The sequence below is a fragment of the Mobula hypostoma genome, chromosome 6, assembly GCF_963921235.1.
Source record: "Mobula hypostoma chromosome 6, sMobHyp1.1, whole genome shotgun sequence".
Taxonomy (NCBI): domain Eukaryota; kingdom Metazoa; phylum Chordata; class Chondrichthyes; order Myliobatiformes; family Myliobatidae; genus Mobula; species Mobula hypostoma.
The window spans coordinates 31,725,545-31,869,723 of record NC_086102.1 but is presented as its reverse complement, the minus strand read 5'-3'; the positions used below and the strand labels follow the sequence as shown (position 1 = coordinate 31,869,723).

Genomic DNA, 144,179 nt, shown 5'->3' with positions numbered 1-144,179 from the left:
AAAGTCATTCAAAGACTTTTCTTTATTAGTCAAGGCATGAGCATGTAAGAACTAAATACAATGACCCTAGTTTGAATACAGTGTAGTTCTGGTCACTACATTACTTGGTGATCATTAGCTCTAGAGGGGACAGAGGAAATTTACGAGGCATGTTTCCTGGCATGAAAAGTTTCAGCCATGAGGGAAGATTAGAAGGCTGTTTTATTTGGTGAGTGAGTAAGGAAAGACAATTGAGGTATATAATATTATAAGGCATATTGATAGAATAAAGACCTACTTTCCTTAGCAGAGATTTATTTACCAGGGGATAAAGATTAACAGTAATTGGTATAAGATTTAGTAGGGAGATGAGGAAACAATTTTTATTCAAAGGGGTTGGAACTTGTTTCCTAAGAGGCAGAACTCTTCATCACTTTTAAAAAGTAATAGTATTTTCAATTGAAGAATCATAACCTGGTGGGCGTTGTAAGTAACCTAGTGCTGAAGAGTGGGGTTAGGCTGATGGATCTTTCTCACCTGGCACAGAGGGAATGGGCCAAGAGCACTTCTTCTATGTCATAAATTTTCTGTTTTCTATGACATATCTGGCAACGTATTCCACAATTTCCATTAGCTGTACTTCATAACACAAAACTTTTTAGTGAAGATCATCATCAGTAAATGAAAACTTTGAAAACATCTCACTAAGCACATGAGTAGCATCCTCCTCCTTCAATCTGGCAACTATACCCTCTCTTTTATTTGACATAATAAATATTCAATTAAATAACTTTGAACTGAACAGTGCATTACTCTGGTCTAATTTTACACAAATATTCATTATAACTTTCTTTATGCTGCACAACTTAATTTCTATCAAGCTAGATATATGACATGTAGTTAATAACAACATAAATTTAAACTGATAACAAGCATGTTGGATCTGTAAATGTCACAGCATTGCACCATAGGTTTTAGCCTCGAGACTACAACATGCAGTGTTGTTTTTGTTGCCGTTTCATGGCACTTAATAGAGACCCTATGGGGAATTCGAGAAAAATCAATGTTGCCATCAATCTGATACGTTGTTTAGAGAAATACAGTGATTTTGGCTTGGTGAAGAATGGAGGAAATAACAGAACTTATCTCATTTTTCATCTAAGATATCATTGTTAAATTGCAACTATTACACTTCAAGATACCAAAAGACATCAAAAGTAAAACTAGACAACATCAATGCTTTTTTAATTTCCTGAACTTGATAACCCAGTCTCTCTCTTTGGGTTTAGGAACCATGGAATTTCAATGCAGATGTCAAACTTATTAAACTGCTCTCAATAAATCCATCTTCCATGACCTCAGGATATGTCTGGTTAGATCATTTCCCAAAGGGAGCACCTAAACAGTTGCATTAAAGAAACAGAATAAGATGCACAACATTCCAAATCGGCTGTTGCACAAAATAACACTGTTCCAAACCCAAACTATATGTATGTTTTGTGATCACAAATCAGTTATATAAATGAAAAATGCTGCAGATGATTTTTATAACATTATCCCGGACACAGAGGCACAAAAATGTATAAACACGAGAATGTCTGCAGATGCCGGAGATCAAAAGCAACACACACAAAATGCTGGAGAAACTCAGCAGGTCTGGCGGCAACTATGGAAATGAATAAGCAGTCGACATTTCAGGCCGAAACCCTTCTTCAGGACAGAGAAGGAAGGGGGAAGATACCAGAATAAAAAGGTGTGGAGAGAAGAAGGAAGCTAGCTTTGAAGTGATAGGTGAAGCCAGGTGGATGGGAAAGGTCCCGTTGGGTCCCGTTGATTGGGACTCCCATACTGTTAGGGGTCTAGATGGTTTAGAGTTTGTAAAATGTGTTCAGGAAAGTTTTCTAAATCAATATATAGAGGGACCAACTAGAGGGGATGCAATATTGGATCTCCTGTTGGGTAACGAATTAGGGCAAGTGACAGAAGTCTGTGTAGGGGAGCACTTTGGTTCCAGTGATCATAACACCATTAGTTTCAATTTGATCATGGACAAGGATAGATCTGGTCCTAGGGTTGAGGTTCTGAACTGGAAGAAGGCCAAATTTGAAGAAATGAGAAAGGATCTAAAAAGCGTGGATTGGGACAGGCTGTTCTCTGGCAAAGATGTGATTGGTAGGTGGGAAGCCTTCAAAGGGGAAATTTTGAGAGTGCAGAGTTTGTATGTTCCTGTCAGGATTAAAGGCAAATTGAATAGGAATAAGGAACCTTGGTTCTCAAGGGATATTGCAACTCTGATAAAGAACAAGAGGGAGTTGTATGAAATGTATAGGAAACAGGGGGTAAATCAGGTGCTTGAGGAGTATAAGAAGTGCAAGAAAATACTTAAGAAAGAAATCAGGAGGGCTAAAAGAAGACATGAGGTTGCCTTGGCAGTCAAAGTGAAGGATAATCCAAAGAGCTTTTACAAGTATATTAAGAGCAAAAGGATTGTAAGGGATAAATTTGGTCCTCTTGAAGATCAGAGTGGTCGGCTTTGTGCGGAACCAAAGGAAATGGGGGAGATCTTAAATAGGTTTTTTGTGTCTGTATTTACTAAGGAAGCTGGCATGAAATCTATGGAATTGAGGGAATCAAGTAGTGAGACCATGGAAACTGTACAGATTGAAAAGGAGGAGGTGCTTGCTGTCTTGAGGAAAATTAAAGTGGATAAATCCCCGGGACCTGACAGAGTGTTCCCTCGGACCTTGAAGGAGACTAGTGTTGAAATTGCGGGGGCCCTGGCAGAAATATTTAAAATGTCGCTGTCTACGGGTGAAGTGCCGGAGGATTGGAGAGTGGCTCATGTTGTTCCGTTGTTTAGAAAAGGATCGAAAAGTAATCCGGGAAATTATAGGCCGGTGAGTTTAACACCAGTAGTAGGTAAGTTATTGGAGGGAGTACTAAGAGACAGAATCTACAAGCATTTGGATAGACAGGGGCTTATTAAGGAGAGTCAACATGGCTTTGTGCGTGGTAGGTCATGTTTGACCAATCTGTTGAAGTTTTTCAAGGAGGTTACCAGGAAAGTGGATGAAGGGAAGGCAGTGGATATTGTCTACATGGACTTCAGTAAGGCCTTTGACAAGGTCCCGCATGCAAGGTTAGTCAGGAAAATTCAGTCGCTAGGTATACATGGAGAGGTGGTAAATTGGATTAGACATTGGCTCGATGGAAGAAGCCAGAGAATGGTGGTGGAGAATTGCTTCTCTGAGTGAAGGCCTGTGATTAGTGGTGTGCCACAGGGATCAGTGCTGGGTCCATTGTTATTTGTCATCTATATCAATGATCTGGATGATAATGTGGTAAATTGGATCAGCATCTTTGCTGATGATACAAAGATTGGAGGTGTAGTAGACAGTGAGGAAGGTTTTCAGAGCCTGCAGAGGGACTTGGACCAGCTGGAAAAATGGGCTGAAAAATGGCAGATGGAGTTTAATACTGACAAGTGTGAGGTATTGCATGTTGGAAGGACAAATCAACGTAGAACATACAGGGTTGATGGTAAGGCACTGAGGAGTGCAGTGGAACAGAGGGATCTGGGAATACAGATACAAAATTCCCTGAAAGTGTCGTCACAGGTAGATAGGGTCGTAAAGAGAGCTTTTGGTACATTGGCCTTTATTAATCAAAGTATTGAGTATAAGAGCTGGAATGTTATGATGAGGTTGTATAAGGCATTGGTGAGGCCGAATCTGGAGTATTGTGTTCAGTTTTGATCACCAAATTACAGGAAGGATATAAATAAGGTTGAAAGAGTGCAGAGAAGGTTTACAAGGATGTTGCCGGGACTTGAGAAACTCAGTTACAGAGAAAGGTTGAATAGGTTAGGACTTTATTCCCTGGAGCGTAGAAGAATGAGGGGAGATTTGATAGAGGTATATAAAATTATGATGGGTATAGATAGAGTGAATGCAAGCAGGCTTTTTCCACTGAGGCAAGGGGAGAAAAAAACCAGAGGACATGGGTTAAGGGTGAGGGGGGAAAAGTTTAAAGGGAACATTGGGGGGGCCTCTTCACACAGAGAGTGGTGGGAGTATGGAATGAGCTGCCAGACGAGGTGGTAAATGCGGGTTCTTTTTTAACATTTAAGAATAAATTGGACAGATACATGGATGGGAGGTGTATGGAGGGATATGGTCCGTGTGCAGGTCAGTGGGACTAGGCAGAAAATGGTTCGGCACAGCCAAGAAGGGCCAAAGGGCCTGTTTCTGTGCTGTAGTTTCTATGGTTCTATGGTTCCATGGCTGGAGAAGATGGAATCTGATAAGAGAGCAGAGTGGATCATAGGAGAAAGGGAACGATTAGGGGACCGAGGGGAAAGTGTTAGGCTGATGAGGAGAGGTGAAAGGGCAGTGTGGGGAATAGAGGAAAAGGGAATGGGGAAGGGGAAAGATTTTTTTACCAGAAGAAAATCGATACTCATGCCATCAGGTTGAAGGCTACCCATAAGGTGTGCTCTTCCACCCTGAGGGTGGTGTCATCTTGGCACATGGACCGACAAGTTGGAATGGAAATAACAAGCAGGGTGGACAAAGGAGGGGCAGTGGATGTCACTTACTTAGATTTTCAGAAGGTATTTCATAAGGTGCCTCACATGAGGCTGTTTAACAAGATAAAATCCTATGGCGTTACAGGAAAGTTACTGGCATGGATAGAGGAATGGCTGATAGGCTGGAGTCAACGAGTTGGAATAAAGGGGGCCTTTTCTGGTTGGCTACCAATTTCTAGTCATGTTCGTCAATGGTCAGTATTACAACCGCTACTTTTCACATTGTTTGTCAATAAATTAGATAGTGGAATTGATGGCTTTGTGGCAAAGTTTGCGGATGATATGAAGATAGGTGGAGGGGTAGGTAGTGCTGAGGAAGCAATGTGATTGCAGCAGGACTTAGACAAATTGGAAGAATGGGCAAAAAAGTGGCAGATGGAATACAGTGTCGGGAAATATATGATAATGTAATTTGGTAAAAGGAACAATAGTGCAGATTATCATCTAAATGGGGAGAAAGTTCAAATATCAGAGGTGCAAAGGGGCTTAGGAGTTCTCATGCAAGACTCCCAGAAGGTTAGTTCACAGGTTGAGTCTGTGGTAAAGAAGGCAAATTCAATGTTGGCATTTATTTCAAGGGGAATAGAATATAAAAACAAAGGGATAATGCTGCAACTTTATCAGACACTAGTCAGGCTGCACTTAGAGTATTGTCAACAGTTTTGGGGCCCATATCTCAGAAGGGATGTGTTGTTATTGGTGAGAGTCTAGAGGAGATTCACGAGGATGATTCTGGAAATGAAGGCGTTAACATATGAGGATTGTTAGGCAGCTTTGTACTCACTGGAATTCAGAAGAATGTGTGGGGATCTCATTGAGACCTACTAAATGTTGAAAAGAATAAATAAAGTGGATGTGCAGAGGATGTTTCCTCTCGTGGGGCTACTGAGAACTAGAGGGTCAGCCTCAAAATTGCGGGGTGACCTTCTAGAACGGAAGTAAGGAGGATTTTTTTCAGCTAATGAGTGGTGAATCTGTGGAATGCTCTACCACAGACTGCAATGGCGGCCAAATCTATTTAAAGCAGAAGTTGATAGATTCCTGCTTGGTTGGGGCATCAAGGGATATGGTGAGAGGGCAGGTGTATAGGGTTGAATGGGATCCTGGATCAGCCATGATGAAATGGCGACATGGACTCGATGGGCTGAATGGCCTAATTCTGCTCCTATGACTTATGGTGTAATGGGAATGGGAATGGGAATTAAAATCTTTAGCCACCTGGAAGTTCTGCTTGTGGCAGATGCAGCAGAGATGCCCGACGAAACACCTCTTTGCGTTTTGCATCACATGGGCTTGCAATGCAATTGTATGAATGTTGTTGATCTGAGCAGGTAATGAACGTACAGATACCTGGCATCACCCTCAGGATCACTGCTGGCATAAGAAAAGTCAAAAATGCTACTATTACTGGCTAGTATGAGCAAAATTGCCATTACTTTGGTGCCTACTGTCAGACATTAATAATTTAAATTTAACATATAATCTTGCCAAATCTTAAATATTACCAAATGTCCTCAAATGCTCAGTTGAACTTCATCAAACTTATGTAACATTAAGCCACATAATGAATAGGTGCAGCTTTCAAGCTGTGTAAAAAATTCCAGCTTGAAGCAATGGTTGATCTGTGCAGCTGTAAATAGAATGGGAATGGTAGAGATACATGTTTAGGGAGGGAACGCAGCATTATCAACAATATTAACGAAAGTAGAGTCTGGGAAAGGAAGTCCGGTCATCAGCAGTTGGTGGGAATATAGTTGAATAAGCTGGGGATGAGGTTTCACCAATGAGGGAAATAGGAGAGGAACTAGAGATAGAGGCAATCAATGGACAAATATTTATGAGAAGGTTTGGCTTTGTGGTTCAATGGAAGGAGGAAAAAGACTCATGAACAAATACTATTGGAGAGGAAGCCAATGAACTCACATTTGTTACTGGAGGTTAGAGTAGGGAAGTTTAAAAAGGTGGTCTGTAGTGGAGAAGATGACCTTTGAATAGTATTTGTTTTGGTAGATAAGAGCTGGGATCGCATAATCAAGGTATGCATGAAGTTAAACAGCGAAAGCACTTATCTGACATGTACAGTATTGGAAAAGGTCTTAGACACATTTGTATAGTTAGGGAGTCTAATACTTTTGCATAGTAGTGTAACAGTTTTATGTATTGCACTGTACTGCTGCAAAAAAAAATCATGACATATGTGAGTGAGAAAAACCTGACTCTGATATGGGTCTCTGTTGTGAATGAGAGTGAGAAGGGGGCAGGGAGAGGGGAATCATAGTTTGGAAAAGGGGAAGGGAGCAGGAAGCACCAGAGAGACATTCTGTAATGATCAGTGAACCAATTGTTTGGAATCAAGTGACACTGCCTGGCATCTCAGGGCTGGGCGTGTCTGCACCTGTGCCACCCTCGCTTCTGGCACTCCTCCTCTGCCACCTGTCCCACACCCCACCCGCGGTGCTCCATCCTCACCATTCCCAACATCCTTTGCTCCCGCTAGATTTCCAGACTCTCCTTCCACTCCATATTGACAAATACAGTACTGTGCAAAAGTCTTAGGCACCCTAGCTAATATATACCGTATGTGTTCCTAAGACCTTTGCACAATACTGTAGTATGTACGGGGGATGTGACTGGGATAAGAAAGTGTAATGTCTTAAAAAGGACAAAGGCAAAGGGAAAGCAAGGATGTGATTCAGAAGATTGGTAGCTGCAGAAACGCTGTAAACAAAGTGCCAAAAATTAGACCACTGGGAATTTCAGAAGGATCTGATGCCTGGGCAGCCAACTGTAGTTAAAATATTTACTGAATGTTTCATCACATTCTCTAGTCAACTGTCCTATCCAATCCTGTCATTTTTTCCAATTTGTAGTGTTTTTAAAACTTACAGAAAAGATCAGAGAAAACATTTTAAAAGTATGACCTTATTTTTCCTCTCTATTCGTTCGTCTTATTATTCAAGAGATTCCAGAATAATCCTTGTGACCTTACATTAAATCTCATCTCACCCCTCTTTCAGCCTCAGTCATTACTGTCAAAGAACAGTTTTGAATGATCACCTGAGCGAGTAAATTCATTCGTTATGTGCCATATCATACGACATGGGCGATCATAGTCTTTCTATGACCATGATTGTTCTTGGCAAATTTTCCTACAGAAGTGGTTTACCATTGTCTTCTTTTGGGCTGTGTTTTTACATTCGGGTAACCCCAGCCATTATCAATACTCTTCAGAGATTGTCTGCCTGGCATCAGTGGTCATATAACCAGGACTTGTGCTCATATGACCATCCATCACCTGCTCCCATGGCTTCACCTGACCCTGATCAGGTGGGGGGGGGGGAACTAACCAGATACTACACCTTGCCAAAGGGTTACATGCCGGACAGTGGATGGGAAGAGCACCTTACACCTCCTTTGGTAAAGACATATCTCCAACCCACCACTCCTGAGCAAATAAATTAGTGGTTTCAAAGTGAAGGGAAAACTACGTTATAAAGATGAGATAATGTGGTTCATGTTTTGTCTTTAGGATTAACATTCAGTTATTCCTTAAGAATATTACCAAACAAAATTTGATACCCAACCACTTATTGAATGTGCATGTAGGAAGGTTTAAGTGAAAGCTTTCCTGCTTGCAATGGCCTGTATTTCATTCAACATTACTAGAAACATCAGTAACAACACAGAAAGTTCCACCGAAAGTAACACTCTTAAAAGCCTGAAATTGATTCTAGCAACTACCATTTTAGGTTTATTTACCTAATTTAGCGATCAAGCATACGGAATAAGAGATAAAAATGAACCATTGGTATTTTGTTGTTTTTTTCATAAAATATTCAAGGTAAACATTGCGCAATAACCAAAGCTGCATTTGATTTGGGTGCAACCTACTCTGGTCCACCCTGACCTCACATCGCCCAGGGAAGCAGTTACGCGACTCGCTAACATCGGTCATGGGATTCGCTGGTGTCTTCCCAACCGCCAGGGGGCGGGGTAATGCGGCTCCCGGAGAGTGAGCGTACAAGAGGGGGCTGACTGTATTAGCGTCCTCCCAGGCCCAGGGGGCGTGGCTGTAGGCGGTGACCAAACTGGTTATGGGGAAACTGGGAATTCAGGAAGGAGAAAAAGAAATAAAGGAGCGGAAACAGGAAGGAGAGAAGCGTTAAAAAACAAACAAACGAGCATAAACCTTGCTAGGCCGGCTAGCTAGCCGCTGCTGAGACTGCAGCAACACTGCTAAGGCCACGGGTGAGGCCTGAAGTGGAAGAGGGGCCGGCTGCTGGGTCCAAGCTCGTCGTTTCCACGGTGACGGAGGCCTGAGCGGAGAGGGAACATGTCGCTGTTTGCGAAGAGGAAGACGGTGGAAGGTGAGCAGCGGTGACGTCCTTTTAAGCGGTGTAACATATTGCCCCACCGGCCTGGCCCGAGCCACATACAGCCCGATATTCAGGATGGATCTGATCATAGGCCCGGCTGGGATGTGGTTAAACGAAGTGGTGAGGTGGTAATTTTAAGAAGGTACTTCATTATCTAACAAACAATCTTTTGAATGGGTCAAGAGTAGCTCTATAGAACTGCGCGTCTTTCTACGCCTTAAACAAAAGATTGTTAACATATTCTCAGTAATTGAAACACTGGAGTTGTGGTAGTGAATTTCATTGATGTCCATCGGAAAGCTAAAAGTGAAGAAACTTTTATTAAAAGCTCTGGGACATATGCCTCCTCCTGCTGGGAGTAAGGTATTAATGACAGGACAGTTTCGTAAGATTGAATCACTGAAGATTCGAGAATGAATTATATATGCAGGTCATTTAGTTTGCTGTAAAAGTTCCCGTGTTATTCTCCTTTTAGTCAGTCTTTACAGTTTTACAATGTTCTACTTGTTTCACCTCCCTTGATTTTATAATTCCCAATTCACACCTTTTCTAATCGTTTAGCTCCCATTGACTCGCCCTAGGCCAAAAACTTTTTGTATCTTGTATTAAAAGCTGAAAACACCGGGGGGGGGGGGGGGGGGACTTGGATCAAGCAGTATATGTGGAAAGAGAAACTGTTACGTTTTAGGTCAAAGACCCTTCATTAGCTGAAGTTCGTTGCTCTTCCATTTAAATATCAACTGTTTCTCTACCAACAGATGCTGCCTACCAGCCAAATGCATCTTGTTTTTATTTTGCATTTACAGCAGTCTATTTTTCTTTTTCTTTTTACTGCTCTTGATTGTACCTAAGGGTTTGCTCATTCATTACTTTGTTCCCAGTTGTCTTATTTATAACATGAGATGAATCCTTTTGGCTTCCTAGATATACAGAGCTGTTCCATGATATCATGGATGATCTTCTTCCTCAACACTACAGTTCCAGTTTGGCACCATGTTCCTTAATTCCATTTAGATCTAAAGGTCCACTAATCTTGATTTTGAATATGCTCAGCCTCCACAGCCCTGTGGGGTAGCTGGTTCCAAAGATGCACCACCCTCTGGTGATAAAATGACTTCTGTCCTGAATGGCCAGCCTCTTTTTTGAGATCTTGACCACTAGCTCTGGAACCAACCAGTGAAACAGCAACTCCATACCAACACTGTCAAGCTCCACTTGCATTTTGTATGTTTTAATAAAATCTTATTCTTCTAAACTCAAGAGAGTTTTAGGTCTGTGACCATTCATCTCTCTAGCAATCAGCTCGATGATTCATAGCTATATGCACTCAACGCCTGGATAAAGTGTTGAGACCTGTACAGAATGTGGAAATGCTCTTTATTACCACCTCCTTCTGTTAGCTGTTTAACTACCCACCATTATTTGCAATAAGATTTTGGTAGGACTGCGGAGTGTGATCTATTGACTGAAGATTGCTCGGGGTCTTTTGTATCAGAACCAAATGTATTTCCTGATACGATCTCCTTCAGGACCCTATAGAATTGGAGCAAGATTTCTCCCCTTTGGTACTTCAATTATTTATGGTCAGGATGAGCAGGTACTTGTTTAAATTGATGTTAATCGCTTTAAGAGTAGAGCTCATGAATAAAGGGGAATCATCAGAAAATTACTTGGAAGTGCACTTATTCTGAGGTGTGTTTTTTTTTAAAAATTTGAACCTTCAAAATGAAGTATGTCCAGTCCAGGTGTAGCAGAGTTAAGTGATGTTCAGTCAACCAATTGCACTAAAGCCCTGCAGGCCTACCAAAATCTAGTTGTGAATGACAATGGGTATTTGAACAGCTAACAGAAGAAGGAGGTGCTAAGGACATTCCCATCCTTAACGATCATGTGATTCAACAAAAAAGTGCTAAAGAAAAGGCTGATACTTTGGTTCAGCTGAAATGTTGAATGATTTAAATTGACTTCCTTTGGGCAACTTCCATACCCTTCCACAAGAAGACTGAGATTGGAGAACATCCCAGCTGTGGTACAGTTATGCCTTTAGCTAAGCGCTTCCAGTACAGCTGCAATACAGAAGTGTGGAAGGTTGCCAGGTTATGAGCTATTTACAAAAGTCAGGACAAATCCAATCTGGCTAATTATTGACCCTTCATCAACAAAATGATGGAGGCTTTCATCAACAGAATTATCATTGCACTTAATTCACCAATAACCTTCTCAGCAAGTTTGGGTTTCACTTGCATTGTTTTACTCCAGACCTCCTAACTGCCTTAGTCCAAATATGGGCTGAAGTGCAGAATTTCAGAAATGAGGTGAATGTGATTACCGTTGATATCGTGACTGGGTTTGACATTTTGACACCCTGGTAAAACTGAAATTGAGGAGCATTAAAGGGATCTCAGTGGATAGTGTCAAGGTTGAGACAGCAATAGAAATGGATTGATAAATATAAATGTAGCAGTTACTTGAAATCAAATTAAAACTGCTCAGAGACTAAGCATGCGGATTGACACTGTATGACCTGCTCCAAATAATGAATTTCCAGAGTTCGAAAGAGTACGATTGAACCTTTGTTCATCTTTGCTGTTTTCTTAATAATCTTGTAACAATAGAAAACTAAAACTAATGATATAACAAAATAAGCTGTAGCGATCTTAAGCTGTAGCAAAGTAAGTGATCGTATGTGTATTTTAACAGTTCTTAAGCAGTCAACAAAAGATATCCCTACCCCCCTTCCCGGTCTACTCCCTAGCTCTAACTAGATTAAAGTTAAGACAAAACATGAATATTCTACACTTATTCACCTCTACCATGCCCCAACCCATGTGATAGATTACCCATAATAAAACGTGCAACACAAAATACAGTACAGACTGGCAGAAAGTAGATGGCTCCTACAGTGAATAACATTTGCAGTTAACAAGTACCAGGTAATGATCAGCTCAAACAAGAGAGTCCAACACTCTATAAAATGGCAATACCATTGCCAAATCCTCCTCCATCAATACCTTGAAGATTCTCATTAACTCAACTGCATCAGCCATATCAGTAATGAGTACAAGAGCAGATAAGAGGCTGTGTATCCTGCAGTGTCTTACACTTAACAGCCCAAGGCCTATCCACCATCCACAAAATGCATCAGGAGCATGAAACGCTCTCCACCTCCTTAGATGAGTTAGTTCAGTATCATCCAGGACAAGGCACCCCACTTGATTGGGAACCTATTAACAGCCTGCACGTTTATGAGTCCCATCACTGGTGCTCAGTTGGCAATAGATTTGCACCATTTACAAAATACACTGATTGTTTGCACAGACTTCTCTGACAGCATCTCCTCAGAACTGAGGGGCTTCAGGGTCCCTATGCCCACCATCCTACAAGCTAATGTGCAAGCCATAGAGAACAAGGTGGATGATCTCAAAGGGAGACTCACTTACTTCAGGGAGATGCAGAACTGCTGTGTATTCTGTTTCACTGAGACCTGGCTCTCCCCTGCCACCCCCGACTGTACCATCGGACCAGAGGGTTTTTCGATCCATCGGATGGACCGTACGGTGTCTTCGGGCAAGACGAGCGGAGGTGATGGCTGCCTACTGATCAACACTGCATGGTGCTCGGACACAGTGGCACTGACAAGCTCCTGCAGCCCGGACCTGGAACACCTGTCGGTGAAGTGTTGTCCCTACTATCTGCCACGGGAATTCACCTCAGTCATACTGACAGTGGTCTACATCCCGCCCCCCCCCCCCCCAAGGCGGATGTGGAGTGTGCTCTGAACATACTGTATGCCAACATCAGTGAACTTGAGACCAGGTATCCGGAGGCTTTGCTCATTACAGCTGGGGACTTTAACCAGGTCAACCTCAGAAAGGTGCTGCCAAAGTTATACCAACATGTCTCCTGCCCCACTAGAGGCCCGAGTATACTTGACCACTGCTACACAGCAGTCAAGAATGCCTACCGTTCTGTCCCACGACCTCACTTCGGAAAATCGGACCTTCAGGCCGTACTCCTCCTTCCGGCTTACAAACAGAAACTGAAGTGGGAGGTCACGGTGTCAAAAGTAGTGTTGCGTTGGACGGAGGAAACGGATGAGGTCCTGCGTCACTACTTTGAATCAGTGGACTGGTTAGTATTCAAGGACTGGGCAGCTAACCTCGATGAGTATGCCTCAGCTGTCACGGACTTTATTTGGAAATGCATGGAGGACTGTGTGTCTCTCAAGACGATCTGGGTATTCCCTAACCGGAAACCTTGGATGAATTATGAGGTCAAGTCCCTTTTAAAGGCTAGAGCTGCGGCTTTTAGGTCCGGGGTTACCAGTCGCTACACGGAATCCAGGCGTGAACTCCGGAAAGCCATTCAGGGCGCCAAGGGGCAATATCGAGCCAAGTTGGAAGCCCAGGCTAAGCAAAGGGATGCCAGTAGACTATGGCAGGGTCTAAATGAGATCACTGGACGCAAAGAAAAGGCTGGGAATATCAATAACTGTGGCGCTTCTCTTCCTGACGAACTTAATGTATTCTACCCAAGATTCGAACAGAAGAGAGTCCTGCTCCCTCTGGATGAAACGGACCTGGTGGCATCGAGATTCATCGTCACCGAGGAGGACGTTAGAAGGGCCTTCCTAAAGATAAATCCAAGGAAGGCGACGGGCCCAGATGGCGTCCCAGGACGGGTTCTCCGGGTCTGTCTAAGCGAGTTAGCTGGAGTGTTTGCTGACAACTTCAGCTGCTCCTTGCTTCAGTCTAAGATCCCCTTGTGTTTTAAGAAGGCAACGATAATCCCAGTGCTGAAGAAGAGCAAGGTGGCATGCCTGAATGACTATCGACCTGTGGCTCTGACATCAATTGCTATGAAGTGCTTGGAGAGATTGGTTATGGCACACATCAACCACAACCTACTGGTCAACCTCGATGCTTTGCAATTCACCTACCGGAGCAACAGGTCAACGGCAGATGCCATCTCTCTGGCCCTACATTCCTCAGAACACCTGGAGAATAAAGACGCATACGTAAGGCTCCTTTAATACAATCATTCCAAATAAACTGATTCCTAAGCTCTGGAACCTGGGCCTTAGCACTCAGATCTGCAGCTGGATCTTCAACTTCCTCACAGACAGGACCCAGGCTGTAAAAATAGGGGACAAGCTCTCCTCTATAATCACTCTGAGCACTGGTGCCCCACAAGGCTGTGTACTCAGCCCCCTGCTGTACTCACTGTACACCCATGATTGTGTATCCAAGTTTCCATCAAACCCAATACACAAGTTTGCTGATGACACAACAATTGTAGGTCGTATCTTGGGTAATGATGAGTTTGAGTACAGAGAGGAAATTAAGAACTTGGTGGCATGTTGCGAAGACAATAACCTTTAATACAATACTCACTTTACACCGCACGCTGTCGGAGCAGTGCTGCCAGGATAATCAAGGACACGACCCACCCAGCCAACACACTTTTCGTCCCTCTTCCCTCTGGGAGAAGGCTCAGGAGCTTGAAGACTCGTACGGCCAGATTTGGGAACAGCTTCTTTCCAACTTCTTTCTCAACGTCAGCAAGACGAAGGAATTGCTTGTTGACTTCAGAAGGTGTTGCGGATCGCACGACCCAATTTACATTGGTGGTGCGCAAGTGGAACAGGTCAAAAGCTTTAAGTTCCTTGGGGTCAATATCACAAATGACCTGACTTGGTCCAACCAAGCAGAGTTCACTGCCAAGAAGGCCCAACAGTGCCTTTACTTTCTGAGAAAACTAAAGAAATTTGGCCTGTCCCCTAAAACCCTAACTAATTTTTATAGATGCACCGTAGAAAGTATTCTTCTGGAGTGCATCACAACCTGGTATGGAAGCTGTCCTGTCCAAGACCGAAAGAAGTTGCAGGAGATTGTGAACATGGTGCAGCACATCACACAAACCAAACTTCCGTCCGTGGACTCACTTTACACCGCATGCTGTCGGAGCAGTGCTGCCAGGATAATCAAGGACACGACCCACCCAGCCCTCTTCCCTCTGGGAGAAGGCTCAGGAGCTTGAAGACTCGTACGGCCAGATTTGGGAACAGCTTCTTTCCAACTGTGATAAGACTGCTGAACGGATCCTGACCCAGATCTGAGCCATACCCTCCAATATCCGGACCTGCCTCTCGGTTTTTTTGCACTACCTTACTTTCCATTTTTCTATTTTCTATTTATGATTTATAATTTAAATTTTTAATACTTACTAATTTTTACTATTTTTAGTATTTAATATTTGTAATCCAGGGAGTGTGAAGCGCAGAATCAAATCGCTGTCATGATTGTACGTTCTAGTACCAATTGTTTGGCGACAATAAAGTATGAAGTATAAAATATAAAGAACTACAGATCCTACCACCAAGAATGACAAGGGCAGTGTGTGCTTGGGCACATCACCACCTGCAAGTTCTCCTCCTAGTTTCATACCGTCTTGACTGAGAAATATCTACTGGTTCTTCATTGCTTTTGTGCTGAAACTCCATTCCCAAAGGGACTGTGGAGGTACCTTCGTGAGAAGAACTGCAGCAGCTCAAGAAGCAGCTTGCAGCCACCAAATTCAGAGGACCAGGGATGGGCAATTTAATGCCTGCTTTGCCAGATCCTGAAAATCAATTGTTAAAACAATGTTAATAAATCCTATCATAGAAGTCGTGCTCTTCATTGGAATAATGAGTTTAGATCTTTGTTTTAAAGAAGAATTTCATGAATCATTCATGATGACATTTAGTGTGTTGTTGAGAGGTGACTCATTCTGGGTTTAGTCACTTGCACATGACTTAATTATTTTATATGTAGTAATTGAGAATATCAGGAGATTGGACCACTGATTACAGCACTCCAGCATGAGGTATATCAAATTAATTACTGACTTTTTTTGCTCGAGTATGATTTGTGGTTAAGAGTCCCAACAACACTATTGGAAAATAGCTAAATCGTCGAACTTGAACCTAAAATTTTCAGACTAAATATGCATTCAATTTAACAAGGATGTGCACAGATTGAATATTGGTTGTGACCTTTCAGAGTTGTGAACTGTAAAGAAATGTACAGAAGTACTGCTGAAATTCAGCCAGTTAGAAATGTTGTAGCTGTGGCAGCTATCAATTTGGCTTCTTAACCTCAGTCCATCTCTTAGGGTATTGGGTCATTAGAACTGTAACTTTCTTAATGAGTCAAAGTGGATGGATGATTGTTTATAGTAATCTAGAGTATTGGCTACCTGACTGGCTTTAGAATTTAATTTTATCACCATGTGGAGTCGTGGGATCATACAGCACCAACATTGGGCCTTTTTAGGTCTGCATCTACACTAGTACTATTTGCCTACATTAGGCCTGTGTACATCTATTCCTTTTCTCTTTAAGTACCCATCCAAGTGCTTTTTTACACTTTGTATCTGCCTCTCTTACCCCTCTGGTATATTGTTCTATTAAGCCACCACTTTTTTTGCGGGGAAAAAAACTTAATCCCTTAGATTTCCTTTAAATTTCTCCTTCCTTGCCTTAAACCTGTGTCCTCTAACGTGAGGCTTCCTGTCCTGGAAAATTGACACTGGTAGTCTATGCCCCTCATCATTTTTAAACCTCTATCCCTTAACAACCTGCATTCCAATGAGAATAAATATAGCCCATCATTCCAGACATCTTGCTGAATCCATTCTGTACTCCCTCTGTTGCTACCTCATCTTTCTTGTAGTATAGTGACAGAGTTGTACACAGTGCTCCCAAGTGTTTTCTTCTTTAAGGATCAGCGATCTCATCTTTCTTCGAGAGAGAGAGAGAGAGAGAGAATGAAAATGAATGAATTTCAAGTGCTGATTTCTTTCCTTTTCAAAAATGGTGAAGCAATTTACAGGGATGAGTTGCACTATCTAATCATAATAGATGTTAGCAAATGACTAATTGTTGATTTTATCTGAGATGAAACAACATTGATAACTGTGCTATTTTTAAAAATTCTCAATTTCCTTACAGATGTAATAAAGGAACAGAATCGAGAGCTGAGGGGTACTCAAAGATCTATAGCCAGAGATAGAGCAGGTTTGGAGAAACAAGAAAAACAGCTGGTAAGTAGATTGGAATCACCTTGATAAAAATTCAAGGTCAAATGTGACAGTAGACATCTAGCATTCCTCTACATCAGTATAAATATTGGTGTGGCTAAGCCTGAAATTTTTGACGCTTTCTCAGAGATTGAATCTTGAGAGAAGTAGCCAGATTTAACCATTTGGTAAATGCTTGATGTTTCTAGACTGTGACCTGTTAAGGTATTTGTATATAATGGATAGTCCAATTCTTAATTTACAGTTGCTAATAAAGCAATTGTATATTTGCAACATGTTTTAGTTTTAGATTTCTTTTTTTATGTCAGTTTATTAATATTTATTTGAATTTATTTAGGAAATGGAGATTAAGAAAATGGCCAAGGCTGGCAATAAAGATGCCTGTAAGATTCTTGCAAAGCAACTTGTGCAACTGCGGAAGCAGAAGACCCGTACGTATGCTGTGAGTTCGAAGGTCACTTCTATGTCCACTCAGACAAAACTAATGAACTCACAGATGAAGATGGCTGGTGCCATGGCTACTACAACAAAGGTATATTTAAAAGTATATACAAGTAACATCTTCAACAGTGATAAAAGTATAATTAATTTGCTTATTGATATTCCTGGGAAGACTGTGATTTAACTAAATGTAATATATTGCCCATTGTTGGATTTTAATGAGTACAGTAGTTGCAAGTTTGCTGATTTTTATCGGTTGAGGTTAACATTTATCAGAATTGAGTAATGCACCCTTGTCCTATTAGAATGGATATTGATATTTGCCATTGTCCACTTGCAATGGGGTTCATTTTTTTTGCCTTGCAATCTTTGGTGCTAATAGTGGAACAAGAGCAGTTGCTGCTTTAACTGTTCTGGTGATCTGTGACAGATGCTGATCTCTGATACTGTGTGAGTTTGCATATTGTCTTTGTGAACACGAGTTTTCTTTGGGTGCTTGAAAGTCTGCTGTGTTGTATCTCCCTGTGGCTGGAATGCTTTTTAAGTCGTCCTGAATTCAGTCGGAAACAGGTTGATGTGAAGATGTTATTTTTCTGGAATTGAGAGAATTGGTATGTTTTTAGCTGAGGCTGTAGCCAGTGACCCGGATGAAACCATTAATGCTGTCAATATCCTTGTATTTAGTTCTCTTGCTGGGTTATTAACCTGCAGGTAGAATAAGCAATTAGAAAGGTTAATGGAGTGTTGGCCTTTATTGCAGAAGAATTTGAATACACAGGTTGTGTTTTATTCTCTAATTATATAGAGCCCTGGTGAAACTGTGTATAGGCCTGTTCTCTCTACCTAGGGAAAAATAGAGTGCTTTGAATGTTTACCAAATTGATACCTGGGTTGATGGGTTTGTTGTTTGAGGAAAGATTAAACAGACTGGATCTATAAACTCTTGAGTTTACAAGAATGTGAGGGAGTTCCATTGAAACATACAAAGTTACTAACGGCCTTAACATCAGATAATATTCCTTGCAGGTGTGTCTAGAACCAGAGATCGCAATCTCAAAAAAAGGTATTGCTGTTTTAGGACAGAGATGAGAAACAATTTCCTTCCCCAGAGGAAAGCAAATCTTTGGAAATCTGTATCCTAGAAGGCTGTGGAGGTGTAGTAGCTGAATATATTCAAATCAGAGACTTGTAGTTCTTTATTAATAGAATCAAGGGACATAGTCATGGTACGGGAAAGTGACGCAGAGCTTGATGTTGTTGAACGGAGGAGCAGGCTCGAGGTACTGGATGATCTAATCTTGCATTTCTTTTATGTCCTTGTGCTCAAGAAGATGGAGATGCTTGCAGCCACCAGCTCAGATGGCATCATTGTGTGTAATTTAGAGGATAACATAAAGCAAGATAGACAGTCTGATGAGAAATGAATTGGCTTGCAACTAGGTTAGGGGGTCAAGGAAAGGAGCAGCTCTCATGAGCAAGAAGTCATGCACTAGTTCTGCTGTAGCTGACTCCGATAAGGGCTTTGAGATGTTAACGTAACAGTCAATAGACTGAGTAAGGTTGATGAGTATGCACAGTGAAATTTATGGTGCTTTGATTGGTCTGTCAAAAAAATTGTGTTGAATGTCATGGTGGATTTCAGCATCAGTTTGCACAAGGCTTTGCACAATCACTTGGGTTCCATCTTTCCCATGTTGGAATCGTTGGTTAAATTAATTCAAACTTTCATGAACCCAACCATATTCAGTGTCTGACATTTCTTGTAGTATTCTCCACTGGAAGTCAGTAGCTTTTAACAACCTTTGCTGCAGTTAATTGGGGTGACACTGGACTTGGGCAAACATTAGGAGAATGTTTAAGAATAATTAATTTGTTTATATGATTATTTTGTTTAGCTTCTATTTGTGTGTTGTGCAGTGACTGAAAAAATTAGGTGGTGGAGTGATTGGTTAGTGATATTCATTTGAATTAGTTTTTTTAAAATAGATGCTTGAATGGTACGAGGTTATTGAGACTGATTTCTTTTCCTGCTGAAGTTCCTGGTGATCGCTTTGTAAGTTGACAAATACTGAACCATTGTGAATTTTGACACACACGGTGGTGTTATGAATCCAACAGAAACATCTTCTCAGCAGTTTTTGTGCCATGTCAGACACACTTCATGTGGCAGCTAAGCTTTGCTGTGTGAATGAGATCAGGATTACATGCTTGAATCATGGTAGCCCTTGCTGCCTAGCATCCACCCTCTTGTTTTACATGGCAACCAGGGTTGTGGAGAACATATCAGAAGATGGTCTTATGTGTATAGGAACCACTGAATTGACTAGAGGTAATAAAGTCAGGAAAATGTTTTTAAGTAACACTCACAGCATAAAAAAAATAACATTTTTATTAACAGTCAGAAATGCTGGCTTTTGGAAATTTAAGCTTTGCTGTGCACCTTCTTCACTGAAAATATAGATACTGTGGTGACCTACTTTCTACACAAGCAAACTGGCTCACAAAATAGCCTGCGCGTGGGGAGAGACTTTTGTAATGTACTTCTGACGTCATTTCTGCCCGGAGAGGGCTGGAAGGGAACTGCTTAAAAGCCAGTGCCACGAAGTTTGAATAAACGAGTCTCGAGTGTGACTTACAGACTGCGTGTCATTATTTCTAGCTCTGTGTGTAGCACATCGCTACATTGGTGACCCCGACGGTCCAAACGGGATTTGGACCAAAGATGATCGACTCTTCTTCATCTGTTCACGTAGTTTCGCTAAAACTGCCAACTTTCTGGACGCTGCAACCACGCGTGTGGTTTGACCAAGCAGAAGCCCAGTTCCAGATTCGGCAGATATCTTCGGATTCCACACTTTACTATTACGTGGTGAGCTCCCTTGACCAGGAGAGAGCCGCACGGGTTGGGGATTTCATACAGTCACCTCCTGAAGAAGGCAAATATGCAGCATTCAAAGTGCTGCTCTTAGAGACCTTTGGCCTCTCAGCGCGAGCGAGGTGCCCGCTTGCTGCACCTAGACGGTTTGGGAGACAGGCCGTCGTCAGCATTAATGAACGAGATGCTGGCCCTGGCTGAAGGACACAAGCCCTGCCTCATGTTTGAGCAGGCGTTCCTAGAACAACTGCCCAAGGACATACATCTGCTGCTGGCTGACGCAGATTTCAGTGACCCCCGGAAGGTGGCGGCCTGGGCAGACTTGCTGTGGAAAGCCAAGAGGGAGAGCGGGGCGTCCGTCGGACAGATTACCAAGCCACGCGCACAACAGCAGGCCAGACCGGGCCCGGCAACCCAGAGGAAGGAGTGAGGAGGCCAATGAACAGTGGTGTTTCTACCACCAGCGGTGGGGCACAGAAGCCCGCCATTGTCGCCCACCCTGCAAGTTCCCGGGAAACGCCAGGGCCAGCCACTGCTAATGGCTACGGCGGTGGCCACCAGGACAGCCTCCTGTACATCTGGGACAAGCAGTCGGGACGCCGCTTCTTGGTCGACACCGGAGCGGAGATCAGGTATGACACCCGTAACGGCGACGGGACCCACCCTGAGGGCCGCAAACGGCAGCACGATTCGGACTTACGGCACCCGCACACTGCAGCTACAGTTCGGCGCCAGCTGGTTCACCTGGGACTTCACACTGGCCGCCGTGGCCCAACTCCTCCTGGGGGCGGACTTCTTGCGAGCCCACAACCTGCTGGTCAACTTGCAAGGGAAAAGACTGGTCCATGCCAAGACTTTCCAGACATTCTCCCTGGGTGAAGCCAAGTTGCCGGCCCCACACCTGGACTCCATCACACGGTCTGACAACGAATTCACCAGAACCCTGGCGGACTTTCCATCGGTTCTGGCACCGCAGTTCACGGCAGCCATGCCCAGACATGGAGTACAGCACCACATTCCGACCCAGGGACCACCCCTCCATGCCCGCGCACAAAGGCTCCCCCCGGACAAGCTCCGCCTGGCGAACGAGGAGTTCAAGAGGATGGAGGAATTGGGGATCATACGGGGGTCCGACAGCCCATGGGCCTCCCCCTTACACATGGTGCCCAAAGCAGCCGGGAGCTGGAGGCCATGAGGCGACAACTGCAGACTGAATGAGGCTACAACTCCAGACTGCTACCCGTGCCGCACGTACAGGACTTTGCAGCAAACCTGCATGGGGCAAGCATCTTTTCCAAAGTAGACCTCGTCCGGGGATACCATCAAATTCTGGTGCATCCTGAAGACATCCCCAAAACAGCACTCATCACCCCGTTCGGCCTGTTTGAATTCCTCCAAATACCGTTTGGCCTGAAGAATGCCGCACAGACATTCCAGCGACTAAAGGATGCGGTGGGACGCGACCTGGACTTTGCGTTCATCTATTTGGACGACATCCTCATAGCCAGCAGTAGTCGTCAGGAGCATCTGTCCCACCTCCGCCAGCTCTACTCCCGCCTGAGTGATTTTGGCCTCACAATCAACCAGGCCAAATGTCAGTTCAGACTCGACACCATCGACTTCCTGGGCCACAGGATTACCAAAGACGGGGCAACACCTCTGCCCGCCAAGGTAGACGCGATCTGCCACTTTGCCAGGCCCAACACAGTCAAAGGCTTGCAGGAGTTCGTTGGTATGGTGAACTGCTACCACTGCTTCCTCCCCTCAGCAGCCGGTATCATGCGCCCTTTGTTCACCCTGATGTCGGGTAAAGGCAAGGACATTACTTGGGACGAAGAGGCCGCGGCCGCTTTCGTTAAAGCCAAGGAAGCCTTGGCAGACGCCGCGATGCTGATGCACCCCAGAACGGACGTTCCAACCACCCTCACAGTGGATGCATCCAACACAGCAATTGGTGAGGTGCTGGAGCAACTCATCGAGGGGCGCTGGCAACCCCTGGCGTTCTTCAGCAGGCACCTACGGCCACCCAAACTCAAGTACAGTGCCATTGACCGGGAGCTGTTGGCACTATATCTTGCAATTCGGTATTTCAGGTACTTCTTAGAAGGCAGGCCATTCACCACGTTCACGGACCACAAACCATTGACCTTCGCATTCACGAAGGTGTCCAATCCCTGGTTGGCCCGCCAGTAGCGATATCTGTCCTACATCTCCGAGTACATAACGGACATCCAGCATGTCTCGGGAAAGGACAACGTCATGGTGGACACACTCTCCAGACCAGCTATCCAGGCCCTGTCCCAGGGGGTGGACTATGCAGCACTGGCGGAGGCGCAGCAGACAGACGATGAGATGCCCAGCTACAGGACCGCAGTCTCGGGTTTTCAGCTGCAAGACTTCCTCGTAGGCCCAGGTGAGAGAACCCTCCTTGGTGACGTGGCTACCGGCCAACCTCGCCCCATCGTCCCGGCAGCCTTGCGGCGGCGAGTTTTCGACTCCATACACGGCTTGGCACACCCATCTATCAGGACAACCGTCCGGATGGTCTCCAGCAACTTCGCAAACAGGTCAGCGAATGTGCCAAAACGTGCACTCAGTGCCAAACAGCCAACGTGCACTGGCACACCAAGGCTCCGCCGCAGCAGTTCGAACCCACCCGCCGGAGGTTCAACCACATTCATGTGTTTATTGTGGAGCCCCTGCCAGTGTCGTGAGGAGCGCAGAACCTCCTAACTATGATAGACCGGTTCACGAGATGGCCAGAGGCAGTCCCGCTCAACGACACCACCTTCGATTCCTGCGCCCGAGCGCTGATTGCAAACTGCGATTGCGAGCGCTTCGGGATACCGACCCACATTACCTACGACAGAGGCGCCCGGTTCACCTCCAGCCTGCGGTCAGCTGTGGCCAGCCTGTTGGGAACACAATCACACCACACAACTGCTTACCACCCACAGTCGAATGGACTAGTGGAACGCTTCCACCGTCACTTAAAGTCGGCTCTCATGGCCCGCCTGAAAGGGCCTAACTGGGTGGACGAGCTTCCCTGGATCCTGCTTGGAATCTGCACAGCACCCAAAGAGGATTTGCACACCTCATCGGCCGAGCTGGTGTACGGCGCACCCCCGGTAGTCCCAGGAGAGTTCATACCAGCCTCAAGGGGGCAAGAGGAAGAACCCGCAGCAGTCCTGGACAGACTACGCGAAAGGCTTGGCAACCTGGCCCCTGTACCGACTTCACAGCACGGACAGATTCCGACCTGCGTACCCAAAGACCTGCAGAACTGTAAGTTTGTATTCATATGAAGGGGCGCACACCGTGCACCGCTACAGTGGCCGTACGAGGGGCTGTTCAAGGTGATCAGTAACAACAAGTCCACGTATGTTCTGGACATTGGGGGGGAAAGAGGAGGTTTTCACGGTGGACCAACTCAAACTGGCCCATGTGGGCTTGGCGTAGCTGGTCGTGGTTCAGGCACCGCGGCGCAGAGGCAGACTGCTCAAACAGAGACTGATCCAGACTGTGGACATTGGGGGTGTATCGCCGGTTCTGGGGGGGGGGGAGGGGTTATGTGGCGACCCACTTTCTACACAAGCGAACCAGCTCACAAAATAGCCCGCGCACGGGCAGAGACTTTTGTAATGCACCTCTGACGTCATTTCTGCCCGGAGAGGGCTGGAGGGGAACTGCTTAAAAGCCAGTGCCGCAAAGTTTGAATAAACGAGTCTCGAGTGCGACCTACAGACTGCGTGTCGTTGTTTCTAGCTCTGTGTGTAGCACATCGCTACAATACATTTCCACTTTATCAATTATGTAAGACCCATAATACTGCGCATCCTCTGCATCTACTTTGATTTCTATTCACTATAAAATGATAATGCTTTCAGGTCCACTTGGAAAAAAAGATACTATGTTTCATACTAATCATTTAATGTCTTATCTATGTAATTTTGAAAAATTAGTTTGCTAATAGAAAAATGTGTTCAAGCCAACTTCAATATCGTAAAGGAAAGGTGGGCACCTGTTTATGGTTTTTTCATGTCTGGGGTTTTTCATCGCCACCTTCTGCTGGTGGATATCTTTGCCCAAAATTATACTACTTTCATTTTATATGGAGACTATTATATGAGTAATGGTGCTTTAGAAACCAATTGTAAACTTTGTTTGAATCAGACCCAGTGTAAACTATGTAATTTAAGTGAATACAGAAGGATTGTTTTTTTTTCAATTTAGAAATGCTTACTCTTCAATAACTTTTATTCTAACATGTACTGAAGTAAATGTTTACTCTTTTAAGGAAAAAATCTTTTGTATTTCAGACAATGCAAGCTGTGAACAAGAAAATGGATCCACAGAAAACCTTACAATCTATGCAAAATTTCCAGAAGGAAAACATGAAAATGGAAATGACAGAAGAAATGAGTAAGTACTAACGTGTGTTGGGCTGTATTTACAAAAAAATGATATGACGATATTTGTCTGCTATTTGGGCTTTGTGATTTTCTGTACCAAGCAATGCAACTTGGTGAAAATAAAAAATAAACAGACTAAGTAGAAACATTGCAGGTCATTTGAAATGTGAATACTTCCTGAGGTCTTTCCTTTCCAAGCAATAAAAATTACAGGTGGAGAACTTCTCGTGAAATTTATTTTATACTCTTTATCTTTTTTATATATTGCTCTCAAAATGTGGGGTGGGGGAGGGGAGGGTGCAATTTCACAGAGAACAACTTTTTTTAAAAGCATTGATTATTGAATTATTCCCTCCTTTAATATGGTACCATCTGAAATGCATGTTGCAATTTCATAAGTGGGCTTATTTTAAAATCTTGATGTTTCTGTATTAGTAAGGAGTGGGTAAGATGGTCTTGTCCAAATGAGTAATATTTAAAATTCAGTAAGAATTTGCTATTATAATTGGTAGTAATGAACTTTCAGTGCACAATATTGAATGATCCTCTATATCACTGCTATTGACCACAAAGTTTTTGACTTCAACTTCTCTTCATTTGCTTGTCTGCAAAATAAAGTTGAAGATTAAAATTTCCAGTTTTTATAGAAAACATCATATTGGTCTTCAGAACTGAAAAGAGGTGTCTGTGTTCCGTTTTTACGGTGGTGCAGAGGTGAAAGGGGTAGGTCGGGCAAGATATGAGAACTGGAAGACAGGAGCGGTAGAATTATGGATGGCAGTAGAATCACGGATAAGCTAGAAATGGAGATTAGTCCTTTGTATGAACAAGATTAATAACAAACATAAGCTGAAAGTGATCTGTGAGATGTGTTGGATAATTATGTGTTATAAATATAGATGAATCAGTTATGTTTATGAATTGCATAATTGTATACGGTATGTCTTTAAAGGAAATGCCATGAGTGCATTGAGTAATATGATGCAACAGTTTCCTAAATATAATTGCAACAATGGGGAGAAAAAGTTAATGCCTTAAATATTAACAGAATTACGATTATTATCACTGACATATGTAAATTTGTGCAATTCATGAAATGTGTTGTTTTGTGGCAGCAGTACTGTTAAAAATAACTAAGTTGCAATGAATTTTGTTTTAAAAGTAGTGCAAAAAGACAGCAAAATAGAGAGGAGGTGTTCATGGATTTTTGGACTGTTCAGAAATCTAATGGAGGGGAAAAAGCTGTTCCTAAAACATTGTGTGTGTCTCTCCTCCCTGATGGTAGTAATGAGAAGAGGAATGTCCTCAATGGTGAGAGTCCTTAATGATGGATGCTACCTTCTTGACGGTACCCACTTTTGAAGAAGTTCTCAATGATGGGGAGGCTAATGCCTATGATGGAGTTTGCTGAGTCAACAATCTTCTGCAGCTTGTATCGATGCTATGATTGGAGCTTCCAAACTAAGTGATAATGCAACCAGTTAGAATACTCTCCACAGGACACTCAAAGCTGCTGCGCAGGTTGACAGTGTTGTTAAGAAGGCGTATGGTGTGTTGGCATTCATCAGCTGTAGGAAGTATTGTGTTCAGTTCTGGTCAGCTCACTACAGGAAGGATGTGGATACTGTAAGTGTGCAGAGGAGATTTACAAGGATGTTGCCTGGATTAGAGGACGTACCTTATAAGAACAGGTTGAGTGTACTTGGCCTTTTCTCCTTGAGTGACAGAGGATGAGAGATGACCTGATAGAGGTGTATAAGATGAGGAGAATTCATCATCTGGATAGCCGGAAGCTTTTTCCCAGGGCTGAAGTGGGTATCACAACGGAACATAGTTTTAAGGTGCTTGGAAATAGGTACCCGACGGGATGTCAGGTGTAGGTTTTCCACACAGTAGTGGGTGCGTGGAATGTATTGCCAGCAGCGGTGGTGGAAGCGGATACAATAGTCTCTTAGGTACACAGAACTTAGAAATATCGAGGGCTATGTGCTTGGGAAATTCTGGGCAGCTTCTAGAGTAGGTTACATGGTCAGCACAACATTGTGGGCCGAAGGGCATGTAATATGCTTTAAATTTCTGTCCTATAAACCTGAAACAAATGATATTATTTTGTGTATACACAGTAATTCGTGGTAACAAACACGCAAATAAGCCTCACCTGTACATCAGTGGAGCAGCGACACATTGCAGCAGCAGTGGAGGGAAGCAGGTGCTGGTTGCCTCTTAGAGGAGGGACCAGGCTGTGGGTCCACCTCTAACTTTGGCTTCTTCAAGTAGGCGTTGAGATTTGACTGCCTTTTCTTACGTTTCCTTTCACGAAACTGTTCTCTGTAGCAGGAAATCATATTGAAAACACCTCTTGCTTTTTTTTTTGTATTATTGCTTTGTTCCCAGTCAGGGTCATTATCAATAAACTGGCCCATGATTTATGTGATCATGGTGACCACTAGTGCTGAGGAATTTTTTTTTTGGTGAGGTTTCTTGCTGGTATTTCCACTTCACCAGCGATGCATATACTATGGAGGTTACTACACTCTTTAAATCTATCAAACCAACCTCTGCTGGCTGTGAATGTTACTGACGTATCTTCTTTATCTTGAATATGTTTAAAGATGCTTCTGGCCTTTTCCATTATTATCAGCAGGCTTAGAGGCATGTTTTGTTGTGTTTGGTTATCCACCAATATATTTAGTCTATTTTCCATTTTTATTTCAAAGAAATGGGTCCTTGAATAAGCCGCCTTCATTGATGATAACTTTGAATTGTTGTGGCAGCAGTTTTATCTTATATGCATTATTTTAGTAATTGGTCTGATCGTCAGTGTATCCAATTTTAGAGGCACCAACATCAGCCTGACGCGCAACAGCTTCCAAACGCCATATTGCTTGCAATTTCACATCCATGCTAGTGCTTTTTCTAGACATCTTGGATGTTCTACCCTCACTAGAAGTTGCAGGCTTTTTTCCAGCCATTATGGATGGGGGGGGGGGAGTAAAAGGGAATAAATTGGTGAGGGACAAGATTGTTTACACACGCAGGAGGGACAGCATGAACTAATACGTGGTTGGCTGTGAGTGGTTCTTGTTGGCTAATTGAATGTTTATTGTAATGGCTGCTGTTGAGAAGTTTGAAGTGTTTAGAATGTTTGTCATTTAAAAAGTTTTTAATTGAGAATTGATTAACTGCATTGTAACAAAACAGCACTATGTGGGTTCTGTGTGAACTAGGATAAGTGAGGAAGCTGAAGTCGATACAGCATATCAGCCATGATATTGTGAATGTCAGTGCAGATTACTAATCTGTTACTAGTCATATTCTTATTCTTTTAGTTAGTCTCAATTGTAATGTTCCTGTATATAATCAAGAGAATTTTAATAGAATTGAACATGTGATTTCTTGCAGTGAATGATACGTTAGATGACATTTTTAATGAGTCAGGAGATGAAGAAGAAAGCCAAGACATTGTGAACCAGGTGTTGGATGAAATAGGAATTGAGATTTCTGGAAAGGTATTTACCTGTTTCATTTTCACTAGTATCTTTTTTCATTTACTTATTCATTATTCAGCTTTTAATTTTTTTAAATCTAGTACACTGCATGTAAGTGAAATCTGGATTTATTTTTCCTAACAGATGGCGAATGCTCCATCAGCAGCCAAAGGTCTACCTACAGCTTCAACATCTAAATCTACTATTTCAGATGAAGAAATTGAACGGCAGCTGAAGGCTTTAGGAGTGGACTAATTGATCTACTTTTTAAGAGGAGCAGAGGATTTTTTTTTCTGTTCCTTGGGGATTGCCTTTTATTTTAATTAATTTGGATTTACTTTAAAGTGGACATTGGATAGTTGCAGGGAACAATGTGGATATCCTTGTATAACTTTAACAATATGCTAATTTCTAAGTCTATAATCTAAAAACACACCCTGCCTACCTTAATAACACATTGCTGCTTTTTTTTAAAAAAAACATCTCGAGGATTTCTGGAGTGGAAATAATGTATGTGTGATTACGAGTGATTTATACAGTATGACTGAAATGTACATCAGAACACTGTACTTAAATTGTGTGGCTTCATTTCACATAACAAGCCATTAGTTACAGTTGCCAATAAGGTAGAAAAGAAATGCAATAATGTTTTAACAAATATTCTTGTGTAATCTAAATTTACATCTCAGTGGACAATGATGCAGGCAAACAGTGGAATATTTAAGAGTGCTTTCATATAAACTGAAACCATTGAAAATTATTATACACTTCTGGTCTTATTAAGATATAACTTTTAAGGGTGATTTTGGGATGTTATGCAGAAGTTGCATTTTTACAACATGGATTAGCACTCGGGTTGAGTTTTGATTTCTTTCGTGTCCATCCAGATTTCTGGTGGTACAAGTTCACTGGAAGCAGAAAAGTAACCTACAGTAAACCCATACTTAAGAAGTATTCAGAGATCCATATACACAGGATAATCTCTGTAAACACAGGATAATCTAAGGTGCATGGAAAATTAACTATGTATGTTCAAAAGCACAGCATAACTGGCAAATTACTTCGACTTAAGCATCACACTTTGTAGGTAGGAGACTGGGAATCTCTACAGTTTAACAATGGCCCATTTAATCCTGGACATGAAATACGCTCTTTGCAATAACCAAGATATAGTAGATCTATAATTGCAATCTGCATGCGGTAATGTGCACTAAGAAGTCTCCTGACAACTTTAAGAAGTGGCAGTTTGGATTGGTCACAGGCTTGTGGGAATGATAATGCTTAAATTCATTTTATGTCAAATGATGTTGCAGTGGCTGTTAAAATATTTTACAGGCCTTGTTAAGTAAACTACTCCACCTTTCACATTGCTGTTTCATCTGTGCGTACTGATGCAGTATTTTGAGTATGATTTGAACATTTTCATTACTTTTGAAAATAAATGGTGATTGCAGGAGCAATGTATTTTCTTTTTTGAGGATCTAGTTATGTTCCTCGCTCACTAGCCACTTTTACTAGCAACTACTTGTGAAGTAAGTCTTAATGATGAACACTTCTGATTCCTAGATTAAGCGGTTGGAAGAAAATGCATTCTTTGTGATGTTACTGATTTTTGTAGATGTTAAGTGAATATTGATAGGTATACAGTTTATCTTTGATTTTAAACAGAAGATTGCTATTTGCTCTGGATTAATGAAATAAAACTGTTCAACTGGAGAAAGAAACTTCTCCAAAGAAAAGAAGAAAAGGTAGAAAGTTAAAACTAAATAATTACCCTACTTTGTTTTTGGATGCAAGGGTCTGGATGAGCACTGCGGTAATGTAGATAGAACTTCTGTGACCTTAATGTTCTAATAATTTAAAAAAAATTGGAATAGAGCTGGTGTTTATTTGTGGGCATTTTTTTTGCTTCAGTTAGATTAATGGAAACCTCTTCATAGATTAATAATAAACAAAATTATTTACTGTGAGCAAGTCCACACCATGAAAGTATATTTTTTGAGTGAGTCCAGATTTCAGTGCAATGTTTTAACTCAAATGTTGTAGCAATCCAGTCACATCAAGAGACAATTAGGAGTGAGGCAATAAAGCTGTCAGGATGCTCACACCCTGTAAATGCATTTTAAAAAAATGGATACAGGCCACAAATGGAGCCTGTTCCATTTTTTCTTTATTTCTTTGTAAATATAACTTAAACCATGAGTTGTTTATTCAAATAATTCTTAAACTGTCCATGATGGTGTTTTTTAAAATCTGGTGCATAAATTTAACATTTTCACTATTCTTAAACTTTGTACAATTACAAGATAAATATGGAAGAAAGTATGTTTATTACATATTTATTATTCTATTCAGAACAGCTTTGTTTACCTATTTTCTGGTAAAAGAATACAGGTGCCTTCTTATCAAAACACATCTTTCCTGGCAGCATGGATTTTCAGATTGGATCTCTGTTTCAGTTTTTAATCTATTTTTCTTTCAGTACAATTAAGTAGAGAAGCAACCTTTTTTGCTGAGTTCATAAACCACAATATAGCAGACATTTTGACGCTATTATAAAATTATAAGTTGACATATATAACTACAAACACAACAATTATGAAGAGTGTTTCACAAATAAGAGAAAATCTGCAGGTGCTGGAAATCCAAGCAATAACCAGAATACTGGAGGAACTCTGCAGGCCAGGAAGCATCTACGGAAAAGAGTAAATGTTGACTATTTAATCTTCCATGGATACTTCCTGGCCTGCTAAATTCCTGCAGCATTTTGTGTTTTGTTTTTTCCTAAATGGAAAAAAGTTAGAAAATCTGTTTAAATTATAATCATTGTTTGATTACTTGTTAAAATCATTGGGATACTGGCATCTATATGAAATAAATTCTGGTCCTTGTTTTATAGGACCATTGTTGGAATTATATATGTGGCAGTTATTTAATGCATAAGTTAATTCAGTGTTATTTCTTGTAATGATAAATTTTGTTATCCAATAGAAACTGTACAGTCTTCACTTCAATATGCCATGCTATTAATTCTGGTCATGATTTTGCTTTTTAGAGTAGATTTAAAGTGCAGTAAACCAGTTTGCTAAATTGGATTGCGTACTTCCTATCACTTGGGTTATTGGTGATGATTATGTTCCTCCCTTGGTCACTCAGAATAAGCCTTAAGAGATGAATAAACGAAAATCAAAAACCTAATGGTACTGGTAATGTGAAATAAAAAACAAAATAAAAACAAAAAAAAACAAAATGCTGGAAATATTCTACAAATCATGCTGCTTCACATTTATAGTCTTGTGTTCCTCCTAAGTAACTTTAAAGTGTGTGTACCGATAATGTGTTGGCAACTTTATTTGTCTGCCTAACATTCTAGAACTGGCTATGGTTAGTGTTGTTAATGATATTGCAATGTTTAAAAAAAGAAAATTGCTAATCTGTGGAATACTTTCCATATCTGGTCTTTTAAACATTTAAAATTAAAATTAAGAATGGACGAGGAAAGTAAAAACTACATTGGCAGAGATCATCAAATTTTGAAAATGGCATAGTGGTATACTTTCAGTAATGAGAATGCCTTTACAAGAAATTGCTGAATTGCTTTTTTTTTCTAATTTAAACTAGTTTTGTTCCTCGGTGATTTCTCATAATTCTGCCACTTCCTCCTTTTTCTGTCTCCTTACACTCTCATTCCCTTTTTATTGCCTAATTATGTGCCTGTTTCTTATTACTTCTAATCTGCCTTTATTTGTTTACAATTCCTTCTCACTGTCTTTTTGTTCCCTTTCCATGTTCTACTTCAAATGTGATAGAGAGGTGTAGCAGGTGGGGGAGTTGCACTATTGATCTTGGAGAATGTTACAGCAGCACTAGAGAGCCCAACCTGTGAGGCAATATGGGTACAGCTCACGAATAAGAAAATTAGTATGATGGGGTTTTGTTACAGGTGTCTCAGTAGGCAGCAGGAGATAGATATAAGCAGATTATGGGAAGATGTATATGCAACAAAGTAGTGGTAATGGGTTTCTTGACAAGTTATGTAGGTAGTCTAACCAGGGAAGAGACCATACTAGAACTTGTATTGGGAAATGAGCCTGCCTTAATTGTTTTAGTGGGAGAGAATTTTGGGAATAGTGATCGTAACTGTAATATTTCAAAGTTATGGATGAGGATAATGAATGAAATTTATTTCGGTCAGTACAAACAAAACAAAGCATCATTTTCAACGATGATTTCATAACAATGATTTCATAGGACAAAATTACAACAAAAAACACACTGAAAGGGTGTAGGCTGAAGCTACAGCTTATTATGCCTACCCCTTTTACTTATCCAACATATTTAACGTCAATCATCACAACAAAACAAAAAAATTAATAATCTTTTAACACATCCAATTCCAAGTATCATTTATTTACATTGCTCCCATTCATTTTAAATCATGTGTTCTATATTTGTTCATTAAATCATTTTAATTATTTTTTTTAAACTTAAGTGTGGTGCATGTTTTTAAATTCTCACTACAACTGTTCCATAGATTCACCCCTCTGATTGAAATACAATGTGTTTTTTTTTACATTTGTTCTTATCCTTTTTGTGAAATATACATGTTCCTCTCAAATCATGTTGACTTTCTCTCATTTTAAACAAACTTTGGATACTTTGTGGTAGCTGTCCATTTTTTACTTTATACATAATTTGTATTATTTTAAAATCTTGAATGGTGTTGAATAAATAGTGGATTGGTTGGCTCATAACTTATCTTATTTACAATTTGTATGACTTTCTTTTGGAGTAGAAAAATTGTATTTGTTTTGTATGTATTTCCCCATACCTCTACACAGTAAGTCATGTCTGTGACTATAAGTGAACAGTATAATGTATACAACAGGAATTCTGCAGATGCTGGAAATTCAAGCAACACACATAAAAGTTGCTGGTGAACGCAGCAGGCCAGGCAGCATCTCTAGGAAGAGGTGCAGTCGACGTTTCAGGCCGAGACCCTTCGTCAGGACTAACTGAAGGAAGAGTGAGTAAGGGATTGGAAAGTATAATGTATACAAAGATTCCTGATTTAAGAAATCTTTCGCTTTGTACAGTATTGCAATAGATTTTGACATTTTTGCTTTTACATAATTTGTGGTTTCCAGCTTAATTTATTATCTATTACCACTCCAAAAAAAAATTTAGTTTCAGATACCTTATCAATTTCAACATCATTTATTCTAAGTTTACTATATGAGTTTGGTACATGGTTTCCAAATATTATGAATTTAGTTTTACTTAGATTCAGTGATAATTTGTTAGTATCAAACCATTTCTTTATAATTTTTCTTTCTCCACTGTATCCAAAAGTTGTTTCAGATGTTCCCCACTACAAAATATAGTTGTATCATCAGCAAATAATATACATTTTAATTATATCGTTTATATACAAAATGAACAGCAATGGACCAAGGACTGAACCTTGTGGAACCCTACAAGTTACCCTCAAAAGTATTGAATTCAAGTTGTTTATATGTACATACTGTACTGATATCTGTCCTCCAAATAACTACAGTACTTAACCAGTCATGTGCCACCCCTCTAATACAGTATCTTTCTAATTTTGTTAATAGTAATTTATGGTCAGTGGTGTTAAATACTTTTTTTTAGATCAAGGAATATTCCCACTGTGTATTCATTTCTTTCTATAGTGTTTGATATTTCTTCTACAAAATCTATTAATGTTCTTCTAGTGGTTCTGCTTTTTCTGAAACCATATTACTGTTCACAGAGTATATTATGTTGTTAGGAAATTATTTAACCTTACAAATATTTTTTCCAATATTTTGGAAAACTGTGAGACAACCTGGAGGGGAGTGAAGGGTTGGTGGGTGTGCTAATTTGGGGGAAGGTTAATTGTAACACTATTCAGGAACTGGGAGAATACATTGGGATTGGCTGTTATTGAATTAATCCACTCCTGATGAAGGAGAGCTATTTAAAGGTAAACTGGTCAGAATTCATTCCAAAATGAAGCAAATGACAGTATTCAGGAATTTTGAATGATGAGAGATGTTTTACAAGTTTGCTCAAAAAGAGAAAGGAAGAATGTTAAGTTTAGGAAGCTAAAATCAGATGGTGTCTTTTGAGTTGTCAAAGGGAAGCAAGAGTGAGCTTAAATAGGGAATCAGGAGGGCTAAAAACCATGAAATATCTTTGCCAGGTAGGATTATGGGAAATCCTAAGGTATTATACATACATTAAAATTAAGAGGGTAACCACGGAGAGAGTAGGGTCATTAAAGACAAAGTAGGGAATTTATGTTTGGATACAGGAAGTGGGTGAGGTGTTAAATTAGTGCAAGGTATTTGTTTCCATGAAGTATTGGAGAAGATTCTTGGGGACAGGGTTTGCTCTCATCTGGGGGGAGAAAACATAGGCTGATTAGACACAAGACTACATATGGTGGAAATCTGGAGCAACACACAAAGGAGCTGGAGGAACTCAAGGGGTCAGGTGTGACCTCTCCTGTACAAAGCTATGATTACTGTTGTTTAATAGATTTATTAGATTAATGAGTATGGCTTTGTGCAAAGGGTGTTATTTCTTCCTTGAGTTTTTTTTCTAGGAGATGACAAAGGTGATTGAGTGGATGTTACGCACATAGACTAGTAAAACTTTTTGACGATCTCAGAGTAGGCAGATTCAGAAAATTAGGCAAATATGATCCATGAAGACTTAGTAGATTGGATTCAAACCTGGCATATGGTAGTGGAGGGGTGTTTATACAGAGTGGAGGTATGTGACCAGTGATATTTTGCAAGGGTTAGTGCTGGGACCTCCTTTTTGTGATGTATATCAATGATTAGGATTAAAACAGGTAGGTTAAACAGATGTGCAGATGGATATCAGGGCGCAAATTCGCAGTTCACTGAAAAAGGCATCACAATGAAGAGGGTGATAGGAAAGTGTACAGCAAACTTACCTTCGTTGATTGTTGTGTTGAGTATAAAAGTTGCAATTTTGTTTCAGTTGTATAAAACTTTGGTAAGGTCACATTTGGAGTACTACATTCAGTTTTATTTGCCACATTATGGGAAGAATGTGAAGGTTTTAGAGAGTATGAGAGATGATTCACCAAGATATTACCTGGATTAAAGAGAATTAACTATAAGTAGAGGATGGACACTTGAATTGTTTTCTCTGGAGTGTTGGAGTTTGAGGTCCAACTGATAAAAGCATTAAAGTAACTGGGCTAGATAGTTTTGCTTCTGCATGATGGAAATGTCAGATGCTGGAGGCCTTGAAGGCATAGGTTTAAAGCTGTGTGTGTGTGTTTGGGGGTGGGGGGGGGATGCATTTGATGGTGAATTCAAAGAACATTTACAAGACAATTATTTTACAGAGTGGTAGGTGCCTAGAATGCACTGACAGTGGAAGGTGTAGACACTAATGCAATAGTAATATTTAAGAAGCATTTCAACAGGGTCATAAGCAGGCAGTGAGTGGAAGGATATAGACCATGTGCAAGCACTGCATTGTTTTAGATTGGCATAATGAGATTACAAACACACAAGTTTTTGAATGACATTACAAACACAAGATTTTGCAGATGATGGAAATGCAGAGTAACCCACACCCAGATGAATTGAGCAGGTATAGCAGCATCTACAGAGAGAAGTAAACCTTTGTCATTTTGGTCCTGATGCAGTCTCAGATGGACCTGTTCCTGTGCTGCTCTGTTTAGCATTCTATTTGTTCATTCTCTTTTTGCTTTAGTGGTTGACATTAAAGTGAAGAACTTGACATTTTAATGAAGAACTTTATGGGTCATCTTTCATTTGGAAATGCACTGAGTAATGATCAAAATTGCATGTAGTAAAATAGCATGCAAATGTATTTCAAAAGTGATAACTAGACTATTTTGAAAATTCTGTAATTTTTAATAAATAGACATTTATTCTATTCCATTAATTTTAATGTACAGTGCAGACCAATTTCCTCAGCTTGTATTTTCATTTCTCATACCAGCATGTAGTTTATTTCCTAGAATACTATTTCCCCTGTAGGTTAATTAAAGTGAACTGCAATAAAGTACTAATAAACTAATCAATGTGGTTTATGATATAAATATTTTCAAAAATGGATCTTGGGATATTTTAAAATTACCCTATTTGATTGACTAAAGATGCTACAATATGTTACATAGAAACATAGAAAATAGGTGCAGGAGTAGGCCATTCGGCCCTTCGAGCCTGCACCGCCATTTATTATGATCATGGCTGATCATCCAACTCAGAACCCAGCCTTCCCTCCATACCCCCTGACCCCTGTAGCCACAAGGGCCATATCTAACTTCCTTTTAAACATAGCTAATGAACTGGCCTCAACAGTTTGCTGTGGCAGAGAATTCCACAGATTCACCACTCTCTGTGTGAAGAAGTTTTTCCTAACCTCGGTCCTAAAAGGCTTCCCCTCTATCCTCAAACTGTGACCCCTCGTTCTAGACCTCCCCAACATCGGGAACAATCTTCCCGCATCTAGCCTGTCCAATCCCTTTAGGATCTTATACGTTTCAATCAGATCCCCCCTCAATCTTCTAAATTCCAACGAGTACAAGCCCAGTTCATCCAGTCTTTCTTCATATGAAAGACCTGCCATCCCAGGAATCAATCTGGTGAACCTTCTTTGTACTCCCTCTATGGCAAAGATGTCTTTCCTCAGATTAGGGGACCAAAACTGCACACAATACTCCAGGTGTGGTCTCACCAAGGCCTTGTACAACTGCAGTAGTACCTCCCTGCTCCTGTACTCGAATCCTCTCGCTATAAATGCCAGCATACCGTTCGCCTTTTTCACTGCCTGCTGTACCTGCATGCCCACTTTCAATGACTGGTGTATAATGACACCCAGGTCTCGTTGCACCTCCCCTTTTCCTAATCGGCCACCATTCAGATAATAATCTGTTTTCCTATTTTTGCCACCAAAGTGGATAACTTCACATTTATCCACATTAAATTGCATCTGCCATGAGTTTGCCCACTCACCCAACCTATCCAAGTCACCCTGCATCCTCTTAGCATCCTCCTCACTGCTAACACTGCCACCCAGCTTTGTGTCATCCGCAAACTTGGAGATGCTGCATTTAATTCCCTCATCCAAGTCATTAATATATATTGTAAACAACTGGGGTCCCAGCACTGAGCCTTGCGGTACCCCACTAGTCACCGCCTGCCATTCTGAAAAGGTCCCGTTTATTCCCACTCTTTGCTTCCTGTCTGCTAACCAATTCTCCACCCACACCAATACCTTACCCCCAATACCGTGTGCTTTAAGTTTGCACACTAATCTCCTGTGTGGGACCTTGTCAAAAGCCTTTTGAAAATCCAAATATACCACATCCACTGGTTCTCCCCTATCCACTCTACTAGTTACATCCTCAAAAAATTCTATGAGATTCGTCAGACATGATTTTCCTTTCACAAATCCATGCTGACTTTGTCCGATCATTTCACCGCTTTCCAAATGTGTTGTTATCACATCTTTGATAACTGACTCCAGCAGTTTCCCCACCACCGACGTTAGGCTAACCGGCCTATAATTCCCTGGTTTCTCTCTCCCTCCTTTTTTAAAAAGTGGGGTTACATTAGCCACCATATGTTGATATGGAAATAAAAATTAGCAGGATAGAAATCTGATTTAAAAGGGAGAGTCACTGAGTATCAGAGCCACACAGCAAAATATTTTAGATTTCCAATCAGTTATGGTGGTATTTAGTATTACAGGGAAATCATATGGTTTTGTACTAATATTTATGCTTAGGAGCCACCAATGCATGTATGGTGGCTGAGGATAGATTCCAGTCCTACTATGATATTGTTTCTTCTACCCAAGCAAATGAAATGAATCACAAGTATTCTAAACGGTTTGCTATCTGAATATTGGGCAAGAGATTTGGTAGAGCTGAAAGTCTGCAAATACAAGAGGCAGCATAAATTGTGATCTACAGTAGAGCTACTAGGACTTGATGTTTCAATCCCTATGGAATAAATCAAATGTTTTCAGGAAACTCTAGTAATCTTGTTAATACACTTTAATCTATAGCTTGGATATTTTGCTGTTTCTAGGCTTAAAAATCCTGGTTAGAATATTGAGTTTTATCTACAATCAAGGTGCTCTTTGAAGGAAAAACAAAATGAATTGTAGTGTAAGCTTGTCTTCACTCGTTTTTCCCTTTGCCGTCGGTTACAGAACCAGACTCGTATGACTTCTTTCTCCAGGTTTAGACTTTCTGCCATTTGCATGATCTCCTGGGAGGAAGGTTTACTTTGATGTCCAAAGTGTGTCTCTAGTGTTTCTTTTGCGAGCATGCTGATGATACAAAAGCAAATGTATAGACTAGTTCAATCTGTGCTTGCTGTATAATTTATTATACTATTTCCTTAATTTTGTACTTGTCAATTTCCTGTGAAGTAGCAGTGTAAACTTGAACTTTAAAGTTTTGCATAACAAATTTTGTTTTCCTGTAGTGGAAAATATTCAACATACATGTAGTGTAGAAAGGTAAAATCCATGCATATATTTCAATGGTTTTGCAAATGTCTTGCTTTAGAAATTTTTCCCCCTCAACTTGCATGTATGGAAGTTGCATCAGTATTTAATTAGCTTGTCACAGGCATATAATGCTTTGTCAATTTTTGATTTTTAATGGGAAAACCCAAACTATCAATTTCCCAGTTTTTTTTAAACTGTTGAGTACTGGATTTGCTAAGTGTCACAATGAACATGAAATTTGCTATCATTCTATCATAAATGGTGCAAAAGTTTATATTCACAATTTTGCCCCATTTAAAAGAAACTTTAAATTTATAAAAGTTGCTCTTAACCTTTTCATACACAAGACATAATTTCAGGAAGATTAGCCTGAGTTTGTATTTTAAAATGAATGTACTTTTATGTGGAAAACACATTGCTCCTCATGAGAATATTTAACTATTATGCTCACCTGATTGTAGTCCTTCTTTTTCTTTTCCTTTCAGTTGTTCCTGCCCTTTCATTATTTAAAACTGCGAGGAAACAGTAACAGAATACAATTTGCATTCATCTAATAGAAAACATAGAAAATAGGTGCAGGAGTAGGCCATTTGGCCCTTCGAGCCTGCACCGCCATTTATTATGATCATGGCTGATCATCCAACTCAGAACCCAGCCTTCCCTCCATACCCCCTGACCCCTGTAGCCACAAGGGCCATATCTAACTCCCTCTTAAACATAGCCAATGAACTGGCCTCAACAGTTTGCTGTGGCAGAGAATTCCACAGATAAAGAACTGCAAGAACTTGTATCCATTCTCTTCTTTGAAAACTTTGGTTAACTTTGGCTTAGTTACGTGGGCGTAAACCAGATCAAACTCCAATGCTTGTAGCATATTATTTGCTGGCTTCTGAATATATTCCCACATTCAGTTTTGGCAGTGTGCCTTGGCAGTTTACAGTGGTCTTGAAGCAAATGCTGTACAAATTGCTGAATATTACCAGGACTACAAGGATTAAATTACCAAAACAGATTACATGCTAAATTCCCTTGACGATTGAAAATTAATGAATATGACAATTCAATTATTTGGTAGAGTAGAGCAATACTACTTTTATTAGAGGTCCATAACATTAAAGTTAGAATTCAATTATTCAGTGAGTAATGCAAGGAAGACTCCATAGAAAGGGTAGAGTTCTGATTCCCCAGAATTTTCTTCAGTGTGTTGATCAGAACATTTTGAAAATGAGATGGAATTGTTAAAGCAACAATGAAGTCAGTTAAAAAAAAAAGCGATAAAATTCAGCAATGATCAAGCTGAATGGAAGGACAGGTGTATGGGCATTCCAGGTCTGATTTTTCAAATCTTCCCTACTGCAATAATAATCTTTAATAATCGACTCCAATAAATTTTCAATAATCTATCTTCCAATTCTGTAGTTTTGATCTTTCCAGAATTGGTGGCAATGGCCTCAGTTATCAAGGAATTCCTTTGTTTTGAACTGTCTTGCTTTAAAATTGCTTCATAAAATGACCTCCTCAGGCAAGAATAGTTATCTACCCTCTACGTAAATTTAAGTGAATTTTCACCAGGTATTAATGGTAATGATTAAATTTTACTTTCAATTTTCTGATAACGCTCCTGGAAAGTACCTAAAGAAATCTCCCTTATTAAAGGTAATGTATAAATTATAGTATACCCAAACGGGTTATATCTACTATTGTATTAAAAATCTATATAACCACGTTTTTTTTTGCTTTAATTACAGCAACATTTAACCATTCTTGAACTCTCAGCATTCTGAGGATCTTGTTCATTTTCAAGTTAGCACATATGATTTAGGAAAGGCTCCTACAACAACAAATATCCATACTAGCAAAATTTAACATTTAAGAACTGGGGCAAATGATTGCAACAAAAAAAAATGCTGCAGGAACTCAGCAGGTTAAGCAGTATCTATGGAAGGAAATGATCGTTTAGAATATGGTACATTCTAACAACAAACACCTAATTGTAGTAGGAGGAAATTACATATGTGTTGGGAGTTAAAGGAATAGAAAATTGTTGATGGGGAAGAGTTGAAATAAATTCAAAGAAAACTAATGCATATGTATTTATGCAAATAAGTTGGATATCCGGTATATCAAAATTAAACTTGAGAAATTTAATAATTATTTAGTGATTAACAGAAATAATTGTACTCAATGGAACAGAATTTAAAAAAATCGAGAGACACATACCTCCTATTTGTTCTGCTTCATCTAACCATTTGGAAAGGATGGATTTAAGTTTGCAAGCATTTTTAAAGCTCAATTGTAAATTTTCAAAGCGACAAATTGTTGTTTGGCTAAATTCTGAGCCATGCACAGCAGCAAGCGCCTCTCCAACATTTGTCTGTGTGTAACCTGTGGTGAGGAAGGAAGAAAGGTGGCCTCAAGGGAGATTATCAATTGAGGCAACACAGTGTAAATATTAAACTTGCACGCACCTGTTTGGAACTATGAACTTTAACCCTGCTTGAAATTGAACAGTTTTACAAGTAACTGAAGCTAATTAATTTCCAATTCGCACATTTCCACATAAGGAAAGAAATGACACATTCTTACTATAATTTTTATTCTTGGCTTAATTTATAAATTGGGAGCAAATATACAAAAGTGCAAAACAGGATGTATTTTGTATTTGGATTTAGTTATATTAAAATAACAAATAAACTCTCAAGTCACAAACAGGGCTAGGTTTTCGAACACCGAAACATGACATTCAGCTGTTAATACGACAATTTAAATGAATCCTACACAAATCCCATTTTATTCTCACCACATTGAAACCAATTTCCCACAGATAATACCATTCACTTTCACTCAAGGGACAATTTACAGTGTTCGATTGAAATACAAGTTTATTTGTGTTTTGGAAATGGGAAGAACGGCAGCACCGACGCGAAACCCTCCTTTCAGTTTGGACTAGATTTTAAGTCCAAACTAAATACAAAATACTGCTGATGCTGGAATTCTAAAATAAAGACGGGTAATACTGAAAAATCCCACCATCTTCTGTAGAACTACAAACAGTTAACCTTTGAGGTCGATAACCTTTTACTAGAGGTGGAAAAAAAATTGGAGGTACAACCAGCAAAATCCTTGCGTTTAAGTTCCATGCACTGCAGGGGAAAAGTTGTTTTCATGTCAGGGTGGGGTATTAGCTTTCTTTTACTACTCTGTACAACCCCTAGCTCTGAATCGTTTTCAGGTCCTTACTTTGTCGGCCCCAGAATGTAATCAGACTTTTAATCCCATTTTTGAATCACTAATTCATGCATCATCATTATAGTTTCACGTTTGTTTCCCTCTTTACGTTGAAAACTCAGCGTTATAAAACAAGACAGAAGTAAACCTTATCACTTGTAAGTTTACCTTGTTGAATGAATTGTGAATATAAAATTATTGCACTTTTGGAAATAGAAATGCGAATCTAAGCTCCCTTATTACTTATGTTAAGATGGGGTAAATTCATAGAACTACAAAATAATTCGAGGTACAAGCATCAAAATCCTGTTTTCTGTATTAATTGATCTTCATCCTATGCATTATTATTGTTTTCATGCAATGTGTTATTTCTCCAATAGAAAATACTCATGAACTAAATTATCTCAGGATTAGAAATGTAGGTATAAACTCAGATCCTCAAAAGAAATGATGAATCTGATAAACGCTGACAACACTGTCCTCCCGTCCACATTGTACACCTTTTTATTTCACAGCTTTTCCTTCAGGCTCTAAATAAGTAGTTACCAAAGGTCGCTAACATTTTGAGAGAGTTTTCAAACAGAACCTTCGATATTCATTTTCCTTACTGTTGAAACCCCCCCCAAAAAAAATTATCGTTAACACATTCTTAAACATGATTTTCAACTTTTTGAACTGCAATGTACGCTTAATCCTTTGCATGTTCAAAAGGATGATTTTATCGCAGCACCATTTGAGCCAAAGTATCCGCGGCATTTAACTCTCAAAATAATCGCATAATTAACAAAACAATGTTTATTATTTACCCAACTTTATTCTTCTTAATTTAAACTGAGCTGCAAACATCTCTAGTTCTTTGATTTCTGGCGAATCCGCTGCAACCGGGTCCTCGGTACTTTTATTCTTTTTTCGGAAATCCTGTTTGAAGTCCACGGCAATGGATTCCTCGCATAGGACTGACTGATGTAAGGAAGTAAATCCATGGCCCAGGTTACAGGAAGAGGTGCTCAATGCATGCTCGGGCAGTTTATACAGACACGGAGCAAGGCCACCTGCTCACAGAGACAATGTCGCTAGGTTGTTAAAAACACCCTTTGAAATGGAAAATAACTTACTATATGCGCGAAGCTATACATCTTATCAGGCAGTAAAGAACTTGATCAATCATTTTAGCCTTAGCTGCTGCGCGTTTTTCATGAAGTTTATCTTTTGAATGGAATTCTACAACATTAGTAGAATTGTTTACTTGCTTTTAGAAGTTTCACACCTTATTTGAGTCATAAAAAATATTACCATCCTTATTAAGGTGTGATATTTCTAATGAAGTTTCACCCGTAGACGTTTCTAATGAAGTTTCATACGTAGACGTCACTACGTATTCCAAATTGTCAAAATACCAGAGCCACCGCAAAAAAAATCGTAGAACAAATGATTAACTTTGAGATGGGAATCAAAATAGTAATTGGAATGAGAATATACATATTAAGCGACTGTAGAGTATTGCATAGCCTAATCCAGACTTATTTATTTAAGTACTACAGTCTCCGATATACTGTATCTATATAGATAAATATTCCTTTTGGACTTTGTACTAGAATGGTGAGTGTCAGACAATGTACAATGACCAAAGATGTTTTCTCCTTTGCAGCTCGCTAGTAGTTTGGTATTCTACCATAACCCTATGTATTGTATTAACTATTGTATACCTGTCCGACGGTTCTACTCCGTTCCTAATTTGTACCTGAATTCTCCGTCCCTCGCTGGTACACGTGTTTATTTAATTCCCTTCACGCTATCATTCCCTAATGGTTATCGCTATCGTTCAACACAATTTTTAGTTTAAAAATGGAATCTATGTGTTTCAATTATCTTCAGAAGTGTAAATAAAATAATTTAATATATTCAGGTACACTGGAAGTTAGCTGGATTAAAGGTTCAGAAAACATACTTTCACTTTCAAGGAGTACAACTGATGTTCCCCGTATTATTGATTTACTTGTATATTAGCTTCTTGTATTTGCTCAGTTAGTCTTTTTTTGCACGTTGGCTATCTGTTCAGTCTTCATCTGTAATTTTTCATTGATTCTATACTATTTCCTTGTTCTACTGTGAATTCTTGTAGAAAACGAATCTCAGGGTAATATGTGACGACAGGTACTGTAGGTACTTTGATAATACATTTACTTAGAACGTTGAAATGCATCTACCATCCTATCAATTTAAACGCAGTGATTGCTTAGCTTGAGTTGGTAGTGCTTGTTCCACTTCTGTAAAATGCAAGGCAACTGATCAATTCTCAGATTACCTTCGCAGCTCCTCGTCTTGAACTGATGACGACGGAAGAATGTGCCCCATATTTTCTGTGAATTTTGTGTCAAAATTTGGAAATAGGCTCATCTTCACGTGAAAATTCTTGACTGACTATCTATTTGGCATTAAGAACTTTAAATTCTGTTGCCGGAATCGATGACAAAATTGGCAACAATGTCAGTGCAACACTTTGGAACACGGTTACCGGGATATCAATACGTAGAGCAGATGGAAGTTCCTTTTATTGGGGGGGGGGGGAGAAGAGTCAATGAGATATAACACACTCAAAATGCTGGAGGAACTCAGCAGGTCAGTCAGCATCTATGGAGACCAGCTTCAGGCCGAGACCTTACATTCCTTTCCATAGATGCTGCCTAACCTGCTGAGTTCCTCCAGCATTTTGTGTGTGTTACTCTGGATTTCCAGTATCTGCAGAATGTCTTGGGTTTTCGTTCAGATCTAAACTTCGTAATAAAAACCTGTTCTCACTGTAGCCGAAATCGTGCTTCTTAACATTTTAGTCATTTGATTGTAGAGCGAATATAAGGTTCATTTAACCACTTCTCAACTCTTATGGAGGTAGTTAGCACTCCATTTTCCACCACTATAAAGTTGATTAAGAACAGCATCAATTGATGGGGAATTTGAAATGGACTAAAGAATCTGAGAGTTTGTCTTCAAAATCGTTTTCATTGCAAGCGCCCCAACTTCCTCACCCCGCCGCTACGCTACACTGATATATGGGTAGAAGTTCTTCTTGCCCCCCCCCCACAACACACACACACCTTGTCCATTCATTATAATTCATTATAGTCTTCCAGTCATCACATTTAAAACAAACCTGTAATCACTGCGTTACTTTCTCCTAATTGTCCCGAAACCGGGTTGCGTTCCACAACACTTCTGACTTCCGGTCGCTAACCTGGTCAAATAACCTTACAAGTATGGGCATTGCTGGGAGTGGTGGAATCGCAAATTCGGCATACAGTATTGGCCGATTTCATTCCGCGTACTTAAAAAAAACTCGTGCACGTACGCGTGGCGTTTGTGTTGTGATGAGGTAACTACTGAAGATCAATTGCAAAGCCGTACTGGAAAGCTAGGAAGATTATTACATCCAAACCGTGCTTTTCAGAAGCAGAAACGTAATTGTAATAGCAACAGCAAGAGAAAGGTATATTCACCTTACCCGTCATAACCCCATAAGGAGATTGTTGACTCCCATAATGGCAAGATGGCATGGAGTAATGGAGTCCGGTGGATGTATTGGCCAGAGACCCCGGGGGGAGGTGCATAAAGGAACATTTGGCTGTTGACAGTGGTTGTATCGGGGATAAAACCGATGGGACTAGTTAGAAAAAGCACAGCGTATGAAAAACCTAATTTAGTAATAGTTTCAAATAAAACAGCAAAAATCTCCAATTTCAAAATGTTCTTCGAATACCATTCTAAATCTATAATTATGACAATTGATTAATTGAAAGCTTTAATATTTCTGCTAACATGCTCTTCAAAAAATAGTGCTAGGAATACACGACGACTGCTTACAATGTAGCGATCGAAATGTTTTCCGCATTTAGATGTCTTAAAGATAAAATAATTTGCATAAAAGTCAATTAACACGATTTAATGTACAGTTATTTTTAAAATGACAAAATTATCTATAGATATACAATTCGTGAACTAGGTGTTTTTTTTTAGTTACTGTACCAATATGGCTCGTACTTTTTCCAGTAGCCCATGTACGACGTCAGATAACAAGAATTAAAATTAAACATTTGTAAAACTTATTCAACGAACGTTTCCTTTGCTGAAAGTTTGTCGCAAAATACTCAACCTTTAATAAGGGTTGCAGGGTGGAATCTTCCTTCATGTTTGAGCAATGGGGCTTGATCAAAACGAAGGTGGAATTACATATCCCTCTCAAAGCACAAAACAACAAAATCACCTTTAATTGCAATCTCTGCTGCGACGTAGACAAATTGCCCACAGCAGGCTCCCGCAAAATGACCAAATTATCTGTTAGAGCTTGTCGGGGCGGGGGGCGGGGGGAATAAAAGGCGCCAAGACGTCAAGGACAAACTTTTGATGTTGCCTAAAGGCGATGACTTTGACGTCCATCCAGATTTTTGGAATGAAACGAACTCATGAATTTCTGACGCAGAGCTACGAATGTGGCAAACTGAGCTTCGGTTGGCGTGTAACCAACGGGGTTAATTAAGAGGTACAGCGGAAAAAGGAAGCCTCAGACTCGCTTTTGCATACTCTATTTTAAACGGTGATCTGATGTTCTAGTTGAAAGACCAATGATCGCTTTCTGTAAGTGACGTTTAACAGAATCATGCAACGTGCAATTACCTTGTATTATTTATAAGTCAACTTTTGTGCATCTGTCAATAGCTGCACAAAATTCTTATATTTAAGCCAACGCATAGCCATATCGTTGGTTTGTATACCGAGGCTGTAACTTGCTTTTAATTCCTCGCTCTCCCAGCTCTGCTCCCCTGTTCCGTGAACTATTATTGAAGGGTTGCTTTTCGTACCTCGGCTCCAACTCCACTTTAAAATCCCAGTTTTAACCAAGGCTTTGACCATCCCTATTACTAAGCCATTAAGCATCTTATCATTTTGGGATATTTACTTACAAAGTTAGAATGTGTAGCGCAAAAGTTGCAGTGCGTAATGTTGGTGTATCTCGCTAAAAGTGGTTTCACATTTTTAAGGTGCCCAAAATTTGATAACAATCCTCATCTCTTCGTCAGTGTGGGCAAAGTGCTCTGACCTATCTCCCAGCCCTGATTAGTTAACCCATACTCTAATTAAGACCATAAGATCTAAGACATTAGGCCATTCAGCCCATCAAATCTGCTCCACCATTCCATTTTGGCCAATTTATTATCCCTCTCAATCTCATTCTCCAGATTTCTCCTTGCAACCATTGACACCCTTATTAAATATCAACCTCCGCTTTAAATATAACCAATGACTTAGCCTCCACGACCGTCTCTAGCAGTGAATTCCACAGAATCACCACCCTCTAACTAAAGAAATTCCTCCTCATCTCTGTTCAAACGGGGAGTCCTCGTATTCTGAAGCTTGCCCTCTGGTCCTTTTTGCCCACGAATGGAAACATCCTCTCTACGTCGAAACTATCTAGGCCTTTCAATGTTCGATAGGTTTCAATGAGATCCCTCCTCCCACCCCCCCCCCATTCGACCGAAATCCAACTAGTACAATTCCGGAGCTATCAACTGCCCCTCATAAGTCAACCCTTTAATTTTGTAACCTATAGTGTAATGAATAAGATTTGAATGGGAACAAAGATTTTTTTCTTTAAGTTACCTGTTGAAACCACACTGATTCCCTGGTTGGGGCCGGAGAAGCATTCAGCGGCATTTGGATGGTGCATTGTCAGTAGCAGCGAGGTCTCTGAACTAAGAGCTGCGAAGTAATTCACATTTTAAATTGTCATCCTGCAGAACTAATTATGCAACAACCAATTTTCAAAAATGCTTTCTTTTAGCCGTACTTACCTTCCTTCTCATTTGCTGATAGCGGACGGTTCCTATGATGGTGGGCCCCAGTACATCTACGTTTACAGAGTGGCTGAAGATGTGCGTGGCTCCTACATTGCGCACGTCGGTCGCGTGCCAGTATTTATAAGGCAATTTCACTTCTTCATTAATTTTAATGGCCTTTCCCTGCGATATTACTATCCCACTCTTATAATCCGCCACCAGCATCTAATCAGGAAGGCTAAGAAACTCGACACCGTGCTTGCAATGAAACGAGGAAATAAACACCGTTAGAAATCTGATTAGCGTCGTACGGTTTAGGTAATCAAATGCAATAGATCGTAATTTTGCTTTCAAATAACAAAAACAAATTTCTTGATGATATGGCGAAAATCTTCAGATGGTGTTTCTAATTGTGCCTTTTTCCCCCCATGGAAGTAGCATCATTAGAAAAGGGGAATGGACTCAAAGTGGGTCTTCACAAAAATTGCAATTTTAAAACCTACTCGTTCTGCTGTTTCCATTCTATGAGCATTTTAATGAAAATTCGTAGCAGCCATTCTGCAAAGGCCCGTTTTAAAAATTTTCCTTTTTTTCAGAACTGCTGCCTCTCCCATTAATCACTTTGAGATAAAATTTTGGAACAAATCAAGCGATTTCAATTGTGAAAACTAATGGTGTTATTTAATGAACGATTAACACTCATTTTGTAGATACGGTCCTGCTTTGTCTTTTAAGGACCATAGTTAGGAGCCGGGGGTTCGTGCAGTTCAATTTGCTGTACACCGGAAGATTTGACATCTGTTTTCGAGAGAAAAGTGATCTTCCTTCTTTCCTAAACATTAAAATAACTAAATTCAGAGCGTGCAAGTCATCTCAATAAATCCAGACAGGTCGGTATCCAAATCCCTAATTAGGCTTCCACTTTTGGAACACAGAACAGTACAGCACAAGAACAGGCCATTCGGCCCATAATGTTGTACCGACCCAATTAAATTAATAGTCAAATGAGTAACAAATCTAATCTCTTCTACCTATACAATGTCCATATCCGTCCATTTTTCTCCCATTCATGTGCTCACGTCTCCTTTGAAATTAGCCCCACTTACTACGAAAGATATAATTAACTTCACATTGGTGCCAAGCAAGTAAACACCATAATATAAATTAATCTGAACACCGTTAGTTTATGATGACATAGTTAAGAATGGGGAGTCTCAATCTAACATCAAGGAGATTCATCCCTGAAACGGTTCCTCCCTCTAAACATGTTTTCCGGAGTGCAGCAAGATTGATTTTTTTATCAGTGGTGTGTCAGGAACATGACTGATGTCTCCATTCTAATTCAATGGGTTTAAAGAAGATAAGGGCTGGTTTGTAATCCTAGGCAGAATGGTAAGGTTCATCGGAGCCTTGGTTAAATTTTGGTTTAAAATCAGGATTTAGTCGATTCGGAACAAAATATGTTAAATTAATTATAACCGCATGTTTTCAAGCAGTTTCCTAATTACATAGGGCCAGGTCACTGGTCTGAGTGCTACTGGTACCATGTAACCCTGTACTATCTGTCGCATGGTCGGGTGGTCGGCGACTATAAACCGGCTCCCCCACCGGGCTTGCCTGGTGAGGAGGGTGGCTCGACACCCAGCAGGACGGAAAACAAGACCTGTCAAAGGGCGGATGAACCCTTTCGTAGGGTCGACCGCCATCTAGCAAACACGTGCATCGAAGCTTGGTCTGGCCATTCACTGCAACAGAACTTCCCCCAGCTGTCTTGGACCTCACCATGCCGCTGGATCCAGGAGGGTATGTCGAGATGGCGGGTCTGGAACTGTGCAACCCCCTACTCACCTAAAATCCATTCACGCACACGCTGTTCCTTTCTGAAGAGTGGAGTATCCTAAACCGCATGAACTGACTGAAAGGAACAATCATCATCCTATGGGATGGATAGCGAGAGAGAAGGACATACAATTTGAGATCACTCAGGTCCCCAAACCTAGCATTAGCGTTTCAGGTCGATGACAGTTCTGGTGAACGGTCATCAACCTGATCAACCCGAGGATCTTAACTCTATTTCTCTCTCTCTCTAGGGATACTGACTGACCTGATATGTATTTATGATTGTATATTTGTGTTGCATTTCCAGCATTTGCACTTTTTGTAAAGCTGATACTTTGGTTGCTGTGTTCCTACTATTAGGTTGGGATCTCTATTCTTCATATCCTGCACTGTACCCACTGCTGTCTGGAATTCCCTCACCAGGTCATAGCATCATAGAGTCAGCTAACTTACAGTACGGAAATAGGCCCTTCATCCCAAGTGGTCTATGTCGACCATGATTTCCATATCAACTGGTCCACATTTGGGTTATATCTCTCTGAACCTTTCGTATCCACGTTCCTGTCCAAGTACCTATCAGATGTTAATGTACTTAACTCAACCACTTTATCTAGCAGCTTTTTCCACATACTGACCACCGTCTGGGTGAAAAATTGCCCCACAGGTTCTTATTAAATTTCTCCTCTCTCACCTTAAGCCTATGGCTTCTAGGTTTGGATTCCCTAACCCTGGGAAAAAGACTTTGCACATTCTATGCCCTCCATAATTTTACACATGTCCTCATTCTTCTACACTAAAATTAAAACTTGATCTGTCTCTCTCCATAACTCTTGAGTCCTGGTAGCGTCTTCATAAATTTCTACTGCACTCTTTCCAGCTTAATGCATCTTTCCTGTAGCAGGGTAACCAAAACTGGATGCAATATTCCAAATGCAGTTTCACCATCGCATTGTACAACTGCAACATCACACCTGAATCTCTACACACACTGATCTGACTGATGAAGACCAGTGTGCCATAAGCCTTCTGTACCACTCTGTCCACCACCACCTGGAACATTATTTTCAGAGAATTATGCACTTGTATTCCTTGGTCTCTCTGTTCTATAACACTCTCCAGGTCCCTGTTGTTCATTGCAAATGTTCTGCCTTCATCTGTCTTCCAAAAATGCAATACCTTGCATTCATCTAAATTAAACTAGTTTTGCCATTCATTGGCCCACTAAACCAGCTGGCTGATCTCTCTGTAAATCCTGATAGCCATCTTCACTTCAATGACACCACCCTTTTTAGTTTCATCTGTCACTTATTGACAAAGCCTTGTGCATCCAAATCATTGATATAGATGACAAATAGCACTGACCCTTGGGGAGCATAACTAGTCACCAGTCTGGTCATGGACCTTCAGTTCTTCTTGCTCTTCCACTTCCACTTTATAGCCCTTCCGTGAGCACCCTGCTTTGAAGTCTAGCATAATATATGAATGTAGAATTATGAGAAGGAGTAGGCCACTTAGCACCAAGCCTGCTTCACCATTTAATAACAGCTCAGCTGATCTTAGCTTTGCAGTTCCATTTTATTTTTCAATTATAAGTCTACATCTTACCAAAAATACTCAATGACTTTGGTTCTATTAAACATTCATGCCACTCTGAAAGAAAACGATTTCTAACCTTAGGCTTTAAATTATAGAAAAATGTTTTGTTAACAGGCTCTATAATAAGCAGTTTTGAACAAGTCTGAATGTGGGAATAAGCAAGAGGACTAGCAGAAGTTTATCGAAGTTAACTCAGGTATACATGATAACGTTTATGGCAATTAATTTGGGTTTAAGTTTCTGATGCTTAACTTGGCTATAAGCAGGTATACAGAAGTATTTGAATTATCAAGGTTGAATCTCAGGAGATTTAGGGTTTGAATGAAAAAATATTACAAAAGCACATGACAGAAACTAAAACTCTACCGGGAAACAGAAATGGACTGCTCAATCACGTCATTTGACAACTATTTCTCTATTGCAGGAAGAAGCAGAATTATTCTGTTAGCCCTGTAATGTTATGCATTTTATGCATTGAAATCAATATAAGCATTTATTTTGAGAGGACTCAATTATAAAAGCAAGGATGTGATGTTGAGGCTTTATAAGGCATAAGTCAGACTGCACTTGGAGTATTTTCAGCAGCTTTGGGTTCCTTATCTGAGAAGTGATGTGCTGTCATTGAAGAGGATCCAGAGGAGGTTCGTGGGAATTATTCTGGGAATTAAAGGGGTAATAACTGATTTCCCCCCGGGATCAATAAAGTACGACTATGAGTATGACTATGACTATGACTCTGTATGAGGAGTGTTTGTTGGCTGTGAGCCTGTACCCACTGGAGTTTAGAAGAATAAGGTGGGGGAGGGGGAATCTCATTGAAATCTCTTGAATATTGAAAGCCAGAGGCTGGTGAATATGGTGAATCAGGCGGCTGAGGAGGCCAAGTCATTGAGTATATTCAAAGCGATGGTTGATAGGTTTTTGATTAGTCAGGGTGCCAAAGGTTATAGGCAGCAGCCAGGAGAATGGGATTGAGGAGGATAATAAATCAACCATGATGGAACGGCAGAGCAGACTCAATGGGCTGAATGGCCAAATTTGCTCTGATGTCATAATATTACACATTACGCATGATCAACAGATAAATTAATTAACTTTCCTTTATAGAGCAATTAATATTGCCTCTGGGCAACCTATGGTAGCAAACAGCCAAATAATACGTTCTGAAGAGTGAGTAACATTAGATTAATGTCTTTCTGCCATTTCTGGAAAACTAAAGGAGTGCTCATTTCAGGCAGAGGATTTATTCCTTCAGATAGTACCATGAGGGCTTTTGTACCCATTTGACCTAAACTGAGAGGTGAAGTTTTGCATAGAAGTGCCGGTCCAGTTCTATGAGATGAGATTTGTAACCACAATATCTAACTCTAAGTCAAGATTTCTACCAAACAAGCCAACTATGTTCAGTCTCCCCAACACCTACCTGGATAAAATTATAACTCATTGAATATTGAAAACACAAAGGTAATGAAAAGTCAATCATGTAGATGGATTAGGCCAGTACTTCACCTTCAATCACTGGCACTTAGTAATACCATTTTCATTTTGGACTTTTAACTGTTCAATGCTCACATCTGCTGTCCATTCTTACTTCCACTTGAGAAGATGGTGCATTATTGTAGTAGGCAAGTTTGCAACGTCATCTGGAGAAGGAATTTTGTATTGGGGGGGAGAGAAGTGCACAGCAGTCTGATATTATTACATACTTTTAGCATTATGAACAACTATGACTGGTATAGATGAAGGATGCCAAATCACGCATGATAGTTAAAGATTATGAAAGCATATAATTCAAATTGACTACAGATACAGAGGATGCCATCTGGGATTTGGTTAGGATTACTTTCTTTAATAGTAATTTACCAATCTGTCTTCACTTTAAAAAAAATGTAATTTGATATAAGAAGTTCGGGAAAACCAGGTTGTTATTCTTTTTTTGCAATTTAATGTGCATTTCTTATTCTGTTTGAATGTTGAATGTTTTTATGTTACAACATTTTATGGTTCAGGTTAAATCTAGTGTATGACATCTCTTTTCTTTACACTTTTATACTTCGACTTACTTTTATATTTCCACTTACTGTTGGGTATCATTACTCTAAACGATAATCGAAATCAAAATACCACAGATGCTGGAAATCAAAACTGAAAAAAAAAACCGGCAATACTTATTAGGCCAGGCAGCATTTGTAGAGAAAGTACTGTAACAGTATTAACATTTCCGTTGTTTGAGTTTTGATGAAAGATCAACCCCAAACGTCATCTGAGTTTTTTTTCTCTCTCTCTCTACGGGCGTCGCTTCACGGATCCTGTATTTCTAGCACGTTCTGTTTATTCCTGTTGATTAGCTTTATTTTTTTTTATTAACTTAACATACTTGGTCGAGTAGTGGAAGAAAGTGTAATCCGTAGCAAAGTTGGCTCTGCATCAGTAGGAACTGCCCCATTAGCATGCTGCAACGGAAGAAGAGCGCCAACCCACAGTTCAACTCCCAAACTCAGCTATTCTACCAGGAGTATTAATGCCTGGAGCAGATTTAGAGACTGTATCCACCTCTCTGCCGAAATACTGGAACTGTCACAACTACCAATGTATTCATATAGTTTCATACTACATTAATCCAGTTTTAATTAAGTTTACACAGGGCTCACGGCTCAGTTTAACTTTGATGTTGACGTCTGTAAAAGCGCACGCCTGGGGAAGATTAAGAGCTTTTGACAGGAGACAATTCCCATGGTCAAGAACAAATGGCGTTGCGCTCGGTGGGCGCAGTAAATTTATTATTCCTCGCTTACCAGCTATTGAATTATTTTAAAAATAGACTATCTAAAATAACATTAGCGCTTCACAAAGCACTTTAAACTAAATTAGAAAATGACGTCTCTCGCATTAAAGCCGAACGCGGTGCGGCAGATCGTGTCTCTCAGCACCTGCCCGCAGAGTGGGAGAAGAGAAGGCAAACTTCTCAATCGAGGATTTAAACGACCGGGAAGAGACTGATTCTCACAAGTATCAAAAAACAGTCTCAAAGGTGCTGGTTCAAATTTCGTTAAATCAAAAATACAATCTTTTCTCAGCTGTTACACGCTTTACTTTTCTTCAATTCTTTTAAAAGATAATTGTTATCGGTATCATAAAATTATAGGTGTTTTCACGATCGAGGAGATCATTCGCTATTCTTTCTCACCCCATTTTTTCTGTCCCGTATCGTGTGTGCTAAATACTTTGTTGAATAGTTAAGAAGCAGAGTGTGACACACATGAATGCGACCCTCACGTCGAGTACAACAGTCTGGTGTACAGTACTGGATGAGCGATATCAGGCATTTTAAATCGTCCTGAAACCGGGCCTGATCAGCGATTCTAATCGATTTTCAACTCCCTTTGCACTTATTCGACTGCGGTGTTTGGTTAAAAAAATACATTATTAGTTCTGTACACTTGGTTGGAATTCCGATTTCTTTCGGCTATTGAAGAATGGGAATGTGCAAACTGTAAAACATTTAAAAAATATATTTCACTTATATAACGTAGTTGAGATGCAAATACTTGCTTTGAAGAACAGTAATTTATCAGCCCAACCCAACCAACCCATCTTTTTAGAAATGTAGGTTTCCAGATTTCGATTGGAACACATTTTGTCAACCTTCGTCTTCATAACGTCAAATTTAATACTATTCATATTTCCTCAATAAATAAATTTCAATTGTAATGCTTTTATTGTGTATTTTTTCACTATTGAAGTTGCCTCAATTATTACATTAAAATTATTATAATAAGATAAGAAATCATGGAACATTAATTCATTTAATTCACAGTCTGTATTAAAAGTCTTACAGTACTTTCTGCTACTTCCAAAATATGTTATGTTCAGGGCAAGAAAATGTGATTATAAAGGATGGTGAAATGTTCAGTTACAGATACAGATGGTTGTTATTTTGTATCTCCTCTTGTTTTCTCTCTCCTGGCACATATTTTACTCCACTGCTGAGATTCAGCTCACTATTGGCAATGCCAAGTCAATGCAGGGTTTTCCAGTGGCCCAATCAAATCAGGAGTGAGAAGCGAGGTGATTCACAGCTTGGTGAGTGAGATTTATAAAGGAGCATTCATGGGCTTTAATATTTTCTGGTAGCCCTATCAAATCAGGAGTGAGCGAGGAGGCAACTGACAGGTCAGTGAGTGAAATTTAAAGAGGGGCATTCTCAGGCTTTTGGCATTTTCCAGTGGTCCAATCAAATCACAATTCATTAGCAAGCCAAATAAGAATAAGACAGATTCAAGTGGAGTAGCCATTGTGTGAGTGGGTAGTATTAGAGTGGGGAGGCTTTGGCTGATCAGGTTTCAGCAAGAACAGACTTTGGTGAGGTAAGTATCTGGTATGTTTATTCTTTATTCTTCATTCTTTGTCTGTTAGTGCATAGCTAGAACAGTGAGAAAGGCTCTGGGGGTTTCTTGTATTCTTTATGCGAGATGTGGGATTTCTGGGAAATCTCCAGCCTCACAGATAACTACATAAGCACCAGGCATATCAAGTTGTATCTCTTCAGAGAACTAGAACTACAAATCGATGACTTTTGTCTCATATAAGAAATTGAAGAGGTGATAGATATATGCTATAGGGAGGTAGGCACCCCTAAATTTTGCGGGAGGTAGGTACCTGGGTAACTGTCAGGAGAGAGAAAAGAATTTAGCAGCCACTATAGAGTACCTCTGTGGCTGTTCTCCTCATTAATAAGTATACTGTTTTGAGTACTGGGATGGGTGAGGGTGGATTTCGTGGCTCTGGGGTGGGTGGGGGTGTGGTGTTCATGGCTCTGGCACTGAGTATGGTGCTGTGACTCAGAAGGGAAGGGTGGAGAAGAGGATGATGGTAGTGATAGGGGATTCCATAGTTAGAGTGGTAGACTTGAGATTCTGTGGACTGAAAGAGGATGGTATGTTGCCTCCCAGGTTCCTGGATCAGGGATGTCTTGGATCTGGTCCATGCCATTCCAAAGGGGGGTGAGGAGTAAGCAAACAGAAGTCTTGGTACATATTGGCACCAGTGACATAGGTAGAAGAAGAGAGGAAGCCCTGGAGAGAGAATTCAGGGAGCTAGATAGAAAGTTGAAAAGTAGCACCTCAAGGATAGTAATCTCTGGATTGCTGCCTGTGCCACATGCCAGTGAAGGTAAGAATAGGATGATTTGGCAGGTGAATGTGTGGCTGAGAAACTGGTGCAGGGAGCAGGGCTTCAGAATTTTGGCTCATTGGGATCTCTTCTGGAGAAGGTATAACCTGTACAAAAAAGGATGGGTTACACCTGAACCTGAGGGGGACCAATAACTTTGTGAGCAGATTTGCTAGAGCTGTTGGGGAGACTTAAAGTAGTTTGGCAATGGGATGGGAACCTAAGTGATAGGGCTGAGGATGGGGGCAGATAGTATACAAGTAGAGAGAGTGTGTAGTGAGACTGTCAGGAAGGACAGGCAAATGATAGGGTAAAATTGCAGTCAATGGTTGCAATGTAACATAAAAGACTACAGCACAGGAACAAGCTATTTGATGCACAATATTATGTTGAACCAGCAACAAAGCAAATCAAAACACCCAAACACTAATCCTTCCTACCTACACCATGGCCATATCCCTCTACCTTGCCTACATCTATGCACTTACTCAAATATCTTTTAAAAACCTCTAGCATATTTGCCTCTTCCACCATACCAGGCAGCACAGTCCAGGCAGCCACGACTCTCTGAGTAAAAAACTCAGAGCAAACGGAAGTCTTGGTACATATTGGCACCAGTGACATAGGTAGAAAAAGAGAGGAAAACAACAGGAATTCTGCAGATGCTGGAAATTCAAGCAACATACATCAAAGTTGCTGGTGAACGCAGCAGGCCAAGCAGCATCTCTAGGAAGAGGCGCAGTCGACGTTTCAGGCCGAGACCCTTCGTCAGGACTAACTGAAGGAAGAGTGAGTAAAGGATTTGAAAGCTGGAGGGGGAGGGGGAGATGCAAAATGATAGGAGAAGACAGGAGGGGGAGGGATAGAGCTGAGAGCTGGACAGGTGATTGGCAAAAGGGATACGAGAGGATCATGGGACAGGAGGTCCGGGAAGAAAGACAGGGGGGGGGTGACCCAGAGGATGGGCAAGAGGTATATTGAGAGGGACAGAGGGAGAAAAAGGAGAGTGAGAGAAAGAACGTGTGCATAAAAATGAGTAACAGATGGGGTACGAGGGGGAGGTGGGGCCCAGCGGAAGTTAGAGAAGTCAATGTTCATGCCATCAGGTTGGAGGCTACCCAGACGGAATATAAGGTGTTGTTCCTCCAACCTGAGTGTGGCTTCATCTTTACAGTAGAGGAGGCCGTGGATAGACATGTCAGAATGGGAATGGGATGTGGAATTAAAATGTGTGGCCACTGGGAGATCCTGCTTTCTCTGGCGGACAGAGTGTAGATGTTCAGCAAAGCGGTCTCCCAGTCTGCGTCGGGTCTCGCCAATATATAAAAGGCCACATCGGGAGCACCGGACGCAGTATATCACCCCAGTCAACTCACAGGTGAAGTGATGCCTCACCTGGAAGGACTGTTTGGGGCCCTGAATGGTGGTAAGGGAGGAAGTGTAAGGGCATGTGTAGCACTTGTTCCGCTTACACGGATAAGTAGCACTTGTTCCGCTTACACGGATAAGTGTTTTTTACCCCTCATATTCCCCCCTCTCTTACCTTCAATACATGCCCTCTGGTATTAGACATTTCAACCTTGGGAAACAGATACTCTCTGTCCACTCTATGCCTCTCATAATCTTGTAAACCTTCCCTCAGATCTCCTCTCAGCCTCTGACACTCCAGAGACAAAACAAAGGGAGAAAATCAAAAATGGTGACAAATGCAGGACTGAAGGTGTTATATTTGAATGTAAACCATATATGGAATAAGGTAGATGATGGAACCATAGAACCACAGAACATTACAGCACAGAAACGGGCCTTTTGACCCTCCTTGGCTGTGCTGAACCATTTTTCTGTCAAGTCCCACTGACCTGCACCTGGACCATATCCTTCCATACACCTTTCATCCATGTACCTGTCCAGGTTTTCCTTAAATGTAAAAAGTGAGCCCACATTTACTACTTCATCTGACAGCTCATTCCACACTCCCACCACTCTCTGTGTGAAGAAGCCCCCCCCCATGTTCCATTTAAACTTTTCCCCCTTCGCCCTAAACTTTTCCCCCTTCGCCCTTTTTTTCTCCCCTAGCCTCAATGGAAAAAGCCTGCTTGCATTCACTCTATCTATATCCCCAGGGAATAAAGTCCTACCCTATTCAACCTTTCTCTGTAATTCAGTTTCTCAAGTCCCAACAACATCCTTGTAAACCTTCTCTGCACTCTTTCTACCTTATTAATATCCTTCCTGTAATTTGGTGATCAAAAACTGCAGACAATACTCCAAATTTGGCCTCACCAATGCCTTATACAACAGTGTTGTATTACTCTTGTATTACTTGCAGTACTGTTAGAGATTGGCAGGTATGATATTGTGTGCATCTCTGAGTCATGGCTGAAAGAAGATTATAGTTGAGAGCTTAAGACCAAAATATACAGGGACAGAATTAGACCATTTAATGTACAAGGATATATATTATATTGAAAGGACTGGCAGGTAGGTTGAGGCTCTATAGGTAAAATGAAATCAAATCCTTGGAAGAGGTGACATAGGATTGGAAGGTATGGAATCCTTGTGGGTAGATTTAAGAAACTACAAGGGCGTAAAGACCCTGATGGGAATTATATACAGGGTTCCACTGGAAGGTAGAAAAGGCATGTAAAAAGGGCAATGTTATGATAGTCATAGGGGATTTCAGTAAGCAGGTAGATTGGGAAAATCAGGTTGGTGCTGGATCCCAAAATACCAATGAGATGAATTTATAGAGCAGCTTTTGGTTCAGCACACTGGGGGATCAGCCATTCTGGATTGGGTGTTGTGTATTGAACTGGATTTGATTAGGGACCCTAAGGTAAAAGATCCCTTAAGAGACAGTGATCATAATGTGATAGAATTTACTCTGTAATTTGAGAGGGAGAAGCTATAGTCAAATGCATTAGTATTATGGTGGAATAGAAGGAATTAAAGAGGCATGAGATAGGAGCTGACCACAGTTGATTGGAAGAGAACACTGGCAGGGATGACAGCAGAGAGGCAATGGCTGGAGTTTGTGAGAGCAATTTGGAAGGTGCAGGTTAGATACACCCCAAAGAGGAAGAAATATTCTAAAGACAGGATGATTCAACTGTGGCCAACAATGGAAGTCAAATCCAACATGAAAGCAAAAGAGAGGGCACATAATAACACAGTGATTACTGGGAAACAGACAGAAGGCAACTAAAAAGTCTATAAGAAGGGAAAAGATGAAATATGAAGGAAATCTAGCGAATAATGTCTAAGAGGATACCAAAAGTTTTTCTCATGTATATAAAGAGTAAAAGAGAGGTGAGAGTAGATATTTGACTGCTGGAAAGTGACTCTGGAGAGGTAGTAACTGCAGACAAGAAAATAGCATTGAATTGAATAAGTATTTTGCATCAGTTTTCACTGTGGTAGACACTAGCAGTGTGCCAGAAGTTCAAGACTGTTGGGGGTCGAAGTGAGTACAGTTGCTATTACTAGGAAGGAGATGCTTGGGAAGTGGAAAGGTCTGAAGGTAGATAAGTCACCTGGACCAGATGGGTTACACTCCATGATTCTGAAAGAGGTGGCTGAAGAGATTGTGGGGGCATTAGTGATGATCTTTCAAGAATCAATAGATTCTGACATGGTTCTGGAGGACTGGAAAATTGCAAATGTCATTCCACTCTTCAAGTAAGGGAGGGCACCGAATAAAGGAAATTATGGCCAGTTGGCTTGGAGTCAATTGTTAAAGATAAGGTTTTGGGGTACTTGGTGTACAGGATAAAACAGACCAAAGTCAGCATGGTTTCCTTAAGGGAAAATCTGGCCTGACAAATCCGTTGGACTTCTTTGAGAATATAAGAAGCAGGATATACAAAGGAGAATTGGTGTATGTACTTGGATTTTCAGAAGGCCTTTGACAAGGTACTATACTTGAGGCTGCTTAGCATGATAAGGGCCTGTGGTATTACAGGAAAGATACTCACATATTCCTGATTGGCAGGAGGCAAAGAGAAGGATTAAAGGGGGATTTTTCTGATTGGTTGCCAATGATTAGTGGTGTTCCACAGGGGTCAGTATTGGGACCGCTTCTTTTCTTTGTGTGTCAATGATTTTGATGATGGGATTGGTGGCTTTGTGGTCATGTTTGTGGATGATACAGAGGTAGGTGGAGGGGAAGGTAGTGTTGAGGAAGCAGAGAGACCACTGAAAGACTAAGACAGGTTAGGAGAATGGGCAAAGATGTGGCAGATGGAACACAGAGTTGGGACATGCATATTCATGCACTTTGGTAGAAGGAATAAAAGCGTAGACTATTTTTGAAATGGGGAGAAAACTCAAGAATCCAAGGTTGAATGGGACTTGGGAGTCCACCTGTAGGATTCCCTAAAGGTTAACTTGAAAGTTTGGTCAGTGGTGTGGAAGGCATTCATTTCGAGAGGACCAGAAGATAAAAACAGGATGTATGCTGAGGCTATATAAGAAAGTGTGGAGACTTAACTTGGAGTATTGTGAGCATTCTTGGACACCTTATCTAAGAAAGAATGTGCTGACATCGAAGAGAATTCAAAGGAGGTTCACAAAAATGATTTTGGGAATGAAAGGTTTATCATATGAGGAGTGTTTGATGGCTCTAGGCCTGTATTGCTGGAATTTAGAAGTGGGGGGGGGGGAGATCATTGAAACCGATTGAATATTGAAAGGTCTAGACAGAGTGGATGTGGAGAGGATGTTTCCTGTAGTGGGGGAATCTAGCACCGGAGGGCATAACCTTTGAATAGAGAGACGTCCATTTAGAATGGAGATGAAGAGGAATTTCTTTAGTCAAGTTATGGTGTGTCTGTGGAATTCATTGCCACAGGCAGCTGTGGAGGTCTAGTCATTGGGATATTTAAATGGAGGTTGACAGGTTCTTCATTAGTCAGGGTGTGCAAGGTTACAGGGCCAAGGTAGGAGAATGAGGTTGACAGGGAAATAGATCAGCCATGATGAAATGACAGAGCATATTTGATGGGCTGAATGGCCTAATTCTGCTCCTATTTCTTATGGGATTATGGTCTAATGGGCCCTGACCTAAAATTTCAACCATCCCTTACCATCCCCAGTTGCTGCTTGACCAACTGAGGACTTTTAGAATGAATTTCTTTCTTGCCAACACTTTTGCATGTCACATTCTATTTACTCTGTTCTCATCTACTCATTTGGCTTGTCCATATCTCCTTGAAGAATCTTTACATACTCCTCAGTACTCACAATCCCACCAATCTGAGTTTTGACAGTAAATATAATTTGGGTCTTGAGCCAAATATCAAAGTGAATCCTAACTAGGTATAGTTTACCAAGCTCAGAATGATCCATTGATCCTTACACTTTTTCTGTCTCTTACCCAGTTCTCAATCTATGTCAGTACGTTAGCCATTGTTGCATAATCCTATTAATCAGAGTCTTGTATGGAACCTTCAGGATCAAGATAAAGATCGGAGTTATTTTGATTGTCTTATCTGATGCAAAATTTGTTGTTTTGTAGCAGGACATTGCCATAAGATCTCCAGAAATCCAAATATACCACACCCAATGGTTAACCCCCACATCTTACCTATTATTCAAGTCACATTCTCAAAGACCTTGTACAGATCACTCAAACATGATTTTCCTTTAGGAAAATGCAGGAATTTGGAGGATGAAACTGAACACGTACTCCCTTTGAAGCTACCTCTTTCAAAACTCTGGGACATAAATCACTTTGTCTCTGAGCTCAATCAGCTTTCAAGTTTCTAGTACCATGTTTTGACTAGTTCATTGGGTTCCTTATGCCCACCGGATTGTCTGATCTCAAACACAAGAAAATCTGCAGATGCTGGAAATCCAAAGCAACACACACAAGATGCTGGAGGAACTTAGCAGCATCTATGGAAAAGAGTGAACAGTCGATGTTTCGGGCCAAGACCCTTCATCAGGACTGGATTGTCTGATCTCTCTGGTAGGTTTTGTGATTTTCTTTCTATGAAGAGAAAGCAACTATTTAAATCTTCTGTCACTCCATTCCTCTCAGTCATAAATTCCACTAGCTCTGGAGTGGAGATGTTAAGAGTTAAAACTGTCTTCTTCTTGTTCCATAGATTAACTCCACTCCAGCAGCAAACTAGTTGAACGTGTGGTGAAGTATTGCGGCAACAATAACTGATGAGGTTTTGAGAGCTGATACAATATTGCTTGATCCCATTTGGCACTGGATTTGGGTGTGTAGATGATTCATTGATAAGAACTCCATCACTTCTTCCACTAATTTCCACCTTCAATGGACCCATCTTTTCCTTTATTGGCTTCCATACCCCATTTCAGAGATAGGTTAGTCTTTAATGTCCAACTTAAACTTACATTCTCCCACAGCTACCATTCCATTCTCTGTTCCGATGACACTACCTTTAAGAAGGATTTCATTATGTTTTCTCTCTTTTGATACTGTTTCCCTTTCACCATACTTGAGAAGGCTCTTTGGCTTAGTCTACCCACTTTCCTCAATCCCATAGCAAGAATGGGCTTTTGCTCATTCTCATCTTCAGCTCTAGAAGCTAGAAGTACCAAGTTCAAAGGATCACCCTTTGTAATTTCTGACACCTCCATGATCATGCAAGTGCCTGACACAATTTTCATCTTTTAGCATTCTGAAAGAACGTCTGCATTTGCACTGCTTTGGCCCATACAAAACCCAACCCTTCTCATAGCAGCTTGCTCTGTAGCTTCAGGAAATGCAACACCTCCACTTTTGTCCCTTTCCTCCTATTGTCCAGAGATCCAAATATTCCATTAGAGTGAAGTTACGATTTACTTGTGCTTCAGTTCTGATGCAGTGTATTGGCTCCAGCTGTCAGCAATTCCTTCCCATCCATAAATGTTGCTAAACCTGCTGAGCTGGTCCAGCAGATTGTTTATGGCTCTAGTTTTCAGAATCTGCAGTCTCTTGCATCTCCAAAACAAGGAGTTGGGTGTGGGCCCAATATTGAAAGTTAGATAAAAGCAGTAACAAAAGGATCTTAGCTCAAAATATCCAGAAGCAGAAACAGTTTCGGTAGAGCAGTGAAACAGTAGGAGACAGATTAGAATAGTGGGAATCATATATTGGCTCCCGAGGGAACTATGAATCAAAGATGTTTGCAATCATGGGAGATTTTAATCTCCAAAGATTATGGACTATGCAAGCCAAAATAATAGCTATAATATGGATGATGCATTTATGAAGTGTAAAAGAGGTTGCTTTTAGATGAGTATGTTGAGGTGGCAATGAGTGAACTGGCTATTTTAGATCTAGTATTGTACAATAAAGATGGATCACTTGCTGACCTAATAGCAACAGCAATCGTAATGTGATAGAATATTGTTTAAAGATGAAAAAATAATTTAGTGCAATCTGAAACAAAGGCTGTGAATATGAAAGTAAGCTATGATTGTTTCAGATATGATGGTGGATATGGAAAATATATTATATTGTTTGGCAGTAATTAAGCAAAGACTGATACTGAAATCAGCAAAGAGGAGGGGGGCATTGATAATGAAAGGGAAAGTAAAATAACTGAACAGATTTGATACAAACATAAAAAAGTATAAGGGCTTCTATGATTAATAGAAAGGAAAAATATAAATACTGATGTGATTTCCTTGTGGACTGAGACAGGAGAAATTGTATCGGTGAATAAGGAAATAGCAAAGAAATTTGACATGTATCAGAATCTGAATCAGGTTTATTATCACAGACACGAGGAAATCTGCAGAAGCTGGAATTTCAAGCAACACACATAAAACACACTCTTTTTCTCTCTCTCCTTTTTCTCCCTCTGTCCCTCTCACTATACCCCTTGCCCATCCTCTGGGCTTTTCCCCCCCTCCGCCTTTTCTTTCTCCCTGGGCCTCCTGTCCCATGATCCTCTCATATCCCCTTTGCCAATCACCTGTCCAGCTCTTGGCTCCATCCCTCCCCCTCCTGTCTTCTCCTATCATTTTGGATCTCCCCCTCCCCCTCCCACTTTCAAATCTCTTACTAGCTCTTCCTTCAGTTAGTCCTGACGAAGGGTCCCGGCCCGAAACGTCGACTGTACCTCTTCCTGTAGATGCTGCCCGGCCTGCTGCGTTCACCAGCAACTTTGATGTGTGTTGCTTGTTATCACTGACCTATGTTACAACATTTGTCACTGCAGCAGCAGTATGGTATCATTCCTGTAAGTTACAACAAAAATATAAAAATATAAGTAAGTAATGCAAGAAGAGAGCAAGATAGTGGGGCAATGTTGATGGGTTCATGGACTGTTCATAAATCTGATGGCAGAGGTGAAGAAACTGTTCCTAAAATGTTGAGTGTGTCTTCAGGCTCCAGTACCCCATCCCTGGCAGCACTAATGAGAAGAGGACATGTTCTGGATGGGAAGGTCCTTAATGATGGATGTCGCCTTCTTGAGTCATCACCCTTTGAAGGCATCCTCCAGGGTCAGGAGGCTAGTGCCCAATAACTAATTTTTTTTGGTGTGTATTTGCATAGTTTGTCTTATTTTGCACCATAGCTGTTTGTCAGCTTTTGACTGTAGTTTTTCATTAATTCTATTGTATTTCTTTGCCCTACTGTGACAGCCTGCAAGGAAATGAATCTCACATATACCTACTTTGATCATAAATTTACTTTGAACTTTGATGATGGAGTTGGCTGAGTACAAGTCTCTGCTGTATTTTGTATTGAAGGTCATCTGAATGTCTAAATACAGTAAACCGATCATTTAGTTTGGATTGAGAAATAGTTCAAAGACAAAATAGCAAAACTGGGTCATTTTTGACTTGGGAGGAAAGGGATCAGTGCCGAGAACCCCGCTGTTCCCAAACTATCAATGATTTGACAACAGGATTAAGTGCAAAAGACACAAAAATTGCTGGTGAGCGCAGTAGGCCGGGCAGCATCTAGAAGAAGAGGTACAGTCGATATTTTGGGCCGAGACCCTTCGTCAGGACTAACTGAAAGAAGAGATAGTAAGATATTTGGAAATGGGAGGTGGAGGGGGAGATCCGAAATGATGGGAGAAAAGTTGAAGGGCCGAAGAAATTAGGGATGAGGAGCAGCGAGCCTTCCGGTGATGCCTACACTGAAGAAGTTTAAATCTTCTCTTCGGCGGGAGTTTAGTGAAACCATCTCTCACTGCTCCCCAACTATAATTTCTTCAGCCCTTCAACTTTTCTCCCATCATTTTGGATCTCCCCCTCTGCCTCCCACTTTCAAATCTCTTACTATCTCTTCTTTCAGTTAGTCCTGACGAAGGGTCTCGGCCCAAAACGTTGACTGTACCTCTTCCTAGAGATGCTGCCCGGCCTGCTGCGTTCACCAGCATTTTTTGTGTGTGTTGCTTGAAATTCCAGCATCTGCAGATTTCCTTGTGTTGAAGTGCAAAAGTCTTGTTTAGCAGATGAAGCGACACTAGGTGGCAGTGTAGATTGGGAGGAGAAGGCTTCAGAGGAATGTAGATAGGACAAAGGCATTGGATATGGAACATGGAACAAAGAATGGTACAACACAGGAACAGTCTCTTTGGTCTGCACTGACCATCTTGCCAAATTAAACTAATCCCGCCTGCCCACATATGGTCTATATTCCTCTATTCTCTTCTTGTTCATGTGACTAAGTGATTTTAAATGCTGCTATCGTATCTTCTTTCACCAACTTCCCGAGCAATGTGTTCGAGGCACATTCTACTCCCTGTGGAAACTATTTGCTTCTCACATTTCCATTAAACATTCTGCTTCTCTCGATAAAGCAATAGTACTTTACATTTCCAAAATGGAAAAAAATAGCATGACTGTATATGCTTCTATGCTTCTCATAATTGTATCAGGCCCCTCAGCCACTGATGCTCCAGAGAAAACTTTCCAAATTTGTCCAGACTCTCCTTACAGCTAACATACTCCAAATCATGCAAATTTGGAGAACCTCTCCTGTATCCTCTCTTAAAGCCTCAACATCCTTATAGTGTGTCGACCACAACTGGTCACAATCTGACAAATGTTGCCTAAGCAGAGTTTTACACAACAGCAGCATGGTTTGCCAACTTTTATACTTAATGTCCTGATGAAGAAAGGCAGACATGTTTCTTTACTAGCATATCCACTTATGTTTTCACTTTCAAAGATCTATGGACTTGCACCCCAAAGGCTGTCCCTCAGACAATCATTTATTGTATACTCTTCTGTTGTATTTGACCTACTAAAATGCATCACCTCTCACTTTTCTGCATTAAAATACATCTGCTATCTCTTTGTTCAAATTTCCAAACAATCTATATTTTGTAGGGATCATTCTCTTCACATTGCCCTGGTCTGCTCATTCCTCCCCATTCACCCCTCTCCATCTCCTGGTACTTTCCCCTGAAACTGTAGAAGTTGCAACACCTCTAATTTCACCTCCTCCCTCACCACTATCCAGAAACAGTCCTTTTAATGGAGACAGAATTTCACCTGCTTCCCTCCCAACCTGATATACTGCATTCAGACTCACGAGTTGGCCTCCTCCACACTGATGAAATCAGCCATAAATTAAACAACTGTTTTTGGAGGGCACCTGTGCTCTGTCCACAGCAGCCATCTCAATCCTCCATTTGCAAGTCACTTTAACTCTCACACACTGACCAGTCTGTCCCTGGCTTTCTCCATTACTATGGAGAGGCCAAACGCTAAACGGAAAATAAAAAGGATATCATAGTCTACCTGGATAGTTTAAAATCCAACTGAAACACCATTAATTTTCCATTTTCAGCTAACTCACAACCCAGCGTTCCCCTCCATCACAGATTCAATTGTCTAGTTTTCTTCTCCCTTAATTCATTTTTTCCATCCCCTTCTCTCTCATCTGGCCATCATCCGTCCTCCCATCTGGTTCCACCTATCAGCTACCAGCCTCTGATCCATCCCCCGTCCTTACCATTATATACCGACAATCCTTCCTCACACCCTCAGCTCTGATGAACCGTCTACACTTAAAAACTTTGATCTACAACTTTTGCCTCCATGGGTACTTCTTTCAGCGTTCTGTTTATTCTTGTTTTGTGCCTGGGGCATCACAGTACTTCAGATGTATATTATTAGTCTTTTGCAAATCATACATTAGGACAATTAAATTCTCCATATCTCTGGACTCCTGCCTCTCAGCATTTATATAATTGTTTCGTTGCTTTATTTTCTTGCCAAGATGCACAATTTCGCTGTTTCCCACATTATAGTTGGCAGATCTTTGCCACTAATGCAGTCTCACCAGCACCCCTTGTAATTTCTGCAATATGTCTCTATTCTTGTACTCAACCTGTCTATATCCTTGCATAGGCTGCTTATGCCCTCTTCACAACGCAATTGCTCGTCAAACTTTATTTCATCAGCAAAGAATCAGCCTTTGGAATTCTCTGGGCAAGAGTCGGGTACGGTGTCATCCACTGAGTTTATTTGAGAGTGGCTCTGCAGCGTAGCGCTTTGCGTTAACACTGTTACAGCGAGATCACAGATCAGTAGTTCAATTCCCCTCGCTGTCTGAAAGCAGTTTGTGTGGTAGCAGTTCAGAAGCTGCGCGGACGAGCGCTCCCGTTTCCTCCTGCCTCCCAGAGGCACATGGTCAGGGTTGGAATCGTCGGGATATTTGTGGCCTCTCCCCAGCGCAATTCTTGCTGCTTTGATTTGACGCAAACGACATGTTTCGATGTACATGTGACAAGTAAAGCTAATCTTTATTTTATCTTTAGTTAGGCAAAAAGGACAGATTTTTAGATATTAAGGGAATGAATGATCACAAACGAGTTCAGGAAAATGCCTGAGGTAAAAATAAAAAAATACGAACTCAATGTGCGGCAAAACCGATACGGCGGTCAACTCCCGCTTCTATTTTTTATTACATTATGCATTTGGTGACATTAGCTTTGCCGAGCTGGTTAGAAAAATTGTAAATATTCTGAATACGCACTCAGTAACTCCTTCTTAAAGATTCGAACTGAACCCAATCATTCTGTTGTGGAGTTGACGATGTCTTTCTCAGAAGGGTTTTGCATATTTTTAAAACCACTGGAAATTATCCCAAGCCCAAGGTTTGTAAAACAATAAATACTGCATGTGCAGGGGAGGGAAAAGGGAAAACGTAAATAGTTTCCTCCTGGAGGGCTCACACTGGCCGCTTAACACCCGAATTATTTTGTAACAATTGACAAATTAATTCACATTCTGAGGGGGAATGGAATAGTTGCAAAGTCCTGATCCTGTAGGTGAAGCACTTAGAATGCGACCCGGCGGCGTTCCGTAATGGAAAAATGTTTTCAGTATTAGAGTTTGTATTTCATTTTTATATATAAACTTCAACCCTCCCCCCACTTTCCGAGAGGAGGATAATGCCCAAATGGGGGTATTGATTATCAGTAATTATATGTTAGTACATAAGGTTGAAAAATAACAGTAACTTCGTTTCGGGATTATTTATGTATCAATCCAAAATGTTATAAAAACGTAATTTCTTAAAGGGGGTTGTATTATCCATCACAGTTGCTGCCTTAACTATTTATTGGGATTTATTCCTAAAAGAAAATGTTTTATAACTATACTTCAGGTCGGTTTAATCCGGCTTCTCACTTGAAAGGCGGCTCTGCGGTAAATTCATATTCAACACCTCCCATCCGGTTCCAATCGTTCATTATCAGAGCGGAGCTCATGACAAACACCGTCTGTTCAGCGGGTTCCGTGGGTTTGGATTTCATTGCATAAACACGACCCGCGGCGATGCCAGTAATTTCATCAACATATTCAATATCTAACCCACATACAGGCCACGTGGCACATTCAACTTTATTGCCACCCTTTCCTACTGAACTTTGCAGTGCAGAAATTGGCTCCGCGTTCCTCAATTTAATATCAATTTTGCCAACCTAGAGTAAGATGCCATCATCAATATCCAAGTCGATGTAATTGTAGTACCCAAGACATCCTCAAGGAGCGGCGCCTCGGAAAGGCGACGTCGGTCGTTAAGGACCCCCAGCACCCAGGGCATACCCTTTTCTCATTGTTCCCATCAGGTAGGAGGTACAGAAGTCTGAAAGCACACACTCAGAGGTTCAGGACCATGGAACATAGAAAACCTACAGCGCAATACAGGCCATTCGGCCCACACATGCTGTGTCGAACATGAACTTACTTTAGAAATTACCTCGGGTTACCCATAGTTCTATTTTTTTTAAGCTCCATGTACCTATCCAAGAGTCTGGTTTGTTACCATTCGTTTTGTTTCTCTAAATTCCCATATATACTTACTGCTAGTTAGTTAGTTAGTTAGTTTATTTATTTATATTCTATATTATCGTGTATTGCATTGTACTGCTGCTGCTAAGTTAACAATTTTCACAGCATATGCTGCTGATAATACACCTGTTTCTGATTCTGATTCAAAATCACCATCCCCATAGCATTCATCAGGATCTATTTTCATGGGGGCAGCTCTGTCCCCTCACTAATTGCCAATAAAATCCGCCCCCTCTTCCAAGCACTTTCACCCTTGTCACGCAGTTCACAGTTGCACCGTTAATGCAGTGCTGGCACCATGTTACAGACATTGCTGGGTCAGATGGCAAATTACATGCACTTTTTACCTAGCTTGCTCTGCATCAGGAAGTCTAAGGGCAGATTAAATCATTGCTTTACAGATCACCTCTCCTCCTTCAGTGAGTATAGACCCCTTAAGCGTGTCACTTAACTTCACTGCCTCAGTTTGTCCTTGTTCTGCTATGGCTTTTCCTCGAGAGAATTTGCATTTACTGTCAGTCTCTAACTGGCACCTGAACTGTGTTGTTTGTAAAGGGTTTCAAGGTACTGTATAATCTGTCCTCAACTAAATTAGTCTGGCTGGAGTCAGATATACTGCAGATCAGCCCAGAAAAGGTCTGAAGACTCCCTTTGCTGAAGAGCATTAATATATCTGATGGATTTTTAAATGATAATCCAGTGGTTTCATGGTTGCTGATAAGGTTTTGTTTATTTAAACTTCCAGCTGTGATGCCACGTTTTAAACACATGTCTCTCGATCGATAGCCCAGGCCTTTTGTGAATTAACTTAACCACTAGGCCACTATGGCCCCAACATGAGGACTGTCAGCTGTTTACAATCTATATTGATGACTTTGTCAGAGTTAGGTAGAAATGCATTTAGGCTCATCGGGGACATACCTGCAAAGTTAGAAGTGGAGATCAGCTGTGAGCTTTCAGAAAGACTGCAAAGGGACATACACAACTTAGGTGGCCTGGCAAGAATGTGGCAGATACAATATAGATTGCTATCACCTCAATAGAAAAAAAAACTAGAGAAGAATATTTTTTTAAGTTCGGTGTTCAGAAGGATCTGGAAATTTTGATACACAAACTACAAAAATGTACAGCAAGCAATTAGAAAACCAAATGAAATTGAAATGGATGGCCACCAGGTAATCCTAATTGTTTCTGCAGACAAAATCGAGGTACTGTCATGGTCCGGATCGGGATCCCTTTAAATTTACCTTGTTTATGTTACGATCTGGACCGTTGATTCCCTGTTTTCCCATGTCCCCTGGTTTTGGTGATTAGAGGCAATTAACGCTCGGCTGAACCGGTAGTTTATAGTCTCCGGCTTTCAGCTGTTTGGGGCGGGAGCGTCTGCAAAGTCATCCAAGGTACGGTGTGCCGATGTCATCTGGCCAGAGCAAGCCTAGTCTCTGCCGAAGCGAGTGCCGGTAATTCACCTTTCCTCACCGGAGCAACCCTGTCAAGTTACCTTGCCAAAGCGAGCCTGCAATGTTTCCTCACTGAGGTGGATCCATCAGTTAACCCGCCGGAGGGAATCAAGAACCGCTGTCTACTGTTCCCGGGCCGAGTCGAGAGCTCGCCACTACCCGGAGGCTCCAAGTCAAGTCCTGGCTCCGGCGGCATTCAAGCATCAAGTCAAGTCCTGGTCCTGGCGGCATTCAAACACCAAGTTGAGTCCTGTCCCTGGCAGCATTCAAGCACCAAGTTGAGTCCTGTCCCTGGCAGCATTCAAGCACCAAGTCGAGTCCTGGCCCTGGTGGCATTCAAGCACCAATTCGAGTCCTGATCCTAGCGGCATTCAAGCACCAAGTCAAGTCCTGGCCCTGGCGGCTTCCCAGTTCTGAGTCAAGTCCTGGCCCTGGCGGTCTGTGATTCCTGTCCTACCCCCTTGTCTGAATCCCTTCTCTGCCCCTCCCGCCTCTAGCCCTTGTCTGCAGCCCCCGCCTGCACTTTGGTCTAGTTCCATGCCGGAGCTAGATAGGTACTGTCTGGTGTTCATTCGTGTTGGTCTTGTCTTGTCTTGTCCTCGCCTCCGTGGGGTAAGTCATGCCGTCTTGCCGTTGCCCTGTGGGGAGTCATGTCTTGTCTTGTCCTTGCCTCCGTGGGGTAGGTCAGGCCATCTTGCTGTTGCCCCGCAGGGGGTCATGTTTTGTCTTGTCTTGTCCTCGCCTCCATGGGGTAAGTCAGGCTGTCTTGCCGTTGCCCCGCGGAGGGTCATGAGTCCCGGCCCTATGTCCAGTACCCAAGGAGGTGTCCCGGCTCTCTGTTCTGTGTGTGAGTCCCGGCCCTATGTCCTGTACCCAAGGAGGGGTCCCGACTCGGTGTTCTGTGTATGTGTCTATGGTTCCATGTACCTGCTCTCCCGAGACCGAGGCTCTGTTTTCCATGTTCCTCCTCTCCCTAGCCCATGTCATGTCCATGCCTGGTTCTGGGGTCCGAGCCCAAAGCAAGACCTAGGTACTGGGTCCTTGCCCAGTCTCGGGCTCGGAGTCCATACTCTAGACTCTTCATGTCTGCTCTAGTTCTGGGAGCCGATTCCGAGTCCAAGCCCAGACCCTTGGTCCCAGCCTAGTCGTAGTCCTGAGTCCATGTCCCGTTTGCTATTTCCTGCTCCTGCCTTGCTCTCCTGGTATTGAACAATAAACTAAATCTAATTAACCTCACAAGATGTGTCTTGCATTTGGGTCCACCCTTGCTCCCAATTCCCCACCCAGTGTGATAGGTACTCAATGAAGTGGTCCCTCAACCTGCTCCTTCCTCTTCCCTAGTATTTTATTTTGGCTTCTGTTCCCTTCTTAACAGTCCCAATGAAGGGTCTTGGCCCAAAATGTTGACTGTTCATTTCCCTCCGTGGATGCTGTCTGAACAGCTGAGTTCCCCTAGCAATTTGTGAGAGTTACATTTAGGTCAGATAGAGTAAGATAAGGGTTTTCCTTTCTGAAGCTATTAACGAGTCATTTGGAATTTTAAAACTATCTAACAGCTTACTGATGCAAGCTTTCTTTTTATATTTTCTATGTTGTTAAAATAGAGTTAAAATCTCCAATTGCCATGGTGAGTTTTAAGCTAGCATTTTTGGGGTTAAGTACAACTTTCCCAATTTTTGTTTTGTGACATAAAGCTCCTGTGCCACAAACCTACTTGCGTATTTCTGAGAGCGATACATCTCTTGGTCTTCACCCAAGAGACAGGAGATTCTGTGGACGTGAATGGGATACCTGGATGGTATGTTGCCTCCCAGGTGCCAGTTTCAGGGATGTCTCAGATCACGCCCACAACATTTTAGAGAAGGAGGGGGAACAGATGTCGTGGTAAATATTGGTACCAATGACATAGGAAGGAAAAGCAATGAGGTCCTGGAAAGAGAATTTAGAGAGCTAGGAGGAAAGCTGAGAAGCAGGACCTCCTGGGTAGTAATTTCTGGATTGCTGCCTGTGCCATGTACCAGTGAGGGTAGAAACACAATGATTTGGCAGATAAATGTGTGGCTGAGAAGCTGGTGCAGGGGGCAGGGTTTCAGGTTCTTGGATAATTGGGATCCCTTCTGGGTGAGGTATGACCTGTTCAAAAATGACGGGTTGCACCTGAACCCAAGGGAGACCAATATTCTCGTGGGCAGGTTTGTTAGAGCTGTTGGGGAGGGTTTAAACTAACTTGGCAGGGGTGTGGGAACTGGAGTGAAGGGACTCAGGAAAGGTCGGATGGTAAAAAGGTGAAGATAGCGTGCAGTCAGATTGGCAGGAAGGGCAGGCAGGCGATGGGACTTAGTTGCAGCCAACAGGCTGAGTATCAAATCATTAACAATGCAGAGCCAGAAAGGATAGCAAATATGGTACTCAAGGTGTTGTATCTAAATGCACATATTATAAAAAAAAAAGGTGTATGATCTTGTTGCAATATTACAGATTGCAAGGTATGATGTTGTGGCCATCACTGAATCGTGGCTGAAGGATGGTTGTAGTTGGGAGCTGAACGTCCAAGATTACATGTTATATCGGAGAGATAGGAAGATAGGCAGAGGGGGTGGCGTGGCTCTACTGGTAAAGAATAGCATTAAACCAGTCAAAAGATGTGACATAGGATCACAAAATGTTGAATCCTTGTGGGTTGAGTTAACAAACTGCAAGGGTAAAAGGACGTTGATGGCAGTTGTGTACAGGCCTCCACACAGCAGCAGGGAGGTGGACCACAGGTTACAACAGGAAATAGAAAAGGCGAGTCAAAAGGGCAATGTTATGGTAGTCATGGGATGTTTAACATGCAGGTTGATTGGGAAAATGAGGTTGGTAATGAGTGAGTTTGTTGAATGCCTAAGAGATGGCTTTTTAGAGCAGTTTGTCATTGAGCCTGCTAGGGGATCAGCTATATGAGATTGGATGTTATGTAATGAACCAGAGGCGATTAAGGAGCTTAAGGGTAAAAGAAACCTTAAGGAACCAGTAATCACAATATAATTGAGTTCAACTTGAAATTTGATAGGGAGAAAGTGAAGTCTGATGTAGCAGTATTTCAGTGGAGTAAGGGAAATTACAACGGTATGAGAGAGGAGTTGGCTGTAGTAAATTGGAAGGTGCTGCTGGCAGGGATGTCAGCAGAGCAGCAATGGCGTGAGTTTCTGGGAAAAATGAGGAAGGTGCGGGACATGTGTATTCCAAAAATGAAGAAATACTCAAATGGTAAAATAGTACAACAGTGGCTGACAAGGAAATCAAAACTATTGTAAAAGCAAAAGAAAGGGCATACAACAAAGCAAAAATTAGTGGAAAGATAGAGGATTGGGAAGTTTTTTAAAAACCTACAGAGAGCAACTAAAAAAAATCATTAGGAAGGAAAAGATGAAATATGAAAGCAAGCTAGCAAATAATATCAAAGTGGATAGTAAAAGTTTTTTCAAGTATGTTAAAAAAAAGAGAAATGAGAATGGATGTAGGACCACTAGAAAATGAGGCAGGAAAAATAATAATGGGGGACAAAGAGATGGCTGTTGAACTAAATGAGTATTTTGCATCATTCTTCACTGTTGAAGACACTAGCAGTATGTTTGATGTTGTACTATGTGAAGGAAGAGAAGAGGGTGTAGTTACTATTACAAGGGAGAAGGTGCTCAACAACTTGAAAGACCTAAAGATACATTAGTCACCTGGACCAGATGAACTGTATCCTAGAGTTCTGAAAGAGGTAGCATTAGAGATTGTGGTGGCATTAGAAATGATCTTTCAAAAATTATTGGACTCTGGCATGGTTCCAGAGGACTGGAAAACTGCAAATGTCACTCCACTGCTTAAGAAAGGAGGAAGGCAGCAGAAAGGAGATTATAGACCAGTTAGCCTGACTTCAGTGGTTGGGAAGATGTTAGAGTCAATTGTTAGGGATGAGGTGATGGAGTACTTGGTGACACACAGGACAAGATAGTACAAAGTCAGCATGGTTTCCTTCAGGGAAATTCCTTCCTGATGAACCTGTTGGAATTCTTTGAGGACATTACAAGTAGGATCGATAAAGGGGATGTAGTGGATGTTGTATATTTGGACTTTCAGAAGGCCTTTGACAAGGTGCCACACATGAAGCTGCTTATCAAGTTAAGAGCCCATGGTTTTACAGGAAAGTTACTAACATGGTTAGAGCATTGGCTGATTGGTAGAAGGCAGTGAGTGGGAATAAAAGGATACTTTTCTGGTTGGCTGCTAGTAACTAGTGGTGTTCTGCAGGGGTCGGTATTGGGATGACTTCTTTTTAAGCTGTGGATCAATGAATTAGATGATGGAATAGATGGCTTTGTTGCTAAGTTTGCAGATGATATGAAGATTGGTGGAGGGGCAGATAGTGTTGAGGAAATAGGTAGGATGCAGAAGGACTTAGACAAATTAGAAGAATGGGTAAAAAAGTGGCAAATGAAATACAATGTTGGAAAATGCATGGCCAAGCACTTTGGTAGTAGAAATAAATGTGCGGACTATTTTCTAAATGGGGAGAAAATACAGGTAGCTGAGATGCAAAGGGACTTGGGAGTCCTTGTGCAAAACACCCTGAAGGTTAATTTGCAGATTGAGTCGGTGGTGAGGAAGGCAAATGCCATGTTAGCGTTCATTTCAAGGAGTCTAGAATACAAGAGCAAGGATGTGATACTGAGGCTTTATAAGGCACTGGTGAGGCCTCACCTTGAGTATTGTGAACAGTTTTGGTCCCTTCACCTTAGAAAAGATGTGCTGGCATTGGAGAGGATCCAGAGGAGGTTTACAAGGATGATTCCAGGATTGAAAGGGTTATCATATGAGGTATGTCCAATGGCTCTGAATTTGTACACGCTGGAATTCAGAAGGCTGAGGGGAATTCCTCTCGAAACCTTTCAAATGTTGAAAGGCCTAGATAGAGCAGATGTGGAAAGGATGTTTCCCATGGTGGGAGAGTCTAGGACAAGAGGGCACAGCCTCAGGGAAGAAGGCGCCCTTTCAAAACAAAGATGTGGAGAAATTTCTTTAGCCAAAGGGTGGTGAATTTGTGGAATTTGTTGCCACATGCAGCTGTGGAGGCCAGGTGTTTGGGTGTATTTAAGGCAGAGATTGATAGGTTTTTGATTGGACATGGCATCAAAGGTTACAGGTAGAAGGCCGGGAGCTGGGGTTGAGGAGGAGAGAAATAAAGGATCAGCCACGATTGAATGGCGGAGCAGACTCGATGGGCCCGATGGCCCAATTGTGCTCCTATGTCTTATGGTCTTGACATTTTTTGGTTATGGATTGTTTTGTTAGCCCCCACATCACTCACCAAATGTTCTGCTCACTTTCTTAATTTCATACTGCAAATTTGTATTAGTTTTATTGAGATGTGTGTCTGTTGCTGAATCACTAGCTTTATTTCTCTCCATGGATTCTGTGCATGACTTGGTGATTATTGCCCCACGTTGCACTTCAGGTGCAGACTTAAGGCTAGAATAGCAGATTGTATTGCTGATTATACGTAAGCAATTTTAAGTGAGGAATCTTTGTTTAACTGTAACACCACTCAGCACAAATTGACTTTCTCTTGCACAAACAGGTATCTGCAGATTCTAATGTGCAGACTGCAATAGTTATAATTGAAGAGGGCCAATTATTTTCTGTATCCAGAACTATAAAGCAAAGAGTTCGGTAGGTACAGACCATGCACAGTGTTTTGCTTTCTGGGAAGGTTATTTCTCATGAGCAGGTATGGCAGAAATTGACTTAAGGATGCCTCACAATGTAGAAAGAAATTTAGCTTGGAACCATAACTAAACAATGAGTGCAATATTGAATCAGTGGCTGATCTGACTTAAAACTGAAGTGAACTGCAATTCTCGAGGGCTAGATCCATCTCTCAGATTCATGTCCAATCAAAGCTAGGTCGCAAGCTGCTCATACAGTGGACTCCTTGAGCACTTTACACTCCTACCTATCTTTATTTTAACATTTGTGGATTTTGATACTAACACGTTTTGTAACAATAGATAAAAAAAACTCTGATGTTTCCATGTAGAAGGTGCTGTGAAAAAACAAGTTGTTATCGTAATTATAGGCAAACTGCCAAAAATCAGAGTGTGAAACAATATTAAAAATGGAATTGGAGTATTGCAGACTCAAAACATAAAAAAAAGATACTAAATTAATTTACACAGCGTGGGAACCTAAGCTGTGTGTAATACCTCACAAAATTGAATTCAATAATCAGATAAATGCACCAGCACAGAAATTATACTGGCTGACATTAGTCGAGCTTCTTAAACAATAACATACTTGCAATTAACATGCCATGTAATAGCCTAAAATTTGTTAATCATTGATGTTTTATTCCAGTTCTTTAGTTGCTCCATATCAGCTCTAACAGAACAGCAAAAGCATTTGGATTATTGTTTGCTTCTTAGTCAACTGTAGATTTCATGTCGGTATCCTTGCAAAGAGAAATTTTCATCCATGTTTGTTCTTTTCTCTGTTGATATGCATTCTGTTGCTCAGCCATATAAAGCTAAATATCTAAAAATTATTTTATTTAGTCTTCTTTCAATTGAGCAGTTTCTGTGGTCAGAAACAAAGTGAAGGTTTGCTCTGTGGACAACCTGAATTTGAGAGTAAATGCATTAATGAAAGGGATATGAAATATTTAACAGTACTATTAGCGCATTCTACATCTGTAATATCATGTTTACAATATTAATGTCTGAATGTAAAACTTAGTTTCTGCATGGTATTACATTGAATTACTCAAAGCAGTCTCTATGGAGAAGACATCGACAATATTCATTTTCAACTACTTGTGCTAAGGCAGAGCTAACATTACAATGCATCAGTACTGATTATTTTTTCCCATTCACTTTAATTAGCAATGCATTTCAAATTCTTGATCTTGGGTCTATTAACTTTAAATGAAGGTGAAATAACATGCAGCTTTGACAATAAATTGATAAATGTTCTTGAATCTGTAAACGATTTTGAAATTGATATTGTTATAACTATTATCAGAAAACAACTGTCTTCTTCAGGAGCTTTAGAGTTTTATGTCTAGACCAAGATTCATGTGGAATACACAATTTTCAAAAAAATGATTACTAACCTGGAAAGTGTATATGCTGCATTATAAAAGTGTATATTTATCACAGCAGACAACACTGCAAATCTGATTCATATGAAAATATTTAATTATCATATTAATTTTGAATTATTTTTAATCATGACATCAGGTGCACAAGCGATACTTACAACCACTCAAGGTTAAATAATGATTTGGATGGCAATGTTCTTAACATGGCTAGTAAGTTTGCTGATGACACCAAAATTCACGATGTAGTCAACAGTAATTCTATAAAATTACAACAGGATGCAGATGAAATGGGGAAGTGGGCCAAGGAATGGCAAATGGAATTTAGCGCTGAAAAGTCCAAAGTTTTGCATTTTACTAAGTTAAACTAGGACAGAATTTGCACTCTAAATGCTAAAGCACTGGAAATGTTATAGAACAGAGAGACACAGGCTGCAGGTACAAACAGCACATCCCTGAAAGTGGTAACACATGTAGACAGGGTGGTGAAGAAGGCATTTATCACACTTGCCTTCCTCAGTTAGGGAATTGAGTACAGTTGTTAGGGCATGAATTTGCAAATGTGTAAGTTGCTGGTGAGACCATACTTAGAGAATTGTACCCAGTTATAGGAAGGATGTTACTAAGCCTCCTGATACAGTATTTTGGTTCTATAGGTTCACCTGAAAAGGTGCAAAAAAAAGTTTCATGAGGGTTTTACTGGGACCAGAGGGTGCAAAGTTAAAAGGTGAGGATGGATAGGCTGGGACTATTTTTCCCAGGAACATAAAGGCTGAGGTATATAAAGGTATAGAGGGAAATAGATAAAGTGGATGGTTGTAGTCTTTTTCCCAGGATAGGGGGAGTCAAAAACTAGAGGACATAGGTTTAAGGTGACTGGGAAAAGATTTAAAAGGGACTTGAGGGGTAAATTTTTCACACTGACAGTGGTAGATAAATGGAATGAGCTGCCAGAGGAAGTTGTAGAGGCATGTACAATTATATTGTTTAAAAGATGTTTGCACAGGAACGTGGATAGATAAGGTTTAGAAGGATATGACCCAAATGCCAGCAAATGGGACTAGCTCAGGTAGACATCTTGAATGCAGGGCAGAAGGGCCATTTCTGTGTTGTATAACTCTATGACTCTATATTTGAACACATCTAGTTCCATAAGTTAATGGAAGTATTTTTTTCTCTGTAATAGAGGTCTGGTCATTGGAGGTCTTAATCATTTGATTAAGTTACCACATTCATAACTGAAATACTGACACATATAGTACATGGCGGTCTATTTCTGACGTTGGACCTCCTGATATTTTGGTTCTACAGATTTAGAATTTTATCTGAAATTCATGCACAAACATTTACAGCTTAATTCATGTTAAAGTAGGGCAAAAGCCTGATAATCTGGCATCCATCTGATGGTTTGAAATTCCAGATAGCTCAGCAACCCGCTCACAATGAGTCCTTTGATTGAAATGTGAGCTGGAGGTCTAGAATACAAGTAGAGTGTATGGCCTGTGTTCGGGGTTTGAAGGGCAGCCCAAGTCAAAGTTGGGGTCCAGAACACCAGATGTCAGAAACATGGTTGGAATAGCAGCCAGAGATGGGTCACAAGCATTGGGTTACTTCCATCTGCCTTTAAACGTAGTGGGTTCACAGGAAAATATATTGTTACTTTATTGCATGTAAACAAAACCAAAACAGAAGTGTGTTTTGATACTAATAGGGGTGAAATCCATTACTTCAAAATATGTACCAGTCCAGCACCATCAAAGTCTCATGGGTGCCAATTATCAGACTTTCACTGTACGTGGAGCAGGCAGATTGTGATGCCAATCAGCAGGCAGTGCTAATCTGACACCAGCACTAATAAACTGAACCTCAATGATGCCATATGTTCAACTTGTTTGGAGAACCCAATGTCCTCATGTCTCTAGTTGCCAGAAGATGGTAAAATAATAAAAAAATGATGGGGTTGATATTTTTCTCACAATAAATCTTGTTCAGGTTCTGACCTAGGTCAGTATGTTTTCTCTTTTGCACTCCGGATTATTCACCATAGCAACATGTTTCATTCTTGGTGACAGGCAACAGTTAATTCTCGGATTGAGAAAAGATCACTGAGTCACATGAACGGATTAATTGACTATTTGATATTATTTGTTTGAGATGCGGGCGTTTTAACTGAAGACATCACGTTGAAAGTGCTTTGTGGTTGCATAAGACCAAGTGGGCTAACATTTGGGATGGTAATAAATGCTGCATTCTCCTCAGGTTCAACTGCTAAATTTAATAAAGCCTTTAACACATATATTATTGAACAATATGCCTAGGTATAAAGTCACAGTTATCTAGCATAGTAGCAGGACCTTCAGCCCAATTTTTCCCTGCTGACTGAGTTGCCCACCTGAGCTAATCCCATTTGATTGTTGGGCTTATATTCCTCAAAACCTTTTTTATTCACTTACCAGTTCAAAAGTCTATTGTGATAGTATGAATTCATTAGCAATAATGTGAAAAGGATAATATGGATGAACTAGGTAAAATATTGCCGTGCATCAGTAGGAGGGAAACGAAAATCACCAACACTCTTATTAGATATTATGTAAAGGAACTGGATCATATCCTAGTCATCTCTGACTGATAGTTCTGTAGAAAACTGGCGGCTACCTCCACTTCACTGTTTCCCATGCCTCTATCTTCTGCAACCATTCATTGAAACAACGAGATCAGACTCAAACTGCAGAGGTAGATGCTGGCTTATCTGCTCTGCTGTGTTGTTGGGCTCAGCATGGGTGTTCACTGATGGTGTATTAAGATAGCAAGCAGAGAGATCAGATGTACCATGCAGCACCATCCCCTGTGAAGGACTGTAGTCTTATTCAAGGCTGACCTTGATTTTATTACTATGAAATGTTGCATTGAGTGATGTCACTGTTATGAGCCATGCTTCATTTGTTTAAGCGGGTTATATGATGAGAGTCCGATAATATAATTCCCCATTGCTTGATATACATAAACATATTTAATATTGTAAACATGAGAAGGTCTGCAGATGTTGGAAATCTAAAGCAACACATAGAAGCTCAGCAGGTCAGGCAGCGTCAATGGAACTGAATAGATAATTGACATTTTGGGCTAAGACCCTTCATTAGGATTGAGAAGGAAGGGGGTTAGATCCCAGAATAAAAAGGTGGGGAGGGGAGGAGAGGAAGGAGGATAGATGGAAGGTGACAGGTGAGGCCAGGTGGATGGGAAAGGTCAAGGGCTGGAGAAGAAGGAATCTGATAGGAGTGGAGAGTTGACCATAGGAGAAAGGGAAGAAGGAGAGGACCCAGGGGGAAGTAATAGGCAGGTGAGAAGAGGTAAAAATTCACAGTGGGGAATAGAGGAAGAGGTCGGGGTGGGGTGGGGGGGTGTTAGTTTACTGGAAGGAGAAACTGATATTCATGCCATCAAGTTGGAGGCTACATGGACGGAAAATAAGGACAATTAATATTGATTTTCATCTTCAAATCAGTTACAAGCAGCACAGCATACAAGAGAGCTTCATACTGACGAGATTCACACTGCTTTTCCTGATTAATCTCAAATCATTTCCACTCTGTCACAGACTTTCTGTTTTGTTGTTTACTGTTCTCTAGCTACCCCTCCCACCCTCCCTCCACACTGTCAGCCTGTAGCTGTTCCGATGATTGATCTGCAACATTAACTCTGTGTCTGTCCTCATAGGTGCTGTCGGACCTGGTATTTCCAGCATTTTTTGTTTTCCCCAGTATTTTGTTTCAGCAATTTTCTGCCAGCTCATTACATCCTGATCCCAAAGCTGACCCTTATTTTAAAAAAAATGCTTACTTTTGGTGCTGTGCTTTTGTTTTATCTATCATTTTGCTCTGTGGTGAATGACAAAGCAAGATGGTGGCCAATTGATGCCCATGATATCTTCGATGCAATTTTCTTGTTATTGGCAGTTTGCAGCTGACTATAATTAGATGATTGCAAATCTTTACTTCTTCTTTCCGTGGTCATCAGGATCTTTGCTTATGATGGTTTAATCTTTGTGGAAATTAATGTCTGAATTAATTAGGTTCATGAATAACATCTTTCAAGATGTAGAGGATTGGTAGATACATTGATTTATAGGAGGATAATAAAGTTCCTTTCTCTTAGTTTAGTTTTAGTAATGGGTCTGAAGTATTAGAGGAAACAAGCCTTTCCTATAATTATTTAGTCCATCATCGTTTACATTCAGTACTTGTACATTGACCTGTTACTGCCATCCAGTGGTGTACTTCGCAAAGCTACTGAAGCACAGCAATAAATACTTCGGTTCGTGTTGTTCATATATTTCCCTAGAAATAACGAAAGACTAAAATTTCTCAATTTTCCTAATAGCGAGAATAAATAGGTAGATATCTAGGTTTGATTGGCTGCTCACTGCTTGCCTGTATGTCGACATTCTCTACACTAGAAATAGCTGTACATTGCACCAAACTGTTCCTTTGGTATGGGAGATCCACCTGTCTATGGGAATCATTGCTCAGACATGACAGGGTGACTTTATTCTGGCTATTTGTCATCGTAACCATTTACACTCACTCAAGTGGTGTGACAGGATGTGTTGTAGGCAGTGTTTTCTTAGCAGGCCTTCTTTGTGATGACTTGCTTCCTCTCTAGTTCACGGGAGTAGTAGGTACCTTTGGATGAATTCTTTTGATGTGGAGTGTTATTGCGCACCGTTTGTCAGATGAACTTAACAGAGTGAGACATGGTCTAACCACAAGGAGGTTCAAGATGACTGATGAGCGGGCTGTGCTGAATAGACTTGGGATACACACACACACACACACACACACACACACACACACACACACGATCTTGCCCCATCCTTATCCTTGGTCCTTCTCTTATGCATTCTCCACCCAGATTCCCTCCATCTCCTGTCACCTCAGTCTCTATCTCTGTCCCCCTTTCACTACATGCCTTCAATAATCTCCCCCTTCCTGTCTCTTTCAGTGGCATCCCTCTTCATTTGCTTCTCAGTCCTTTCCCTCTTTGTTTCTCTCTGAGTTCTTCTATTGCTCTCCACCAAATCCTGCCCTCTCACCAGAGCCACTTACCCTCCCTGGACTGCTTCTGGACTATCAATCACATTGCCCTCCCCATCCTCGACACTGTCCCATCACACCTTGCTAGCACTCATTACTAGAGCTCTCCCACTTCTCCCAGGAAAGCTTGGTAAAATGCACAGATGTCTGCTCAGTGCTGTCAGACGTTGGCAGACTGCTGTTTCCCAGGGCTCTGTAGGTGGGACGGTGGTCCCTGGCAGATGAGTTCCTATCCAATGGAAGAAATTTGATCCTGCAGATGTAGAAGCATTTCCCTTGACCACTGTCGTTACTCAGTATGTATGACAACCCTAACATCAAGGACTTCTATCTCCTGCACACCTCTTCAACTAAAGGGACTTCTGCCTGCTTTGGTAATGAAAAAGTCATAATTTAGTTCTCCAGCACTATAATTTGACTGAGCCTTGCTAAAATAGCAAGTTAATATCTGACCGGACAAAAGCTGCTTATTTCTCAGATGTTTTTAGTCTTTTGGGAAAGTTGCAGGGATGTGCTCTACCAACTAACATTTTGCCATCTGGTTTCATGCACCCAAGTTTCCCTACAAAGAAAACACAGTGGATTTCTTTGGTTTTGAATGAAAAGGAAAACAGTTCAGGCAGCATCTGTAGAAAAGAGTCTATTTTTCGGGCCGAGACCCTTCATCATGAGTCATGGTGGAGGTTCTTGACTTGAAACCTCGACTCTTTTATGATGCTACCAGACCTGCTCAGTTCCTCCAGCATTTTGTGCATGTTACAGTGGCTTAATTTGAAGTCTGGTCTCCCCGAACACTGTCACCAGGTCAAATGTTTCCCTCAACATCACTTCTTTAGCCAAAAGGCACATAAGTGAGGAGATTAACGGAAACAAGGCTCCTCACAGCAACATGTTGCCACTGAATTTTATATATAGAAGTATATTCATTTCAACAGCTAGCAAAACACTGTCATTAAGAACTTTGATCTCATCCTGGTTTGATTGCTTTCACTGTCGTTCATCTGCACTCTCATAAAACATACACAGCGGTCCTATAGTGGGTAATGAAGGATTACCTCACCAGAGCTTTTGCACACACCGTCTAATACGCACAGGTAACAACAGTTTCTGCGTTGTACATAAATACCGCTTGTAGCTGCATGCTCCTGACTTCATGAGCTTTAAGTGTAGCGGTTTCTACTGTTTCATTAAGTCATTTCACTTTAAAAGAACTAAAAGTTCTTTTGCGCTTCACACCCTTTGCTTCTTTGCAATTTGACATAGTGAATCAATAATTTCTTTAATAAAAACAACATAAGTAAGCCAGTTCTAAAGTCTGCAGAAAAATCATCGCAAACTCCACATTGTCAACACCGTCCGCATCAGAAACTAGAAAAGGAAATGCGATTATATACGACTGTACAATATACTTAATAGTCCAGCGAGGTGGAGGATGACAACCTTTTGTGCGTGGTTTAAATTACATTGTGCGCTGGTAGCAAAAGATGTGCGTGCACGCCTTAGTGGAAACATTGCGCAGTAGTTCCTCATCGTGCTCTGGACCAGCACAGGTGAGGGGAATCCAGCTTGTCTTCCAGGGAGAGAGCACGGGAGAGCAACACCAATGGGAGAGCCAGCCTGCAGGGATCAGCCCTCAACCCTCAACCCTCAACCCAGCTCAGAATCCAGTGTTCCTGCTGCACCTTTAATCTCTCCCACACCGCCCTTGGTGCCTCCTCCTTAGGTGGCTGGAACAGGCGACACCGCCACAAAAGGGCCTAATTCGTGAAGTAATCTGAGGCTATTCAGCTCCTCGCCATTGATCTCGCTAATGAACTAATGAACTGGACTTATAATTAAGATAAGATTTATATAACAATTAATGTTCACATTTTTGATTGAGAAAGTGAACAGCCTGTGGTGTAATTGATGTTAAAGAATGTGTGGAAAATAAACATGTCATTTGGCATCTATATCTAAAATATTCGTTCTTGCTAAATATCTGCTCTGGAGATCACTTTTAATGGGACTGGCAAACTACCTAATACCATAAAGCAAATCTTAATCAAGAAGCAAATTGGAAATAATTTGTCCGCCTCTTAAAATTCAAAGAGAAGCTAATGTTGATGAGCCAGCAAGCTTTCACCAGGATATTAGCAGACCAGAGACAAGACTGGGAATTTGGTCCAAACAAAACTCGATTAGAAGCAACTGAAGACAAAATTTACACCAGATTTGCAGTATGTTCTGTAAGATGATCTTAGTTTAAGATACAGCAAAAAGAAAAATTATGTGCTATGGAATGGTAGCATTTTGATCAGGAATTTGAAGCAGAGTATTGAACAGATAGATTAGTATAATGCAAGGTAAGCTGTGAACATAGTGTTGTAGGGAGCAGTTCTTTTCTGATAAGAAGTACATTTTGAAATTAATCTTAGTGGGGTTACTTTATCTGGCTTATTCATAACACTTTTTCAGTGCACCTTTTGAACTTAGGAGAACATATTCTCCTGCGAGTGTTAAAATATTATCTTTTGTATTTAGTAATCCTTAAATGCATACGTCATTGGTTAGGTCACAATTTATTGGCTATCGCTGAAGGCCCTTGAACAGAAATGCTGGTTCAGAGGACCATCAAGTGCAGCTCTTGCCTTTGTTGGCGATGTTGCTATCATTAGCAGTTCTTTTAAAGGCTTGAGCTGCAAAGACAGATCTGAATATGAAGATGAAAGTCTGAAGTCTTGATTAAGGGTCTCGTCCTGAAACATCAACTCTTTATTCATTTCTATAGATGTTGCCTGATCTGCTGAGTTCCTCCAGCATTTTGTGTGTGTTACTCTGGATTTGCAGCAGCTGCAGAACCTCTTGTGTTTTTGAAGGTAAATGTTGGTCTGCTTGTTCTTAAACACCTACCAAAAATAAAACTTTTATTTATAATAAGATCAACAAAATTAATAGACGGATTTATATTTTATCAGTCTGGGTTCATTAGAAAAACTACCTTGTCTGTAGGACTGAGCTTGTTTGAATAATGTTGATTAAGCTAGACTCAAACCTATTCAAAAGTTTGAGCTGACCAAGGTTATTTTGTGGTATCTACCATTCTTTATTTTTAAATGAGGCAAGGCATCACAAAATATGCTTCCAGTTTTAGCTGAGGTTATTAGAAACATACTTTAGGTTCTTGATTGGACATGGCATCAAAGGTTATGGGGAGAAGGCCGAGAACTGGGGTTGAGGAGAAGAATGAAAAAAGGATCAGCCATGATTGAATGGTGGAGCAGACTTGATGGGCCAGCAGGCCCAATTATGCTCCTTTGTCTTATGGTCTTTAATAAGTACAGCAAATATCCTGCTACTGTGTGCTTTATTGATATCTAGCGTCTGGGAATCTAGATCTCCTGTCTTCCTAGTCAAATTCCATAAATCCAAAGTATATAGGGAGCAATATGTCCCACTCCCTGCTAAAACCCTCCAGCTTTCTAATAATTGCAATGGGGATCTGGATAGCTCGCTCTGGACCACTCTTTTCACCATCATGCGCCCTCGAATATAATAAACAATCAATAATGAAAATTGGTAGATATAAAACCATGTTGGTTGTACCAAGCAACCAGCAGTTTCATAAATTTGTAAAGTAATAGAGTACAACACAGAAATGGGCCACTTGTCTCCTCATCTCTATGCTAACCTTTTCACCCATCTATGCTAATCCTAATTGCCTGCATTGCATTCCTGCCTATTTGATCATCTGTCTAATGTCTCTTAAATGTAGTGATTTTGGCAGTAGCTCCTTTGGCAGTGTATCCCAAATATCATCTGTGCTCTACGTGAAAAAAAACATACCTCCTTCCTCTCACCTTAAGGCTGTGTCCTTTGCAGGAAGAATGTTAATAAGTCCGCTGATTGCCATCAAATGATCAGAGTTTGGAATGTGTGGGAGTCTGGTCATTTTGTGAGAATAATACTCAGCTAATCATCTTTGATGACTACAGTGAGTAAAAGGGGAGAAGTGGTGGAGATATGTTTAGGAATAGCATTGGTTTAATGTCATACAGGGTTGTCACTGAAAGCAGTGGGATTGAATACAGTTGCATTAGGATTGACGCTCTGTCCGCCAGAGAAAGCAGGATCTCCCAGCGGCCACACATTTTAATTCCACATCACATTCCCATTCTGACATGTCTATCCACGGCCTCTTCTACTGTAAAGATGAAGCCACACTCAGGTTGGAGGAACAACACCTTATATTCCGTCTGGGTAGCCTCCAACCTGATGGCATGAACATTGACTTCTCTAACTTCCGCTAATGCCCCACCTCCCCCTCGTACCCCATCTGTTATTTATTTTTATACACACATTCTTTCTCTCACTCTCCTTTTTCTCCCTCTGTCCCTCTGAATATACCCCTTGCCCATCCTCTGGTCCCCCCCCCTTGTCTTTCTTCCTGGACCTCCTGTTCCATGATCCTTTTGTATCCCCTTTGCCAATCAACTGTCCAGCTCTTGGCTCCATCCCTCCCCCTCCTGTCTTCTCCTATCATTTTGGATCTCCACCTCCCCCTCCCACTTTCAAATCTCTTACTAACTCTTCCTTCAGTTAGTCCTGACGAAGGGTCTCGGCCTGAAACGTCGACTGTTCCTCTTCCTAGAGATGCTGCCTGGCCTGCTGCGTTCACCAGCAACTTTGATGTGTGTTGCATTAGGATTGAATACTGTTGCACTAGGTGGCAGTATTCAATCAGAATTGCTTACACAGTGGACTGGGTTCATCTGCATGTGCAGGAAAATGTATTTCTGCATCTGAGATTACATATGTTTCTCTCAATCTCTGTGTGTACTCATGGACATACTAATTAGCAGAAGGAGGGAGTCATTTGGAACTTCAATCCTGCTCCATCATTTAATTAGAATGAAGCTGATCTGAGTGTAACTTTAACTTCATATTCTCATTTCTTACATTTAAGGATCTTCAACTGGAAATGTTAACTGTCTGTCTTCCCATAGACACAGGCTGAATTCCACCGTTTTCTGTTTTTATTTTAGATTTCCAGAATGTGGATTTCAAAAAAAATCAACCCTCATTCTAGATTCTCTCATTAGGACAGACATCCACCTGTTAACTATCCTACCAATACCCCTCAAGATAACCTGTATTTCAATCAAGTTTCCTCTTCTGATCTTCAGCAATAATTTGCCTACCCTGTACAGCGATTTTCCCCAAAGAAACCTGTGCATTTCAGGTATTAATCTAGAAATTTTTTTCTGCTATCCTTCTAAGCCATTAACATCCTACCTTAATTAAGGAAAAACAATACAGTACTGTATTCTGCATGTGATCTTACAAAAGCCATGAATGAACTTGTATTCAATTTTCTCACAAATTATAACATTTTTTTCATTACTTATTAAATTGCATTATCTTCACACTAGCCTTCTTTGAATCATGAACTTGGCCATTCAAATTCCCCTGCATCATGTAATCTCTCACTATTTAGATAATATGATATTTTTTGCTTCCAAAATAAACAATTCTATATTTTCCTAGATTGTTCTCTATTTCCCCATTCTTTACATATGACTGACCTACCCATATCATTTAGTCCTTTTTATATCTTAAATTTCTACCTTCAGTATTTTAATATTATCAGCAATATAGCAACTATATCTTATGGCTTCATCTAAATCAGTTATATTAAATTGTAAATACCTAGGCCACTATTGCAAACCTCTCATTACATCTTGCCAACTAAAATAACTACTTATGCCTAGCATTTCCTGTTAGTGAACCAATCTTCTAACCACATTAATACATTACTTCATACGTATATGAGTTTTTACTTTATACAATAATCTTTAATGTGGCACCACATCAAATACTATCTAGAAATCTAACCATTTGTGTCTGCACCACATACTTGTGGGTTGTGTATATGTGTATGTTTGCATGGTTTACATCTATGTGTATGTATACATAGTGTGCATTTTTGTTTACAGCTTTCTGAGGTTGAGTTTGTGTCAGTCTGTGGTTATATGGATGTTTGTTTTTGTGTGTGCATATGTTTGTGTGTGTGTCTGTGTATGTGAGTTTGTGTGTGTGTGTCTGTATTTATGTGTGCTTTGGATGTGTGTGTGTCTGCACATGTGGTTTTTTTTGAAGGAAGGGTAAATCATTGGATTGAGAAGATTGCTTAGCATTTCGGGATGGACAATAAATACTGACTTTGTTGGTGATGCCCATATTCCATAAATATTAGGGTTCTCTTTGTAGTATAAAGCAATTATTTGAATGGTCTCATTGACCATTATTAAAAAGTTTAGCTAAGACTTTTGGTTTCTACTTTTAGCATTTATTTATATTTATATTTAATTAACAATAGCATATTATTTTAACTAAATGTGTTATTTATATCTAATTATTTTAATTATATTTAAATTTTATCTTTGATTATTTAAATCCATTCAGATGCATTTAAAAACAGTAAGACTGCCTTGAAATCAGCCATCAAAGGCTGAGAGAGTGTTTTGAGGTCTACCACCTGCAGTCTAGTTGCTTGTTCACCTGTGGATGGACTACTGAGTGAAAATCTTCATCACTGTCTCTGGCCCAATTCTGTGGCTGATGCAGCCATAGGATTAGTGCATGGGAAAGTATAAGCAGCAGACTCCGTAGAACACAACTGGACTTTGAAAATAAAGCATTGCTGTATTTTCCAAAGACATTATTTTCTCAAGTCTTCAGTCAAAAATGGACTCCCCAAAAATCATTGGGTATTTGCTTTCATATCTTTCTAGGAGGGATTCTGATTGCCCCAACTGAATAGCGTACTTGTGATGCAAATCTTATACAAGATAAATGTACATAATTGCCTTCTGGGGAGGTAGGGAGAGTCAACCAATATCTCCCTATTACTGTCTTCCGTACCTCACGATGTCCCTAAGCTCATGACAATTAGCTTCAGTAAACTGAAGTGGAAAATAATAATACAGGATCAGAGGATGCCAAGTATAATGAGAGACAATGAATAAATTAATGGTTTAAATGTTGCTGAAAGCAGTGCTGTGGTGTTCTCACACCATTGATTACTATAGTCATGGCTGCATAGGGACATTACACTTACATAAGAATTGGAGACATTTTGATAATTTGCTTTCATAGAGACATGTTTAAAATAAATTTGGAATCAATTGCCAAAGCCCTTTCATAACTAGAGATTCCTATTGAGTTTAATGGGGTTATGGACAGGGAACAAGCTTTTGAAACAGACTAGTTATTATTTTGTGTTCTCTTTCGATAGTAGATCATTTTAGTTAATACTTATTAAATACTACAGATGCAAGTAGGATCATGGGCCGGCTGGTGGCACAACGACATTGGTGCTGGACCTGGGAGTGGAGGTTTCCGTGTCCGAAACTAGTCTGGTCCGCCTCCGAGTACGCTTTCCGTCCGTGCCGGGTTGAGTGTCGAGAACGCAATTCGACCTCGTAAAATAAAGGGAAAATACTGTGAAAATGTCTGTGTGAGGAGTGGTGCACCGCTCAGTCTCTCTCTCTCTCTCTCTCTCGCTCCACACCTTGTAAAAGTCATGAAAAAGACATCATCACGCAGCATGCAGGGGCGCACGCATGCACACGCAGAGACTGGCATGCACCCAGGCACACGCCAAAAAAAACAGCAAACAGGATCATGTTCTGGCATTGTTATCATCATCATCATCACCAGGTGCCATGCCCAGCTTGAGCTTTGGCTGCCATGGCCCACACACTCCTGTTTCGGGTCAAGTGGATCAATTCATTGGTATTCACTTCCAGTTCTCTGGCTGCTGTCTCCATCATCATTTGTCTTTGTCTTCCTCTTGCTTTCTTCCCTTCAATCTTTCCCATAATTACCGTGCATTCTAACTCCCCTTCCCCAATCATATGTTCAATGAAGCCATGCTGCTCCTTCACGATCCCATACATCACTTCTCTCTCTGTGCTCGCTTTGCTCATGACATCCTCGTTAGACAGTTTCATAATTACATTAAAAAATTCTGGGTTTCTTGTTGAACAAAAACTCATTTTGTAAAAGATTGCAAGCTCTTTTCCAAATTATAAACAGGATGGTAACTTGGAAACAATATACTTAAACTTTGGGGACTGGAGGATGCAGAGCCATGATGAACTTGGTACTAAATCAGACAGATAGATGATTGTAGCTACTCAGTCAAGGCTGCCTTGAGAATCATGATATCTGTTCTCCACTAAGAAAATATAATATTCATGAAATTCCATAGGTTAACCTCTCTCTTTAACACTGGAGGAAATTGGTAGAATCTATACTAAGTACATTTACTAAGTGTGTTGCTTGGACTTCCAGCATCTGCAGATTTTCTTGTGTAAGTGCAGTTGTATTTGTTTCCAAGACATGTAAGGCAGTAGATACTGGAATCTGGTGCAAAAAGAGCCAAGCCTTTGGAGAATTTCTACAAATTCTACTAGCTTAATTTCTGCATGAAACTTTCATCTGCACCATTTTAAAGACAACAAGGGGTTGGAAGGGGATCATCCAGGCTAAACCTTTTGATCCCAGGTGTAGTTCCATACTTGGTGTACAGGGACATGAGGGACACGGACACCTCTCCACAGGGAAGCTGCATGGTTTTCAGCAAATGCTTGAGGTCATGAAGAAGAAAATAATTCTTCAAGAATGATTTCCTGACCAGTTACCCTCGCTTGCAGCTTAATGAAAGCAATGTTAGTGCCACTTTCAGCATGCACATCTGGTAAGCAGGCACAAAATATACATTTGGTCTCATACCCACCTCTCTAACAAATGTGAGACTCCAACACCCACAAGTGTTGGAGGTTAGTTTTAGAAGAAACCACTGACATCAGCTTTTTGTGGTCAATATAATCATTAATAGAGCAGCTGATGGCATACTGAATTTATCATTTACTGGGTATGGAGAAATGATTATCAAGTGTGTATTTAATGCAGCATATTTAATGCCTTTTTAGCTGTTTACCAGCTAAATTTCATACGTTTATTTTGAGGTATCCATTTTGTGCAACTGAGACATCAGATGGATCACAGTGCAAAAACAAAACAACCAAGGCAATCAAGTTACTTAAATTTAGTTTTCATTTTGCTTGTAGTCAGCAGTCTAGTAGAAATTTTACTCAAAACAATGCTATTACTTTTCAGAAGATTTTTTTTTCTGCTCAAACATATTTGCATGGGAGCTTAAGGTGAAGGAACCCTTAGGAGTCTGAGATCATAATATGATTGAATTCACCCCGGAGTTTGAAAAAGAGAGAAGCAAAAATCAGATGTATCAATATTAAACTGAAGTAAACTGGGAATTACAGAAGCATGAGAGATATGCTGGCCAAAGTTGATTGGGAGAGGACACTGACAGGTACGAGGCAGATGAGCAATGGCTAGAGTTTGTGTGAGCAATTCGGAAAGTGCAGGATAGATTCACCCCAAAGAAAAAGATGAGGGAGGATGAGGCAACCGTGGCTGACAAGGGAAGCTAAACATAGCATAAAAGCAAAAGAAAGGGCACATAATATTGCATGGAGTGCTCCTGAGAATGAAATGGTACATGTATGAGGAGCATTTGGTGGCTCTGGACCTGTACTCACTGGAGTTTAGAAGAAGGAGGGAGAATCTAATTGAAATCAATTGAATATTGAAAAGTTTAGATAGAATGACGTAGAGAAGATGCTTCCTATATTTTCTATAGTGGAGGATTCCAGGACCAGAAGGCACAGCTTCAAAATACAAGGACATCTTTTTAGAACTGAGATGATGAAGAATTTTTTAGCCAGAGGGTGGTAAATTTGTGGGATTCATTGCCAGGGACTGCAGTGAAGGCTATGTCATTGGGCATGTTTAAAGCAGAAGGTGGTAGGGTCTTGATTAGTAAGTGTGTTAAATGTTAAGGGGAGAGGTAGGAGAATGGGGTTGAGGGGATTATAAATCAGCCATGATAGAGCAGTGGAGCAGACTTGATGGGCTGAATGACCTAATTGTGCTCCTGTGTCTTATGGTCTTATGATCTTATGTTGTTACATGCAGAAAATACCATCAAGTGCAAACAGAAGCGCTTTAAAAATTATTTAAACTCTTCTTTTGAAATGCTTAAGACTAAAGCTTACTGTTTGATTACTGAAGCTGAAAATAGGTTTATAACAAAAATAGGAGTCTTTAATTACAGTGTCAGTCTAAAGTCTGTGATCTAAACCTAACTTCAAATTGCATCTTTACAAAGATATGCACCACTATTTATGAGCTATATTAAGTAGTATGCATTTTTTGAAAATTAAATAGAATTTCATTCAACACTGTAAAACAACTTTATTGTTGAAATTAGAACTAAACGAAGCAGCTTAATTCCACAAAGACCGGCAAAAGAGCAATATTGCTGGAAATTGCAAAGGCAATTCATGATCAGTTAAATAGGGAGCAGTGGCCAGCTTTGTGACCAGTGTGGACTTTGACTGTAATGTTTACAACTAGCACAAATAAAGACCATAAAATATTGATTTGCACTGAAGATGTTTTGTATTTAAAATAATGCCAGCTTCTGTTAAATTAGATTAATTCTGTGGAAATTGAGCTGATATAAGTGGAAAAGTAAGCTTAAGAGATGATGGGCCAACCTCTGACTAAAATTTAAACATTCAAATATTCGTACATTCATGTTGGCCTGCATTCTGCAATATGTTGACTTCTAATTAATGTTTAAACAAGGGACAAGCTGGATAAGATTGGAAAACAGATGCTTGGATCATGATGGTCAATTAAATGATTAGTACATGAGTTTCACTACAAGTTGCACTTCTGATTCACTGTAAATTGCACTTCTGATTAGCAAGCCCATTAAGAAAGCAAACTGAGAAACGGTTTATTTCTGGAAGGAAAAGTAGTTATGCTAAAACGCCTAAGGAGTATTGCATACAATTCTTGTTGCCAATTATAAAGAACACATATGGAACTAAGGGGGTGCAGTTTTTACAAGGGAGATAACAAAATGCAAGATTTTACATTCCTGGAAAGGTTGACTAGGCTTCTCTTGAGGAAGGAATAATAAGGGATTTTCTGATATCGTACCTCCCTTTAAATTGATGAGAGTCTTTGATAGAGTGGGTACAAAGGAAATGCTACATTTGTGGGATGATATAAGTTTAGAAACCATCAATTTAGGATATCCACCAAGAATTCCAATATGAAATTTGGAAGAAACATCTTTGGTTGAAGTGTACTGAGAATATGGAATTCACTCAGTGTTTGTTGTCTGTCCTGTAGATACACTGGGGAGGATGGTCTAACATCAGAGGGAGAATGAAAAAGTGGGGGAAGTTTCCAGCATCTGCAGATTTCCTCTTGTTTGTAAGTGGGGGAATCTGATGGGTTTAGATGAGAAAAGGTGAAAGAATGCTCATCTGTATCATAAACACTGGCATGGACTGCTCGGACTGAAGAGCTAATTCTGTTAGTCATAGTCATAGTCATAGTCATACTTTATTGATCCCGGGGGAAATTGGTTTTCATTACAGTTGCACCATAAATAATAAATAGTAATAAAACCATAAATAGTTAAATAGTAATATGCAAATTATACCAGGAAATAAGTCCAGGACCAGCCTATTGGCTCAGGGTGTCTGACCCTCCAAGGGAGGAGTTGTAAAGTTTGATGGCCACAGGCAGGAATGACTTCCTATGACGCTCTGTGTTGCATCTCGGTGGAATGAGTCTCTGGCTGAATGTACTCCTGTTCCCACCCAGTACATTATGTAGTGGATGGGAGACATTGTCCAAGATGGCATGCAACTTGGACAGCATCCTCTTTTCAGACACCAGTCAGAGAGTCCAGTTCCATCCCCACAACATCACTGGCCTTACGAATGAGTTTGTTGATTCTGTTGGTGTCTGCTACCCTCAGCCTGCTGCCCCAGCACACAACAGCAAACATGATAGCACTGGCCACCACAGACTTGTAGAACATCCTCAGCATTGTCCGGCAGATGTTAAAGGACCTCAGTCTCCTCAGGAAATAGAGACGGCTCTGACCCTTCTTGTAGACAGCTTCAGTGTTCTTTGACCAGTCCAGTTTATTGTCAATTCGTCTCCCCAGGTATTTGTAATCCTCCACCATGTCCACACTGACCCCCTGGATGGAAACAGGGGTCACCGGTAACTTAGCTCTCCTCAGGTCTACCACCTGTTGTTTAGTAGAATAAAGACTGCGTGCTATTTCTGCTATTTATTCATGATCAGAATGCAAACAGTCAATCAGTGCTAACCCTATTGTTTATTTCCATGGAACATCACTGCAGAATCAAAGTTTTTGAGTGACTACCACCCACTGAAATGAGTTTGTATTGATAAATTCCAACCTTTGCAGCTTTAAACATTGAAATGGACTAAGCTGCAGTGAGTGGTGAAAGGCAATTTAAAGACATTATAGTTTCTTTCAAGGGATGGTGAGAATGATGTTGGAAGTCCACGGACGCAGCATCTGGGAGCTTTGTCCTTCGGGATTATGACACCAACCAGACACCGGCTAAATGAGGGGAGCAACAATGCAGATGAAGGACTGGAATCAAACCACGGCAATGAGACACTTTCAATGAGCTCACCTGTATGGTCAAGATCAAGGTTACAGAAATTATCTCCAAGTGCCATATTCCAGCAGATGCACAAATAACCTCACTTATTCTGTAATATATGTCCCATTCACAACCAGAGCTGCTATCACAGTTCAATGTGAATTTATTATCAAATACATACAGCATATGTAATTTTCTTGTAGACATTCACAGTAAAAGAAAGAAATACAATGTAATCAATGAAAAATTGCACACGAAGACTGACAAATGGCTAATGTGCAAAGGAAGACAATCTGGGTAAATACAAAATAAATAATCAAGACTATATTTAGAGGAGACATTGCATTGCATAGAGGGTGAGAGAGCTTAAAAGAAGCAGAAAGGGGCAGTTGGCAGATTTTGCATGCCACAGTTCCAAGGATACACTGGATTGCATAGAGGGAGAGAGAGTTTACAAGAAGTGAGTGGGGGGACTTGGCACATTTTGGACAGCACAGTTCCTGAGTAGTGCCTAGTTATTGTGCATAATTAGGCACTTGGCAAGGACAAAAAAGAACAATGATAGGCTTAAGCAGAGTGGTCATTGTGTGAGGGGGCCAGTGTTGGAGTGGGGAATTGAGGCTTTAGCTCATCAAGGTTTCAGCGAGGAGAGGAGTAGGCTGTAGGTAGATTTTTTTCATAATTTATTCTTCATTTCTTTCTTATTGCACAGTTAGAGCAGTTGGTATGTCAGACACTATAGTAGAATGCAGAATGTGGGAAGGCAAGGAGACCTCCAGTGTCCCAGATCTATCTGTAGCTTCTTTCTGACTGTGTTAAGGAGTTAGAGCTGGAACTGTTTGAATCCATATCATTCGCGAAGGTGAGGGGTTGACATTTACCCTATTTACAGGACAGACATGGTGGTGGTTACATCCAAGGTGCAGGACACAGATAATTGGGCGACTGTCAGGAAGGGCGAACGAGATAGGCAGCCAGTGCAGATTACCCCTGTGGATTTTCCCTCAACAATAGTATACTGCTTTGCTTTAGATACTCTTTGGGGGTGGGGGGGGGGGGAATGACCAAGCAGAGGAAAGCCACTCTGAGTGTGATTCTGTGGCTCAAAAGGGAAGGGAGGAGAAGAGATGAGTTTAATGACAGGGGATTAATTGGTTAGGGGAACAGAAAGGTGATTTCATGGACAAGAACGATATTCCTGGATGATTTGTTGCACACCGGGTGCCAGGGTCAAGGACATTTCAGATCAAATCCACAGCATTCTTAAGTGGGAGGGTGAGCAGTCAGAAGTTGTGGTCCACAGCAGTACCAATAAAGTGTAGGATGGGTAATGAGGTCCTACAAAGTGAGTACAGGGAGTTGGTATTAAGTTAAAGGGCAGGACCTCCATCATTGTTCCCTGTACCTTGAGCTAGTGAGGCCAGAGATAGGAAGATCAGGTAGTTTAATATGTGGTTAAGGAGTTGGTGTAGGAGGGAGGGCTTCAGATTTTTGGATCATTGGGCTCTCTTCCAAGGAAGGTGGGACCTGTAGAGAAGGGACAGTTTACACATGAACTAGAGGGGGACTAATATCCAAGTGGAGGGTTTGCTAATGCTGGAAACCAGAGTGCCAGAACAGATAGTGGAGTGTTTGTGGAGAAAGATGGTTTTAAGCCTTTGCAAAGTCTGAAATTAAAAGGTTGAGCATGGTGGTGCTAATGCTTTGAGCTGCATATATTTCAATTCAGGGAGTATTGTAGGAAAGGCAGATGAGCTTAGGGCATGGACCAACATGTGGAATTGCGACATTGTAGCCTTCAGTGAGACTTGGGTGTGGGGTGAGTCAGGACTGGCAGCTCAGTGATCCAGGGTTCCATTGTTCTAGCCGTGATGGAGTCAAGGAAAATATCAAGGGAGTGCTCAGTCAGGAAAGGAATAAAAAAGGTATGACCATGTTAATGGGATTATATTATAGACGACTCAACAGTCCGTGGGATATAGTGGAGCAACTTTATAGAGAGACTGCAGACTGTTTTAAGAAACACAAGGTTGTGTCATAGGGTAAATGCAGCAGGCTTTTTCCACTGAGGTTGGTTGAGACTACAGCTAGAGGGCATGGGTTAAGGGTGAAAGGTGAAATATTTAAGGCAAACATCTTCACTTGAAGGGTTGGTGGGAGTGTGGAATGAACTGCCAGCGCAAATGGTGGATGTGGGTCAATTTCAACATTTAAAAGAAATATTGGCCGGTACATGAATGGGAGGGCTATAGTCCAGGGGTAGATCACCGGGACTAGGCAGGTTAATGGTTTGGCACAGACTAGATGGGCAAAAGCTCCTTTTTCTGTGCTGTGGTGTTCTATGCCTCTCAAAATAGTCAAGACTTGGACTTTAAAGCCTGCACAACTGAATCACGCTGACCAAATCTCCCCAACATACTGTGCAGTATTCATTAAAATATTTCCTTTGCTTTGGAGAGCACGATAGGGTGCAACCATCAATGAGTGGAACAGTGTGTGCCAATATGGTTATATTTTTCCACCTGAGCGGAGAGCGTTACCCAGAATAAGGGTGTCTATGACAGAGTCTGTGGCAAGAAACATGAGTGAGTTCACTGAAGGTGGCCTTATGCCCATTCATAATCCCACTCACATCACACTTTCGTCTTACAGAAAATGCTGGAAGAAATCTGAAGGTCAGGCATCTTCTATGGAGAGGAATAAACAGCTGACGTTTTGGATGGAGAGCCTGCATCAGGACTGGAAAGGAAGGGAGAGAAGCCAGAATAAGAAGGTAGGAGGAAGGGAAGTGAGTGGGTGATAGGGAATAACCTGAGAAGCTGGCAGGTGATATCCCCAGCACCTGGTCTCACCTATCACTTGCCAGCTTGTACTCCTCCCCTTCCCCCACCATCTTATTCTGGCTTCTGGCTCCTTCCTTGACAGTCCCAATGAAAGTGCTCAGCCTGAAACATCGACTGTTTATTCCTCTTTGTAGATACTACTTGTGTTGCTGAGTTCCTCCAGCATTGTGTGTGTGTTGCTCAAGATTTCTAGCACCTGCAGAAACTCTTGTGACACTTTCGTCTCATCCCAGTTGCTCTTACGTATATAATAGAGGTGGTGTAAGCAAATATCACTCACTTTCCTCCTCTATAGCCCTACCTTTTTCCTTTTCAAAATCAAAGAACTCCAATCTGGCCAGGTGGTGGTTGAACAGCTAGAAAGGAAAGTAGGAAGCCTAATGCTGCTCAGTCTACTGTAAGTGCAGATACAGCAGGGCTGTCTCAAGTACAGCCACACAGCACTATGTATTGTGGGATTAGTGCAGAGATGGGTTCCGTACTTGCTGAGTCACTAACTCAGTTAGCCTATCATCTGCCATTGAGAAAATTCTGGAATCCATTATTATTAGCAGGACATTTATGCAGAATCAATCTTATTTTATAAAAGTGAAATTGTGCTTGGTCAATTTGCTAAAGCTCTTTGAGAATCTAATAAATGGTGGATAAAGGAGAACTAGTAGATGGAGCATGTCTACTCCATTCTTGATTGGTCAGGGCTTGAAGGGATATAGGGCAAAAGAACAGGGCTGAGAGGAAAATTGGATCAGCCATGATGAAATGGCAGACAGACTTGATGGGCCAAATGGCCTAAATTTGCTCCTACATCTTATGGTCTTATATTTGGTTTTCCAGAAAGCTTCCAGAATGGTGCCACAGGTTGCAGATAAGAGGAGAACATCATATGGCTAACATTGCACCATTCGAGATTATCTCTGGAATTTTAAGCACCGGTTTGTGTCAAAGAGACTATGTTGGCTTTAACATGTCAATTTATATCACTAAGCATATCTGATGTTGCGAGAACATCGGATGATGCACAATTTTCACCATAAGTAACTCAGGGCTGAGAAACCCCAACTTTGGCTTTCACTGTCTTATGAGCAACATTGACTGACCGATAGGCAATTGCAAGGGCACTGGCAGAGTGACAGTGGTGAATATGGTAACATTATAACACTGTGAAAAACACTGTTATGTGATCTATTTTACAGCAGTAGCATGAAACTTCCCTTTGTTCATTGTGGAAGTCTGATCCTGAAGGGGGTTTAGCTGCTTTCTTTTCAAAAGATTATGTTAATTTTCTCATTCTAGTTCTTGAGGGGGTATTAATTAAGTTTGTTTCTATAAAAAAAATTCTAAATTAACATCAGGTTATTGGAATATCAATGGCCCTCTGATCCCTTTAAACTGATTATGAGCCGTAATTTTCCGGAAACATTTCCAACCTCTGGTAAATCCACGGGCATATATTCTCCCTCTGATCAATGAATTAAGTTTCGGTTCCTCTCAAGGGGAAAATTTTAAGTTCACATAGAAAGGGTGTAAAGACTAAGGGAGTTAAATACAGAGGTGTGCATCACCGATCATTTAGGAATAGACACAAAATAAAACTAAAATGGAATTGAAAAGCTGCTTACAGATTTGTGCACAAATGAGGCTTTATTGTAGTAACAATAAAAGGGTGATTGTCATAGCTGGTGGAGGGGGTTGTAATGGGGATAAGCTCCCACTACCAAGTAAGTGCTCCCAATGGCTTGCAGCTCAGTAGCCTCTGACAATTAAGTCCATCTCCTAGCCTTCACATATGGGATAGTTACTAAACCCAAAAGAGCCATTTCTACAGACAGGAGAAGGGGTAAAGGTGGGTTGCTGGCTCATTTAAACTAGTTGCTCTGAGTAAATGATCTTAAACCTCTACTGTCTTGCGGATACACCCATTTATGGGAAAGGTTTTGAGAATAAACCCCAAGGAAAAATCTGGAGCTGGAGTCCTACAGTACATTGAGTTCAATGTTGACTGGCAACTCCTGCAATGTGGCTGGTGCCAAACTGTACACATGATAGTTAGCAAATACTGATGACCAGTTTTAGTCTTTGGCAATGGGCCAGCACAATCCACAATAACTTTAGAAAAGGGTTCACCAAATGCAGGAATAGGCTGCAGTGGGGCCACTGGGGTGACCTGATTAGGTTTACCCACAACCTGACAAGTGTGACTAGTCCTGCAAAATGTTGCAACATCTTTCCTCAGACTAGGCCAGAAGCATTGTTTTAAAACTTTGTTCACAGTTTTCTTCACACCTTGATGGCCTCCCAAGGGTTTACTATGGGCCAAAGTTAAAATCTCATTCCTATAGGCTTTAGGAACTACAACCTGGTGAACACGTGCCCATTCCTCACTTGCAGGAACATCAGCTGGTCTCCACTTCCTCATTAACACGCCATCTTTGAAATAAAACCCTGCTGGCACTTTATCAATCTCCTCACCTGAGACAGCTTTTTCTCTTAAAGCTTCAATCTCAGGGTCTCTGCTCTGTTCTGCTATAAACTCCTTCCTAGACAGAGATAAATCTTTATTATCAGATTTAATACCTGGATCCTGGTGAAACAATGAAGGCAGAAAAGTCCCTGACAAGTCGTCAAAATCTGATTCCCTGTTTGAGCTATCATAAGTAGCCGAATCAGGCTGCACAGGACCACCTGCATTGGTAAGCTTTTTGGCTATAGCTGTAGTTACTGCACATGAGGGTTAAATGTTAGGGTTTATCTTTGAATCATCATTGATTGGCTTAGTTGTCAGCTGCACTGCAGGAACAACTTTACCACCTGCTAGGTCATTCCCTAACAACAAAGAAATACCTTCCACCGGTAAACTGGGCCGTAGTACTATTTTAACAAGTCCTGAAACTAACTCTGACTTCAAAATTACCTTGTGCAGAGGTACAGGAACAATGCCGCACCCAATACCTCGAATAGGATTTACCTCAGCAGTGTCAGTCTCATCACCAATCTTTAGAACACTGTCTAACATAAGTGACTGAGAAGCTGCAGTATCTCGGAGAATTTTCACCGCTACCAGGGTTGACCCTTCCTTTACTGAAACAAACCCATCTGACGTAAAATGACGGAGTTCTTTCCTAGATGTCCAGAACCCCATCGGTTCACCGGTGTTTCATCATTTTGAACACAGGCATCTGGAACTGCCTCCTTTTCCTTCTTCTTTTTCAGAAGGAAACAGTTAGCCATAACATGACCAGGTTTCCTACAATAGCGCCAAGTAGGACCAGAGGCCTTCTCCTTTAATTGCTTCCCTTCATCCTTACCTTTGTCACGAGACCCAGATTTGATTTCTGGTTTACCCTGACTATCCATGCTACTCTTTTGGAAGGTCTTACTCGGGGTAAACTTAAACTTGTGGGTTAAGGCAAACTCATCTGCTAATTTAGCAGACTCTTGTAAAGTGGCAGCATCCTTCTCATCCAAATATGTCTTTATGTCATTGTTGATGCACCTTTTAAATTCTTCAAAGAAAATTAACCCTTTTAGTTTCTCAAAATTATCATCCAAATTTCAGATGTGCACCATCTTTCAAAACACACAGATTTCTCATAAGCAAATTCCACATGAGTCTGGTTCACAGGTTTCTTCAAATTCCTAAACCTTTGCCTATAGGCTTCTGGAACCAGTTCATAGGCTTTAAGTACAGCCCGTTTCACAATCTCATACTTAGCTGCATCTTCAATTGTTAGGCAGAATAAGCCTGTTGAGCCTTACTCTTAAATATACTCTAACAAGAGAGGCCAGCTTCCTTCTGGCCAATTGAGGCTGTGAGCCACTTTCTCAAAATGCTGAAAGTATTTATCAACCTCAGTTTCATCAAATGGAGGGACCAATTTAACTCCCCGACTGGCAACAAACTTATCACCAGAATCAAACACTAGACCCTTTGCTGCAACTTCTCTATCTTCTCTAATTCAAACATCCTTTATCTTGCTGCTTTCTCCCTCTGTTTTCCTGCTTCTTCAGCTGCAAACTGCCTCTGTTTTTCTGCTTCCTCAGCCTCAAGCTGTTTTTGTCGTAACTCAAACTCGAACTGTTGCAGTCTTCACCTATCCTCAGCCTCCATCTTTAATTTTTCCAACTTGTACTGGAGCTCAAGATCACTGGGTTTGCTTTCGGGAAACCTTTCTACCATCCCCTCTTCAAACTTCCTCAAAGAAATATAGTGCTTAGCTATTCTCCTCTGAATCTGTACCTTTTCCATATCCCGTTTTACCGCAGTAAGTCCCAGCTCCTTAGTAATGGCCAACAAGCCGTCCTTGCTGCCATCTCCTAATGCCTTAGGGTCTGGCAATGCCAGAAATGTCCCAATATCCATTGCTGCTGGTTTCCCCACACAAGTTAATCAAAAGTGTAGTAGCCAATCATATTGATAATCAATCAATCAATAAGCTCCAATTTTGTTCATTTCGTGGACAAGCCCCCAATTTGTTGTGATTTTGTAATATAGCAGCAAGAGATGACAAATTGAGTCGGGTTTTAATATTAAAACCACTATATTTATTTACATTTACTCAAAAATACAGAAAATTAAATAAACTACTTTCTTAAACAGAAGTTAACAGTGTTATGCGTCTATAGCTCCCTTACAGTCAAACTTAGAACCTGTTCTTAACAAATCTTACTCAAGCACACTCTTAAAGTGGCAGTTCAGAGAGTCCCAGTAATTCACAAAATAGGTGAGAGGAGAGACTTGTGGATTCGATCACGAAGAATTCCAAAGATTCCACGGCTAGCGAACGAAGAAATGGTTACCAAAGATCCCAGCCGAGAAATACTGTTCTGAAGTCCACGAAGAGCGATATCACAGAGTGACTGTCATGAAATCCACACCCATGGATCATACAAAGGACAGACTCGTCTCCACAATGCACAGTGTGCCGCTGATTAACCCAATCCTTTGGGTTTGGGTAAGCATTAGACTTTACCCTTCTCAATCGTGAGCTGTTCCCGGATAGCTGAAAGCCTACGATCTTCACTCTCTCTCTCTTTCCTTCAACTCCTTCTCAGCAAAATGCCCACATCACTTTTACACCGTCGGCATACGTCATAAGGTAATGCTCACAGAAACAAAACTGTGGACTCCCAGTAAAACGAAACTGGGGACATGTGATGCCCACAGTAAATGAAACTATGGTTTCCCAGGAAAAAGAAACTGTGGATACGTAACACAGCAATCTTCTCCCTCGCTTCCTATAGTAGCCTGGGTTACATCCCGTCCAGTTCCGGTGACTTATCCAACTTGATGCTTTTCAAAAGCTCCAGCGCATCCTCTTCCTTAATGTTTACATGCTCAAGCTTTTCAGTCCACTGCAAGTCATCCCTACAATCGCCAAGATCCTTTTCCGTAGTGAATACTGAAGCAAAGTATTCATTAAGTACCTCTGCTATTTCCTCTGGTTCCATACACACTTTTCCATTGTCACACTTTATTGGTCCTATTCTCTCACATCTTGTCCTCTTGCTCTTCACATACTTGTAGAATGCCTTGGGGTTTTCCTTAATCCAGTCCGCCAAGGCCTTCACATGGCCTCTTCTAGCTGTCCTACATTCTTAAGCTCCTTCCTGCTAGCCTTATAATCTTCTAGATTCATATCATTACCTAGTTTTTTGAACCTGTCGTAAGCTCTTCTTTTCTCCTTGACTTGATTTACAACAGCCTTTGTGCACCACAGATTTTGTCTCATTGTCTCATATCTCATTAGAGCGTACCTACTCAGAATCCCACGTAAATATCCCCTGAACATTTGCCACATTTCTTCGGTACGTTTCCCTGAGAATATCTGTTTTCAATTTATGTTTCCAAGTTCCTGCCTTATAGTCTCATAGTTCCTCTTACTGTAATTAAACGTTTCCCTAACATGTCTGTTCCTATCCCTCTCCAATGCTATAATAAAGGAGATAGAATTGTGATCACTATCTCCAAAATGTTAGAGATACCTGACACCTGACCAGGTTCATTTCCCAGTACCAGATCAAGTACAGCCTCTCCTCTTGTAGGCTTATCTACATATTGTGTTAAGAAACCTTCCTGAACACACCTAACAAATTCCACCCCATCTAAACCCCTCACTCTAGAGAGATGCTAATCAATATTTGGGAAATTAAAATCTCCCACCACAGCAACCCTGTTATTATTACTCCTTTCCAGAATCTGTCTCCCTATCTACTCCTTGATGTCCCTGTTACAATTGGGTGGTCTATAAAAAACATCCAGTAAGGTTATTGACCCCTTCCTGTTCCTAACATCCACCCACTCCGTAGACAGTCCCTCCAGGACTTCCTCCTTTTCTACAGCCTTGGCACTATCTCTGATCAACAGTGCCACACCCCACCTCTTTTGCCTTCCTCCCTATCCTTTCTGAAACAACTAAACTAAAGCCTGGCACTTGAAGAAGCTGTTCCTGCCCCTGCACCATCCAAGTCTCTGTAATGGCCACAGCATCATAGCTCCAAGTGCTGATCCACGCTCTGTTCATCTGCTTTATTCATGATATTCTTTGCATTAAAATAGACACATCTCAAACCATCCGACTGAGTGCGTCCCTTCTCTATGACCTGTCTATCCTCCCTTTCATACTGTCTCCAAATTTTCTCTATTTGTGAGCCAACCTCCCTTTCCTCCGTCACTTCAGTTCGGATCCCACCCCCCAGCATTTCTAGTTTAAACTCCCCCCAATAGCCTTAGTAATCCTTCCCACCAGGATATTGGTCCCCCTCGGATTCAAGTACAACCTATCCTTTTTGTACAGGTCACACCTGCCCGAGAAGAGGTTCCAATGATCCAGAAACTTTCATATGAAGAAAGACTGGATGAACTGGGCTTGTACTCATTGGAATTTAGAAGATTGAGGGGGGATCTGATTGAAACGTATAAGATCCTAAAGGGATTGGACAGGCTAGATGCAGGAAGATTGTTCCCGATGTTGGGGAAGTCCAGAACGAGGGGTCACAGTTTGAGGATAGAGGGGAAGCCTTTTAGGACCGAGATTAGGAAAAACTTCTTCACACAGAGAGTGGTGAATCTGTGGAATTCTCTGCCACAGCAAACTGTTGAGGCCAGTTCATTGGCTATATTTAAGAGGGAGTTAGATATGGCCCTTGTGGCTATGGGGATCAGGGGGTATGGAGGGAAGGCTGGGGCGGGGTTGGATGATCAGCCATGATCATAATAAATGGCGGTGCAGGCTCGAAGGGCCGAATGGCCTACTCCTGCACCTATTTTCTATGTTTCTATGTTTCTATGAAATCTGAATCCCTGCCTCCTGCTCCAATCCCTCAGCCACGCATTTATCCTCTACGTCATTCTATTCCTATACTCACTGTCACGTGGCACAGGCAGTAATCCCGAGATTACTACCTTTGAGTTCCTGCTTCTCAACTTCTTTCCTAACTCCCTGTAGTCTTTTTTCAGGACCTCCTCCCTTTTCCTACCTACGTCATTGGTACCAATATGTACCACGACCTCTGGCTGTTCTTCCCATTTCAAGATATCATGGACGCGATCAGAAACATCCCAGACCCCGGCACCTGGGAGGCAAACTACCATCCGCGTTCCTTTCCTGCGTCCACAGAATCGCTGTCTGACCCCCTAACTATAGAGTCCCCTGTCACTGCGGCCTTCCTCTTCATTTCTCTACCTTCTGAGCCACAGGGCCAGACTCTGTGCCAGAGGCACAACCACTGTTGCTTTCCCCCAGGTAGGCCTTCCCCCCCAACAGTACTCAAGCAGGAGTACTTATTGTTAAGGGGGACAGCCACTGGGGTACTCTCTAGCATCTGCCTCCTGCCCTTCCCTTTCCTGACTGTTACCCACTTCTCTGTCTCTTGTGGTTCCGGGGTGACTACCTGCCTGTAGATTGACCTCGACCAACTGAAGCCTGGAAAAATGAAATTAAAGGAAAACAGTGTATAAGAAGCAAGTATTTTTGCCTGAAATTTTATGGCGGACAGTGCTAAACATGTTGAACTAATCAGTAGCATTAGTGCATCATACCCCAGGCTCCATAATTCCTGCATTGACTTCAACTGAAGGAATTATGAATACTGAGAAAAACATGCTGTAAAAAGCATAACTATACAGTACATTTAATGCAATTAGCTGAGGATGAATTACTCGGTAAAAACTGTTTGTTGGATTTGGGACCTGGACTGAGTCAGCCAATAAATTTCAAAGATGACCAACATAGTATGGAGTTCAATCCTATCCTTAAAATTTGATTACGTTGGAAAAATCAGATTTTCCACAGAAGTAGGAATGAATCTGATGGTGCAATTGTACACTGTTGCTTAGTGCCCCTCTGTGCATAATGAAAATAGGAGGTTGCTGCGTGAATTGTTCCTTCTTCATCAAAAGCTGTGATATATGTATGCCTTATCATTGAAATGCTTGGAAAGCATGAAGTTATAAAATATATGATGTAGGTAGTTTTGACATAAGAATAAAACAAGAAGCTTATTTGTTCCAATGTAGTAAATATTATTTACCATCAAGAACACCTTGGCACTGAAAATTAATTTTCAAAAATGTGATATATCATTCTTTCAGATTTTAGTACTTGCTGGAGATTTAAAAAAGAATGAAACATTTTCAAAATATCTTCGTTTTCTGGGGGATGGGAACCGGAATGTAGAGCGGAGGAAGGGGAAAACAGAAATAAATCTAAGACAGTGAGCAGTAAAGATGTCAGGAAAGACAGGCAGGTGATGGGGCAAATTTGTAGCCATTGGGATGAGTTGCAGTGCAATCAAAGCAAAAAGTTCCAAATACTGGACTTAAGGTGTTTTACTTAAATGCATGCAGCTTAAGGAATAAAGTGGATGATCTTGTCGTATAGCTACAGATTGGCAGGTATGATATTGTGGCCATCACTGAGACCTGGCTAAAGGATGCATGTCTCAGGGAGCTGAACGACCAAGGATACACGGTGTATCGGAAGGATGGGAAGGTAGGCAGAGGGGGTGGCGTGGCTTTATTGGTAAGAAATGATATCAAATTATTAGAAAGAGGTGACATTGGATCAGAAGGTGCAGAATCTTTATGGGTTGAGCTAAGAAATCGCAGGGGTAAAAGGACCCTGATGGCAGTTATATACAGGCCTCCAAATAGCTGCAGTGATGTGGACTACAAATTACAACAGGAAATAGGAAAGGCTTGTCAGAAGGCCAGTGTTATGATAATTTTGGGGGATTTTAACATGCGAGTGGATGGGAAAATCACATCAGCACTGGATCTCAAGAGAGAGAATTTGTAGAATGTCTGCGAGATGACTTTTTAGAACAGCTTGTTGTTGAGCCCACTAGGGGATCGGCTGTACTGGATTGGGTATTGTGTAATGAACCAGAGGTGATTAGAGAGATTGAGGTGAAGGATCCCTTAGGAGACAGTGATCATAACATGACTGAGTTCACTGTGAAATTTGAAAAAGAGAAGCCAGAATCCGATGTGTCCGTATTTTAGTGGAGTAAAAGAAATTATAGTGGCATGAGAGAGGAACTGGCCAAAGTTGACTGGAAAGCGACACTAGTGGGAAGGACAGCAGAGCAGCAGTGGCTGGAGTTTATGCGAGAAGTGAGGAAGGTGCAAGACAGGTATATTCCAAAAAAGAAGAAATTTTCGAATGGAAAAAGGATGCAACCGTGGCTGACAAGGGAAGTCAAAGCCAAAGTTAAAGCAAAGGAGACGGCATACTAGGAAGCAAAAATTAGTGGGAAGACAGAGGACTGGGAAGTTTTTAAAAGCTTACAAGAGGGAACTAAGAAGGTTATTAGGAGGGAAAAGATGAACTATGAAAGGAAGCTAGCAAATAATATCAAAGAGGATACTAAAAGCTTTTTCAAGTATATAAAGAGTAAAAGACAGGTGAGAGTAGATATTGGACCGATAGAATATGATGCTGGAGAAATTGTAATGGGAGATAAGGAGATGGCAGAGGAACTGAACGAGTATTTTTCATCAGTCTTCACTGAGGCAGACATCAGCAGTATACCGGACACTCAAGGGTGGCAGGGAAGAGAAGTGTGTGCAGTCACAATTACGACAGAGAAAGTACTCAGGAAGCTGAATAGTCTAAAGGTAGATAAATCTCCCGGACCAGGTGGAATGCACCCTCGTGTTCTGAAGGAAGTAGCTTTGGAGATTGTGGAGGCATTAGCGATGATCTTTCAAAAGTTGATAGATTCTGGCATGGTTCCAGAGGACTGGAAGATTGCAAATGTCACTCCGCTATTTAAGAAGGGGGCAAGGAAGCAAAAAGGAAATTATAGACTTGTTAGCTTGACATCGGTGGTTGGGAAGTTGTTGGAGTCGATTGTCAAGGATGAGGTTACAGAGTACCTGGAGGCATATGACAAGATAGGCAGAACTCAGCATGGATTCCTTAAAGGAAAATCCTGCCTGACAAATCTGTTACAATTTTTTGAGGAAATTACAAGTAGGCTAGACAAGGGAGATGCAGTGGATGTTGTATATTTGGATTTTCAGAAGGCCTTTGACAAGGTGCCACACATGAGGCTACTTAACAAGATAAGAGCCCATGGAATTATGGGAAAGTTACATACATGGATAGGACGTTGGCTGATTGGCAGGAAACAGAGAGTGGGAATAAAGGGATCCTATTCTGGTTGGCTGCCGGTTACCAGTGGTGTTCCACAGGGGTCTGTGTAGGGGCCTCTTCTTTTTACATTGTACATCAATGATTTGGATTATGGAATAGATGGCTTTGTGGCTAAGTTTGCTAATGATACGAAGATAGGTGGAGGGGCTGGTAGAGCTGAGGAAACAGTTCTACAGAGAGACTTGGATAGATTGGAAGAATGGGCAAAGAAATGGCAAATGAAATACAATGTTTGAAAGTGTATGGTTATGCACTTTGGCAGAAGAAATAAATGGGCAGACTTTTATTTAAATGAGGAAAGAATTCAAAGTGCTGAGATGCAACGGGACTTGGGAGTCCTCGTGCAGGATACCCTTAAGGTTAACCTCCAGGTTGAGTCGATAGTGAAGAAGGCGAATGCAATGTTGGCATTCGTTTCTAGAGGAATGGAGTATAGGAGCAGGGATGTGATGTTGAGGCTCGATAAGGTGCTGGTAAGACCTCACTTGGAGTACTGTGGGCAGTTTTGGTCTCCTTATTTAAGAAAGGATGTGCTGACATTGGAGAGGGTACAGAGAAAATTCACTAGAATGATTCTGGGAATAAGAGAGTTAACATACGAGGAATGTTTGTCCGCTCTTGGACTGTATTCCTTGGAGTTTAGAAGAATGAGGTGGGACCTCATAGAAACATTTCAAATGTTGAAAGGCATGGACAAGGTGGATGTGGCAAAGTTGTTTTCCATGATGGGGGAGTCTGGTATGAGAGGGCATGACTTAAGGATTGAAGGACGCCCATTCAGAACAGAGATGCGAAGAAATTTTTTTAGCCAGAGGGTGGTGAATCTATGGAATTTGTTGCCACGGGCGGCAGTGGAGGCCAAGTCAATGGGTGTATTTAAGGCAGAGATTGATAGGTATCTGAGTAGCCAGGGCGTCAAAGGTTATGGTGAGAAGGCGGGGCAGTGGGACTAAATGGGAGAATGGATCAGCTCATGATAAAATGGCGGAGCAGACTCGATGGGCCGAATGGCCTACTTCTGCTCCTTTGTCTTATGGTCTTATGGTCTTATGGTATTTTTTCAGACTGTCTATTATAAATCTTTCATCTCTTTCAGTGTCTGTTTCATATTGATCTTATTCTAACTCGCACTTTTTGTTTCAGGACTTGACTGGTTTTCATTAAAAATTCTTTTCTCTGCTTGGACAAGAAACAGTTTACTCTGTTCAACAACATCCTAGATCCCCAGTGTCTTTTCTACTTACTGTACAGCACTCAAAAAAAAAACAATGTAAGACCTTTGCTGATTCCTGAGAAGCCCTAGGTCCCGACCACTCACTTCAGAGGAGTTCTAAGATGTTATTGAAAATGTCAGGCCAGGTCTATATGGAGGCCCTATGTAAAAGGAAGAAGGAGCACATCACCTCACAACCCAACATTCCACTCATCTGTTCAGGACCCTCCTGCCGCAAATATGGAAGAACCTGTTTCCTCTCATTGGCTTTGTTAGTCACCTCAGATCCCACAAGTTGGAATGAAAGCCAGTCATCTTTAACACCCAGGGCCAAATGAGAAATGTTCAAGTGTAAAACCCTGCAGAACATTTTGGAATACAATAAGTTTAATCAATAGCTGGCGGCATTTTTCACAACAGAAACCACCGTCAGTCTGAAAATGATTTAAGATGGGCTTCAGGCAGCTGCTTTTTATTTTGCTTGATAACAATATAGAGAGATAGTCATGAGAGATGACATTGTTTGCTCAGAAACTGAAGGAGAAACAGAACCTACTTGGCTCTGATTTTAACTAAAGTTTCCAAGTACATAATTTTTGATTGTAGTAGGTACTAATTCCAGGCCATGCAAGCTTGATTCTCATTGGAGACCAATGTCAAAACCTAATATGACCTTGTCGGTCTTGAGAACTCACACCTATTTTTAAGGTCCTACTGAAGTTTACAACAGACTTTCCAATCTTATTTACCAAGGTTTTGTTTCTCTCTTTGAAGTATCTTAGGAACCAAGGGAGAAATTTTAAAAGCACACACACAAAATGCTGCAGGAACTCAGCAAGTCAAACAACTTCTATATAGAGGGAAACATTTCAGGTCAAGGAGTCCTGATGAAGGGTCTTGGCCCAAAATATTGGCAGTTTTATCAACCCCATAAAAACCGCTCGATTTTATGCGTTCCTCCAGCATTTTGTGTGTTGGTCAAGATTTCCTGCACCTGCAGAATCACTTGTCTTCAAAATTCTTTAATTGCTGAAATAACATTTCAACAACGATTCTGGGAAAACAATATTGATTATGGGCTTTATATTGTCATTGAAATAGCTAATATTTTGTGCAAATAAACATTTCCTGCTTTTGTATAATTATTTTGCATAAATAAAAGCTTCAGTGCCATTGACATTTATTCGACAGGACAATGTGCACACGTTTTTGAAGTGAACAGGAAAGAGTGGTGCAGAAGTCATAGAAAAACCAATTCAAAATGCCAAATGCAGTAATGTTGGGCCTGTGTGGTGCTTATTCCACTCCCATGATGAATAAGGCACAATTCAGAGGTTAATGTGAATTCTGCAGGAGCTGGAAGAGTGGCAAATTACAACATTCCTCAAGGTAAAGCGAAAATTTTCATTACAACCATAATGCATTGACACTATTTGTATGAAAGGCAATTACAATGGTGTCTTTTATTACATTTTTATGAGTGCATACTACATTAGTATTTTTTATGAAGGCATTGACATAGCAATAGAGATGAGACTGATGTAATTAACAGTCTATTGTTGTTACAATAGAAGAAAGCTCTACATTCAAATCTCCTAATTTCTGGATATTAACCTTGAGTGAAGGCAAGTTGTTTTTAACTAATTCACTTCAATTAAAAAGGTATTATTTTGTACTAAGCATACACTGTATGAGTAATAAAATCTCTTTCTGTAATGTTATGAATTAGATGTTGCTTGATTATAATATGAGTTGCTGCAGATGTATGAAGTGTTTGTGCTTCAGTGTTTCTTGTACCAAATAAAATTCTTTCTGCCAATCTATTGATGAGATATTTATTCCATACCAGGATGGAAATGTGTGAACATAGAATCTGACAACTATCGCAGATGCTTGGGTATCTACTTTTCCCATAATTCCTTGTGTCACAGAAAGAAATTGTTCATCCCATTCAGTCAATGTAGGATCACAGAGCAAGCCTATGCTCTATTCATTTTCTTTTCAACCTGTTATTCCCTCATTCCCCTCAATTCTACCACATCTTCATGCTAGCAGCAACCTACAATAGTCAGGTTGACTTCCAAATCTACAAGTCGTTGGGATATGGATGGAAACTAGAGCACAAAGGAGAAAGTGTCGGAGTCAAAGGGAAGCCAGGGAAACTCCACCTACACTATATTGGAGGTTAGGATTAAATCCAGGTCACTGGGGCTGTGAGGCAACAGCTCCACTGGTAGTACCTCTGTGGCAATAAAACTGGGGTGACTTTTACTGTCTCAGTAGAATTCTACATCAGTGCTGCAACACAAGTATTGTCCTTGAGGGTCTGCTCATAAATGGGTATAATCAAAGCTGCAGATTTTCTAAAGGTCTATCAGGAAGAGACATTAAATGGTCCTAGCTCCGGAGAAAGTTTCAGGAATGATGAGAGATGAGGCCATGGATGGGTTTGAGAATGCCTATTCTCAAGACAGAGATTTTTCAAAATCATAGCCAACATAGACCTTTGGAACATACACACATGCTGAGGGAACTCAGCAGGCCAAGGAGCATCTACAGAAAAGGGTTTACGGTCTATGTTTCATACCAGGACCCTTCATCAGGACTGGAAAGAGAGAGAAGGTCAGAGTAAGAAGGTGGGAGGTGGGAAGGGGAGGAAGAAGTAGAAGGTAGTAGGTGATAGGTGAAACTGGAAAGGGGTGAAGAGTGAATTAAAGAGCTGGGAAGTTGATTGATGAAAGAGATAAAGGGCTGAAGAAGGGGGAATCTGATAGGAGAGGGTAGAAGACTACAGAATAAAGGGAAGGGTGAGGAGCACCAGAGGGAGGCGTTGAGCAGGTAGGGAGATAAGGTGAAAATCAATGATTTTATAAAAGGTATCAGTAGCTAAACTCTCTCCAGAGACAGAGACAGATAGATTGAGTAAAGAGAGAGAGGTGTTGGAAATAGATTGGGTAAATCTGACGCAGAGTGGAAGTTGGAGGCAAAGTTATATCTAAGGCTGGATCTGAGGTTGGATCCAAGGCTTATGGATGCAAGGTACTTGGAGAGAGTTAGGACACAACTCTTTGAACTTATGAAGGTCTCAAGTTAGTGGAAGATGATAGGAGGCTGTCAAAGAGAGAATTGAAATAAAATAATAGAGATTTTTATCAGCTATTCTGAATTCTGTAAGGTAATTTTTTCTTTATTTATTTAATTCCATTTGGCCGTTACTAATAACCTCGACCTTTACCACAAAAATGTCATTTTTCTTGGTATAGAAATGAAATAAATGTGGAAAGGTTAGGTTTGCACAAAACATTATTGGGTCCATATGTGCATCCAAGACTATCTCTTGCTGATCATTGAGGACAGCTATTGCTAAAGTCATCAACGCTGAGTCAGGTAATGAAGTACAGAGCTCAGTCCTACCAAGTATGATATTTTCTTGTGGGTAGCACTGGACAACTTAAATTTAAAGCTCTGTTTCATATCCCACCCTATATTTGCATGCAGTTTTGACTTCCTTTCAATTTTACAAATGCAGTTTGGTCTATTTCAGAATTCAGATTTTCTGCCTCTCCTGCTATAGCCACATATTTCTAGAATTAGGTTTGTGCCAGAGATGTATCTGTGCCAAATAAATAAAACAGAACAGCTTAACAGACATATGTGCCAACCAAGGTCTGGTTTACAATGTGCACATCCTCCCTATACCGCTCTAAATCCAGCCAAGGCAAATATCTCTGCACTGGAAACCGTGCATTGATGGATGCCTCATATACATTCAGTGAACTCTTTCCCTAAACCAGGCGTCCTAACCTTTTTTATGCCATTGGCCAATACCATTAAGCAAGGGATCTGTGGGCCTCAGATTGGGAAACCCTGCCCTAAACTGTGTCAGTGACTGAAACATTTGGGGTTGAGGAAACGTGACTTCCTCCAGCATGTTGCTCAGCGAGACACCTCTGACAACCACTCATTCACCATGGGCATGGATCTAACCTTGGGGAAGGACATGGTTGATATGGATGTGCACAGAAGAGTATGATCTCAAATATATCTACCTTGGTCTGTTCTCTGCTTGGTTGCAAGCTCAAGGTAAAATTGTCTGGCCAAGATCTCCTGTGGTCATTGCTCTTTGGCCAGAAGCAGGCTACAGGGGAAGAAGGTGGAAAATCAGGAGCCCTGGGCTTGGATGGAAACAACATATTTGAGTGTATTGTTGCTTTGCAATCTAAAGAGAAGAAGGAATATATATATAAAAACTAACTGTTATCTTCTTGACTGGTATGTTTGTACTTGGGGCATGGTAGCACCTTTAATGGCCATTGTTTGTAGATATGGCCTGACCTGCTGAGTGTCTCCAGCAATTTCTGGTTTTGATGGCTGATCTGTCATTCAGAGTTGTTTTTTTTTAGTTTTGTTTTAATCATTTAACGCATTCAGGGAAAAGTGCTGAACTCTGTGCTGGACTCTGCACAGTGAAATAAAAGTGAATATCTTCCTTTCAAACAGGAAATTAAAAGGCAGCATGCTGAATATTTTACAATGTAGCTAATATTAAGCATAATATTAAATAAAAGTGTCAAGACTATCGATGAATAGTCTCAATTTCTTTTTTATTCCATTTACTCTTTTTCAGTAAAGTTAGGCACAAGAGTTGTCACCAATAAGTACATATATGAATCACTCAGAGCCTTGCACTCTGCCAGCAGTGGGATGCTGATAGTTTATGTAAGCAAGAAATGAAAAAGGATCGAGGAGCAAACTCAAAGAAATTGCCATGGGGTTTCATTCTGAAATGTGAGTTAACACTCAAATAAAGTCAACTGTGAGAGAAATTGCAACAGCTCCTCAAGGTTAAGAATTCCTGAGCTTGAAAAGTACTCCCGTTGCTTCTGGGCTAATAGAGGCAAGTGAATGCTGTAATAAGCTGAGAAAAACACTAACAGAAACAGAAATAAAAAAACAGAAAATGCTGGAAGTGCTCAGATGAAGGGTCTGTTTCTCTCTCCATAGCTGCTGCTTGACCTGCTTAATGTTTCACTTCTAAAATTTATTGTTTGAGAGCTAAAGCAATGGATAATCTCAAGTTATGGTCTTTGAATGAAAACCTAAAGATAAGAATAATTGCTATGTGATTTGAAAGTTCAATATTGTAGCTCATCTAAGATCTGAATTAGTCAAGAGGTAGGTTAAAGTTGCTGCTTAAAGTTGACCCACTCTAAGTGCTAGTTCATCTATTGGTACTACACAAAGAAATGTTTCGCTGATTTTACAATATATTGAAAGATTCTGTTAATTTTAATTTATTTTACCTTCAAAGCACAGTTTCTAATTTAACTTAAGGGACTTGTTCCAATGAAGTGACCACTATGGGTCCAGGTTTATTAGTTAAAACACAGTCGTTGTGTTAAGCTGCATCTGCTACAAGGAAACAATACATAACGAAGGCAATAGTCACACTCCGTTTCTCAAAACCTTGGAAGTTTGCCCTCTAAATTTTCTTCCTCTAGGCTGTGTGGCCTCTCTTGCTCTATCACTCTTTAATTCTACACTGTTTTCCCCTTTGACATCACAGTCTGTTGCACAATAGTACTTTTTACTCAATGAAACATTTTGTTTATTCTTATCATCCTTGCTCTTTTTCTCACTCTTGGTTACCCCACATGTGTGTCTTTCATGTAACCTGTACCAGATTTTGCCACAAGTGTCCTTTCTCCAGTGATAATAAGGCCTTGATTTCCCCGTCGTCTTTCTAACTCCTAATTCATTTGTTTTGGGACCAATTTCATCTTAGTTTATTCCTTGCAGATTTAATTAGCATTTCCTTCCTAGCGCTTTCAGTTGTCTTCACTTTTGACTTAATTAGCTATCATGTTCTGCTTCTACGTATCGATTTCCTATACATTTTAATTATTATAGTAGTGAACAAATTTATTGTTGTTTATAATCTGCTATAACAATATTTAGTAACTAATGGAGTCATGGTTTGGTTGATTAACTAATTTTGTGTGTGTCCTGCAGTTATTGAGTCACACAGCAGAGCTGTTGTCTCTAGTCAATCTCTTCCCGAGTGCATCCTCCCTCCCTCTCCTTTACTGCCACTATCCTTTCCAATCATTTCTCAGGTCCAAAGAGACTCTTGTGAATTCTCACTCGAGATCGGCATTTTACCGCAAGTTCATTGGTTGACCTTAAGGCTTGAAGCACTATTTTGGATGAGCCTCAGATCTCTATCTTGCATTCTTAATCTGTCCCTGCTGTGGAACTAAATATGCCTTATAGATTTCTGTTTAGTGTCTTCCAGTTCTCAGAAACTACTTTGCTAATGATTTAAAGAATAGAGAAAGAGGAAATATTGATATCAAAATACCTGAAACCACAACGTGGTTTCCAAGAATTTTAAACTAAGTTTCTGTTCCTCAGTTTGAAAATACAAGTTTTATTTATTGGAAATAATTATCTCCAAGATGCAGTTTTTAGAAGTGTTGGGAGAGTTATGTACAAACGCCTCCCAACATCTTGCTGAGTAACAGGTGATGCAAAGTCAGGTAGCCTGTGAGAGTAGTGTGGGAGAGCAGTCAGTGCCTATTCTCTCACGGTTGGTATAGGCACACGTGCCAGATGCATGTTGAGGTGTAACCTATCTTCTGCATGATCTGCAAGCCTCGGCCTATGTTCACTCACAGATACCTCTCGAGGATATCTGTACCAGCTGGAAGTGGGTACATAGTCAAGTTTCTCTCTGTTGCCAGTGTGCAGTGGGGGGAGGGAGGGGGATGCAGACTTTTTGGAATCCTGCTTTTACCTTGCTGTAGTGTCTACTACAAGTTCTGCATCACAGAGAAGTTGATGCAGAAGTTGTAGTAGATAATCACTTTGTGAAAGGATAATGAATATGTAACAAACTTTTGGGTTAGAATCAAAAGAAAACCAACTGACCTCTTGACTATTCTCTCAAGTGCAAAAACGTAAGGAAAAATATAGGACACAATGAAAACGAGAGATAAAAAGAGTTTAAGTATAGTTTATATGGATTTGAAACAAATAGCTAGATACTTAATTGCAGGTTGAATAGTCTTCATGCCCATTTCATGCAGGAGATTCATTGCCATCGTCTATTTCTGCAGCTGTGTATGTTGGGATTTTATTATTCAGGCGCAGCTGTGATCTGCAGCTTCAAAGTCATCACAATGACCAGAATGTGAAAGAGCATCCAAACAATTATTGTTTCAGGGTTTAAATAATTAATGTAATTACATCTCCTATTTTTTTCAGACCAGACATTTTGCTTATTTTTACTTCTTTTACAAGAAAAAAACGCGTCTTTCGTGGTTTCTTTACTGTCCAATTACAAGTACAGCAGTTTAGAAAGCTTTAGAAATTTAGCAGAGAGACAAAAGATAGACTGTAATATATAGAGACATGGAGCCAATCTGAGAAGAGAACATTCGGTATGAAAATAATGAAGTGGATATTCCTTCTTCTGTACTGGAAAGTTCAGACTTACTTTCAACCTGTTGCCAGATCTCATTACGTTGGAAACCCATTTTACAAGATAGGGGTTCTAAATCTAACTAGGGCAGGATTTGGATCCCAAAGTGAATTTCACTAGGAAATGTAGAACCTTACTGCAGTATCAGAAGATAGCTAGTTGAAAGGGCAGTAGAGGCCTCAGTTTTGGAGATTTGATTATTTTTAAGTCTTGGACAAGATCCATGCTTAAGTCAGGGAAGATTTTGGGGACATGTATGGTATTATTTTAAAATGGGAGGACAGTCTGAGTAGCTGCTATGCTGACTTGAGTGAGGTGTATCTGAGCTCATTGACACATTTCGAAACATGAATTGTGGAACACTATATTAAATTTACTGTACTGCAGAATTTGTATGCCTCACTGAACTCTGCTGAGGCATGGTTGCAGTGACAACCTATGGGGAAGGAGAACTTGTTCATGCAGGGGGCGTGGTATCACTTCCTCCTAGATGATGTATAACTGGGGGCAACCACAACCACTCCACTTCTTACACAGGGACTTCACCGCTGGACCATGTCGCGAATGATGTTGGGGACAGAAGAGGGAATGAAGGCAATCTGCAGTAGACTCAGGGCCTGCGAGTGTATAGTTAGAGAAGTGTTTGTGTTCCCTTGAGTAATGAATAAATAGACCAGTTATTTAAAGTTATTGGGCATCCTTTCATTTCTCTCATCAGCAGATCCCGAATTGAGTATAACAGGACAATGGTGTTTCTTCTTCCTAAAGTGTTTCTCTGCAAGTTTTCAGATATTGTTAAGGGAATCTCTTGATCTATTTCTAAATTAGCTCTTGAGGTGGAAGGGAGGGAAGGTCCGACTATAATTATTGAGCATTGATTATCTGGCTGATGCCCTACCCTCTGCAGGGCAAAACAGGTAAAGAGGAAGAAAGTTTTAATTTGTAGAATGATTGTGGTGGGAGATCATTCTTCCAAATCTTGCATAATGTTTTTTTTCCCCACAGTTAGTCATAGTCATAGGCATAGTCATACTTTATTGATCCCGGGGAAAATTGGTTTTCGTTACAGTTGCACCATAAATAATTAAGTAGTAATAAAACCATAAATAGTTAAATAGTAAAATGTAAATTATGCCAGGAAATAAGTCCAGGAACAGCCTATTGGCTCAGGGTGTCTGACTCTCCAAGGTAGGAGTTGTAAAGTTTGATGGCCACAGGCAGGAATGACTTCCTATGACGCTCTGTGTTGCATCTCGGTGGAATGAGTCTCTGGCTGAATATACTCCTGTGCCCAACCAATACATTATGTAGTGGATGGGAGACATTGTCTAAGATGGCATGCAACTTGGACAGCATCCTCTTTTCAGACACCACCATCAGAGAGTCCAGTTCCATCCCCACAACATCACTGGCCTTACGAATGAGTTTGTTGATTCTGTCGGTGTCTGCTACCCTCAGCCTGCTGCCCCAGCACACAACAGCAAACATGACTGCACTGGCCACCACAGACTCATAAACATCCTCAGCATTGTCCGGCAGATGTTAAAGGACCTCAGTCTCCTCAGGAAATAGAGACGGCTCTGACCCTTCTTGTAGACAGCCTCAGTGTTCTTTGACCAGTCCAGTTTATTGTCAATTCATATCCCCAGGTATTTGTAATCCTCCACCATGTTCACACTGACCCCCTAGATGGAAACAGGGGTCACCGGTACCTTAGATCTCCTCAGGTCTACCACCAGCTCCTCCTATACCACCTAAGTCACCTTACAAGCATGTTTATGGAGGCAAATCAAATTTCCTCCAGTACCACTGCAAAAATGACAGCTTCAATGTGGAAAGGTGGTTAACTTAGATGAATAGAAACTCCTTCACTGTTGCTCTTTCAGATCAGAGTTATAATGGAATTGGTAAGTATCAAAAATACTAACATGAGTTAGATATGCTAGCATCTATAATTTCAATCAAAAATAAAATGTCCTTAGCCTTTCTTCTCAAATAAAATGATATTAAAGGGAATACACCTCAGAGAAAATCCTCATAGAACTGATGATTAATTACAGATTGAGAGAGCTTGCTCTTCTAAACTTCACCATCCTGTTTGATCTTCATGTAGCTTTTATGTTGATGAGTAACAGCAGCAGTATTATTAAACATCTCCAGAGGTTAATTCCTGGATGCAACATAATATATTGTTTGATCTCCAGGTAGCAGTTATGGGTTGAGAGTGCCGTTGTATGACCAGGTGTTAATCAGTCATGCAGCATAGAAGCCCTTTGGTTGCAAGTAAAAGTGACAAGGAATCAAGGAAAGCTGTATGTTAGGGCTTTCAACGCATCATCAGATAATTCTATCAATATATTTTATTGAGTGTGGTATCAAACTTCATTATTTTATTCTGGTGACATTCTCTAAAAGAATGGCTTGCTGTGGAAAAAATTGAAATAAATGACATATGTGACTTGTAATTCCATATTTCTGTTTTTGCCTCAAATCTCTTAATGTCCATGATTAAGAAGAAAATCATTCAAACATTTAATTATCCATAATTAACAGCCTCAATTGGAACTTGTTAAAGAGATTTTTGAATTTCTGACATAACTTTAATTGTCTATGTGCTTCCTAGTCACTCTTGAAAGGCCTGGCTCTATTTTTGAGACTATGACCCTTAGTGCTGGAGACCCCAACCAGAAACAGATTTTTTCTAATGCCAGTAACATTGGTAGCTAGGAATACAGTGGTGATAGAAATTTTGTAAACTACTGTGGAATTCTCTCTACTTCTACATAAATATGACTTAAAATGTGATCAGATCTTTATACAAGTCCTAAAACTAGATAAAGAGAACCCAGTTAAATAAATAACACAAAAAATTATACTTGTTCATTTACTTATTGAGAAAAATGATCCAATATTACATGCATTTGTTAGAAAAAGTACGTGAACCTTTGATTTCAGTAACTGATGTGACTCCTTTGTACAGCAATAATGACTACCAAATGTTTCCAGTAACTGTTGATCAGTCCTGCACATCAGCTTGGAGGAATTTTGGGCCATCCCTCCTTACAAAACGGCTTCAACTCTGGGATGTTGGTGAGCTTTTCTGCATGAACTGCTTGCTTCAGGTCCTTTCACAACATTTCTATAGGATTAAGGTCAGGACTTTGACTCAGCCATTCCAAAACACAAATTTTCTTCTTTTTAAACCACTCTGTTGTTGATTTGCTCTTGTCTTTCAGATCATTGTCTTGTTGCATTTCTATTAAAATTCTTGTTGAACTTCTATTAAGCTTCAGGTGACAGACTGCTACCCTGACATTCTCCTGTAAAATGTCTTGATACAATTTTGAATTTGTACTGTATGGCCTACAGTATAATAAGGGACTACTTTATGTTTTAGTAACACGTCGTTGCATGCGCTATGAGGCGCGTATTGATCTGTACGTCTGTGCCGAGTTCGGATTCTGTTAGTAAAGAACCATGAAACTTAGCTCCCGTCGCCAGCGTTTTTATTAATAGCATTGTTGTGTAACCAGGCCACATACGCAACAAATTAGCTTCATGGTTCTTTACTAACAGAATCCGAACTCGGCACAGACGTACAGATCAATATGCGCCTTATAGCGCATGCAACGACGCGTTACTAAAACATAAAGTAGTCCCTTATTTTACTGTAGGCTATACGGTACACTCCACCCCTTTTTTCTTTTTGACTCACCTGTCCTTTTTGCAAGCACCACGAGTGCACTCTGTCTAGATGCGTGTGGTGCTCCTTTTTATCTCCCTTCTGGGGCAGGCAGACCCTCAGCCCCTGGGGGACAGCGCCAGCTGTGGTCTCGCCTGGACGTTATGTTAAGGGTAAACATATTTATTTAGCATTGTGCCCCAGTAAAAAAAAAACAGTTGATACACTATTAAAATAAAAGGGGAGGAGTGTACCATATAGCCTAGAGTATAATAATGGACTACGTTTTGTTTTAGTAACACGTCGTTGCATGTGCTATGAGGTGCGTATTGATCTGTACGTGTGTGCCGAGTTTGGATTCTGTTAGTAAAGAACCATGAGACTTAGCTCCTGTCTCCAATGTTTTTATTAATAGCATTGTTGTGTAACCAGGCCACACACACAACAAAATTCATTGCTCCCTCAACGATTGCAAGCTGTCCAGGCCCTGAGGCAGCAAAGCCGCCCCAAACCATGATGCTCCTTCCACTATGCTTCACAGTCGGGATGAGGTTTTGGTGTTGGTGTGCAGTGCCCTTTTTCCTACTAATGCGTGCATTTCTGCCAACAGATCAACTTTTCTTCTCATCTGTCCACAACATATTGTTTCAGAAATGTTGTATAACATCCAGGAGGTCTTTTGCAAACTTAAGATGTGCAGCAATGTTTTTTGGGAGAGCAGTCATTTCCTCTGTGGAGTCCTTCCATGAACACCATTCTTGTTCAGTATTTTTCTTATAGGAGACATATGAACAGAGACTTAGCACGTTCTAGAGATTTCTGTAGGTCTTTTGCTGTTACCCTTAGGTTCTTTTTCACTTCCTTCAGCATTACACATTGTGCTCTTGGTGAGATCTTTGCAGGATATCCACTCATAGGGAGAGTACCAATAGTACTGAAATTCTTCCATTTGTAGACAGTTTCTCTTACTGTGGACTGATGAACACTCAGGTCTTTAGAAATGCTTTTGTAGCCTTTTCCAGCTTCCTGCATCTCTACAATTCTTCTTCTAAGATACCCTGAAAGTTGTTTTGATTGAGGTATGGTGCACATAAACAGATCATTCTTGAGGAGGCTGTCTCAGTATCCTGACTTTGTGTGTCTTTTTATAGGGCAGGGCACCACTACAACCCACACCTTCAATCTCAACTCATTGATTGGAACATCTGACTCCAAATAGCTTTTGTCAAAGGCATTACCTCAGAGGTTCACATACTTTTTGCAACACATACATGTAATATTGGATCATTTTTCTCAATAAATAAATGAACAAGTATAATGTTTTTATGTTATTTATTTAATTGGGTTCTCCTCATCTAGTTTTGGGACTTATGTGAAGATCTGATCACATTTTAGGTCATATTTATGCAGAAATAGAGAAAATTCTACAGGGTTCACAAACTTTCTAGCACCACAGTAGAAGTGAACAATTTAGTAAGGGTAATTGACAATTAAAAACACTAATTGCAAGTTAATGACATTTTTAATTGGACTGTAAGACCTTAATGGAGATCTGATAGTCTGAAATTGACCATGTCCAGTTCTTATAAAACTGCCATCATAGATCCAGTATGTAATGTTCTCGAAGAAGACCTACACATGCAGGAAATCACACACCTGAACTGTTTTCACCTTGGAGGTATAGGTCATGTTGATTCTCAGCTTCCTGAAAATAGGGTCATTTGAGGCAGCAGTGGTAGATATACATCACAAGTAGGAACAGGAAAAGGCTATTCAGCCCATCAAGCCTATGATCATATCTGACCTAATATTCCTTGTTCAATTTCTTGCCTTTTTCCAACAGCCGTTGATTCTTTACCGATTAGTATATAGCTTCCCAAATGTATTGCTACTAATTCATGAATTAATATTCTAGTATTTTTCCAACAATAGGCTAACCTAATATCTATTGGAAGATTACAAGCAATGAACTTGCGGTCTTTGTAGCTACACCTTTAAGGATCCTAGGATACAAGCCTGCCAAGCCACAGCATTTATCAGCTTTTAGCTGTATTGATTTCCCTAATGGATTTCCTTCAGTGATAGCGAAGTATTTTGTTCTGTATTAATGGGATGCCTGGTAAAAACCAATGCAAAATATTTATTTATCGATTCTGCTAGTTCTTTATCGTCCATAACATTTTTCTCAGCCTCTTACTCGAAGGGACCGATGTTCACCTGGATCACTCTTGGTTTCTTATATATCATCATCATCATGTACTCTGTCGTATTGACGTGGGCAATCATGGTCTTATCCATGACCATGATTATTCTTGGCAAATTTTTCTACGGAAGTGGTGTGCCATTGCCTTCTTCTGGGCAATATTTTTAGAAGACGGGTGGCCTCGGCCATTATCAATACTATTCAGAGATTGTCTGCTTGGCGTCAGTGGTCGCATAACCAGGACTTGTGATGTGCACCAGCTGTTCAGGGATATTTAACTTTCAGAAATGGCACACAGATGAGGAATATAAAACAAGGAATAAAATCCCTGTTTTTTTATTCTTCATCTGTGTGCTCTTTCTGAAAGTCAAATATCTTTGAACATTATGTTCCCAGCTTTGATATTTTTCCAGTATGCCTCTCTCTGTAAAAGCTATCACATCATAGCCATTTACCTTCATTTGTGCTTTTGGTTTATCTACCTTATCATGAATGCCTTTTGCATTATGATATAAAGCCTTTAAGCTTGTCTTTTTGCCCTTTTTTAATCGCCTTATCTTTTTTTTGTCCAGTGGCCTGTTATGCCTCGCATCCTTGATTTCCTTGCCTTCAGCTTTTGCATTCAACTGTACTTTCTTTCACTGATGTCCTCGTTTCCCTCTCCTTTGTTATCCTGATGATGCTCCTAGCCTTCTGCCCTTCTACTTTATACTATTTCTCGAGCTCCTGCAGAATGCAGTATTAGTTTACTGGGCTCTCTCCTTCCAAGAGGAAATGTTTCATTGGCTTTGATTTCAGAGGGGATTTGCCATCATCCTGAGAGTTCAGGCAGCCACTGATGGTGCGTGTGTGCAGAGATTAATAACCTCTTCCTTTTCACCAAATGTAAGGAACTCTGTCCTTTAATGCACGGTGATCATGTGAAGAATTCTTGACAGTCAAAGCTATGTTTCCTATCAACTTCCATAATATCCTTGTAAACTCTGCACTATATGCAAAAGCAGTCCTGATGCCTTGCCCTGAAAAGTTGACTGTTTGTCCCCTCTGTAGATGCTGCATGACCGAGCTGAGTTCCCCCAATATCGTGTGTGTTGCTGTGCAAAAGCACAGCCCGTCCTGTCTGGAGAATTGTATCTTCTTGGAGAAATCTACCCTCGACCTCCTTGATACTTTGTTTTAAACAGCATTTCAGACTCCAACCACCACTGATGAGCCCAATGAAAACTATTGAGATACTAGAATTGTCGTGGAACATCTCACTGGTCTCCTAGAAACAAAATTCCTGGCTGGTATCAGTCAGAGAGCGTCTTTCAGTAAACACCAGATGTCACTATAGTAAGCTACACACCGTACAGTTTAGTTTTTGAAGACAGTGGTGGCTGCATGGTGACCCTGAGTACAAGTAAAATGAAGTCAGCCTGAAGAAGGAACAATAGCATAAAGGAGATCGTCTGGGAAGTCATAGTTCACCATTAGCTGACTCATCTCCTCAGATTTAGCCAGAGAGTGGTGGATCTGTGGAATTCATTGCCATAGGCAGCTATGGAGGCCAAGGCATTTGGTATACTTAAGGCAGAGGTTGATAGATTCTTGATTCTTGAAAAGAGGATGCTGTCTAAGTTGCATGCCATCTTGGTCAATGTCTCCCATCCACTACATAATGTACTGGGTGGGCACAGGAATACATTCAGCCAGAGACTCATTCCTCCAAGATGCAGCACAGAGCGTCATAGGAAGTCATTCCTGCCTGTGGCCATCAAACTTTACAACTCCTTCCTTGGAGGGTCATACACCCTGTGCCGATAGGCTGGTCCTGGACTTATTTCATAATTTACTGGCATAATTTACATATTACTATTTAACTATTTATGGTTCTATGACTATTTATTATTTATGGTGCAACTGTAACGAAAACCAATTTCCCCCTGGGATCAATAAAGTATGACTATGACTATGAATATTGGTCAGGGCATGGAGGGACACGGGGAGCAGGCAGGACATTGAGGCTGACATGAAATTTGGATCATCCATATGAAATGGTGGAACAGACTCGATGGGCCAAATGGCCTAATTCTGCTCCTATATCTTATGCTCTTATTATCATACTCTTCCTCCTCTCCTCCCTCTATTTCTCCCTCTTGCTTCTCCATCTCCTCAATGAGGTGCTGCTGTTCCTCCTGTTCCTCCTGCTTTGCTTCCTGATGAAGTGGTGAGAGGGAAGCAGGCCTCCTCTTGTACCCAGTGATGAAAGAAAGGGAAGGGAGAAGCACTTTCAAACCGTGCCCAAATCACCTTTATGCTAATGGAGCAACAGATGCAATGAAGATCTGTAGATCTGTTCTGAGGATCCGTAGTGACCATAAAAAATTATGAATGAGCTGCCTTGGCAGGTTTTGCATAACCCCTATTCATGAGGTAGTTTGTCTCTGTGCCCTTCCCCCCCATCTCTGCCTACGAGTAAAACTTTAATTAAACAAAGGTAGAATCAAATCCTGCTAAAAAGTACAATAAAAATGCATTCTTAGCGTGTATGGCATGGAAAATTTGATTCAAAAATTGATCTTAATTAGGCTTTGACAAGAGGAAAAGAAGAGGTGGAATATATTTGGGCTCTGAGCTTCAGAGAATTGATTCTTGGCATCTGATGATTCCACCCCCAACGTAAAGCAGTACAAAAGGGGATGGAACACAATTTAAATGATAACATTTAATTATACAGCCTATAATTTATCCCCTAGGTCATCTCAGCTCAGAAATCCTAATAGTTTTAATCAATATATTAGCAAATACATTATGATTCTGCTGCCAATTTCAAATTATAATGCAAAACATGTGTACTGGATTAAGAAAGTGTAATGGGAGCTGAAACGATTAAATATATTTTCTTTTTCTATTTATTGTAGCAGTACTATATCTCAATTATCCTCCTACTGAATGTCACCATTATGCACCCAGACTCACTTGCCCCTTGATAAATAATATTGACCCTGAGTAAAGGAAAAGAATTGAGCAAGCTGGGGTCACTCAGTCATAAATTAAAGTCATCAAGGTAATTAACCTATAGGGCAATATGTCCACAAAAGAGAGATTATAGGGAAACATCCATTACCCTGGATGTGAGCTGATTCAGTGCAAAAAAAATCACGCTGATTCATGGAGGTCCCTGCAGTTCTAACTTCCTCTGATGAACAGTATCTCCTCTATAGCAATGAGTTTATCTTGCAATTGTAGTACACTTTAAAGTGTAGCAAAATATTTTATATTGTGAAATGAAAACAGAAAATGTTGGATACGTTGAACAGGTCAGGCATCACCTGTGGAAAGAGGAACAGTTGATGTTTCAGCTACAGTTCCCTTTGTCAGATCCCTATATTGTAAGATTGGGGTAGGAGTTTGGTTCAGCTTTGGATAAATGAATAAATTAGATAAAACATGAAAGAATTGTTGCTGAGTTGCTGGTGGAATATCACGGGATGATTTTTTTTTCAAAATAAAGCATGCCAAATATACCTTTGCGCATTGAGAGGTCAGTGTTGGAAGTCATTAAAGGAAGTATTTTACATCTCTTCTTAATCCTCATTCATGGCCACCAGACTTGACTACGCATTCCTAGCTGATACTTTTAAACTTGACTCTATCCAATGCTGTTGTCTCCTTATCCCAGCTTACCCAAACTCTTATTTAGTCATCTTCTCTGTGGCTGCTGACCTACTTTGACCCTCTGCTGAGCAATTCCTTGGATTTAGAATACTTTCCTTCCATAATCTTGTCTAACATAATCTCCTTCAGACCTATAATCCAAGACATCTGCCCTGTTCGAACTTTGCCTCTTTGTCATTCCCAAATGTAATCACTCCATCAGTGAAACCTAAATGAAACACTGTGGTTTCCTTGGCTGCATAAGTCTAGGAAAGACACTCTTAAATCCCGTCAAACTCGTGAGATTGAGACGCCTCATCCCACCCCAAACCCTGGTTTGTGTGGATGCTGTGTAATTTGCTACCCTGTTACAAATTAGTGCCACGAAATAACAGACACTACACTGCATACGATTAAAGGAATTATATCTATGAATCTTAACTTAACTGAAAAGTTAGTAAAGAATAACAAAATGAAAAGGGCCCATTCTAATCAAACAGTCCAATGTGCACAAGTTGGAGCTCATCTTGAACTTCTGTCACTCATGCGCTGGGCCCTCTGTCAGTGTGAACGCCCACGCCACCTTCCGAACATCGCTCGCAATCCATCTCGAACAAACGAGTCTCCCACCAGATTGTATGCTACGACCGGTTCTGCCCAGTGCCTTCTCTCTTCATCTCCCAATGAACAAGAGCCCAAGACCAACCTTATTGTCCCTCACCAAGAAAACCTCCTGTTAATTGGATGGCACACATTCCGCATCATCCCTTAGCTTCAACAATAACCCAAACAGCCTGAAAGCAGAACAGAGCTGCTAAGTGAAATAGCTTCAGCATAACAGTAAAGATGTGAACCAGTGCATTACATATAGCCCCATCTGCTATATCTGTTCAGCCCACAAATATTCTTCCCAAAACTCATCAGCTCTTTAGCTCTCCCCCTTTCTCTCTCTCTATCTCTCTGTCTATCTCTCTCTCCTCATCTTTTCCGACATTAAAATTTAACTGACCAAGCTTTTGTTTGTCTGTCCTAATGTTCTGCTACATGCTTCCATGCTTATATTTTAGTTTGATAATTCTCCTGTGCATCAGATCAGGACATTTTTAATGCATCAGATATATTATTTGCATGGAAATCTTTGTTGCAATTTTTGAATTAGCTTCCTTCTGAAAAGCATAGTTAATAAAATTCAGAAACATTGAAGAAACTTAAAGAGCAATAAAATTTAATATGCAAGCTTCAGTTGTTACCTTACAACTTATTCTCGTTGATTGTACTAGCCACTCTGATCAACCTGGTGATGTAGTATTTCTTCATTAATCTTCCTTCTTCAATGTTTACAAATTGATTTTGATTTAAACTTTCAAGTTCAAATATTAGTTTATTAACCAAAAGAGAAATCAGTACAAAATACTGTTAGCCCAAAGCAAACTTTTTAAACCAAAATCAGATTCATTATCACATCTACTTTGAAACTTACAGTGAAGTACATTGTATGGGTTAACAACCAGCATGTGCTGGGGGCAGCCCACAAGAGTTGTCTTGTGTTCCAGTGCCAAAATATCATGCTCACAATGTTCTGAGCAGAAACCTATTAAAAGCTGTCCCCAGGTTATGAACACCCACCCATGCATACAGCCAAGCTCCCATTCTATTATTAAATTTCTTGTGTTCTATTATTAGATAATTCATTTAGTATAATGAACAACATGCAATCAACTTCATTGAGTAAATAATCTGTCATTTTTAACTACACTTTCTTCCCAGCTTGTTTTTCTTTTAATTAAGTCAACTATTCTTTTGCCTCTGATATATTTGTCATTGTAGGACTGTCTGTTTTATTTAAATGTCAGTTTATTTCAGCCCTATTCCTTCCAGTATTTCTCTTTATCTAGAGAAGATTTGTTCTCTGGCGTTCTTGTATGTCTTTTCCCCATTCGATAGAAATAATGATCAAGACTAAGGAGATGTAGAACATGAATGCCATTTGTATTCTGACCTGACATGCTTGGTTCTGGAGGATTGGAGGGTTGCGGATGTTGTTCCCCTATTCAAGAAAGGGAGTAGATATAGCCCAGGAAATTATAGACCAGTGAGTCTTACTTCAGTGGTTGGTAGGTTGATGGAGAAGATCCTGAGAGGCAGGATTTATGAACATTTGGAGAGGTATAATATGATTAGGAATAGTCAGCGTGGATTTGTCAAGGGTAGGTCATGCCTTATGAGCCCGATTGAATTTTTTAAGGATGTGACTAAACACACTGATGAAGAAAGAGCAGTAGATGTAGTGTATATGGATTTCAGCAAGGTATTTGATAAGGTACCCCATGCAAGGCTTATTGAGAAAGTAAGGAGGCATGGGATCCAAGAGGACATTGCTTTGTGGATCCAGAACTGGCTTGCCCACAGAAGGCAAAGAGTGGTTGTAGATGGGTCATATTCTGCATGGAGGTCGGTGACCGGTGGTGTGTCTCAGGATCTGTTCTGGGACCCTTACTCTTTGTGATTTTTATAAATGACCTGTTTGAGGAAGTGGAGGGATGGGATAGTAAGTTTGCTGATGACACAAAGGTTGGGAGTGTTGTTGATAGTGTGGAGGGCTGTCAGAGGTTACAATGGGACATTGATTGGATACAAAACTGGGCTGAGGAGTAGCAGATGGAGTACAACCCAGATAAGTGTGAGGTGGTTCATTTTGGTAGGTCAAATAAGATGGCAGAATATAGTATTAATGGTAAGACTCTTGGCAGTGTGGAGGATCAGAGGGATCTTGGGGTCCGAGTCCATAGGACATTCCAAGCAGCTGCACAGGTTGACTCTGTGGTTAAGAAGGCATAGGGTGTATTGGCCTTCATCAATCGTGGAATTGAACTGAGGAGCCGAAAGGTAATGTTGCAGCTGTATAGGACCCTGGTCAGACCCCACTTGGAGTACTTGCTCATTTCTGATCGCCTCACTACAGGAAGGATGTGGAAACTATAGAAAGGGTGCAGAGAGGATTTACAAGGATGTTGCCTGGATTGGGGAGCATGCCTTATGAGAATAGGTCGAATGAACTCGGCCTTTTGGCCTTGGAGCGACGGAGGATGAGAGGTGACCTGATAGAGGTGTATAAGATGATGAGAGGCATTGATCGTGTGGATAGTCAGAGGCTTTTTCCCAGGGCTGAAATGACTACCACAAGAAGACACAGGTTTAAGGTGCTTGGGAGTAGGTACAGAGGAGATGTCAGGGATAAGTTTTTTACGCAGAGAGTGGTGAGTGCGTGGAATGGGCTTTTGGCAATAGTGGTGGAGGCGGATAAGATATGGTCTTTTAAGAGACTTTTGGACAGGTACATGGAGCTTAGAAAAATAGAGGGCTATGGGTAACCCTAGTAATTTCTAAGGTAGGGTCATGTTTGGCACAGCTTTGTGGGCCGAAGGGTCTGTATTGTGCTGAAGGTTTTCTATGTTTCTACGTAGTTGAGGTGTACCATTCATTGCCCATTCACATCATCTTTCTCAATGAAGTTGGTTGTGATTGTAGGTTAAATGGGATTATCCCCAATAAGCAGAGGTCATAGGTATTATCGAAGTAAAATGAACCTTCTGGCTATTATCCACCAGTCTATAGAGCACACCTGAATTCCCAGGGAAAAGTCAATGACAGCTACAGTAATTCCACATGGCTGTTCAGTCCACAGGGCGCCCCTGAACTTTCAGTTGTGGGTCACTTCAATTCTCCAATGTGCTTCCACTCTGAACTGTCTGTTTGTGACATCCTGCCTTATGCAATGAGTAAGAGGAACAGCACGTCCTCTTCCACCTGGGCATTTTGTAGCCTACCAGACTCAGTACAGAATTCAGCAATTTCAGGAAAAGGATGCCTCTGCTTGTATTAGAATTTTCCAGTTCTGCGGTCAAACTCTATTTGTATCCATCTGTGATAGTCACTTAGTTCCTTTCTTTCTCCAATAACACTGTCTGTTCTGCTGGGCATTTTCTATACCTCACATCCTGCTATCCACAGCTTTTACCTGTCACTTTTGTTCGTGCGATTGCTTTCTTTAATTTACCCTCATTAATCCATTACGGCGACACTTACAGGCTGCCCCAGCACATCCCGAGGCGTGTCAGTTATTAACCCCAAATGACACATTTCACTGTATGTTTTGATGTACATCTGATAAATACTATAAATAAATCTGAATCTGAAACCATCAACCGGATAGGTTAATCAGCAACTTGTTACCGTGGCAATTCAGGCTGCACCTCATTTCAGACATTTCTCCTCTTATGTTACGTACCCCGTAACTGGGTTGCCAAACCAGCAGAAATGGATCACTCAGTTGGAGTCTGGATTACTAGAACTAAGAAAGTTTTATTAAAGAAACAAGCAACACAGTACTCTAATCAAAAGGATAATGAATGCAACAGTTCAGCAATGATAAACATACATGTACACAGAATTCAGATAACAGGATCAATCAAGCTCTATCGTTGTCTAGGGGTAAATGACCAGTTTCAAAGTGACGCAAAGTTCAGTTCAATTTAGTTCAGTTCAGTTCGCAGTAATCGCTGCCGTGGCGATGGACAGTGGGGGGAAGGAGAGAGAGAGCAAAACGAATGAATATTCAAGGCTTCCACACAGAACTTCGCAGTCAGCTTTCGGGCGAGTCCTTTGTGATGTCATCTGAGGTCACTGACCGTGACCCCTCCGTTTCCAGATACGATCGTTTCACTGCGGTGAACCTGGCACCCAGGCAAGGGTGGACACACACCAGGTTCCCGCCGATCGTGCTTTTCCACCCTGTGTGTCTATGGCCCGATACTTCCCACCGACTTGTGAGAGACGCACCGCTTCCAGGGTCTTGTTACCTCGGGTGTCGTGTGTGTGTCCTGCCTTAGCGAACCTGTCCCTTTTTATCCCCCTGCTGGGGTATCGCCTGTCCATCACTTCAAACAGTTCAGGGTTCAAAGGGGGAGCCGATCTTGACAGCTCTCCTTCCCCTTCATTAACATCTCCAAATGCTGCTCCATTGTTTTCCTTATCTCTCTCTCTCCGGAAGACAGGTGGCAGACCAACTGGTGATCCCACTGGTGCCAGCACAGGACAGCTACATCTTAATCTATGTGTATTCTTGTCACATCACCTTCTCTACAACTGGCAATACCTTCATTCTTTATTTTCCAGCTCCAGGAATGAACCTTCAGCCTGAAACGTTGACCCTGGCTCTCTTTCTACAGATGCTGACTGACTGGCTAAGCTTAATTTTCCCAGCATTTTCTGATTTTATTTCAGATCTTTAGAACCTGCAATTATCTGCTGGGAACATTTGTTGGTTCCGTTTGCAAAGAACATATAGAAGATAGAACATAGAGCACATTTCAGCCCCTCCAGCCATGGTGTTGTGCTGATGTTTTACTCCACGATCAAGCTAACCCTTCCCTCCCACATGGCCTCAATTTATCCATCATCCATGTTGCTATCTCAGGATTTTTTAAATATCGCTGATACATCTGCCTCTACCACCACCCCAGGGCAGTGCGTTCCATGGACTCACCTCTCTGTGTGTAAATAAACCTTTTGTTATTCTCTTTGAGCTGAAAGCAGTTGCTGAATGAAGAAGCGAATGATCGGATGGATTGGTGAGGCAGGGTAGGGTGGGGATGATTCCCACGGAATGAATGCTAATAGGAAGAGCCTGCTAGAACACAGGTAAGTTTGGGAGGTGGGCTGTTGCGTATAGATTGAGACTGGAAAATGGAAGGAACCAGGGTTCGTAGGGTGTGGAGGGCTTTTTAGATTTGCTGATCACGCTTTGTAAGGTTACTCACCTCAGCAAGCATAAGTAATATTACTGCAGCTTTCATAAAAGTTGCTGGTGAACGCAGCAGGCCAGGCAGCATCTCTAGGAAGAGGTGCAGTCGACGTTTCAGGCCGAGACCCTTCGTCAGGACTAACTGAAGGAAGAGTGAGTAAGGGATTTGAAAGTTGGAGGGGGAGGGAGAGATCCAAAATGATAGGAGAAGACAGGAGGGGGAGGGATGGAGCCAAGAGCTGGACAGGTGATAGGCAAAAGGGGTCCCCCCCACCTCCTTGTCTTTCTTCCCGGACCTCCTGTCCCATGATACCCAGACGGAATATAAGGTGTTGTTCCTCCAACCTGAGTGTGGCTTCATCTTTACAGTAGAGGAGGCCGTGGATAGACATGTCAGAATGGGAATGGGATGTGGAATTAAAATGTGAGGCCACTGGGAGATCCTGCTTTCTCTGGCGGACAGAGAACTGCAGCTTTATCAGTTTAAATGGCCTTGGGGGACTATCCTACTCAGAAGCAGTTTAAACTGTTATTAGGATCCCATGCCCACCAGAGGATACGCTTTGTATTTGTCGAGCTATTTTCTGGAAGCTAATGGGATTCCCAACCACCCCAAGGTTAAAACGAAGTGAAATAAAGCAGTTTTAACAACTGCACTCGATCTTTTATGCTGAGTTGTAAAAAATAGTTTAAACTGTCTCTTCAGGATTTTGGTGTCATGTATTGTTATGTTCGTGTATTTTTTGGGAGACACAATGGCGTTGCAGGTGGAGCAGATGTTGTATCGGGTTTGAGCCTAACTATTTATTTAGAGATACAGCAGGTAATGGGCCCTTCCAGCCCAATAAACCTGCACCACCCAATTACACCCATTGTGAGTAATTAACCTACTAACCCGTATATCTTTGGAACGTGGGAGGAAATTGAAGCACCCAGAGGAAGCACACACTATCACAGGGAAAAAGTGCAAACGCTTTATGTCAGTATTGGGGTTAATATCGCCGCTATACAGTATGTTGTGAAATTTGTTGTCTTTGCGACCATAGTTCAACCCAATACATAATAATAGAAAAAATCTGTGAATTACAATAAGTGTATATAATAGATAGTTAAATTAAATAAGTTGAATTAAATATAGATAGTGGTGGAATTGTTACTGGCTCTGTAATAGCATCACACTAACCACCACACTCCCAAGCTGCTCCTAATATACACTTTCTCCATGTTGCCATGTGAGCTTGATTGGGTACCACAGTGTCCTCCCACATCTCAAAGATCTGTTGCTTGATAGGCTTATTGGCTACTGTGAATTGTCTCTTGTGTAGGAGGATGGTTGGAGAACTGATGGGGCAGAATATTGATGGGACTCATTAATGTGCAGTAAAAGGCCTCAAAGGTATAACTGGAGGAATAGGAATGGTATGATTTCTTTAAGAGATTGCATAAATTCGATGGGCCAAATGGTTTCCTTCCATGTTCTAAAGTAATATTAGATTTTTCATTATTTTTGTTTCTTGTACTGCATTCTTTCTGAATCATTGCATCTGCTGCTGATGGTGCGCTGATGACCTTCAGTAATCAAAATTCAATTCACTGCCTGAGTTCTCTATTTAACTCACAGCGTTCCCAGCCCTGTGCATTTGACAAAGGTTGTCTTGTGGGTTATTTCAATTATGTTTAATGGCACTCCTTTAACCTATTTCTCTGTTGTTGCGCACCATCAAATAGACAGAGAGAGATTTACATAGAACACAGGACACAGACCAGTGAGGTACAATACTGGCCTTTTGGCCCATAATGTTGTGCTGGCCCAGATAAACCTATTCCATGATCAATCCACCCCTTCCTTCCTAAACAATCTATAACACTCCAATTTTTTCTTATGCCCATCTGCCTATCTAAAATAAAATATTCCTATAGTATCAGGCTTTACCACCATCTCTGGCAGAGCATTCCACTTACGTACTTACCATTCTCTGCATAAAAGCCCTACCTCAATCAAATTGCTTCTCACCCTCCTTCACTCCGAAGGGAAGAGCACTAGTTTGCTTAAACTTTCCTCATAACGCGCATTCGCTAATCCAGGCAACATCCTGACAGATCTCTTTCTGAAGCCTCAAGATCCTTCCAATAATGAGGCAACTAGAACTAAACTTAATACTCTAAGAATGGTCGAACCAGAGTTTTTTAGAGCTTTAACATTACCTCACAGCTCTTGAACTCAATCTCCTGACTAATAAAGACCAGCATACCTCATACCTCCTTGCACAACTATCGACTTGCACGGACTAATGAAGACCAGCATACCACATATCTCCTTGCACAACTATCGACTTGCACGGTAATTTTGAGGAAACTTATTTTATTTTCATTGAGATACAGCACCGAGTAGGCCATACTGGTACTTTGAGCTATGCCTGCCAGGAATCCCCCAATTTAATCCTAGCCTAATCATGGGACAATTTATAATGACTAACTAACCTACCAACCATTAAGTCTTTGGACTGAGAGAGGAAACTGGAGCATTCAGAGTAAACCCACGCGATTACAGGGAGAACGGATAAACTCATTACAGGCAGTGGCAGGAATTGAACCAGGATTACCTGGACTGTAAAGCATTGTGCTAACTACTATGCTACCGTGCTCCGGCTATGGACTTGGACCCAAGGAAAAGGCTGAGCGACCTGATGTTTTACTGTAGTTCTCTATGACTCTATCCATCTGTTTCTTGACCTTGCCATTAACCTTGTACTCAGCCTTCAGGTTCAAACTTCCAAAGTGTATCATATCACACTTTTCTGGATTGAATTCCAACTGCCATTTTTCCGTCCAGCTCTGCATCCTGTCTCTATCCCATTGTAATCTACGTCAATCATCTTCACTATCCACAACACCATTAACCTTTAGGTCAATGCAAGCTCCTCCCATTTTCTCATCCAAGTCATTTATAACAATCACAAGGAGTAGGGATCCCAAGAGCACATCCCTGTGGAACACCACCAGCGACCAACTTCCAGGCAGAATATGCTCCATCTCCTACCACCTTCTGCTTTCTGTGGGCTAGCACGTTCCCAATCCATGTAGACTTTAGGTTTTCTCTATTACACGAACTTGGTTAACTGTTGATAGTCAGGTGAGCAGTCAACATGACTGATGAGGTCCTTAAGCTCTCCTATCCTGTTTTCTTTGTCTTGTGAAAAACTGTGATCATACCAGACCCGTAGATTTCTTCTTTAAAAATGATGATTAGAGTCCAATGGTCTTACTCATAGGAGAGTTAACTTTCAAGTAGTTAACAATTTTCGATATTTTAATTTGAAAATATTTACTTCTCATTCTTGTCTTTATTCTTTAATGTTTTTAAAAAATACTTTGATTTACTTTAATGTGATTAATTTCTCACAGGAGTTTAAATGTTCTTTGTTGTCAGAGACAACTTTGACACCCAGCTAACCCCTGGGTATGGCATGACCGGTTTTGAAAGCATTGCTAGGAATAGGATTAGTGCCCTGGCAGGCAGTTTTACTAATGCTGCCAGTATGGGTTTAGATCGGCAGGGAGGTGGGATCCCAAACATTGGGAAGGTAAATGAGAGGTTGGAAAGTGATACAGAAGTCAGTGATAGCAAGTTGAATCGACACGTCAGATGGGAGAATGGCTGGGAGCGAGGAAAGCCCAGTGGATTAAATTGCATTTATTTTCAATGCAAGAGTTCTGACAGGTAAGGCAGATGAATGTAGGGATTGGCTACGTGGAACTAGGACATTATAGCCATTACAGAAATGTGGCTAAAGAAGGGACAGTATTGGTAGCTTTATATTGTGTGCATAGGTGGGATAAAGGTACAGGAAAGACACAAGGGTGAAGCAATACTTTTGATTAAGGGGAATATTACAGCAGAAGTCAGAGATATAGTTACTGAAGGATCATCCAGTGAGGCCTCATGGGTGGAGCTGAGAAATAAGAAGGTGGTGTTCACCTTGTTGGGATTGTGCTAATGGTCAACAGGAATTAGAAAAACAATTATGTAGGGAGATTGTGCTACCATTCTGTCAAGGGCTTATATGGAGTAGGGTTTGTTAGGTACATTCAGGAAAGTTTCTTTGAGTACTATATAAAGGGCACAGCTGGGGAGAGGGCAAGTCTTGACCCACTCTTGGGTAATGAAGCAGGGCAACAGACCGAAGTAACAGTGGAAAGGCACTTAGGGGCCAGTAACAGTAGTTCTATTAGTTTTGAAATAATTAAGAAAAGGGACAGAACAGATCCATGGGTTCAAGTTCTAAATTGGGTGAAGTGAACTTTGGCGGTATGAGCAGGAGCTTGCAAAGGTTGAATGGAGTAGGTTGCAGGATAACGGACAGCAGACAAATGCGAGGCTTTTGAGGGCAAGATCAACATATCTCAAGGTCTGCATATTCCTTTTGGAGTTAGGGGCATTGCTGGAAGCAGTAGGGTATCCTGCATGACCTGAAATATTGTGTTCTGACAGGAAAATGAAGGAGACATGAGTCAGGTACAGGCAGCTGGGATCAAGCAAATCTCCGAAGGAATATAAGGGATGCTGGAGTGAAGTCATGAAGAAAATCAAGAGGCCAAAAAGTGGGTATGAGATAACATTGGCAGAGAAGATTAGGAACATCTGAGGAGGTTTTATAAGAATATTGAGGGAAGTAGAATTAGAGAGAGAATAGAGCCCCTCAAAGACCATTGGAGACACCATTATGTGGAGCTGCAGATAATTGGCTAGGTCTTTAATGAATATTTTTCCTTTGGATGAGGAAAAGTGTAGAGGTCTTGAGAATAATTCACATTAGATTAGAGGAGGTGAAGGATGTCTTAAAAGGTATGAAGGTAAGCAATCTCTCCTGCCCCTCCCACTTCTGCTTTCTGCACCATCATTCTCTATGTGACTCCCTTGCCCACTTGTCCCTCCCCACTGATCTCTCTCCTGGTACTGATCCTTGGAAGCAGAACAAATGCCACACCTGCCCCTACATCTCCTCTCTCCCTACCATTCAGTGCCCCAAACTGTCCTTCCAGGTGAGTTGACACTTCACCTACAAGTCTGTAAGGACCATTTACTGTATCCAGTGCTTCCGTTGTGGCTTCCTGCATATTGGTGAGACCCGATGTAGATTGAGAGACAGCTTCATCAAGAAGCTTCACTCCATCTGCCACTAAAAGTGAAATTTCCTGATGGCCATCCATTTCACTTCTACTTCCCATTTCTATTCTGACATGTCAGTCCATGGCCTCCTCTACAGCCAGGATGGGCCATACTCAAGTTGGAGGAACAACACCTTATATTCCTCCAAACCAATGGCATGAACATCAATTTCTCGAACCCACCTTCACCATTCCCTATTCTTGTTCCCCTTCACACTTTCTCTTCTTACCTACCCATCACCTCCCTCTGGTTCTCCTTCCCTTTCTTCCATGGTCTTCTGCCATCTCCTACCAGATTCCCCCTTCTCCAGCCCTTTATCTATTTCAACAATCAAATTCCCAGCTCTTTACTTCAGCCCATCCTCCCCTCCTGGTTTCACCTACCACCTGCCACCTTGTACTTCATCCTTCCCTCCACCCAGCTTCTTATTCTGACTTCTCCCCTTCCTTTCCAGTCCTGATGAAGGGTCTTGGCCCGAAATGTTGACTGTTTACTCTTTTCCCTAGGGGCGGCCTGGCCTGCTGAGTTCCTCCCGCATTTTGTGGGTGTTGTTTAGGATTTCCAGTTTCTGCATATTTTCTCATGTTTGTGAAAGTAGACAAATCACCGGGGCAAGTAGGTCTAAAAGCACCGTTTTTCTGGAGAAGAAATTACAGGAGCCATGGTTAAAATATTTGCATCATTATTAACCATGCATGAGGCACCAGTAGACTGGAAGGTAGAAAATGTTTTGCCTTTATTTAAGAGAAGCGCAAAGAAAAACATGGGTACTATAGGCCTGTAGTTCTTACACCTGTGGTAGGTAAGTTGCTGCAGAGGAGTCTGAAGGATAAAGTACATATTTGGAAAGACTGGGGTTGATTAGAGGAAGTTACTGCATGGGCGATCATGTTTTATGTACTTCATTAAATATTTTGATGAGGCGACCAATAAAGTTGATGAGGGCAGAACAATAATTCTGGTTTAGATGAACTTCAGTGAGGCCTTCAACAAAGTTCCACACTGTAGACTGCTCTGGAAAGTTAGATCACGTGGAATTTAGGGAGAGCTGGATAATTGGATATACATTAGGCTTGACAGTAGGAAGCAGAGGGTGATGGTGGAAATTTATTTCTCAGACTGGAGGCCTGGGACTGATGGCATGTCTCAGATCAGTGCTGAGCCCATAGTTTGTCATCTGTATCAGCATTTTGGATATGAATGCATAAGACATGGCTATTAAGTTTGCAGATGACACTAAAATGACTGGTATGGTGAAAGATGAAGGTTAATAATTACAGTGGGATCGTGATCAGCTGAACAAGTGGGCCAAGTAATGACAAATGGAGATTAGGGATTATATTTTAGGAAGTCAAATCCAGGTAGGACTTTCACAATGAATGGTAGGCCCTGCAGATTCTAAATCTGAAAAATAAGTAAACAGATTGGTATTAATGGGTTCTCCTGTTCAGGAGCCAAGCCTTCCTGATTGTAAAACTCCAATGCAACACACACAAGGAACTCAGCGAGTCAGGCAACATATATGGAGAGGAATAAACAGTCTATGTTTTGGGCCAAGACCTTTTATCAGGACTCAAAAGGAAGGGGAAGAAGCCAGATTCTTCAGATTCAGAAGCCGAAACGTTGACTGTTTCTTCCTCTCCATAGATGCTGCCTAACCTGCTGAGTTCCTCTGCACAATATGTGTGGTGCTCTGGATTTTCAGCATTTGCAAAGTCTTTTGTGCTTATGTAAAACTCCCGTAAGGCCTTCCCATAAAGTACCTCATAAGCAAGGACTGTTTATTTTCTGTATTCAGTAGATCCACCGCTTGTAACTACTTTCTTGCCAATACAATGCTGTCAGTTCTTGTTGGCTCAAATGAGCTATTTTCTCAAGAGCGTGTGGAAGGAATATTGGGAGTTACAAGTTTCCAATGGTGGAAGGAGTATGAGGTTCACTTCACTCCCTCCTCTTAATGAGACCTATGAGTTTAAAATTTCCATGTCTGCTTTTGCTTTCTGGTTCTGCACGTGAAGAAGGAGTTATAAGCATTTGGAATTTTCACTGGAGCTCATTTACTGCATTGAGGTATACATGTGCACAAATACGCTTGCACCAAGAGGTGAGACTGGAAGAAGTGAAGCAATGCGGCTGATAAATAGTCTTTGCTGTAGTATGGATATTGATATCAAGATATCACAGTGTCAGGGTGGCAAGATTCTATTACAACTGGGGGCATTCTGGAGTTCAGAGTTCAATTCTGTTGTCCAGAGTTCAGTGTTCAGTTCCTGCTCCAGCTTCCACACATAATCCAAAGATATGCTGGGTAGGTTGATTTGTAAGTTGTCCCGTGATTAGATTAGGGTTAACCAAGGTTGTGGGGTTGCTGGGGTGATGTGGCTGGGAGGCCCAGAAGGGTCAATTCTGTGCTGTATTGCTAAATAAATAAATCAGTAAGTTAAGGTGGTGGAGCATTCAACTTTGGCTAGCACCTACTACTAGTATTGTGTAAAAGATTAACATGAGACACAGATGACAATGTGCAAATTTTCTCATCTGTTTGCAAATGCAAACTATTGCAGCTGTATTCTTTCTCAGAGATCCCTGATAATTGGAAACTTCTTGAACATCTATTTTCAAATTCTTTGGATGAATGTGTTGATACTGATTTTCTGGTGACTGTAGTTTTATCTCCAGTGAATGGTATTATATTAAAAATGAATTAGATTTTATTGCACTAATTGGAAGCAAGAATACAAAAAATATTGTCTTTCTCAGGCCATTAATTACATCTGCAAAAAAACTGACATTTTACAGAAAAACATTCAGCTTCTATTGTAACTCCTTAAGTATCTGCAATAGACCAAGAAGGCTGCTGCTCTAACTACTGCATAACCCACTTAGTGTCAGGGTGATTCCATGCAATGATATAGCTGCATACAAAAGTACAGTTTGACTCAAGTTAAGACCATAAGACATAGGAGCAGAATTAGGCCATTCGGCCCATTGAGTTTGCTCTACCATTCCATTATGGCTGATCCCATGCAACCCCATACACCTGCTTTCTCGCCATATCCTTTAATGCCCTTGACCGATCAGAAAATGATCAACTTCCGCCTTAAACATGCTCACGGATTTGGCCTCCACAACAGTTTGTGGCACAGCATTCCACAGATTCACTACTCTCTGGCTAAAAAATTCCTCCTTACCTCTGTTCTCAAAGGATGCCCTTCAACTTTGAGGCTGTGCCCTCTAGTTCTGGATATCCCCATCATAGGAAACTTCCTCTTCACATCCACCCTATCTAGTCCTTTCAACATTCGGTAGGTTTCAATGAGATTCTCCCACATTCTTCTAAATTCCAGTGAGTACAGGCCCAAAGTTGCCAAATGCTTCTCATATGTAAATTCTTTCATTCCCAGAGTCATCCTCATGAACCTCCTCTGGACTCTCTCCAATGACAACACATCCTTTCTGAGATATGGGGACCAAATCTGTTGCCAATAGTCCAAGTGTGGCCTGGCTAGTGTCATATAAAGCCTTAGCTTTATCTCCTTGCTTTCATCTTCTATTCCCCTTGAAATAAATGGCAACATTGCATTTGCCTTCTTTATCACAGACTCAACCTGTAAATTAACATTCTGGGAGTCTTGCACAAGAACTCCCAAGTCCCTCTGCCCCTCTGATGTCTGAACCTTTTCCCCATTTAGATAATAGTCTGCACTATTATTCCTTTCACCAAAATACATTATCATACATTTCCCAACACTATTCCATCTGCCACTTTTTTGCCCATTTTTCCAATTTGTCTAAGTCCTGCTACAATCGCATTGCTTCCTCAGCACTACCTACCCCTCCACCTGTTTTTGTATCATCTGCAAACTTTGCCACAAAGCCATCAATTCCATTATTCAAATCATTGACATACAATGTGTAAAGTAGTAGTCCCAATACTGATCCCTGAGGAACACCACTGGTCACTGGCAGCCAATCAGAGAAGGCCCCTTTTATTTCCACTCGCTGCCTCTTGCCTGTCAACCATTCCTCTATCCATGTCAGTATCTTTCCTGTAACGCCATAGGATTTTATCTTGTTAAACCGTCTCATGTGTGGCACCTTATCAAATGCCTTCTGAAAATCCAAGTAAATGACTCTCCTTCGTCCACTCTGCTTGTTACTTCTTTGAAGAACTCTAACAGATTTGTCAGGTAAGATTTCCCTTCACAGAAACTTTGACTTATAAAAGTTAACTTTAACGATTGACACGCAACAAGTTGTCCGGACACAAAGTGAATCATGATCTTTTCCATTTCTTCATGCTTATAAATGGACTGGTTCCCTTAACAAGCCTATTTGTCATGATTTTTTATTTTGGTCATTGGAGAATAAGGAGGATACAGTGAATTTCTGCAATTAAGTATTTATTTTCAGACCTGTTCATTTCTGTCTTTCTGAATTTATTGAAGAATTTTATAATATTCCTTTGAAGATGTGTGGCGATCAAACACTTCATGGTAAATGCACTACCTAAAAATATTCTAGTCACATTGTTTGATACGAAAGCTTTTATTAAATTTGAATGTTAAATGAGATCATAGAAAGCAACATTTTTAAAAGTAAAATTAAAATAATCTACAGTTCTATAGTATCATTTACTTGATTTAACTGATGAGAAAGATTTATATGTCTGGCACATTCTCTGTTTATATAACATTAATTTGACATCTTTGATAACCATGTTAATTCATAATACAAGTACTTTGTTCATTTTCTATTGACATTGTGTAAAATAATCCCAAACCGTCAACATACTACATTTGCTTTGTCCGGATAGGTTCTTTTGGAGGAGAGTGAAAAAGTGGCAGTTCCTATTAGTACCATACAGATTTAGAGGAATATGGGTCGGGCACAGGCAAATGGAGCAAGCACAGGTTGACAACCGGTTGGCATGAGCACATTGGGTCAAAGCCTCCATGTCTGTGCTCTATAACGCCACAAATCTACTGTAATTAAGGATAAGCCTGCTTAAAATGGGCAGGCACAGTACACAAGACAGAAAGAGGTAGCAAGATTATCTTCCTCTTTTTATATTAATACTGAATTATTTCTGGGCACCTTTATGAGTTCCATTGAGAGATTCCTATTTGTCCTTCTTGTGCCAAAGAATGGAGAACGGGAAGGAAGAAAAGCTGGTTAGGCTAACAGTGACCTCGACTGATAAATTAATTAAACGCATCATTACAAATCTTCACCAGGACTCCTTTTTCTTCAAGCACCGTAAATGTTAATTGAAATGTTGACTCTCCAGAGTATGTCTAGGCTATGTAGGTTTAGGATTATAGGAACAGTATGAATTTTTGCTTCGCCACTGCAGGAGTCCTCTGTCATTTTATCTTGTTAGGTTTATTATTCCTGCTCGCACTATTCTCCCTGCTGCTTTGTGACATGACATATGATGGTGGTACAATGAGTAACTAAAATATTCCTAACAATGACTATCTGAATAAGGTTGATACTGGCAAAAAGCT

At 40.9% G+C, this 144,179-nt stretch overlaps 2 protein-coding genes across 2 annotated transcripts; one reads left to right on the top strand and one right to left on the bottom strand.

Annotated features, from left to right (window-relative positions):
* The first annotated feature begins 8,628 nt into the window (after positions 1-8,628).
* Positions 8,629-29,697, top strand: LOC134347903 (charged multivesicular body protein 2b). The gene is made up of 6 exons (XM_063050500.1): positions 8,629-8,934; positions 16,937-17,028; positions 17,363-17,557; positions 24,661-24,763; positions 28,156-28,262; positions 28,386-29,697. Exons 1-6 carry the CDS (start codon positions 8,901-8,903, stop codon positions 28,494-28,496), a joined length of 642 nt encoding a protein of 213 aa, XP_062906570.1. The 5' UTR covers positions 8,629-8,900; the 3' UTR covers positions 28,497-29,697.
* An 8,683-nt stretch (positions 29,698-38,380) lies between these two features.
* On the bottom strand, positions 38,381-101,957 carry pou1f1 (POU class 1 homeobox 1). The gene is made up of 8 exons (XM_063050174.1): positions 101,660-101,957; positions 101,288-101,536; positions 47,658-47,756; positions 45,505-45,576; positions 42,812-43,057; positions 40,998-41,162; positions 39,229-39,289; positions 38,381-38,594 (listed from the first exon to the last, which is right to left on the bottom strand). Exons 1-8 carry the CDS (start codon positions 101,955-101,957, stop codon positions 38,381-38,383), a joined length of 1,404 nt encoding a protein of 467 aa, XP_062906244.1.
* Positions 101,958-144,179: the final 42,222 nt, after the last annotated feature.

What these genes read in the sequence shown, in the direction of transcription:
- LOC134347903 (XM_063050500.1), top strand. Translation starts at nt 8,901, where the DNA reads ATGTCGCTGTTTGCGAAGAGGAAGACGGTGGAAG. An exon ending in CCATGGCTACTACAACAAAG is followed by an intron (nt 17,558 to 24,660) that starts GTATATTTAAAA and finishes TTTGTATTTCAG; the next exon opens with ACAATGCAAGCTGTGAACAA. An exon ending in GGAAATGACAGAAGAAATGA is followed by an intron (nt 24,764 to 28,155) that starts GTAAGTACTAAC and finishes GATTTCTTGCAG; the next exon opens with TGAATGATACGTTAGATGAC.
- pou1f1 (XM_063050174.1), bottom strand. Translation starts at nt 101,957, where the DNA reads ATGGGGTTCTGGACATCTAGGAAAGAACTCCGTCATTTTACGTCAGAT. An exon ending in GCCCAGTTTACCGGTGGAAG is followed by an intron (nt 101,537 to 101,659) that starts GTATTTCTTTGT and finishes CCTCATGTGCAG; the next exon opens with TAACTACAGCTATAGCCAAA. An exon ending in TCCTTATGGGGTTATGACGG is followed by an intron (nt 43,058 to 45,504) that starts GTAAGGTGAATA and finishes CTCTGTGAGCAG; the next exon opens with GTGGCCTTGCTCCGTGTCTG.